This window comes from Pantherophis guttatus, chromosome 1 (assembly GCF_059756535.1).
Source record: "Pantherophis guttatus breed Tessera chromosome 1, ASM5975653v1, whole genome shotgun sequence".
NCBI lineage: Eukaryota > Metazoa > Chordata > Lepidosauria > Squamata > Colubridae > Pantherophis > Pantherophis guttatus.
Genome location: NC_142063.1, coordinates 246,721,884 through 246,866,062, shown reverse-complemented (window position 1 = coordinate 246,866,062; position 144,179 = coordinate 246,721,884). Strand labels below are relative to the sequence as shown.

General features: G+C 38.5%; 2 protein-coding genes across 6 annotated transcripts; one reads left to right on the top strand and one right to left on the bottom strand.

Moving 5' to 3' along the window:
* Nucleotides 1–29,947: 29,947 nt before the first annotated feature.
* Nucleotides 29,948–73,671, bottom strand: CDC40 (cell division cycle 40). 3 transcript variants are annotated; one of them, XM_087882635.1, is made up of 16 exons: nucleotides 73,486–73,671; nucleotides 71,821–72,154; nucleotides 60,548–60,634; nucleotides 55,977–56,106; nucleotides 51,776–51,859; nucleotides 50,989–51,128; nucleotides 49,466–49,562; nucleotides 45,516–45,655; nucleotides 43,728–43,802; nucleotides 41,295–41,340; nucleotides 40,071–40,172; nucleotides 38,526–38,641; nucleotides 38,149–38,282; nucleotides 34,899–34,975; nucleotides 33,847–33,991; nucleotides 29,948–32,138 (listed from the first exon to the last, which is right to left on the bottom strand). In XM_087882635.1, the coding sequence occupies exons 2-16, from the start codon at nucleotides 72,019–72,021 to the stop codon at nucleotides 31,961–31,963; spliced, it is 1,752 nt and encodes a 583-aa protein (XP_087738761.1). In that variant the 5' UTR covers nucleotides 72,022–72,154; nucleotides 73,486–73,671; the 3' UTR covers nucleotides 29,948–31,960. The 3 variants fall into 3 exon arrangements, with proteins under 3 accessions (XP_087738761.1, XP_034265045.1, XP_034265046.1); XM_034409154.3 differs by lacking the exon at nucleotides 73,486–73,671 and having other exon boundaries at nucleotides 71,821–72,292; XM_034409155.2 differs by lacking the exon at nucleotides 73,486–73,671 and having other exon boundaries at nucleotides 71,612–72,164.
* Nucleotides 73,672–73,708: 37 nt separating this feature from the next.
* Nucleotides 73,709–131,313, top strand: WASF1 (WASP family member 1). Of its 3 annotated transcripts, none has more exons than XM_034409158.3 (9): nucleotides 73,709–74,392; nucleotides 106,240–106,398; nucleotides 116,984–117,118; nucleotides 120,742–120,895; nucleotides 122,418–122,535; nucleotides 124,862–125,031; nucleotides 125,617–125,796; nucleotides 127,736–128,331; nucleotides 130,381–131,313. In XM_034409158.3, exons 2-9 carry the CDS (start codon nucleotides 106,266–106,268, stop codon nucleotides 130,536–130,538), a joined length of 1,644 nt encoding a protein of 547 aa, XP_034265049.1. In that variant the 5' UTR covers nucleotides 73,709–74,392; nucleotides 106,240–106,265; the 3' UTR covers nucleotides 130,539–131,313. The 3 variants fall into 3 exon arrangements, with proteins under 3 accessions (XP_034265049.1, XP_034265047.1, XP_034265048.1); XM_034409156.3 differs by having other exon boundaries at nucleotides 73,713–74,392; nucleotides 124,859–125,031; XM_034409157.3 differs by lacking the exon at nucleotides 73,709–74,392 and adding an exon at nucleotides 74,850–74,936 and having other exon boundaries at nucleotides 124,859–125,031.
* Nucleotides 131,314–144,179: the final 12,866 nt, after the last annotated feature.

Here is a 144,179-nt window from a genome sequence, read left to right as displayed (position 1 = left end):
ACCCCTGCCCCCAGCCCGTTTTGGCTGGCAGAGGCACCACAGGCCAGTCCTTTGATATTTCCGGGCCGGCCTCATTGGCCCGATTTAAGTGGCTCACATCTGGCCCACAGGCATTGAGTTTGACACCCCTGCTTTACATCATGGCTGGAAGCTTTTAGCCAGGCATTGTTGAAAACAGAGTAGAATAGACAGACTGTGTGTTTGACCCAGCAAAGTTATCCTTCTTACTGTATTACTTCTCTTTCCTGCTCTTCCGTCTTAAAATGAGTAAAACTGCTCCCCTTTAAGGATGCCCATAAGAAACCAAACTGTAATACAGGTTTATTTTACAATATTACTGAATCTACAAATAATTAAATCAACAGTTGTCTAAATTTTGTGTTGCCTTTTTGCCTCCTTGATAAAATAAGTAAAATGTAGGAGAACATTATTGTTCTGTGACTATATTCCATTAAGAGGCCTTTTTCTTGAAAATTAAGCACAGCTGTTATTTTTAAAATGGAAATAAGAATCAAATCCCTCAAAAGTTCACATAAGTGTTATTCTTGATATCCTTACATTTATTATTCTTGAAGGATTAGATAGAAATCAACTCTCATCCCTTTTGCAATTTCAGTGATATTCCCCTGTCAATGATTGCCTGAGTACCAATTTTATTCAGAGGAAGAGAAAGCTCTTTGAAGTATACTCCTTATCAAATTGTTGTTATTATTATTTTTATATAAAAGAGAAAATCTGAACCCTCTGGCTCCTTGGCAAAGGAGGGCAGCTGGGGGAAAAATGCAGAAAAAGGAAAGTTCTTCAATATATCTCTACTTCCTGAAAAAGGATGTGTCTTTCTTAGGGTATTTTTGAGGACTAGGATGAAAACAGAAAACAAGGAATCTGAGAACAGTGGAGCCAAGTGCTCCCTGCCCTACTTAGAGTTTTTTTCACCGTCTGTAGAGGTGAACATCACATTCTTTGCTTATAGAGTTCACCAGTCTGTCAGGTTTTGGCAAAATTCATCAATGCATTTTAATTATTTTAAAATTAGCTTGGGATAGAAAAAGACGCTATGAATTAATTGTGAATAAAAACTCATGAGCAATAGGACTTATCATTTTTTTTTGTACTACATAAAGAAATATGCCAGGTTTTTCAAACAAGAACAGTATTAAAACCAACATTTAAAGTTAGGAAGTTTCTTGAGAAGGTATGCACAACCTGTGGTGGGAGCCACATTGATGAATCTATTAAAAAGGTGGGATAATATAATCATGAACTTACTGAATATACAGGAAACAAAACATAAATATTGAAATAAAGTAATAAAATACAAAACAGAATACTAACAAGGAAAAGCTTTTCACAATCAATTTCTGTAAACGTTTGCAGGGAAAGTAAATAAAGGTGAAACTCGGCAATGGTTTACAACTGGAACATAAAAAAAAAGAAAGAAAAGAAACCGAAGGCTTGATTTGGCTGCTGATTTGAATTTGAACGAATGTAATCAAAGAAAGAATTGGAAAAATCATCAAATGATTCAAAATTGTCCAAAGAAGCATAAAAGGCAGTAGATTATATACTCAGCTCTTGCAGGAAGGTTGCACAAATTAAGTACAAATAAGGACATAGCACAGTGGCCAAATGATTCACTGAAAGATCTGCAGAAATTATTGTGTGCCATTAATAAAAAAACTGGTGAAAACATAGTTTAAAAAAATTGAAAATGATTCATAACACATCAGTGTACTTGAAAAGAAGAAAGAGTGGATAATTGATGTGGCAAAGCACAGTGCTTTACAGCCCTCTCTAAGTGGTTTACAGAGTCAGCATACTGCCCCCAACAATTTGGGCCCTCATTTTACCCACCTTGGAAGGATGGAAGGCTAAGTCAACCTTGAGCTGGTGAGATTTGAACTGCCAAATTGCAGGCAGCCGGCAGTCAGCAGAAGTAGCCTGCAGTACTGCACTCTAACCACTGCGCCACTGTGGCTCATAAAATATCAAATAAATCAGATTTCGAAATTGTGCTATATTTTTCAGTGTCATTGTTATTAGTCAATCATATAAACAAAAAATTGAAGCTGGACTAGTGATGCTCTCCTCTGGTGGTCGTCAAAGCAGGAAAATTGCTAAATATCATTAAGTTAACTCTTGGATTATGGTATATAAATGTCCTTCCAATAGTACACAATTATACTTTTTTAAATACATCCACTCATCATTTAGCGACTATTTGTTTAAAGACTATTTGGAATTACAATGATAATAAATGGTAGTAAAAATCATTTTCCAACCAATGCATTTATGATCAAATTTTGTATTCCTGACAACAACGTACATTACAGTGGGAGTAATACTGGTGTAGCTCTAAGAGAGAACTTTATCTGAATGAGTCAGCAGCAATCAGTGATTCTCACAATATTTCTCTTTCTCAGTCACTTACCAAGTATTTCACTTAACAACCTGGTTGGTGGAAAAAAATTCGCTTGCTTAAACAAGGAGTTGGTGAATATATTTGCTATATTCAAATTTATTCGTAGACTGTTTCACAATGTGTTGAATATAATTGAAGAATCATTACCATTTTTGACCCATAGCTTCCTTCCAAAAATGTAATTTGTATTGATAATAGTAATAAAATCTAATCAGTAGGAAGTAACAATAATAATTCTAATATCTAGCCAACAGATATACAGAAAACAGAAAACAGAATAACAGAGTTGGAAGGACCTTGGAGGTCTTCTAGTCCAACCCTCTGCTTAGGCAGGAAACTACACCATTTCAGACAAGTGGTTATCCGATATCATCTTAAAAACTTCCAGTGTTGGAGCATTCACAATTTCTGGAGGCAACTTGTTCCACTGATTGTTTTAACTGTCAGGAAATTTCTCCTTAGTTCTCGGTTGCTTCTCTCTTTGATTAGTTTCCACCCATTGCTTCTTGTCCTGCCCTCAGGTGCTTTGGAGAATAGCTTGATTCCCCCTTGTTTGTGGCAGCCCCTGAGATATTGGAAGACTGCTATCATGTCTCCCTTAGTCCTTCTTTTCATTAAATTAGACATACCCAGTTCCTGCAGCCTTTCTTCATATGTTTTATCCTCCAGTCCCCTAATCATCTTTGTTGCTCTTCTCTGCATTCTTTTTAGAGTCTCAACATTTTTTTACATCATGGCGACCAAAACTGGATGCAGTATTCCAAGTGTGGCCTTACCAACGTATTATAAAGTGGTATTAACACTTCATGTGATCTTGATTCTATCCCTCTGTTTATGCAGCCTAGAACTGTGTTGGTTTTTTTGGCAGCTGCTGCACACTGCTGGCTCATATTTAAATGGTTGTCTACTATTGGGTGTTTGTAGTTTTTTAATATAAGGGCCAAATTTTTAATATATTTTAAATTGTTTTTAAATTTTATGGGTATATGTTGTTTTAGTATGGCTGTACACCGTCCTGAGTCCTTTGGGAGAAGAGTGGTATAAAAATTTAAATAAATAAATAAACAAATAAATAAATAAATAAATAAATACTAGGACTCCAAGATCCCTCTCACAGTTACTACTATTGAACGAGGTACCACATATACTGTATCTGTGCATTTTGTTTTTCTTGCCTAAATGTAGAACCTTACTTTTTTCCATCATTGAATTTCATTTTGTTAGATAGTGCTCAGTGTTCAAGTCTGTCAAGATCCTTCTGTATCTTAAGCCTATCTTTCGGAGTGTTGGCTATTCCTGCTAGCTTGGTGTCGTCTGCAAATTTGATGAGTTTCCCATCTATCCCCTCGTCCAAATCATTGATGAAGATGTTGAAGAGTACTTGGCCTAAAACAGAGCCTTGGGGTATCCCATGCATACTTCCCTCCATGTAGATGCAGTTCCATTGAGGACTACACATTGAGTGCGGTTGGTCAGCCAGTTACGAATCCATCTGGTGGATGTCTAACCCACATTTTTCTATTTTATCTAGTAGTAGGTTATGGTCTACTTTATCAAATGCCTTACTGAAGTCCAAGTAAATTATATAGACAGCATTCCTCTGGTCCATTAATTTTGTCACTTTGTCAAAGAATGCAATAAGATTAGTCTGGCATGACTAATTAGTCTGTTTTTGACAAATTCATGTTGGCTTTTGGTTATTACTTAGTTTGCTTCTAGGTGTTCGTTGATTTGTTGCTTGATTATCTTTTCCAGAATCTTCCCTGGTATTGAGGTCAGGCTGATAGGTCTGCAGTTTCCTGGATCTATTTTTTTTTCCTTTTTTGAAAATGAGAACTACATCAGTCCTCTGGCAGTTCCCCGGTGCTCCAGGATCTTTGAAAGATATAGTTCAGTGGTTCTGAGATCTTGTCTGCCAGTTCCTTCAGAACCTTGGGGTATAATCCATCTGATCCTCATGATTTGAACTCATCTAGGGTAGACAGGTGCTCACATCATTTTCTTCCCTATTTTAACCTTTGTTCCTAATCTGTTTTTTGTGGTGCTGTTTCGATAGGTTGGACTGTTTTTTCCCCTTTGTGTAAATACAGTTGCAAAAAACAAGTTAAGTAGTTCTGCTTTCTCCCTGTTGCTTGTCACCTTCTTGCCATTTTCTCCCAGCAATGAACCAATTGTTTCCTTGACTTTTTTTCCTTGTTTTTAACACATTGGAAGAACATTTTGTTATTTTTTACTTTTGTCGCAAGCCTTTGTTCATTGTGAGCCTTAGCTTTCCTCACTTCATCTTTGCAGGCTTGGGCTATTTGCTGATATTCTGCCTTAGTTATGTACCCCTCTTTCCACTTTTTATAGTTGTCCTTTTTGTCTTTCAATTTGTCAGAGAGTTCTTTATGCAGCCATGCTGGTTTCTTTTGAGAGCTGTTATTTTTCTTCTTTATTGATATTGTGGTAGACTGGCCTTTTATAATCTCACTTTTCAAAATTTCCCAAGCTTCTTGAGTTGTTTTCCCCTTGAGGATTCTCATCCATGGAATCCTTCTCAAGCTCTCTCTAAGTTTATTGAAATTAGCTCTCTTAAAGTCCAAGACTCTAGTTTGATTTTGTTCTATCGCTTGTGCTTGCATAGTGTTGAATTCCAATATTGCATGATCATTCGCCCCCAAGGTTCCTGTAGCTTCAACATCTTCAATCATTTCATCTCTGTTAGTGAGAATTAAGTCCAATATGGCTGATCCCCTTGTTCCCTTCTCTACTTTGTGGGAAACAAAGTTGTCTGCTAGGTTTGTGAGGAACCTGTTGGATCTTCCACTTGGTGCAGAGATTGTCTCCCAGTTGATGTCAGGATAGTTAAAATCCTCCATTACTATTGTGATGTGCTTCCTACTTTATACCCTTTATTACATCTCCAGCATTAAAAGTATGACAGTCAACATTTAAAAAACATTATTTGAACAATCAATGAACTTGAAAAGCGATTTTTGATGCAGTGGCCAAGTTCTTAAATTACAAGAATAAGTGTCAATGTCTGAGACAGTGCGCTGTTCAAAGTGGCCACAATGTGCTACTTCGGAGTTGCCACACACCCGTAAGGGAAGGGGGATGCATGGGACCACTGATGGGTGTCGGGTGATGGGACTCATGCTGGGAGAGGAGCCAGGAAGGCAAGCCAGCTGCCGTCAGTTCAGAAGCCTTCCAGGCCTGAAGAGTACTTGCTGCAGCCAGCCAGAGGGCAACCGGGCTCAAAGAGTGCTTGCTGGAGCAGGCTCAAAAAAGTACTTGCTGGAGCCGGCCAGGGAGCAACCAGGAACAGGAGGGTGGAAGGTGCTGAGTCCATATAGCCAGCTGGCTAGCAGAAGCCAGTAATGCTGGCTAGAAACCCTTTTACTCTATTGCTCACCACGTGCCAAGTTGAGACTCCAGTAAAGAGACCTGTTCTACTCACAGTGTGGCCTCTTCTTTTGCTGGCTTGGTTTGGCACCGTGACAATAAGACTTCTTGTTCTGTTTGCTTTAATAAATCTGGCAGTGAACATAATCCATGTGAGATCTGAATGGCCAATATTGGATATTATTAAATGCACTGCCTTGACCTTTCAATCAAACTGGCATTATTCAGGAGGGCAACGATTTGTTGCTACTGCTTCTCTTTGGGTTCCCAGCCCAAAGGTTGCTTTGTATAGCTTCATGCCAACACCAAGAAATTGGCTTTAAGATTCCATATGAGAAAAATTCATTTACTCTCCATGCAGCTTTGTGTGAAAAAGGCAGCAAAATGTGCTATAATCCTTGGTATTTGGAGCCAATATTTACATAACCTTTTATATAAATGGTCTTTCTATCTTAATAGTCAAAAGCTTAAATAATGGAGATATGTTAAAAGAGCGTTATACTAGCCCATTATTTGGATAGGTGTAAATTTCTATTAGGCATACAGTACTTGAAATTCTTGGAGGGATTCAAAAGGGTAAAGGAAAAGTGAGTTAAAACTATTTGAACCCCCACCCCTTTTATTTTAAACCTCTACTGATCAAATCCTCTTTTTCTCCCTTTAAGCTCACTTACAAATAATATCTTCTGTGCCATTTTCAACTGTTCTTTTTCTCTACAGTTGAGAATTAGCAAAAACCAGGTAAGTACAGTGACTTTCCCCAAGGAAGAACTTATAAAGACAGGAGACATTTTCAACTATAATTGGAACAAAAGACGATCATAAAGGAAATGTTTATATTCAGAAGTTACTACAGTGCATTTCTCTCTGTAACACCACCAGCAAAAGCCTTTTAGCTCGAAATGCTTTGTTTCCTTGTTGAAAATCCTTTTAGAGTATTGAAAATCCAGCAGAAGGATTCTACTGACATTTTGCCAGTGCATTCTTCAAGAAGCTCATTTTATTCTTTGCTAGCAGACTTTAGACTTTGTGAGCGCCTGCAGAAATGAATTAATCTGTATAGGCTTCTGAGCTGTTAGCATTTTTTACGGTTTGGGACAGTCCTACAAGAGACAAACACAGCCAGGGCTTACAAAGCCACGGCAGCAAAAAGAAAACATCAACTTAAAGCACCATGCGCTATCTTTTAGGATAGCAACATTACATTTCTCCATGAAGGAAAAAAAAATCACTTTAATTCCATTATGACGCTATCTTAAAACAACAACAATAAAACATTGTTCTACTCCTCCTAGAATTATTCTCCTCCTCCTAGAATAGGAGGTGGCTTTTGAGAGCGCTTAAGCTGCGTTGCTCATTTTCATTGATGACTTCTGAGGAGGCACGGATGATGACAGTGCAATCATCTCAGTCCTGTGAGACCTCTTAGCAGCCTTGAGTACCAACAACCACAGCATCCTTCAGGGCTGCCTCTTTATACGTGTGCATACTTGAATTTCTCTATGAAATTACTTTACATTTAAATCATAAACTCATTCTGTTTATGAGTAGCTAGGATGAAGTTGGGTTCCCACCCCCCCACCCCCCACATCAAGGCAATTCTTCTGGAGGTTTATTTATTTATTTATTTTGCTTTTGAACTATAATGGTCCTTCAGGTACCATAACCATGCAGATGGAAAGCTATTAAGTGAATGCAGCACTATTTTCATGATGAGCCTAATATTCTTACAGCACACTTTGTATGGGTGTGCTTGAGTTTAAACGAGAGAGAATTAAGCCCATTTTGCTTTTGATCAGCATAACTATCAGTTTACATGACTGTCTCTGGTCTTGGGGGGATGCCTGGAGAAATTAGGCATGCCATTTATCGCCGGCTTACCTATTGCTGAGGTACTCTCAGGAGCTGCTTTTATTGAGAGTACTTTAAAGTAAATGCTAGTGGTGCAATTCTCTGCATTTCTACCCAGAAGTAACTTGCATTGGGTGCAATGAAATTTACACTAAGGAATCTTTACAAAAGATTAAAGAAATAATTCATTCTGCCAGGTGGCTGGAAATTTCTTTCTGAAAGCAAAAGGATGTCAGATTTTTTTGGTAAGCCAAGTCAAATTAACTATGTCTTCTTTGTTATTCAGGTAGTCCTTGATTTACAGCCAGATTTTGGATTAGAATTTCCATTGCTAAGCAAAGTGATTGTTAAGTGAGTCACATCCAATCTTATAACTTTTTTTTTTGCCATGGTTGTTAAAGAAATCACTGCTGTTGTTTGAATGAATCACATGTCAGGGTTCCGACCAATGCCCTAATAAGCATTTTAGTAATTCAGTTGTTTATTAGGAGCGCCATGTCGGCACAACCTAGGTGGCTCTGGCTTCACCCAATTCGCGCCTTGCCTCTGACCCTGTTTCCCCCTCCCCCCAGAGTGTGTCACCAGTCACATTCCCCAATTTCGCGGGTCGTAGAAGTCACTCCCTCCAGCTGTTGCAGGTCTCCGTGGAGATGGCCTTGACTTCGGCCGGCTAGGCTGTGTCTTGTTTTGACTGAGGTGTGAATTCCTTGGTGCAGCTGCGAGGCGCGATTCCCATCCCACTGCCTATGTCAAGTCGGGAGCAGGTCAGGAAAGCTTTGCAAGTCGACATCTTGCAGTCATTAGGGAAGCCAGCCGGCTGAGAAGGTTATAAATGATGATCACCTGACCTCAGGACACAACAATCATCATAAATCCATACCAGCTGCCAAGGACCTGAATTCTAATCACATGACTATGGGGATGCTGCAACAGTTGTAAATGTGAGGACAGGTATTAAGTCTCTTTTTTCAGTGCTATTTGAACTTTGAACTAAATGAATGATCGTAAGTCAAGGACTGTATTCTCTATTCTGTTCATCACTCTCTTCCTTTTAGGGAGGGAGGGAGGGAGAGAGAGAAATTAAGGCAATTTTGGTTTGAAAGTGATGTTTCTCATAAATCAACAGTTTTGAAATTATGCTGCAAAGGACATAGGCTTTTTCGGCATAATTTTGAAGGGAGATGAGGTAAGTAGCAATCATTGGTAATACAGGCAAGAGAGTACCAACATGTCATGCTATGACAGTTTTCAGATTTGTGGACTGCTGGATAGCATTCCAACTTTGCATCTAAAGATTGCTACTAGATATGTGTAATTGTTACATTTTGTCTCCTGCTTTATCAGAAACAGAATAGAGACCAAGTGATGGTGTGGATCAGAGGTCTCCTTTAGAGGTAAGATAGGGAACAGGCAAATGTCATTCTGGTATTGTTTTATCTCAATAACAGGGGCATAGTACTTGTTGAATTAAAGAATTGGAGAAAGACCCCAAGCTAGTTATGTTGAAAATTTAATTGAAATCTAAAGGCTTTGAATCAATAGAAGCTATAAAAACACACAAAACTTACATTTCTGTATTACAGCAGTTCTATTTAACTTTCTGCAACAATTCACTTATTTTTTTCCCGTTTTTAGCAATCTTTGGATATGTTCTCTTGAAAATTATGTTTCAAGGGAGGGTAGACTCTTAATCCAGGGTGGAACATTTTGGGCACCTAGTAATTTAGAGGTGAAAGTATAGGTTGGATGCTAAGGTTCCATTTGTAGATTTAGACAATTCTCATTTCTCACCCATTTTCACACTTTGTCTTTTCTCCTTTATTGGTGACTTGCACATCTGATGATCTGAAGGACCCTGAAAATTCTATCATGTGCCACGAAGGAGGATGTTTCATTCACCACAAATCCTTTCCCCATCTTTAGGCCAAGACACTGTCCTGCAGAATACAAAGTACTGAAGAGATAATGTTTTATCCCTCTTCTTCAGCTACAACTAGATAAACCTGTGACCCATTGTGTTGTCCTTTGAAGAAAGGAAATGAAGTCTGATGTGACCAGAATGAACATTACATTTTAGGTTGACCATATTATTTTTACCCCATCGCTGGATAGGCCTGCAATCATCCAGGAAGAATGTATGTCATAAATAAAAAATAATAATTGCAGTGGCAAACAAATTTCAATAATAAATCAATATTTACGTACCTAAACAGATAAACAAATTGACCATGGACAGGCAAAAAGCAATGGAAGTAGGAGTTACTTCCAACCTCCTGCTGGCTTTTCCATTGACTTTGCTTGTTGGAAGCTGGCAGGGGGTATCAGATCACATGACTGCAAGGATTCTGCAAAGAGAACAATTTTGTGAATTAAACTCTTTATAAGGAACTGCCTCAGCTAGTCCCTCGGGAAAGCAAGACTCTTAATCCGCTAAATTGAATTTAACTGAGAGAGAAGTGATTGCAGGAGAACAAGGTGAAATCTGAAAAAGCCCATGCACAGCATTCTTTCATTTCCCCAAGCCCAAGTCCCGTAACCAGTCCACTGTGATGCCGCAAGTTTGTTTTGAGAATCTCTGAGGTGAGAAGAGATAACAGTTCATCCTCAGGGCATGATGGCCTTGGAGTCAGGCTGGAACTGGAGCTGGGAGAGAGTTTGCTCTGTCTCCAAAGATGTTCCCCCCTCCCTAATTCTTAAGCAGTTACAGCAAAAGCAAAAAGTAAGCTAAAAATGCCAGCAAGCCTCCTCCCCCCCACCTTCCAACAGAATGGCAGGACATGATGGATTTCTTAACTCCCCATCCTCCCGGTATTGAGATACACTGGTCCAGAATGAGAAATTGAGAATCTTCCTGGAAGAAAGCAATGAGAAGCCATTTCTATACTGTCATCAAGAAAATAGCATGGACTAATAATCCAGAGATGAGTTGGACTCCACAGAGTTATTTTTTTCCCTGATAAGCATCCTTTCAAATGAATTTCACTAATAAAATTATCCTTATCTTTTTCATATCTCATCTGTACAGGAATTTTTCGGTAGATGACTAGAAAAGAAAAGAATTAAAACTGAAAGGAAAGGTGAACATCTGACAGTGCAGATTTTGCTAAACCATAACTTCCTGCATCTCTTTCCATCAACTATGCTTGCTGAGGCTGCTAGGATTAGGTTCTGTTGTGGCCCGTCAGCAGCCTGTGCAGCTAATAGCTGATTCAGACAGCGAGGAGGCTGGTGTGGTGCTGCGCCAGCAGCCTGTGCAGCTGGCACTCGAGTTGGACAATGAGGAGGCTGGAGAAGATGTGATGTCAGAGGCGGGGATTCAGCCAGAGCCTTCAGAACCTCTAGAAGCCTCCATAAGTGAAGAGGAAGAAGAAGAGCCTCTTCTCGATGCAAGGGCGTGCAGAGCTGCCAAAAGGCAGGAGTGGCTCCTCAGGAGGAGGTCTCCTCGAGAGTAAGGCTTGGGGCTAATTGGCCACTCCCTTAGCCTATTTAAGGAAGGATGATGACTGAGCCAATTTGCAGGGAACAACTTCGTTCACTCTCCTTCGCGTCTTGATCTTAGTTCTCTGCAAATTGCTTCTGAGCTTTCTGCCAACCATAGTAAAATTACGATTATTTATTCTTTGGATTCTTGCAGGCTGTTAAAAAAGTTAATTAACAGCCTTTGTTTGAAAAAGACTTATTTTAGTAAACTAAGGTTTGTACAGACTTTGTGTGTGCTGCGTTCTTTGGGGTCCGTAGCTGGGGCAGAACAGATTCAGCAGTATTGGAGGGTTATAGATACTTTGATCCTGAATAGGAACACAGAGCAAAAACCATGCCCAACTCAGTGGACTATTTAATCTTATACATTTCTACTCAGAAATAAACTTTATGGCAGGGGTGTCAAACTCGCTGCTCACAGGCCAGATGCCTCACATGCTGGCTATGCCCACACCCGGTTTAGCGAAGGGGAAAAAAGTTATAATCATGGGTGGGTTCTACTTTACTACCGGTTCGCAATGGGAGCACACACACACGTTCGCTTCGCTCACTCTCGCATGCTTCTGCGCATGCACAGATTGTCAAGTATGACATCCAGGCGGGTGGGCGGAGCCTCCTGCCGCTTTTACTACTGGTTCTAAACAACCGGACAGAACCAGGAGCAATCCACCACTGGAAATGATACGTCATGTGATGACAAAGTGATGCTGCGAGTTTGACATCCCTGCTCTATGGGACTTATTCTCAGGAAAATGTGCTTCGAATTGCACTCTTAATCTCTATGAATATAAATAAATGTGCTGAAGAAGAAATTATATTCTATTCAAAGCGAATATTTGGGGGCAAATGTAATAATTATAAATGACTTTTTAAATTTTTATGTCATTTTTTCTAAGGATACATGGAAAAGTTCTTTACTTGTTAGGGAACATTTAGCATACAGGTAATCCTCGATCTACAATCACAATTAGAATCACAATTTCCATTGCTAAGCAAAGTTTTGTTATGAGTCAAGCCTGATTTTATGGCTGTTTCTGCCAAAGTTGTTGAATTGTTCAAATACTTTTCTGAGAGACATAAGTCCTTTTTAAAGAATAGTTATTGTAGGAATTTTGAAGAATTTGGCTTATCACATTTTCTAAAGTATTGACATATTACTAAATAATTTTTCAGATCATAATCCTGTGGGTTCAGATGAAAATCCAGTTGTTTAGTTGGAGACTAAATGAAATGTTACAGAAAGAAGCGGAGGATTGGGAGGGAAAAATAAATTAAAAGAATTTTTGAAAACAGTTTAAAGAAAGGTAATGATTTAAGAATGATTTGGGATGCAAGAAAAGCTTTTATCAGAAATTGTTTCATACAATATAATAATGCACTCAAAAAGAAGAGACAAGACAAAACATAAGTCATTTTGGATGAGATTAATAGAAAAGAATTAATGAAATTTCCAGGGAAGGTTATGTCTTTTCAGCAAATTAAGCTTTTACAATGACAATTATCTATGTTAGCAATAAGAGATATGCAAATAAAAATAGAAAGCAATTTGTATAAAGCAAAACAACAACCCTGAATTTGCAAACAAACAGCAATGGCTGACTTTCTTAACTTTTTAACTGTAATTTTTAATTTTGCTTTAATTCTCTTTTTAAGACTATTTGTAACTATGTCTTTTTATATGATTATATGATTTTATTTTTAAACCAGACAGATTCACATAAATGAGATGGCCAGGGTAGAAATTTGATAAATAAATATATATAAATTATGAAAAGAAAAGAATGTGATATTGTAACTGTAGAAGAGAGTTATATTAATGACCATAAAAAGTATTTTATCCATATTATTCTAATTAGTATAAAGCAAGTGACATCTCTCTGGAGAAAATAAATGAATATCTGAAGAAACAAAATTTACCAAGGATTACAGAAGAACAGAAACAGATTTTGAGAGAATCTGTAACAATAAGGGAAGTTTCTGTAGCTATAAAAAAGATGAAATTAGGAAAGGTGCCTGACCAGATGGATTATCAGATTCTTGTTATAATATTTTTACAATCTTTATACAATCTTACAGGGAGAAAAGAGACTAGAGAATTGGAAATACCACTAATACCTAAAGAGGGACAAGATTTGACTAATATCATTATTGAATAATGACTACAAATTGTTTACAATGATTCTGGCTGATATATACTGAAAATAATTTTGCAAGAATTTATTTATGAGGATAAATAAGTTTTTTTAATTTAAAAGATAGTTAAAAATTGAGCTAGGGTATCAGTTAAAGAACAATCTTAGAAATGTTTTGGGCATTTTGGAATACCTGGAACAACATAAAGAAAACAGCATAAAGAAAACAAGCCACATTGATTTTCTTAGATGTAGAGAAGTCCTTTGACAGTTTGAATTGGGCTTTTCTGTTCAAAGTTTTGAAAGATAGGAACTTTGGTGAGAACTTTACAAAACAAGTAAGATTGATTTATATTTCACAGAAAGCATAAACAATTATTAAAGGAGATTTAACAAAGCCTTGTGAGGTACAAAAAGGAACAAGACAGGCATGGCCACAATCTTATTTCTTGTTTGGTTCTTGAAATACTGAATAGAAATATAAGACAGGATAAAAAATTGTAGAAGATTTTAAAAAGAAACTTATAAGTTATGAACTTTTTGGTAGATTACTTGGTGTTGGTTTTAGAAAACCCTTTAAAGGTAATTGAAATATTAATGGGAAAACTAAAAGAATGTGATATATTAGCAGGTTTTAAAATCAATAAGCAGAAGATGAAGGTGTTAACAAGAAACATGAAAATAGACGTTAAAACAGAATTGAACAGGCTTTAAGATTGAGAAGAAAGTAAAATATCTGGGTATCATTATGTCAAACATGGCATGGAATGAAGTGTAAAAAGATGTGTTAAGATGGGAGAAAGTACATATGTCATTGATGGGGGAAATGTCTGTGATAAATATGAATGTCCTGCCAAGAATGATGTTTTTGTTTCAGAATACCTGTTTTGGCAACTGATGTACCATTTAAAATTAAACAGTGGCAGAAGGATATATCTAAACTTGTGTGGCAGGAAAAAATGGTAGTTAAGAATAAAGTGTTACAGGATTCAAAGGAAAGAGGAGGATTGGGTTTACCTGATTTGAAATTATATTTTGCCCTTGCTGTTTGTTTGGATGAAAGACTCATGCTGCTGAGAAATAGAAGGCTTTTGGAATTAGAAAGACATGACCTAGGATCTAGGTGGAAATAGACATTTGTGGTACAACAGAGTCAAGGTTAATGTAGATTTTAAAATTGATTATGTTACATATCCCATATTGAGGCTAGGGAATAGACACAAATCCAGGTTGAACCCAAGAACACCTTTGTGACTCGACACAAGAAGCATTTGACAGATGGGAAATAATAGGCAAATACAAATGACTTACGGTAACTTATTGTGAAACACTAGAATTTGTCAAGGGGAATTCAAAATAAAACCAAGAGAAAAATTGAGGGCAGAAAAGCATGGTTGCCAATGGTTTTCTTATTTACTGTTATTAGAAAAAAATTAAAATAGACAAAGGAGTACATGATTTTGAACATTGAAGGACTGAATTTGAAATGGAATTACGTACATGTGATGAACGTGTAATGTCTAAAATGTATAAACTTCTATTGAAATTTGAAATAAAAGAAGAACAAGTGAAAGAATGTATGATAAAGTGGGCTAAATATTTTGGTTATAACATATCGATGGAACAATGGGAAAATATGTGGTTTAAAGGATTGGATTTTACACTATCAAACAAACTTAATGAATGGCATGCTGCAGCCTCCACTTTTCAACTCTTCTGTCACTGATCTTTCTACTGTCACTTGATCAGATTGTTATGTCTCTTATCAGTTAGAGTCCTAGAGGAAGCCCTTGTTTTCATTTCAAACATTCCTTCCCCATTGGTTTCTCCATTATCTAAGAAGGACCTAACTAGCTGTTCTTACTCATAATCAACTCCACCTTTAGGTCCCATGAGTACAAGAGCACAATCTGACACCTCATATTTTTCTTCTCCCATAAGTTGTTCCCCCTCTGATTTTCTTCCCTCAGTCTATCCATGATAGTTCAGTGTGTGTATGTGTGTGTGTGTGTGTGTCTGTCTGTCTGTATTTGTTAAAATGCATGATCAAAACAAAGCAACAAAAAAACCCTAAAAGTTTTCACAAATTATATTTAAACATATTAGTCTGAAATGTATTACTCACACAGATTATTAATATGAGGTAGAAAAATAGTTGTTTAAAATCTAATGTTTTTCTTCCATCTCCTTTTTCTTTATTGAGCTAAAAGATTAAACAAATTATGTAAGCATGTCTTGCAAAATAGGTTTTGTATTCAAATGTGGCTTCTTAGGAGCTTGTTTTTATCCGTTCAAATTGCTGAAGGGGAAAAAGTGAAGAGTTGCAGAAAGTGAGAAGCTATAACTCTTTAGATAGCCCAGTTGGGAACTTTAGCAGGGACTGTTTGCCGAGAAAGAGATTAAATCGAGCAGAAAAGAATACAGGGATTTTTAGCTGTTGGAGTTAGGTCTAAGGAAGAAATGTTTTTGTCCTCAAGTCCCTAAGTTAATGTTCTGACTTTCTAGCATTTCTTCTGATGTGCTATCATCCAAAAGATATTATGCAGTTCTGCCATCTTTTCAGCTTTTTTAAAAAAAAAAGTTTTGAAAAAAAAGATAAAAGAAAAACTTGGAAAACCCAGACATTGGAAGACATCATTGTCTGGACCACTTTCAAAATCTATAAATGAGGTAGTCTGATTGGACCACAGATGCCTTGTCACAAAATGCTCTTCAGTCTTCCCATGACTCACCCTAATAAGTTAATGTTAAGACCATCCAGAAAGAGAGAGGTTGAAAAAGTACAGTGGGATGTAGATAATATTCTTCTTTCTCCTGTTCCTCATTATTGCTAAAAGACATTTCCAAAGTTCTTTGTGCACTTCAAGACTTATCAAACCTTAAATATCTATGTCAACTATAGATAACACTTCTTGGCTAGGGAGACACAATTCCTACAGATGTATTTCTACAGGAGCCAGGCTAAAATAAGATGGAAAGGAACGATTGTTCAGATATTAGTAACATAACCGGGCCTGGTGGCTCAGCAGACTGATAGCATTGTGATTAACACCAGCTGTCTGCAATTACTGTAAGTTCGAATCTCACCAGGCTCAAGGTTGACTCAGCCTTCCATCCTTTCTAAGGTAGGTAAATTGAGGACCCAGTTTGTGGGGGCAATAAGCTGACTTTGTATAAATATACAAAAGTATGAAGGCTATTGCTTAACACATTGTAAGCCGCCCTGAGTCTCCGGAGAAGGGCTGCATATAAATCAAATTTTTTTTAAAAAATCATTTACATATTCTCCAAAATTTGCATGTGTAATGCATATTGTGTAACATTGGAGAAGATGGAATTCTATGGGACAGTGTTGGCATGGAGTCAGTTAAATCTTCTAATATTGCCTTCTGAATCTGCATTCCAGAATGAACCAGGACCAATGTAAAACAGCTCACCTAAATCACATCTTGGTCAGGCAGTGCAGAAGGAAGCCATGACTAACTCTAATTTCTGCAGCCTGTAATGAAACTCCATGGTATATAAAAATAATAGTAAAGATGGTCACTCTTAAGATGTTAATATAGATGGCTGGAGTTTTAAAATATATGGTCAATAGGAATGTAAAAAAAATATGTTTGAGCTGGCAAACTTGGCTGGCAAAAGATTTTTGAAGAAGTGGAGTGCACATTTAGGGTCATGAGTTACTATGACAATCCTTCCAATTTCTTCCTGCTGTGATAATTTTTTCGGTTGTAAACAAACAGAGAAAAAACACAAATGCTTAGCATTCTTCCTGTTCTTGAAAGAAAAGAAACCCTCAAATTTCTCTTTGTTCAAATAAAAGTGAAAGCAAGAGGCAATAAAAGCAAGAGAGACATACACAGAGAGAAGGAGATGTACTCTATTACTTAAAGTGATTATACATTGCAGATGTACCTCTTTGCTTAAAAACAGAACATAAACAGGTGGCAAATATTTATTCTTCAAGAAAGAGGCATCATGAAAATTATAGGTTTGTTGATGTAAGCATCTGGGAAGGTGAGCGATCCAGGCCTATTAGGCACATTGCAACAAGAGAACAGAGAGAATGAGTCGTATTTATCTATTTCAGCGGTCAGACAATGAAATATTCATTAATTTAAAATTACGCTTCTCTATCACAGATTTTTGGCTCTGGAACAATTTCCTGCAACTGGATGCCCTCCAATTTGAAGAACTAGAAGCCAGCAAGGCAGTTTCTGTCTGAAAGTTGTGGGCTCTGAAATGCAATAGATTTGGAAGCCACAGATTGGAAAAGGTTGCTTTTGATGAGTGTTTCTGATCCTTGGCAACTTTCAGATGTGGGGACTTCAATTCCCAGAATTCCTCAGCCAGCAAAGAATCTTGAAATCTCCTTTGCCACATGCATACCTCTGGGGATTAGTTGTGTTTTCTTCCCCTCACCATCCAAGGATTTTTCCTAGTTTGCTATCAATTTGTATATTTAAAATGGTTACTGCCACTAGCACAGATTAAGATTTGACCATGCTGGTTTAATGCTTTGTCACCTCTCTTGATTCCCATGTGCTTCAAGCTCATCTAATAATAGTTTTGACCCTTAACCATTTCTGGTTTTAACTTTTAACACTGTACATAGCTTAGGTCCAAAAGATCAATATTTGTCTATTAAAACTTTAAGATCTTTTTCACAAGCTGTATTTCAATTCTGGATCTAAATGATAGAGTGGATGACTACCTGTTACCATCATTATGGACTTTCTGGAAATAGCTAAATACTTTTTCAATGACTCTGACCTTTTAAGTAATGTTACGGAAGTTAAGCATTTTGGATTATATTTGTGTTTCCTTATAGTCTTGTTTTCATTGACTTGTACTACATTTTGAAGCTGCATTTGAGTATTGCACAGATCTGAGAATAGGCCACCAGTATCAATAGGTGAGTAAAATAAGAAAACAGGTGCTGACAACTTGATCTTGTATGTCTCCTTACAACTAATTTACCTGATCTGTGAAAATCCAGATGGCCACTGGATGGCAGCAAAGAAATATAGAAATTAATATTCATTGCCATCTATCCAGAATATTTGCAGGCTACTTACCATATTTCTTTACTTACTTTGTAGCATCATGGTTTCAACAGACTCCAAGCACTTGATGACATATAATCCTTATAGTAGAATGCATAGTAAACTGTAGAACATCTGTCGTTTTATAAAGAGACCATATGGAAACCCTTATGCTACTGATCTAGAAGGAAGAACTTAATACAACCACAGCTGAATATTGTGCAGCTAGACCAAGGAATGTGTAGGACTGGAACTACAATTTAGAAAAACTCAGAGCATTTATTTTGTTTGTTTTGAATTAAGAGGAACTTCAGATCACTTTTAAAGGTACTGGATCTGGATAAAATTAAGCACTTTAAAGCATCAGTCTTTTCTACACTTATCAAGAATAAGAGTTGTTGATTTCAATACATCTCTTTTAAATAAATACACACAGAACCCACAAGTAGTTAGGTCCTGTGACTTGTCACTTTCTCTCAGCCTTAGGAAGAAGGCCGTAGTAAATCACTTCTGAAAAATCTTGCCAAGAAAACTGCAGAGACTTGAGAATTGGACACGACTGAGTGGAAGAAAAAAAATATCATCAGTAAGGTAAGGATATTGCATTGTACATTGTTAATCTGACCACACAGGAGATGGTATCAATATTTTCACCCAAATTCTGAAGACTGTTGAGATCGGAAAGAAATGCAACAAGCTAATATTGAACCCAAGCAAAATTGGGTTACTGATGATCTGTTGGACAACTAGTATCCAACTAATTAGATTTGTTGTCTCCAGGGTCATCTCTAGGGTTTGTCATCTCATTGTCATCTCCAGGGTTGTCTGGAGTAGCACTGCCCTTGAAGGACCATATTTGTCAATATGGGAGACCCACTGGACTCAAAGCTATTGCTTGACCAGCAATTGAAGGCCATGGCTAGAGGGCCTTTACCAAGCTTCCGTGTGTGCATCAGATGTGTTTGTTAGAATAGAATAACAGGGTTGGAAGGGACCTTGGAGGTCTTCTAGTCCAACCCCCTGTCCAGGCAGGAAACCCTACACCATTTCAGACAAATGGTTAGCCAACATCTTCTTTAAAAATTCCAGTGTTGGGGCATTCACAACTTCTGCAGGCAAGTTGTTTCACTTATTAATTGTTCTAACTGTCAGGAAATTTCTCCTTAGTTCTAAATTGCTTCTCTGCTTGATTAGTTTCCACCCATTGCTTCTTGTTCTACCCTCGGGTGCTTTGAAGAATAGTTTGACTCCCTCTTCTTTGTGGCAACCTTTGAGATATTGGAACATTGCTATCATGTCTCCCCTAGTCCTTCTCTTCATTAAACTAGACATATCCAGTTCCTGCAACCGTTATTCATATGTTTCATATGCTTCATATGTTAATCAACCTGTATGCCATCCCAATCACAGAGTGAGTCTAGGCAAAGAGATTCCTATATGCAACATGAGGATCTCACAATGATAACACACAGCCTCATCATCACCCATTTTGACCACTCTACATGGGGCAGAGACAGGAAGATTTAGTTAGTTAAAATGCAGGGGCTCAGGATAGGACAACATGAGCCCATGATGCTGATGCTCTGGGTCCTGCACTGGCTTCCTAATGTCAGCATCAGGGCTCCAAGTAACATACCCATTGCAAACAAAACTCTGAGGCAGGTAGATTCCTTAAAGAATAAGTTTATTAGACATGTTATATTGGCACAGGCTGGTGAAAACAGACTCTGAACATTCCCGCGGTTTTCGCCTAATTAAAAGTAAAAGTTTGTCACTTTCCCAAAACATGTTTACCTCCTTTTCTTCTCCTCTCTCTACCCCAGGAAAGATAAAAGAAAAAAGAATTTTGAAATCCTAACTTAGACATCCAAATTTCTTTAACCTGCAGGGCTGGAGATATCACCTTTTCGACATGCAGAGATACAAGGAAACAGAATGGAGTGTGATGAGTTGCAATTTGTTTTGGTTTTTTCCCCCCTTCCGTGGTAGTCTTATCACACACTGTTGCATAAGTACTGGAATAACAGTGACAAATGGCTTCTTTCAGGTACTTTCTCACAACAGATTGGTCTCTGTGGGGAGCTTTAAATGACTCACAGGCCACCATCAGACAGATCCAAGAAATCTCATTAACCTTACCGCAGCTGATATTAAATGCATATTTGTCTACCTATAAGCCCAGTTGGCAGGCTGCACTTCTGTCTTCCCATCTGTGAATGAACTCAGGGAATACAACTTTTTTTACATGAAGGAAATTGGATCTGGGTGATTGCTACCAATTCAAGACTCTGATGTGAGTTAGCAAGTAAGCACAGGATGAGGCAAAGGGCAGATCCTGCCAATTATCTGGCTGCAGGGAAACATAATTTTATGTTGATTTTGTGCTAATCTCCCGTTCTTGACACCACTGCGTGAAAAACTGACATACAGCACTAGGAAAAACTGATTATGTAGGAAGCAGAATGTGGCATTTTCCCCCCTTTCTCCCCTGGGTCAATTGCAGCAATAATATCTACAATGTATTTCAGATACTGAAGATTGAGTGCCCTGCTGATAAGCTTAGTATTCTCTCTGCTTTGGGTGTAAATGGGGTATCTTTAGTTCATGGAGGTGAATAATAGACAAAGTATGTTGGGGACTGGAGGTGGGCTGAAGTTTTCTTTCTATTCTGTCGATTTCTAGTCTATTTTGCTTTCTGTCTACGACAGATGAGATTCACTGGCGCCAAATGTTTATATCTGGAAAGTAAGCTTATGTTAAGAGATGGATGGTAACTCAGGTTTTTAATTTATCAGGTTTGCATTTCTGCAAACTTTTTTTTAAAAAATTAGCCTAGCCATCAGGACAACCATTGGTGTAGGGCATAGTTGAAGATTCCTGTACTTCTGCTAACTGAGGTCTATAATAGTGAGTTGCCTCATCATGCTGGAGAGGAAGCAGACTCTCTCCTTTTTGGCAGCTCCATCTATCTTGAAGAGATTAGTCATAATAGGTGAGCCACTCTCATGATCAATTCTGCAGATGTTGTACATCATTCACTTAATGCCTGCTGAGCATATCTACATGACTCCAGATGTTGACTTGATTGTTGCATTCGCTTAGGAAGACCTGGAAAGGTATTGAAGCCATGATGCCACAGCCTTAAATCAAAAGGGGAAACAGAAATGTTTATAACCCAGCAAATGCTTGCGGTTTGAAAACTAAATTTATTAATTTCACATTCCCTGATATAGGATTGTTTCAGAGATGCAGTCTTCAACTCTTGGAATTCTGGAAAATTCCAGAGAATTTTGGAAGCTGAAATCTGAAACCTGGCTTATGGGGTTAGGTGTTCCAATTCATGAGTTGAATTAATTTAACTCTGTGGGACAGATTCTGTTTTAAATTAAATTTAATGGCCTGGGATTTAGCTGACTAGGGTAGGTTATCCCATTTTGGTGCTCCAACAGTGAACCAGCTGCTCCCTCTTCTACTGACCCTGGAAACAAACCCTTTAAAAAAAGAAATTATAGCAAAGACCTGGAAGATATTAAATAGATGGTGGTTTTTGGATCACTTCTACATTTTTATGGGCAGCTGTGCAGTAAGAGATTTGTGTGGCGGAAGAAAAGAAACAAGAGAGAGGTTGTGCAACGTTTTGACTTTCCTAACACATAGATGGGAAAGTATTAGCTTGGAGACTGTGCAGTCCATGTATCTGCTTTGTCTACCCATAACATCCCCATTTTGCAGATAGGCTTTTGAAATCTTCCATTGGTCTGAAGGGTTTTTTTTTCCTTCCAAGAAGCTTATTTGTAGCACATGGTTTGCAGGTGAAGTTTGGAGTCATTATTATAGTTTTCCAGGCAGGTTTGTCTCAGCATAAATCAAAATGACCTCCATGAAGTTTGTTGTATGGATGGCATTTTGAAAGCAGCCTTCTCTTTTTCCTAAACATTCGAGGGCAGTGAGCCAGGATTGCAGATGTGCATATACAGTAGCCTGATTATCTGCAGGACAGAGACCTTGTCTGTTAGTTTCTACAGCCCATCCCAAACTGTCAACCCTTTGAGGTAGTGCAAACAAGAAACCCAAACCGCAAATACTACCTTTATTGTAAGGTTAAGTAACAGAATCTTGCCAGTCTGAAAGCATCTCTCTCTATCCCCACCCCAACCTCCTGCCTTAACTTTTCAAGGAACTAAAGAGAGTCCCTTCTGAGTTGCTTTCCACGATCCAATTCCTTCCGTGGCCTGAGATGTCTCTCATTTAACTGTTGCAATCTGGTTCTCCTTCCTCCTGTATCACAAGAATGTTCCCACAGACAAACCTCACAAATTTGGAGATGTTCTTTTATGGAATGTTGCACTTTTACTTGTGTTTTTTACAGTGGAGAATTAATCTTCAAATCTGTAGAACTTATTTCCCTCCAATTATTTACAAGGATAGTTAGCAAATTGCTGGGAATCAAGATCAAGGCTCATCTCACGCCTATAGTTCAAAAACTGATGTTTGGCTTCAGGTTGATTTAGCAGTTTTCTGAGGCTAGTTTCCCAATCAGTTCAGCTAGAGCAGTGTTTCTTAAACTTGGCGACTTTAATGTGGCTGGCTGGGCAATTGTGGGAGTTGAAGTCCACACTTGTTAAAGTTGCCAAGTTTGAGAAATACTGAGCTAGAGCAATCTGTTTCATTTGGAAACAGTTGGGAGACAGTTCTATCCCTCCCCCTCTTCTCACAACATTTTCTAAATTCTGTTGGCAGCAGTAGGAACACACATTTAACCGTACCTGATCTTAAAAAAGGGAATGTGTGCATTTTAAGGGGTGGAATAAATGCCCTAAATCCTGACAACTCCCGCACATTCCAATGAAAATGCAGAATTAAAGAAAACATCCAATTCCACCATTTTGGACTTCCCTTGTTAGGGCTTGAGACCACAAAGAGCTGCTGGTTAGTTGTGTGTGGCCTCCAGGCTACAGTCTTCACACTCTTATTAATGGATATTGTGACTTTTTCATCTTTAAGCCTTTAGTTCACTGGCTCATATTATGGAATCATTTCCTTGAAGAATTTTGCTCCCACCCACCTTTAATGGAAGGGAATTGAGACTTGCTGGTTTGTATAGCATGAACGGTATTCCTACAAGCTTGCTCTATCTTGTTAATTTTAAAAGGAGCTTCTAAGATAAATGCATGGACCTCAAAAACTTTCTTGAAATAACATTCTGCCCTCTCATCTGACCCGTGTCCATTTTGAAAGTTTCTTAGCTCTACCTCTCACCTCTAGAAAAGGCATTGCCTGTGTGCAGGTGGCCTCACTGTTATGTTGAGGGACATCCCAGGTGGCTCCTGAGAGATAGGAGGAGGCTGTTCTCCCACAAGAGATGGAACGAACACCGGGATGCAGGAAAAACCTCCCCTTTGTTTAACTTTATGAATGTGACTAATGCCAAGGATGCCGACGCTTTGTGCAAAATGAATAAATGTCACAGGACTCCACTGTGATTGTTTTGCATTATTTATTTTTCCCTTTTGCTTGTCATGGAAACAGTTCAACCTGCTGGGTAGTGTTGGTGCACAAACACAGCAGCTGCAAAAATGATTCAAGGGCATCTTCTTTATCCACATGCATTACACATTCATTGTAAGCACTTTGCAAAAGTTCTGATAATCCTGTTTCTTTTGAATCTGCCATACCAACTAGCAGCTGTTGGCATCAAATGCAGATGTTTAGTTCCAATGAGCTAAATCTGTAACATTTCTCTTCGAATTCTACTCGTAATTTTAGGTTTTTACGCAAACTACAAATCTGCATCCTGATGATAGAAGCCCATGTCTTCTGTACTCATCCTCCTACCGCTCTCCAAGCCACTGGCTTGGGTGAACTGAGGCCTGTGGGCAAACAGTTCATGTTTGCTCCATTCCAATCTTTTTTAAAAAAATAAAAATAAAGGATTATGTGAAATATGTTGATATGTTGCTAAATTATATTCCAAAAATGTGGATTTTCTCTATGAAGAAACTTGAACTTACTATGTTGGTTGGACAATTATCAAGATTATTATGTGTCCCTAGAGAGACACCTGTGTCCCAGATAGCTGAGCCTTTGAAGTGGGTATTGATCGATGCAAAGGAAAGATAGGACAATGATTCCATAGGGTCGGAGATTAATTCACTGCTTAAAACAAGTAATTTTTCATCTAAAGTAATCTAAATCAATGTCATGGTAGTTTTACTGTTGAGTTTGATTGTTTTTTTTCTCAATAGTTTTTTTCTATTTATCTTTTTCTATTTTCTGCTTTATTTCTGTTTACTGTACAAGGCAACCCAATCTGGACTGAGAAAGGCTTAATTCTTTTCACAACAGTCTCTGAGCTTCTACTAGAGCAGTGATTCTCAACCTGTGGGTTGCGACCCCTTTGGGGATCGAACGATCCTTTCACAGGGGTCGCCTAAGACCATCGAAAACATATTTTCAATGGTTTTAGGAATAATTTTATGGTTGGGGGTCACCACAACATGAGAAACTGTATTAAAGGGTCGCAGCATTAGGGAGGTTGAGAACCACTGTACTAGAGGCAGCATGTCTTGGAATGCTTTTTTAGCAACCAGTTAACTAGGGACTTGTGACATCTTCTAGACAAGAAAGAAAGAGGAAAAAGAAAGAAAGAAAAGAAAGAGAAAAAGAAAGAAAGAAAAAAGAAAGAAGAAAGCAAGCAAAATTAGCACCATTTGAACACGCCACGTTGACAAAATCACCATCACTCAACTGCCAAAGTCAGCTTACCTTGGATCAGCGTACATCCTGTGATGATATCTTTAACACTATCAAACAATGTCTGCCTATCTCAAGTCCCCTAAATGCCAAATCCAACCTAAATATCTAACTGGACTGTGCAACTAACAACAACAATAAGTAATAATATAAGTCTCTGCACAGAACTACAGTAGTTTATTATCCAGAAAGGTTTATCAATTTTTTTTTTGTGCACCAGAATTTTTGTTAAAGTGTAGCACTCGGGTGTCAAACTCGCGGTGTCACGTTGCCATCACGTGACGTATCACAATGTTTTCCCCCTTCGCGGAGCTGGGTGGGTGTGGCCTGTGCACGGGCTGCCAGTTTGACACCTCTGGTGTAGCAGGAACTGATACTGGCTTACCAACATTATTTGGATCAGAAACTCCATCGCTAAGCAATGTCAGGTGATAACACCAACAGCAATTGCAGCAGTCCCAGCTGCTGTCCTAGGTGAATCCTGCACTGTCATAGAGTCCCACAGACATATGATTGCTATTTGCGACCTCCTGTCAGCTTTCCCATTGACTTTGCTTGTCAGAAGCGGCAGTGAAGGTCACAAATGGCGATCACATGACTACAGGATGCTGAAACATCATAAAGGTGAGGTAATTGCCCAATACCTGAACTGCAATCATGTGAGCTCAGGAACACCGTGATGGCCACAATTATGAGGACCCATCATATGCCCTCCTTGTTCAGCGCCCTTGTCACTTCAAACTGAAGGAAGGGGTGAACATTAAATACCTGTTCAAGCTCATGGAAATGCACTAATCAATACACATTCCCCCTTTTAGACAGACAACCTTACCCATATAGAACAGAATTGTGATGGCATATACAGAGCCGTGCCATCCACATCACACATGCTTTCTTTAACATCCAAGATGAGCTCTTTACTTCCCCTTTGGCAGGGATAAACTGACAGCTGTGGAAATGTGTGAAGACTGTAATGTCCAGCATGAATGCAAATGAGATCTCTAAATGCTGCTTTGCGCTCTTGCAAGAAAATGGCTATAAAACCTCCCCTAGCAAAATGTAGCCAGAAAATTTCTGATGGATGTTTGTCCAATGCTGGTATCAGCAACAATTATCGCACAATAATTCATTTCAGCAGACATCACATTTCTTGACTCCTTTGCAAGCCTGGCTTATATTTCTTTCTTAGAACAGATGAATGCCTTGCAGCTGCTTGACAGTACTGTTCTAGTATGGTATTACTTGTCAAAGCCCTCTAAAATCATATTAGTCTTTTAAAAAAAAAACTTGCATGGTTTCAGTATGAAAATATAGCAAAATGGAGTAGTTTGTTTAACATAGCTGATTCAGCCACTGAATTATCAAAGTCACTATCCTAAAGCACCATTTCATTGTTACTCCCTTGTGGCTTTTACTGAGAATTCTGACTTTCTACCATCAAGGACTTTGTTCAAACTGAATATACTGATGTGGAAATTCTTAAAATGCATGGCTAATTCTCCCGTTGAGTTGTTGTTCTTATGGTCCATTTAGTCAACCATGACTTCTGGTGTGTACAACTACATTTGCTCAACAGTTTAAAGAAATCTTTTTGGAACCCATTGTCTCAAATTTAATTTTTTTTTAATATTTTGGCTTGGTAGTCTCAAAGCAGATTAGGAAACTGTACAGTGAAGAATTTTGGAAATCTGATTCTGGTGGTAATAGTCTCCTCAAAGAACAAACAGAAGGACTTCAGGCTTTTCACACTTTAAGAAAATATCAACAACCCCACAGATGTGTTTGAAAAGGAAAATCTTCTGTTGGAAATTAGTTCATTCTGCACTGGCAAATACAAAGCATGAGACACAAAATGGAAGTGTGAAACATGTCCTTTTATGTTCTGTTTGATAATTTGAGAGACACGCTGATAGAAAATATTAATGGAAATCGTACTGAACAGAAAAAAAAAAATCATTCAGCATTGTCTGCCCCTTAAAAAAACCCCGTATATTTTCTTTACCTATGAATGTTATTCTGGTTCCATCAGCCTCTCAAATAGAAAACACAAGATGAACTATGGGTACTTTGAGTACATTCACAGAATCTTGCATGTCTGAAAATACATGCTATCTCTTTTTACTGCCTGATAAGTTAGGGCAGCTCCTTTCTAAAGGTTTTTCTCTCTGCTCATTACTCAGTTGTAGGCTTCTTCCCCTTTATCTGATTCTTCCCTAGGCAGTTTCTCTTCTCCCACCCCCAGATCATTCTCACATTCTATTACAGGCTGTCTACACCTGATTAATTTACCTCATCATATGGTCCCTGCCAGAGGTGGGTTTCAGCAGGTTCTGACCAGTTCTGGAGAACTGGTAGCGGAAATTTTGAGTAGTTCAGAGAACCGGTAAATACCACCTCTGACTGGCCCCGCCCCCATCTATTCTCTGCCTCCCGAGTCCCAGCTGATCAGAAGGAAATAGGGATTTTGCACTAACCTTCCCCTGGAGTGGGGAGGGAGTGGAGATTTTACAGTATCCTTCCCCCAGAGTGGGGTGGGAATGGAGATTTTTTTTTTTTAAAATTGATTTATATGCCGCCCTTCTCCGGAGACTCAGGGCGGCTTACAGTGCATTAAGCAATAGCCTTCATACTTTTGTATATTTATACAAAGTCAGCTTATTGCCCCCACAAACTGGGTCCTCAATTTACCTACCTTAGAAAGGATGGAAGGCTGAGTCAACCTTGAGCCTGGCAAGATTCGAACTTACTAATTGCAGACAGCTGGAGTTAAATTACAATGCATTAGTCTGCTGAGCTATCCAGGTTCATATTTTACAGTATCCTTCCCCTGCCATGCCCACCAAGCCACGCCTGCCAAGCCACACCCACAGAACCAGTAGTAAAAAATTTGAAACCCACCACTGGTCCCTGCTCACCATCATTCATGACCCCCCCATCTGAACTACTGCAGTTGCTCTACATGGGCTTCACTTGAAGAGAATTTGGAAGCAAAATGCAGCAGCATAGGTAGGAAATAATGTCGCTTATTAATGCCACTACATGAGCTGCACTGGTCACCAGTGTGCTTCCAAGGGTGCCGGTTGTCACCTTTAAAGCCCTTCATTGATTGGAGCCTGGTTATCTGAAGGATTGTTTCTCCTGGCAGGCTGGGCATGTTCCAGGTCCTGTTGATCAGGGAATGCCAGCTAGTGGAGCCTAGAGAGACATATTTTTCTGTAGTAGCACTCACTCTATAAAACATTCTCCCTCCATAGAATACCAAATACCCTGTTAGCCTTTCACAAGGCACTGAAGGGCTGGGGCCCTGAAGGTGTTAAGGGCCTTGTCTCCTGATAATTGTTAACAACCATTAATTCTGTTTTTTTTTTTGTATTTAAATTTTTATATCTCCAAAAAGCGTTTGCTTTTTAAGATCATAAACATCATTTGCAACCTATGGTTACTTGCTGAGAAGGGCAGCCATACAAGTCAAAGAAATAAATATTAAATGGCAGAATTGTAGGGAAACCATTTTCATGGATAAACAAGTATAATACAAAACCTTTCGGATCCTGTAGCTGTGTTTACTGTCATTAATAAAAAAAACATCCAAGAACCTTAACACCAGCACCACAATTCTGTCATTGTCTTATTTTGTTGCTGGGTTTGGGCAGGAAAAAACCTTAATAAATTATTTATCCTGACATGTTTTTCTTCTTCTTTTTTTTTAACAGAAAGTGTTAGCTGCATTCAATAGAATGATGTGATCATCTACTTGTTGGGAATTTGTGAAATACTAGAGGTTGTGAACTTGAGCTTCTAACAGCTTCAGTCGGTATGGCCAGTGGTGAACTCTGCTGAAATGATGATTTAGCAACATTTAGGTTAGTCACTATCCTTCCCTTAAAAATATTCTTATCCCCTACTTTTAAAACATCATTTATCAATTATGCATCTTGATTTGTAGTTTAGTACTTATATTAAAAATGCACATATGTACATCTAGTGCTGTGCACTCATGCATTGATAGAAATGAGGAAGGAGTGAATGAGATTTTCTCAAAGCAGGCCAACAAGATGATTTTCTTATGGAAATATTTCGTCTTGCGGAGCAAGTGGAAAAGTACCAGGATAAAAATTTCTAAGATACAAGAAGCGACTCTCAAAACACAAAGCGATACTCAGAATAAGTTGATTCCTGTATGATCTGGTTTGAGATAGCATGCAAATTTAAAAACACCTGGAAGTGTGAGAGAGGTACCAAACTGTAACTAGCCAAGTCTAGCCATGAATAAAAATGGACAGGAACTATACTACTGTTTTAGAGTTTCCTACAGAACAAGGTTCTTCTGGAACTCTTAACTTGGCTCGACAGACTTTGAGTTAGATACATATGCATGGATTCATGAAATGTGAGTAATAAATCTTTTGGTTGAAAAAAAAGTTACAAGTACTGCATTTTTCAAATATCCCTACATAAGTAAAACAAGCAGTAGTACAAGAAGTGTCATAAAGATCCTCTTTATGCTAATGTGACACAGTTACAACTGAGAGCTCTTCCCTGCCCTCCTGTATAGCTGATATAGCTGATGAGGAATCCAACCTACTTACCGGTACAGCTTTGCCTCATTTGATCCTGTCCAGCTATCTTTAGCCTGCAAGTTCCATGACAACTTAGTCAAGCAGTTCTGAAAAAGTGACCCATGGTACTTAACGCTCAACATACATTTGCAACCCACATTTATTACCATGCTCTTACTCTTCAACTGGGATAATCCCAGTCACATTTTGCTTCCACAAAAAAACAAACAACTCAACCCAACTTATTGAGGAGATGTACTTAAGGATGAAACTCAGAGCCCAATTAAGAGAAATTAATTCAACTGTAGTGAAGGGTGGAATTAACTGAACTTTTATTAAAGACGGCACCCAATCATCTACCTAAGCCCATAAGTTTGAAACAGCATGCTTATATAAATTTCATTTCCAGCTGGTGTAAATTATCTAGCTTATAGCATAAGCAGACACAAGTTAAGAACAATTTTTATATGTGAGCCAGATTGCAGTAAAAGTTTAATTTTCACTATTTTCTGCCCTTTTCACTATTAAATATATTTTCCCTTACATACAAACTTGACTTGCGGACAGAAGAATAATGATACATCAATTATACAAGAAATACAATCCATTAACTCCTTGATTTCTATAAATATGTAAAAATACAAGAGAGTTCATAGTGTTTTTTGAATACAAAGTGAAATTCGTGAGAAAGTGAATACTGTTTCCCAAGCCACTCCATTGTCACACCCATCATTCTGTAGTAGCCCTGATGCTATTTGAGAAATTTGTACATAGTGGCTTTCAGATAAATGCACATGCGGTGATCAGGATACTTCCATAGTTTATACACACCAGTTTATGCCCCTTGCTCTTTTTCTATGCATACACAACATGAAGCAATGAAAGAATCCTTTCTCTCCAAAACAAATTTGGAGATATGATATTTGGGAAAGTACACACACAGAATATGCGTAGACAAGTTGTGAAGAGTTTATCATTTACATAGATGCATTCTGCCAACTGAATGGCAGTACTGCACGCAAATCTAATGTGAAACAAATATACCTGCCATACACTCTACTTTTGACACCAAAGATGTGCACTACAAAAAGTTGTTTTCATAAGCTTCCAATACCATAAGTTCAGGTAAAACCGATTCATGCCTCAATTATATCTATACCAAATAAACATTTTAAAATGGACAATGCTTCAGATGGTGTGCTAAGTTAAAATCTGCATTTTTATATAAAGCATTTATTAAAAATAAGTTTGTAAAAATAAGAATTGAGATATCTGTACAGTAGTTGAGCACAAAAGAAACATGTTTTGTAAAATAAACAAACAAAAACAATAAACATATTAAAAGGCCTATTTACAAGACTGTAATTGGAATACGATCATGAATCTGTCACTAATGGCTGCCATTGTACTAATTCCATTGGCTGACTAGGTTTCTGATAAAATGCCTAAAATAACATTTGGTAAAATACTTCTTAAACATTTTATATACCTGTACTGTGTTCTTTGAATTTCTGTATTATAAAATTTAAAACCTTGAATAAGCATGATAGTCTGACTTGCTATCAGGATTAAATGATACAAAAGAGAACAGAACAAAACAAAACAAAAAGCAGTAATGATCAATATAGATAAAATGAGCATATATTTGAAACTAATTCATCGGCAAACACAAGTTTTTTTTAATGGGATTATGAAAAGGGATTCCTCTGATACAATCAGACAGATGCTCTGCATCTGGGTGGGTTCTGTATCTATGCTGAAAGACTGGAGAAAGCAGACTGGGACTGCAATTTATTTACACCTTTAGATATTTCCATATGACTAACACTTTTTATTAAATCCCCTCCCCCCCGAGCCAATAATTTCTGGGTAGCAATTTCTATAAAATATACATGGAAACAATATCCTATTGTATTTAGCAACTGTGTTAAGATTCCCAACAGGTTAAGAAAAACCTTCCTAATACATTAATATTATGGTAACATGAAAACATTTTTCTTCCAAATTGTGCATTTGGAAAGCAGAGTGAAGCTAGTGAGGCTTTGGCTTCAGTTTCATTAAAAAAAAGTTGTAGGAACATCTCTCCATTTTAATTCTTTTAATAGCCGGAAGGACTAGCATATTTAGTCAATTTGTGCAGTGATTTGCAATATGGCAACATTTCAAATGTCTGATTTTCCAATATGCTGGGTTCACATTCTAATACTGAAGTACTTGAATCAGCCATATTAATGTCCTTATTTCAGACCTTATTTGTTGTAGCATACGGATCCTGAAGTATCATATGTTAATAGTCTGATCAGAAGGTAAAAGTCTATCGTTCAGCCTTCAGTCCCACAGTTTAATGAGACCATCCCATCCACAAGTGATCACTTTGGATGTTTCATGTGGATGCCACACTGCCCCAATGCAGACTTTGTCATGGGCTTTTAATCTACTGTAGAGTTTTGTTGTCTTCCAGTCCCAGATATTTAACTTTCCATCTGCATCACCTGAGGTCACATAGCTGTTTCAAAAAGAAGAGAAAAAATTATACACGGAGGTCATTTACAAACTAATTTTTAAACACAATCAATTCATAACATTAGCAAACATTTTAACGGAGAACACCTTTCCTATAGTTTTATAGTCTTTCTACTACTCTTAGCTGCTTTGATGTCCCAATGCATTTCTTAAGATGGGAAAATGTGACAATGCAGCTGCTTCAAAAATGTAGGACACTTAATCAGAAGTCTTCTCAAATGAGCAGAAAGGCATCCGTAATGTCAGATGATCTGTTTTGGCAAAAATTTACACAACAAAGCAGTCTATTCAGCTCCATATGGAGGGTTTAAACTTATACTGAAAACCAGGTGAAATGATGATGGTGGAATGCAAAATCACACACAATGATTTTGTGATGCTCAATTTTGTTTCTAAGCAAAAATAAAAATAAAAATGGGAGGCTTGTATTTTTAACCGTTTCTGATACCACCTCCGAGTAAATGCACACTGGTGGGATTTTGTCTGATATGGATTTTCAATTACTGCTTGAAAGGCCTTCTTGCAGTGGAATAACGCAACAGCTCTGTGCCTCAAGGCTCGACTCTCTTCTGACTCCTATTTAATATAAAGCCACTGACTGAGGTCATTTGTCATTATGGGTCTGTGTAGATCATATGCTGATGATACTCCATTATACACATCCGTCCCCAACTGTTCCAAGTGATACCATTAAAGTCTTTCCTAAGGATTGTATGGGGAAAAATAAGGCTTCGACTCAACCCAAATAAGGCTGAGTAGATGTGGTTTTAGACTATTCTGAATTTCCATCTTTAATGGGATAGGATAGTATTATCCCTCCCCCCCGGCAGAATTGATACACTCAAGGAGCAGGTAGCTGCCATGGTCAGAAGGCTTCTATACAAATCCATCCTGTGTGCCAACTGTGCCCATTCCCGAATCAAGAGTCTCTGCCCCTCAGTCATTCATGCTTTGGTTACTTCCCGCTTGGATTACTGCAATGAGGCCTATATGGGGCTGTCCTTGAAAAACATCTAGAAACTACAGCTACAATTCTGAATGCTGCACTGCATGCACTGTTGGACACACTGTAGTATGCTGACAGGTTGAGTATGCTCCAGATTCTGTCTATCAGGCAGTGCCATCTTGTTCAGGCTAGGAGTCACACCTTCTCTGTTCTACAGAACAGCTCCATCCTAAGATCTGGATGCCCCAACCTTGCTGGCTTTCTGGAGGACTACGAACATTAGACTTTTTCCTCAGCGGCTGTGGCCAGGACGTTTTGCTAGCTGCCTAAAGTTATTTGCTAAGATGGATGGCTGTATAAATTTAATAAATAAATACCTCCTTCTTTCTCCCTGTATTTCTATAGTAAATTCAGATGGATACTTTGGCCAAGATAGGAATGTCTGAAATTAGCCCATGGGTCAAAAAAGGCTATCCAAATTCTGCAAGATATAGGATTTGATAAGCTGCTGTAGCCCAAAGACCAAATCTCAAATCCACTAATGAGGATATATGTAGTAGCCCAATAATGTGTATTATATTCTGATCAACAATTGTCTTAAGGACTTCTACATACAAAAAACATTTGACAATTATATGGCAGGTTTATATAAATATTTCTCTCTACCTGTGGAGCCAAACTTGCAAATAAAAACAAAAGTGATACGTAATCCATATCATGTATATAGAAACAGTAGAATACATACCTCATATCAGGTGAAAAATCTACTTGGCAAGCGTAACCTGCCACCATATGACCTTTGAAGATTTTCTTTTTGTTTAGCCTGAATCTGTTTTGAGCTCCAAAAATCAAAATCTGATTGTCCATTGATTGACAGGCAAGCCATTTTCCTGTTGAGGTAAAATATTAATGTACACGTGAATCTTCTACCTCTCATGGATTTTAAGAATCAAATATTCTTATAACATATAAAAACATAAGCTACAGATATCTAAGAAATTGTTTGCCAAGGGCAATTTTAGCAGCTTGATCCCAACATTAAATTTACTAAGATTTCTGGCATTGCTAGTCTAACATACAGCATGTCAAGAATTCAACTTGCAAATTGACATCCAAAGAAGATATGCACCATATATAGCAAAGGTGAATAACTTGAAATACAAGGAAAAAGTCAACACTGAGACGAGAAAAATAGCTGTCAGAGCAAAAAACATACAAGGGAAATATGGAAATAAGTCTGATAATGAGTGCAGGATTACCAGCATTTAAAGTAAAGAATCAAGAAAGCTAGCTTCTATTCTGCCTCAATTTTTTTTCTTTTGTCAGATGTTATAGAAGTGTTCAAATACTTGAGGGGCTGTCACAGAGAGGAGGGGTCAACCTATTTTCCAAAGCAAGGCCAGACAAGGAATAATGGATGGAAACTGATCAAGGAGAGATTCAACCTAGAAATAAGAAGAAATTTTCTGATAGTGAGAACAATCAACTAATGGAACAGCTTGCCTTCAGAGGCTGTGGGAGCTTCAACACTGGAAGCTTTCAAGGCGAGATTGGACTGCCACCTGTCAGAAATGGTGTAGGGTCTCCTGTTTGGGCAGGGGATTGCACTAGATGACTTACAAGATCCCTTCCAACTCTGTTATTCTGTTATTTCTGTGATTATCAACTGCAACATTTATACACTCCAAAACCCAGATAATTTATTTCTGAAATCTTGGATGTTAAATGAAAAATGCTAAATATCATTACACCTTTTAAAATTAAAATAATCTACATAAGATAGAAACATAAGCTTACCATTTGGAGATAAAGTCACTGCTGGCATTGAGTGCATACTTGGCTCTGCTATGTACTTAAAATCTACTGGAATGTCCCTACAAAAGTAAAATATATGGATGAAGGCTCCTGCAAATAAAATGTTCTTATATGAAAGGAGAGATGTAGGTTACAGCATTCCGATATGAACCTATAATTCTGAAGTACAGTTTTACTTAAATCTGACATCACTTAGCATTACTACTTTCCATGCCTGGGTTACAATCTACAAATATTTTTATGTCTAATGTCACAGTTGGATTATTTAGTGCCTATCAGATACAAAACGAAACAGGGATCATCTTAAAATAAATCTAAAAACTAGCTGAATGATTTCCCATGAATGTTAAGGCTTGTATGAATTAAAATAATTAATTGTTTAATCCTTGATACTCAGCATTTTCCAGGACTGATGGGATGTAAAAAAGGCTGAGCTCTAAAGGGTTTCTGTTAGAAAAACAAAACACAAATTGGCTACCTTAAACCTTAAGAAATATATAATATCCTACCATGGCAAATTTGGAAAATCTGCCATGTTACACTAGCACTAGCAAGCACTAGCACTTAGACTTATATACCACTTTATAGTGCTTTACAGCCCTCTCTAAGTGGTTTACAAAGTCAGCATATTGCCTCCAACAATTTGGGTTCTCATTTTACTGACCTCGGAAGGATGGAAGGCTGAGTCAACTTTGAGCCTGGTGAGATTCGATCTGCCAAACTGCTGGCAGCGGGTGATCAGCAGAAGTAGCCTGCAGTACTGCACTCTAACCACTGCGCCACCGCGGCTCCACAGAATGATTTGGAGAGAAGAAAATATAGTTCCCCTTAACTGTGGGTCTGATATTAGTCATGGAAGATGACATTAAGCCCTAAAGCTGTATTTCTGCACTGGGTATATGGAGCTCATGAATTCTTACTACTCTTTTTTTTACCATGATAATGTAAAGATAATGTTTGAATCAGTAGCAGTTTCAAAAATTAAGAGTATCTAGATCTTTGTTACTTTGGATACAGGTTAAACACCAAGAGTAAGGAAGAATTTTTGTTTACACCCTCATCTTGATATGCTGACTCTGTAAACCACTTAGAGAGTGCCATATATAAGTTTAAGTGCTATTGCTATTAAGATGTTACATTCTACATATGGAGATATTATCATCTCTTCAAAGCATTTAATGAATTCTAACCAATTAAATCACACGCACATTATATACAGATGCACACTTATAAACCTGTTTACACACACACATAAACACACCCTGAAACACATATGTCTGAGCTATCTATGTTCTACATTATGTTGTGGTTATCTTAACAATCTTAAATGTGGATTAACCTTCCTTAAAAGGAGGGTTTACAATACTTCTGCCTTCAATGTGTATATTAAAGGAATAAGATATTTCGTATTAGACTTTAGTAAATTTCATTTTGTGAATCTTCTTATAGCATCTAAGGTTGTTTTATTTTCATTAACCAAATGTCCTCTGGAAGCTCTTTGGAGAATTTGCTATAGCCAACAGAGATCTCACAATGAAGATTAGCAAATGCAGAAAATATTCATTACACAGCTATATTAACCTTCGCAATATTTTAATGCAGCACATTAACGACAAATTATTTGGCATGTACATGATCTCAGAAAGGTTAATTATGGTAATTTTGTCACAGAACTATATAAAATAAAACAAAACCAAATGCTGTGGCCTACAGTACAACCAGAAAAGCACTTGCACTTTTAAAAAAAGCCAAATAGGATGATATGTAATAGGAAAATCGTTTATTATGGAAAAAAAATAAAATAAAAAAGTTTGATTTGACTGCTGGCTTTTATATACCACATACCTTTAAACGAATCCAACCCATGTTAGAAAATGCAGATATTATTTTCTTTTACTATCCATATCAGTTGAACTCAGATAATCTGCATTCACTAGGCACTTGGTTAGACAAGTTGAGCACCAAGCATTTTGCTATTCTTTCATTTATATCTAGCCTGTTATTCAGGAGCTTCAAGTGGTGACTATCTAATAAAAACTTACCTGCAACTCAACACATTCATTCTTTATACATTTCGTGTATTACTGAAACAGCTTAACAGGGCTTGGGGGGGGGGGGGGGGCTCTGAGTATCATTAAGTGGTACTGAAGAACCAGCAGGTGGTGCTCTTTCATTAAAGTCAATAGCCAATTAAGGACCAAATAAATTATTGTTCTACTATGGGTCTAAAACTGCCCCTCCCTCAAAGAAAATCCAGTCACCAAATATTTGCCTTGATTCACATGATTCTTCTTTTCATTTGAAATTTCATTTGAACTCTTTGTTGACTGAACCACCATTTTGAAATCTCAGATTTAATATTACATTAGAAAATATCTTCTTTGCAGTCCCACTGGAAGTTGGCAAACGGGCCATTTCTGACCTCCGGAGGCCCTTGGGGGAGGTAGGGGTGGGGAAGGCTGTTTTTGCGCTCCCCAGGCTCCTAGAAAGGCTTTGGAGGCTGGGGAGAGCAAAAAACTGGCCTTCTGGTCCCACTGGAAGTTGGCAAATGAGCCGTTTTCGGCCTCTGGAGAGCCTCCAGGGGGTGGGGGGTGGGGAAGGCTGTTTTCGCTCTCCCCAAGTTTCTAGAAAGGCTCTAGAGCCTGGGAAGAGAGAAAAACGGGCCTTCCCCACCACTCCTCAAGGCCCTCCGGAGGCAGGAAACAGTCTGTTTCCCTACTGCCAGTGGGCCCAGAAGGCCTGAAAATCATGGAGCTGAGCTCGTGTGCCCACCGATATGGCTACGCGTGCCATCTGTGGCATTCGTGCCATAGGTTCACCATCATGGCTCTATGCAATACCCTCTCCCATTTTCCCACAGAAGATGTGGCAGGCCTGAAGGCCCAAATGTAAAAGATGGTTCCAGGTCTGACACAAGATCCCTTCCAGCCTTACGATTCTATGATTTTTCTCAAGAAATAAATGAGCAAGTATTATGCTTTTGACTCATTTGTTTACTTGGGTTCTTTTTCTCTAGTTTTCAGACTTACACGGAGAACAGATGTGTCATATTTATGCAGAAATATTGACAATTCGAAACAGTTCTCAAACTTTTGAGCAGCAGTGTAAATATAATAATCTGGGATTGTGAATAGACTAATGGAAACGCGTAGAGAAAACAATGCATTTCACTGCTGCAATTATTTGTTGGATTTGTCCTGTTACTGTCAAATGCAATCAAACTTCAATTTACCATTCCCAGACTCTTAGACTCTTGTCATCCGACGTACTCACAAATCTTCGGTTCTCATCCACAAAAACAATGGTGTTGACAGCCCCCAAATGTCTATCATATTCCTGAACAATTTCTCCAGTTCGACTATCCCACTGCAGGGGAAGACAAGCATGAATTATTTTTTTCAAAAATTTGAAGGGAATGATACACAGCATTTGCAAAATTTTATGGAAATATTTTAAAATATCTATATGTCATAAAATCTAACTCAACTTTAAAAAGAACTTTAAAGGGAAATAGCCTATTTGCAATTGCAAGGAAGCCATTCAAATGAAAATTTGCAAGCTGAGTTGAAACTATATTGCTTTAAATAAATTATGAAGCTTTTGGGTTACCTGTACAATTTTCTTATCCGACATTCCTGCTACAAAAAGATTCTGCTTATCTTCATCAGGATTGAATTTGACACAGTAAGGAACTTTCCTGTTGGTGAATCTTGAAATACACTGTCCTAGAGTGAAAACAGTTGAACGGAAGATGTTCACAATTTTAGCTTTTAAAGTTTGGTTTTAAGATAGTTGACTGGAGGGGCCTGCTGATCTAAAGATTTCCTGAAAACCAGGAGATGGAAAGGGGTAAGATGGAAAGGGGAAAGAGACAATTTGTGGGGACAATTACAGTGTTTAGAGAAGAAGGCAAGGTTTCGGGGCATTGTAACTGTATACAGAGTAGTAATTTATAAATCATTTGGCAATGTTGGACTAACCTATTCTAAGAACCAACAGAGGTTCAGAGAGAAATATTCTTGCCTTGAATAGCAATAGCCTTGGTGGCGCAGCAGACTAAAGTGCTGTTAAGTAGCACCAGCTGCCTGCAATTACTGCAAGTTCAAATCTCACCAGGCTCAAGGTTGACTCAGCCTTCCATCCTTTTGAGGTAGGTAAAATGAGGACCCGGATTGTGGGGGCAATAAGATGACTTTGTATAAAATAGAACACCGCTTTTGGGGGGGGGGTGAAAGCCCTACTAAGCAGGTATATAAAAAAGTATGAAGGCTATTGCTTAACACATTGTAAGCTGCCCTGAGTCTCTGGAGAAGGGTGGCATATAAATTGAACCAATCAATCAATCAATCAATCAATCAATCAATCAATCAATCAATAGCACTTAAGACTTATATGCCACTTCACAGAACTTTACAGCCCTCTCTAAGCAATTTACAGAGTCAACATATTGCTCCCAACAACAATCTGGGTCCTCATTTTACTGACCTTGGAAGGATGGAAGGCCGAGTCAACCTTGAGCCAGTGAGAATCAAACTGCCAAACTGCTGGCAGTTGGCAGTCAGCAGAAGTAGCCTGCAGTACTGCATTCTACAACCACTGCTCAACTATGGCTTATATGTTACTAATGAAGGCAAATATTTGAAACTCAGGGTTGAAATGAGGGGTCCTTGGTGCTTTCTGAACCTGGTTGTTTTCTTGCAGATGTTTCATTACCCACACTAGATAACATCACCAGTGCTCATGCTTATGTGTGTTAATAAAAAATTAAGGCAGAGGACAAAAATAAGCAAACGGGTCAATAGGGATATACAGGAAGCAAGCTTATATATTTAGACAAACCATTAGTCAGTCTAGCCTGCCACAATTAGCATTGGACTCTGCAGAGTTTGTGAAGGAATCTTTCCTAGCCTTTCTTGAACATACTAAACAAGGAACTCAGAAAATGGAGTATCTGCTCTTTTACTGAGCTGTAAGTCTGCCTTTTCCATCTCAGCACATGCATATATGACTGACATGTTTTTATGTTATGAAACCACCCTTTAATGTATCCTAAAAGTACATTGCATCATTAAGAGGGCAATGATGTATCCTGCTTGAAGTTTATCCTTTGAAAAATGCACATTACATAAGCAATCTTTCCATGCATACAAATACCTGTTTCAGTGTCCCACAGTTTGAGATAGCGGTCATAGGCAGCACTGAGGAATTGGTTCCCAGCATTGTTAAAGCATATATCCCTAACAGCTTTACTGTGTCCTACAAGATGGAAAGCATACCATTAGAATTGAAGAGAACCAGAATTTAAACCTCTAAACAGAACACCAGCATGATGTATAATGCAACACAGCCTCCAAAGAACTTTGAAATGGCAGAACATGGAGGATGGATTCAGGCTACGGCTTTATTTATTCCTCCTTGCTCTTATTTGTAGATTAGAGACCCCTGGCTAGCGTAGTGTAGAGACTAGCACTACAAAGAACTACAAACTGGTAACTGTACATATGCCAGTTTGCACAAATACAATTCTCAGATCAGCAGTAAATATGAAGGCAAGCATCCACTTTTCCATGGCCCTCAATCAATTAGGGAATCTGTTAGGATTTCTTGTCATGAATCTGACTTCTCAAAATATAATTGCAAAGAAATGAAGCAGGAGGTCTGTCTCAATCAGTAGTTAATCTGTTCTGTAGGTTAATCTGTGTCCAGAAACAGAGGGCAGAGGATGAAGTGAGAGGATACTTCTGTATACAGCTTATAGAGTTAACATGGTTTCCATTTCCTTTTGAAGCATTCCCATTTGGAGAACATAGCAAGGAGAGCAAAGTAGTTCCCATATTTAAAAATACCTCACATCTTTCTGTAAAAGTATGTGGAGAAAAACATGGGTGTTCTTTTTAAATAAGTGTTTTATGAAGAAATCTTTTCATAACTCTTGTTAAGATGAAGACCAGTTATTTAATAATTAGCTCTAGCCCGAACAATATTCACTGATGTAAAATATTTGTTTATCCTGTTGCTATTAATGGGCGTGGCTGATAATAAATAATTAAAACCACTTTAAAAATAACAATATCCATTTAAAGTCAAAATAAGCGTTACAAAACTGAAAATATCTTATCTGAAAATCATCCAAATGTCAAACTTTGATTTACACCTATCTCATGTTTATTGTTTCTTGGTCAACATGATACGTTGAAGCAGCAGATGCCAGGTTCAGAAAGAGTAAATTTGTGCTTTTGCACTCAAATCTTGTTTGCCTTTTATTCATGAATATGCCCACCAACCTCCAAATTTTGGGAAACTTTGGCTTACATAAAGCATACACATCTCAGTCATGCACATGTACAGTTATTTTTTTAAAAAAGTATATAATATTACCAATGAATGTTCTCAAACATCTTCGTTCACCGTACACTTCCCAGAGCTTTGGGGTGGAGAAAAATACAAATTTAAATAGAATCACATATAACTGTTATATATGCAAAGACTTCATTTTAAAACCAACCCATCTTCAAATATAAACTATTGTACAGTTTGTATATTCAAGCATAGGTAAATTAAAAGCATCAAATCCCCTTAGTGAAATTTTTGCAGCTCGAGTTCAGGTATATTAGTAAAGAAAGAAGCAGACATACTGCGAACTCCGGAACTTAAGATTTTAAAATTTTAAAAGGATTAAAATTTTATTTTACTAAGCTTTCGTCAGCCATCTGCTGACATCGTCAGAGAATTAAACTACCATTACAGAGATCTCTGCCTTTATATGTCATTAATCAATTTAGCCCTTGCGTGTGTAATAGGACCTTCCAGCCGTTTCCCACTTGTAATCAGATGTGTTGTTTTTGCTGTTGTCATGCTGGATGATGAAGGCTTGATTCCTACTGTTTCCTCCCTCCTAGCTTGCTTATCAGTGGGGGATGATGTTAGCCCGTCAGCCATTGCAATTTGCTGCCTTGTCCGTGACCTTGTGGTCAGCCAGGTTTGTTTCTCATTAATCCTATCTGTTGCAGTTTGAGTCAGCCCTGCCGGGTTGCTCTGTTTGGTCAGGACTAACTGTGCCTTCACAGGCTGAGTCTGAAGGCCTACAGGTGGGGGATGGGTGCCTTTGGTCTCTGCTCACTGATAGAAAGCCATCTCTGCTCCTCCTGCAGAGTCTTTCCTGGTGTCTCAAAGCCTGGTAGGCCGGTGGCAGTTTGATATGCCTGTTGATGGAATTGTTATTGGAGAACCAGGCTTTTTTTAGTAGGCGTCCTCCTTTAATCTTATCATGGGCAATAACTTCAGCTTCTTGAAAATCAAATTTGTGGTTTTGCTCCTTCATATGCGTCTGGACACATATGCAAAAACAACACAACTGATTACAAGTGGGAGACCGCTGGAAGGGACTATTACACGCGCAAGGGCTAAATTGATTAATGGCATATAAAGGCAGAGATCTCTGTAATGGTAGTTTAATACTCTGACAATGTCAGCAGATGGCTGACGAAAGCTTAGTAAAATAAAATTTTAATTCTTTTAAAATTTTAAAATCTTAAATTCCGGCACGTCCTAACTTGATTATGAGGGAGGAGTTTGAGTTGGTCAATCTGAGAATCTTCACTACTGTGAGTTCTGCCACCTATGGTCTGCATCCATGTTCTTCCAGATTAGTTAAGCGTTCCTGGGAGGTGGCATGTGGTGATCCAAGTAGTGACTAATGTCTCTTTGTGGGAAGGAGTGATTCCACCAGCCTTGACAGAGGTGGTGTCTCACCCCCTTGAGAGACCATTCTTGGACTCTAGGAATTTGGGTATCTTCTGTCTAGTCTCCTGGGGAGTCGGTGAAAGCATTATTGCATTGATTGCTTATGATGAACAACTAAAAGAATTAGTGAAGGATGCAAGACCGATGAGAGGTCCTGACACCCATTGTGTGTGTGTATGTGTGTGTGTGTGTAAAATTGTAAGCAGAACTGGGGGAAAATGGACATGGAAGAAAGCAAAGGGAATTAGAGTGAAAATAGAATGAATGCAGGAAAATTATGTGTCTCACAACAAAATGAATAAAAATGGGCATAAGGAAAGATTATAGGCAGAAGCTATTTGGAATGGGGTGAAATTATGTTACAAAGAACCATAAAAATGTGCCATGTTAATCTACTGGGAAGCATGAAAAAGAATACTTGGCAGAATGAAGTGAGAGGGGTTGCGAATGAAAAAGATTATGAATGATTGCCACAAAAAGTGATGAGAGAAAAATATTATATAATGGGCATAGAAAGAAAAAGATAGCTGCAAAAATATTCAAAAGAAAGTAATGGTTAGTATTTTAAAAATCCAAACTATTTTTCAGAAATACGGGCATTATGGATTAGTGCAGAGGATCAATACAATCATTTTTATACCACAAGATCCTGTTATGTCTAATCAACATTCTCATCATTTAACATTGGCTGTAATAGCTTTGCTTTACCAGTTACAAGATCTGTCCAAAACATTTAATTAGCTATTGAGATATGGAGAAACCCTGACTCTCCATATATTGAATTATAGGCTACTTTCAAGAATCCTAAATTAGCATGGCCAACTATGAAGGATATTGGGAATTGCAATTCAGCAAATCTCCACAACTATGGGTATACTAAATGAATGTTTTAAATGAATGTGTTTCTTACTAAATAAGCACTTAACAGCCCTTAAAAGTTATAATCCTGGATGGCCCTGGCAAAAGCATGACAATTGCTACTGAGTTTACATTAATGAAAGCATTAAAGAGCAAATGTAGTCACAACAAAATTAAAGCAAGGATAGTATATGCTTTGAATCCATTTACCTTAATTTTACAGTCCATGGAACAAGATAAGAGCAGATGGCCGGAAAAAGGAAACAGCCTGACGGCACTGACTCCCTTAAACAAGAACGTAACTATGAATATGTATGCATTTTCCTTTTCAAAATATGTATTTCAGTACCATATATCATTTGCTTCTACTACTGTTAAGTTTTTGTGCCTAAAGCACAGCAACAGTTCTACATCTCCCGAGATGCACCAATGACTAGGCTTTGACCACTATATATTCTAAAGTTTGGGCAGTTTTGGATAAGCCCCTTTTCTTTTCTTTTTTTTAAAAACACTATTAAACTTTTATTACATTAAAAACATAAAAAATTATAACACCCAACAACAGTTGTTTGTGGTGTTTTACTTGTGACAGTAATTTGTGTGTTATTTACAAAACTTAAATTGTGTGTATTTACATTCTTATTTTTTCTATTACTTATACTTAATAACTATCTATCTTTAATCTATCTCCGTTCTATCCAGTTATACCACTGTTCCCACACATTGTAAAATATCGATGCCTCTTTATCTTTTAAACTCAGCGTTAATTTGTCCATTTCTACGCAATTCATGACCTTTTGTATGACAAGTTTCTCTGTGGGTGGGATAAGCCCCTTTTCTAACATGCTGGGAAACTGTAGTTACTCAAGGTTAACAAAGTAATAGCTCCTATTAAAACACAAAATGTGCATGAATTCAAATCACAACAATACTTTTAATTCGACAAAAAAGAAGAGTTAATGCCAGATATGTATATGGTCACATTTCATGAAAAAAGCTTGATAGTCTACTTAGACAATTTAATATCCACAATCTGAATATAGTAGTTTCCCACACCATTAACAAACTAATATTAATATGCAGTGAAAGATGCTAATACTTAAGATGAGCTTTGAGATACTGTAATTCAAAAGCAGCTATATCTCCATTAACAGATGTCTTCCCTTAAGGAAGGGAAGAGGTTTGCTGGTCTATCAAATGGCTGGCCTACCATATTATTATTATTATTGTTGTTGTTGTTGTTATTTGACCTAGTTATCACATTATTTTGAAACTTCAATACTTCCTATAAACATGGCCATGTAAAAATGGGAGATTCTTCAAGCAAAAATGGAAGGTTTTTGAGCCACAGAAAATACTGGGATAAGTTAGGTTTGGAATGTATACCTTGAAACTTGCTGTGAACTCATCAAAATCTCCTATAAGCACACAAAAGACTTTATAACCCACTACTCTAATGCCTGGGATTTTCCCCAAGTCTTCATCTTATTAGCAGGTACCGTTGGTTTCCATGAATGAGCAGTAATTCAAGATTAGATCTATAGGGCCAATGGTTTTAAAATATAGATGTGAAAAATACTTTGATTCTGAAGTGGTTTGTTTTTGAGTCTGAAACAGCTGCTTTGAGTTAAAAATAGCTTGTTTTGATTATTCTGGAAGTGTTTTGAGATTAAAACATCTGTTTCCAATTCAAAACACAACTGTTTCAAGCTCAAATTACTTCCAGAATGGTTGAAACAACTTATTTTAAATATAAAATAATATCTGTATTTTAAAAGCAACTTATATGGAAAAGTAATGATAACTAGCAAAGATAGGCTAGAAATTGGGAATAAAATTGATATACAGTAATAAAATTTGTCTAGTAATATCCTGTGCAATTTTTTCTCAACATTTTGAAATTCTGGTAAATTTGGAATGGGCTTAATCTAATTATAATCAATGAAAGGACTGCAAAGACACAAAAGAGGAAAACATAATTTTTCAGGTGTTCCTTACCTTTGTATGACCTGACCATACATGGATTTGTTTCTTAGGAAGGTAACATTTTTCAGGAGGTACTGTTGAACGTAGGTTAACACCAACATCCTGAGGAACATGAAGGTAAGACCTCCCTTGATAGTCATACATTTCTTTGACTGAAAGAAAATATATATATATATTTATATATGAATGAATAGAAAATAGAAAATGCACACTATCAGAGAAATAATAGACTAATTCAATGTTAAGGTGGCTGTGATTAAAATGAAGTGCAACCCTAACAATGGCCTTAAATTCAATTTCTTTGTGTAGCTTCTTTTAATACTGATAAATATTTAGCTCAAATGCAGTTTGTTTCTATCCTTCAGCTGTATGTGCATATTTGTATTCATCTGTCCACCCAGTGAGGCCAAGTCTCTTCAGGTCCTGTTCCTCTGATTGGGAAGCAGGCATTCCCATTATCCAGACCCCTCTTTGGCCCCCTTCTTAGCAAAGATCAAGTCAGCTTTCTCTCTCTCCGGCTTGATAACTGCTGAAAATCAACCTGTTCTGCCTCAGATCAGAAAAGGGCAAGTGGTAACTGAAGATGGGCTCCCTTTTACTTCATTCTTCAGTTTTAAAATCTTACTTGAGTTAATAATTTGGTATTTATACTTGAAATTTTGGGTCGTCTTTTATGTTAATGCTGTTAGCTGCCCTGAGTCATTCTAAGAGAGACACAGAAGCAAAATGAATACATAAATAAATAAGTTCATTGAGAGCTTAAGAATAGTAGATCACTAACATGATTTGCCAAAAAGTTTAGATTTATGGCAGGATAGGCATGCACACTTAAAAAAATGCTGTTATTTAAAAATAATCTTTGTGATATATATATATGTGGCACCTCTCTTGTCTTGGAGGGCATTCCATTGGAAGGAAGGAAGGAAGGAAATCAAACAAATGAAAATATATAGATATATATGAAAATATCCTAAATGCTTAATTTCATCGTTCAAGCTGATTTGCGATATGGAAAAGAGTGTTCCATTGAGTGGAAAAGTCATAAGAAAAACAAAACAAAATACTGATGACATGCATAAATCCTACGATGATGACTAACAGAACTGGTTGCAGAAAGAGAAGGAAGCATTATGTCTGGAAAGATTATGATGTAAGGTAGGAGAGGAAAGAGCAAACACTTTTCTCCATGTTACTATAGGTTTTTCACATCAACATCGAAACTTTATGACTGCAACTTTAAACTTTAATGGCAAAAGCTATGAGTTTTAATTATATTATTTCTAAGGCAGAGTAGTAAGATTAACTGATGTTAAAATATTTTCTTCCTCTCCTGCATTAAGGGCATCTCTCTACTGAATCTGGTGTGCATTGGAGAGAAGGGCAAATTGTGGATTGTACTCACTTAAGGTAGTTTATCAATAAATTCTTATTTTTTCTCAGAAAATATATTTATTTTTTGTTTTATATTTTCATTTTTCTTAATTGTTTTATTATTGTTTGCCACCCAGAATCACTTGTCCGAAATGGGTGACTATAGAAATTAGCAATAGTAATAGCACTTAGACTTATATACCGCTTCATAGTCTGGACACTGACTGGGCAGAATCCATCCAGGAGACTGGGGCAAGTCTTGAGAGTAGTATCTGGGTTGAGTTTGACCCTGTTTCCGTTGATGAAGTGGACAGGATTGTGGGTAGACTGGGTGCCTCCATGTGTTTGTTGGATCCGTGTCCCTCCTGGCTTGTCTCGGCTGCCCGGGAGGTGACTGGAGACTGGATCCAGGCTATTGTCAACACTTCTTTGAGGGAAGGGGTCGTCCCCACCTCTCTTAAGGAGGCGGTGGTTCGACCCCTCCTCAAGAAGCTGGCCCTGGATCCAGACTCACTTAATAACTATCAGGTGGTCTCCAAACTTCGCTTTATAGCGAAGGTTGTTGAGTCCGTGGTGGCGCAACAGCTCCCACAGTTCCTGGAGGAAATGGATTTCCTAGACCAGTACCAATCGGGTTCCGGCGCGGGCACAGCACGGAAACGGCATTGGTTGCTCTGGTGAATGATCTCTGGCAGGCCTGGGATGGAGGTTGTTCCTCCATCCTGGTCCTACTGACCTCTCAGCGGCTTTTGATACCACCGATCATGGTATCTTACTGCAACGACTTGGGGGGTTTGGGTTAGGAGGCACTGTTTTACAGTGGTTCTCCTCCTACCTCTCAGGTCGTTCGCAGTTTGTATGGGCGGGGAGGCAGAGGTCCACCCCGAGGCCCCTAACCTGTGGGGTGCCTCAGGGGACAGTTCTCTCCCCCTCTACTCTTTAACATCTATATGAAGCCTCTGGGTGAGATCATTCGTGGTTTCGGGGTGAGGTATCATCAATATGCTGATGATACTCAGTTATATATCTCCACCCCGGGCCATTCCGGGGATGCCCTTTCCATGATGTCCTGCTGCCTGGAGGCGGTACGGGCCTGGTTGGGTAGGAACAGGCTAAGACTCAACCTTTCCAAAACTGAGTGGCTATGGATGCCGGCGTCTCGTGTTCTAGAAGTTCCATCACTTTCGATGGGGGGGGGGGAATTCTTCCTCCCGTTGAGAGGGCCCGCAACTTAGGTGTCCTCCTGGATTACCAGCTGTCTTTGGAAGACCATTTTATGGCCGTGACCAGGGGGGCTTTCACCCAGATTTGCCTGGTGCGCCAGTTGCGCCCTTTCCTAGACCGAGATGCCCTTCGCATGGTCACTCATGCCCTGGTTACTTCTTGTTTGGATTACTGCACTCGGAGGCTCCAGCTGGTCCAAAATGCGGCCACGCGGGTGGTTACGGGAGCTCCCCGTTACTCCCGGGTAACACCTCTCCTATATGAGCTGCACTGGCTACCAGTGGTCCTCCGGATCCGCTTCAAGGTGCTGGTACTTACCTTTAAAGCCCTACATGGCTTAGGTCCGGGGTATTTGCAGGACCATCTCCTACCCGCCTCCCACCGTCCTGTCTGCTCTCACAGGGCTGCCCTTCTCAGGGTACTGTCGGCCAGACAATGTTGGCTGGCGACGTCCAGGGGTAGAGTGTTCTCTGTAGGCGCCCCTGTCCTCTGGAAAGAGTTACCCACCGAGCTTCGGACGGCGCCTGATCTCCGCTCCTTCCGTCGGGACTTAAAGACTTGGCTGTTCCAACAAATGGGTTGACCCTAATCCTTGGGTTTTATTATTTTGATTGTTGTTGTTTTAATCTGGGTTTTAATCACCTTACTTTTTATTATTGTATGTTTTTAACTTGTGTTCGCCGCCCTGAGTCCTTAGGGAGAAGGGCGGCATATAAATTTTTGGCAAATAAAATAAATAAATAAATAAATAAATAGTGCTTTACAGCCCTCTCTAAGCGGTTTACAGAGTCAGCAAATTGCTCCCAACAATCTGGGTTCTCATTTTACCGACCTCAGAAGGATAGAAGGCTGAGTCAACCTTGAGCCTAGTGAGATTCGATCTGCCAAACTGCTGGCAGCTGGTGATCAGCAGTAGCCTGCAGTATTGCATTCTAACCACTGCGCCACTGCGGCTCATTTTAATTTAAATAAATAAAAATACATAGATCAAAAAAAACCCCTCACAAATATAAAGATCCAGGTGCCTATCGAAACTACAAAAGGAGTTTGCAAATTAAAAACCAAAGAGCTGACATTTGAGAGGAGTATCCAAGCAAATGACATTTCCACAGTGTTCCCAATAATTCAATCTGCCCATTTCTTAAGTTTAACTGCAAGTTGTTTTTTTTCCTGTGTTACCACAAACAAAAAGCAATTTTTAAGCTTTTTTCTTATTACTACACATACACACATATACACAAGCAACCACCCTGTGCTGACTTCTAGCTATGATGTTCAATGAAATACAGATATGGGATTATGTTTAACAGTGATACAGTGGAAAGTTATAACAGAAATGCAGATGCATTGCTAACAGTATCACTTACCATGCAAAACTGTCTTTTCTTCTCCAGGTTTATCATCTTCATGTTTGCCCTTCTTCTGCCTTTTTGCAGTTATTTCATCCAGTTCCCTCTGTTCTTCCTAAATTGCCAAAATATTAAGAATTACAATCCTTACTTCTACAGCAAAGTATAGAATTATTTATATCTTCAATGAGTTCTAATAAAACAAGAAATGATATTTGAAATAATGGGCTTTAAGTAAAATTCAGGAAATTACATTGTGAACAAGTTGATTTTACATATATACTACACAAACACACACAGAGTCGTTATGTTTGTGCACATGCTTCAGTACTAGCCATCGATAGGGTCACTCCACATATGGTCCAGATAGAAAATGGACTGATTTTATAAGAGTATTTTATAAAATACACATTCTCTTGCAAACTGGGATTGTAGTTGTGCTCTTCCCCCTTTCACCTCCCTCCCTCCCTCTCTCTGTAATCAGATTCAGATTCCTTGGAAATTGTCTCCCCCCATTGGAAGATCTAGCTTAGCTCTCATGCCATTTTTGACAAGATCTGTTCTTGATATCTTACTGATTAATGTCCAGACCTCAGAGACTTTAGATATGCTACTTTCTGCTGATTACTCTGAGATGAACCCACTTTGCCTGGTAAAAATACTTGTTTTTACCCCCTTGTATGATGCACAGGAACTCTAAAGAAAATGTGGTTAGTTATCCTCTCACACATATGCTTCTTCCCTCCTTAATTTGTGTCTTTGATAGTAGTTGCACTACAGAGTGTATAATAATGCTTTGTGCTTTGAGGAAACTGGAAAGGGCATTTGTCAAAAATATTAACATTAAAACGTTCTGAAGAATAGCATCAAATACATTTGTGTAGCTGACTATGTGGGTTGTCTTTCGTGTAATGTTATAGCAGGCAACATTTCTTTGATTCATTTTCAGCAAAAATTTGGAAGATTTAGACATTTATTTGATGATATATTTTCTCTGTTTTGCTCCTTGTGTCCTAGATATATAGCTCAAGATTTCAACTACAATACAGATATATGGAGACTTTATATATCAATGTCAAACTAACAACTATGGTTTAAAGTAGTGTCAGTAGTCTGAGTGGAGCTGTCTGTTTTTGTGACATTTTGATGCTCTGTAATTTAAAGAATTGCTTTTCAAAAACCATCTGCATGATTTATACCATGTAAGCTGTTTTTCCCCCTGATTCCAGGATACCAGAATAGCATATTCTGTAATGAATAAACACTTTTTAAAAATCAGTGATTAGGAAATCTAGTACTATTCACATATTTTAGACTTTAAACTCCCATCTGCTTGGCCAATGGCAAGCAAGTGAATTGTGGAACCTATAATTCAAAACAGTTGCACAGCACAAGGTGCTATCCAGAATTATAGCTCCTCTCACATTTAAAACATAAGAACAGGAGTAAAACTGCATATATAAACAAGTGCCATAAACAGAATGTGGGACTTGCTCATCCCATTCTTTATATCTGAAAATAAAAAAATGAAGGGTACTCACTTCAGAAGGTTTTGCAACCTCCTTTTCATCAACATATTTTGCCCAAGGTCCCAAGAAACCATCTATATTAGATGCATCATTCTCTTTGAATTTTTTCCTTTTCTCTATTTTCTTTTGTCCTGTTTCAAACACTGTTAAACCTATGGACAATAGAAAAAGATTATATCCAGATTTGAACGCGATTCTTACTTTAAGGATAACAGAATTGTCTTCTGCCTCCTGAAATAACAATTGATGCTTTCATACAAAATCAAATTTGATCTGTGGACAGCATCTTCACAATAATCCCAGTTTCATGTGCATACGTAGCCACTAAAACGCCAAATAGTTTTGCCAAGATTTGTGACTATGACATTTAAAGCATACACTACTTCTACTACTAAGCTCTGCTATGATTAGAGTCCATATTAGTTTTCTCCTTGTAGCACATTTATCACATTAAGAGATAACTGAATAAATAAAAAGTGATAACTACCTGCAACCCAATACTTATTTTAGAAATGTTATCACTTGCCCAGAAAACAAAGATAAGGTAAGAGGAGCTAGAAGTGACAGTTAATCTCCATCACAAAACACTTTTTGAAGGCACCCATGATGTTCTTCAAAATTTTAAAACGTATCTGAACCATTCAAGTCACAACCCCGTTGTGAACATGTTTTCTCATCCATCAAACAGTGATTGTTTCAGTGATAAATCATTTAATTGTTTTAGTTTGTGAATGCAAGAATACAGAATAAAAGATAATAATGAAGTCAAGAATGAAAATCATATTTGGTGTTCCTTTACCTTGATTTTTTTCCGCTTCTTCTACAGATCCAATATATTTAGTAGATACTTCATAATTGTCTATGGAAGGATCTAGTGCATATCCTGTGGGATCAAATCATTTTAAAGTTATTCTTCATAAAGTATTTTTATTGTCACATTTTTAATTTATATTATCAAGCTCACAAAAAATGTTTGTCCTTGGCTCATGTCCGACACACATTTTTAACAAAGATTATTATAAATAATCAACAGATCTTAAGGATTTTCAAAGCTTTTGTTGCTATAATGCTATAAACGGACAATTATAATGACTTTGCATATGGGATGCATAAATACAGAACCATATGTCTTTCTATTGATATCTGAGTAAGCTATATATTCAGCTTTTTACATCGTATGGCCACTGAAACAGAAAGCTTAAGATCAATCTAAAGAATTCAAAAAGCCTATAAAACCACTGATTGTATTTTAAGAAATAGCATTTCAGCCTTTATTGACAATGTATATTTAATTATGAACACTACAACATATGTAATCTTTTTTATTTTTAGTGATTTAACCCCAACTGTAAGCTTTATTCCAAGGTTAAATTAGGGTTTGTAACTAACAAAAGCAGATAGAATAACTATGCTTAAAAATGCTATTTATGATAAGCCTTGTAATCTTTTGCTGTTAAGAATCTATAATATTCTAGAGACCTATTTATTTAAGATGATAGATGACAGATATGTCCCTAGGATTCTGTGATATCTCTTGCACTTCAAATGTTCCAAAAGTAAGGATATTTCCTGGTGATTGATTGAAAGAAAAAATGGAAGCAATATTACTGGTATTGCATGATTGAACAAAATATCTGTTTGTCTTAAAAATGCTTACAAATAACAAAACAAAAAAAAATATGGCAGGATTCCAATCACAATAATCTATTCACACTACAAAGTGTGAATTGTAAATTAATCAAAAGTAAGGGATCATGCCACCAGATTGATGTACCTTCCCCCTCCTGTCAGCGCACATTTAAACAAAAATTTTCAGTGATTAGGTATTGCTTCAGAGTATGAATCACGGTTAACATGAAATCAACACTGAATCTTTTGGCATTCCACTTCATACCCCTTATACAGTTGGATGAGCACTCTTTGAATGATTTTCAAGCTAACTATCTATTTAACTGTCATTATATCCATTCTACATTAATTGACTTACTAATCATGAGATACATGCATGTGGGATAATTGAAAAATGATGATTGCAAACTACTCCAATTTGCATCTCCTCAAATGGCCTCCAGTGAAATCTGGCCATGTTGGTAAGTTGATTTCAGGATTTTAAGGATAGAAATTAGAATGGTTTGCTTCTTAGATGTTTCTCATTCTTATATTCTCCTTAATTCACCCACAATTAACAATGGGCTAAAATACAATTTTGCTTCTTCTTCTGACATCCTTACCTTATTAGTGACTTCAATAATGAATCTCCTATCAATCAGGCCAAAACTGAAACCTCTAATTCTGAAAAAAAAAATGGCCTGCTCTTGCTCTATCATCATATGTCAACCGAAATCTTACTAACTGAATTTCCTCAACAAATATCACCTTCCTGTCTTTGGGATAGCAAATACAAGCAATTTTATTTGCTATCCAGTATCTTCTTTCGGTGGTTTAAAGTGCAAAAAACAGGGGGAAATTGAAGCTCAAATCTCTTTTCCTTCTCTGTCTACAATCTACAATATTTCATTTTACAATCAATAGTGCTCCACAAAGATAGGCCTGGAAGACAGCCCAGGATTTGGGTGAATCAAATGTATTAGTTCCTGCTGTTTCTTGCTGCCAACATTCTAGTTTATTTTATTAGCTTGATGTAACTGAACAATGATGCCTTTGTCCAATTCTTGCAACATTTAGGTAAAGGAGCACATTCCTGTGCAGAGAAGCTTGGATTCTTGGAGACAGAGGAGATGCCTTCTCTAACTCCTAGCATTTGGCAAATTCTTCTATTGTCGGTGTACATGGAGACATTCTTTGCTACTGCTGAAAACTGAGAAAACAAATTGCTAGACTATTGCTTAGTTTGTTTCCAGAGTAAAATTCAACTGTTTACCTTCAGAAAATATAAATGTTAATGTAAGTAGTATGTAAACCAGTGGTGGGTTGCCCCCGGTTTGCACCGATTCTATAGAACCGGTAGTAAAACCGGCGGGAGGCTCCGCCCACCGACCCCGATGTCATCAAAATGTGCTTGCGTGCGGCCCCACTGCAAACCGGTAGTAAAGGTAAGTAGAACCCACCCTTGATGTAAATATATATTTGAGAAACATTTAAATATACAGATAAAACACACACATTCTATACAACTTGCTGTTCTTTCTCTTTCATTTACAACATCACATTAAAATGAATACTAAAATATTTCACGCTTCACAGATGATCAGCTTGTGTTGATTTATTTACTTTATTATAAAGAATAGTAAAACTGACCCGAAGGAGGAAAAGGAAATTCTCCAAAATGAATTAGGCATCTTTATTTTCAAGAAATATTTATTTGAGGTTCCTATATATTTTCTCAATTGATCTCATAGATTTCAGAGAATGGGCCTTTCTCGCTACCTCCAGGCAATGCTATGGATTGACCCTGGACCTAGAATGCGGGCCATGAATTCTACAAGGTATTTTACAAAATAAAGAGGGATTCTTTTCATTTGTGGTATAGAATTTTTCATTCCTTATGGTACTTTTTAAAAGTTGTATTTATTAATTATTCCATAAAAATGATCAGATAGAGACATTAGTCTCATGGAATGGCTATAAATAATACCCCCCCCCCCAAAAAGAACAATGACTTTACAGAGCAGGGACTCTTATATGTATCATTATGGAAACATCCGATTTGCAGAGTTTTTAAAAATAGATTCCCTCAAAATGAACGGGAGTCAAACTTTCTCTATACCTGATCTTAAGCTCTGGAATGTAGTCCCTGTTGAATTGAGGAAATTCGTCTTCTGAAAGACTGGCTTTTCAATACTATGCTTAAACAAAGTTTAAGTGTAGTTGGTATAAATTATTATGTTGTTTTATTGTTATTTTAATATGACAATTATATATTCAGACAGAAATTATTCTAAGCCACTGAAAGAAGATACAGGATAGAAAATAAAATTGCTTGTATTTGCTATTCCAAACACAGGAAAGTGATATTTGTTAAGGAAATTCAGGCCATTTTCCCCCCAGAATCAGAGGTTTCAGTTTTGGCCTGATTGATAGGAGGTTCATTATTGAAGTCATTATTAAGGTAGGGATGTACTAACCATATACATCCCTAAGGTAAAGGTAAAGGTTCCCCTCGCACATACTTGCTAGTCGTTCCTGACTCTAGGGGGCGGTACTCATCTCTGTTTCTAAGCCGAAGAGCCGGCGCTATCTGATGATGATTCCGTGGTCATGTGGCCGGCATGACTAAATGCCAAAGATGCACGGAACACTGTTACCTTCCCGCCAAGGTGGTCCCTATTTTTCTATTTGCATTTTTACATGCTTTCGAACTGCTAGGTTGACAGAAGCTGGGGCAAGTAACGGGAGCTCACTCCGTTATGCGGCGCTAGGAATTCAAACTGCAAAACTGCCGACCTTTCTGATTGACAAGCTCAGCATCTTAGCCACTGAGCCACCGTGTCCCCATATACATCCCTACTACAGTACTAACTATGAACTTGGTTACTTTCAAGTTATGCTGAAAGTTGGATGGAAACAATGCACTGTAATACAATGGTTTGTTCAATAAGTGGTACAAAAGTGAACATTTACATCCAACCAGAAATGTTATATTTATTTCATCATAATCTTTTCTACACAATGAAGATTATTGCAGATATGTTGCAGAGCTGTATATATTGCCAGCAGTATTTCAATACCGATTAACTATTTTACTCATTCAGGAATTGTATAACTAATATTAATACTATAAAAGCTTTAATAAAAAAGGTGAATAAGAAATTCAATTAAATAAACAATTCAAACCTCGATGTTTTCTGAACATTTTCCAATTAAAAACAAAGTCTTCAGTCACTTACTACTTGCCAGAAAGACCAATGGCATATGGACACAATTTATTTTTAAAGCTTTGGAGGTTCTGAGAAGTTTGGAGGTATATTAGAGCATGGCATTAAAATAAGCATAACAATTTTTAATCAGTTCAAATATAAAGAAACATACACATATATTACCATAAGTTGCAAATGTTCTTCTCTGTTGTTCAAACATGAAATCATTAATATGTGCTGGTTCCGTATATCCAGAAAGCATGTTCCTGGGAGCGGCCATCTGTTGAGTCCTAAATGGATTGACTGGCCCAAACTGTGTTAAAAATAGTACAATAAAATGTTTAGTAAGATTTGATCCATGTATGGAATTTTATTTACAAAGATATCCATGTTGAAATATTTATTACGTTAGTGTCTTATCTTTCACTCAAAGAACTCAGAAGGTCAGAAGGTCAGAAGAAAGAATGATTGCCTAAGATCATTACCAAACCTTCACAAGTGGGCATTTGAACCTCAGATTGAACAATTGAAATGTAACACAATCTGAAATTAGTTTTGTAGACAATGGGTTAGCAGTTTCCAGGCATTATTGAACTCAAATAACGTGCAAATTCAGCAGATTTGTCCATTGGTCATAGAAGATGTGACATTTAGTCTGTTATCAGGAGGGTCACCATTGCCTATCCTGCTAAGGTTCAGTATGGAATGTGAGGATCAAAATCAAATCTTTGCAATAGTTTCCAAATTTATACCATGTTTCCCAGAAAATAAGACCCTGTCTTATATATTTTTTGAACCCAGAAATAAGAGCTTGGCCTTATTGCCATGCGTTCAAAAGCCCAATTGGGCTTATTATCAGGAGATGTCTTATTTTGGGGGAAACAGGGTATATAGAAATCTGCCACCTCATATAAGTAAAGTTGTTACATATTTATATTCATGTGATTGGTATGTTTTATTCAGTAATAATGACTGCTAAATAATCAATTATGAAAGTGGAAATGGAGTCAATAATCTCACTTTCAGAATTCTTACGGTACAATATGCAAATTGTAGATGATAAAATTATATTAAAAGCCATAGTTCAATAAGATTTTCCCCTCATTTTGAGAATTTTTATCCAAAATAGCAGCATCAAGAAAATTAAACTACAGATAGATGTAAAATATTCCATTCGCTCAAATAAAGTTAAAAGGATTGAAAGCGTATAAAACCAGAAATTCCCCCTCCAAATTATTCTTAACCACTTTGTAGCATTAGAGTTGTTAAAATATTATTCCTAGTACATCCCACATTCTCTAACAATGTTCCAACACCTACAAATTGGAGTACTTTATAGCTGAATATAATTGCTATACAGCCAGGGAGGAATTCATTATATGTTATCTATGGGCTATCTCGGAGTTTTATTCTCTATGTGTTTCCTATTTTTGTCTCAGTAGGATGGTCTGAAACAAGATGGCTGAGCTGCCTTCTGTACTTCACAATGATTTTTTTTTCACATTAGCAAAGTTAAAAATTCTGCTGAAAGCTTCAACTGATTTTTTTTTCTGTGAACCATGCTGAGACATAACACATTTTACAATACCTCCAACCCTGTTGGTGACAGATCACTGCAAGAGAGAAGCAGAATCTGTAAAAGTCACCACATTCGGTTCGTCTGTGAGTGAGAGCAATTTATATTTCCACTCTTCACCATTCCGAATCCAACCCTATCAGACTTCAATATTTAATTGATTGCATTGTAATGTTTAGATTGCAAATTATCTTCATGTCAGAGCTAAGATACTATATTCAATGTTACTTTCTGTTTATGCAATGGCAATCTTCTTCATACTATCCTACCCCTATTGTATGCATCTAAATCAGTTCTGGAAAGCCCTTTATCCACCAGAAACAGGCATATATGTCTGCAGATAAGAATCTGGTTATAATATATTCCATTCTACTAAAGCTGGGAACTGTTTCGAGGGAGGAATTCGGGGAGAAAAGCCGGCAATAATAGAGTGCAAAAGCACTGATCAGATGAAAGGTATATATTCCTCATAAATTAACTACAGCTGTTATATAAGGCTGTTATTCTACCTGCAGAGATGCCCACTATATGAATCTTAAGCCATCTGACAAAAAAGTCAAAACTGCAATACTTAATGAGATTCATTTCATGTATTATTTCCTCATCCTCTGGAGACATCAGACATGTTTTGCATCTCGAATCATTCCCCTGCTCCCTCATATTTAAATCTAAGATCAAACTAACTAAGTAACACATATTCTTAACCAGCAAAAATCATGGCAATTTCATGTACATTTTACAATTAATATACGTTTTTCATACTCCTGGGAATACAGATCACCAATATCACAAAAAATGCATTCAGTGTTCAAAAAATAACATTTTAAGTTTTGACAGCCATGTTTTCACAACTGATAGCTCAATGATACATTGAGACAAATGAAACAGTATACAGATAGACTTGACTTACAGCCATAACTTGCCCAGAATTAAGGTTGTGCTGGTGGTTAAGTGAATCATCATGTGACTATGTCCAATTTTATGATCTTTTATGTAGCGGTCATTAAGTAAGTTCAGTGGTTGTTAAGCAAACCCATTGTCTATAAGTAAACAATGGTTTCTGGCAAAAAAATGTCACAAATCACATTCATTTGACTGCAAGGCACAGCAAATGGCCATAAAATGCAATCATGCAATCATGCGACGTCACCCCCCATGTCAGAATTTTGAATCTTGTTCATAAGTATCTTTTTGGGGTCCATCATAACTTCAAACTATCACTAAGCGACTGTGTAAGTCAAGGATTGTCTACACTTATAGTAGCTGTTTTTTCCTGGAGGAGGTGTTTTTCTGAGGAATGTTCAATTTTATGATTTTTTAAAAAATTAATCTGCAGAATTAATTAATTTAAAAAAATTAATTTCTCCAGAATTTGTAGAATATGTAGAAATTTGTATTCAAATTTTCTTCCCATACTTTTAATTTAACTAAAAAATTGCCTGTTTTATTTCTTTTAGGATTTAAGAAGAAAAAGGATTGCAAATATAAGAAATACTGCTGCTTTTTGCCAGTAAATATTATTTTTTATTTTTGCCAGAATATTATTATTACAAAAATATGGCATTTATGAAACTCATAAAAACACATTAAATATGGACATCTATTACACATATCTTCAATACATCAGTTCAGTGCAATTCCTAATTGATCACGCCAAAACTCCTTGAGAATTAACACTGCTTTCTCATCTTTTGATAAAATTAGCATTCTTCGAGAGTACAGATCTAGCATTTAATCGATAAAAAGATAAAGATAAAAAAAGAGAGTCCCTAATACTCCACTTACTGTGTAATTTCATAAATGCAAGAGAAAGAAGTGAAAGTAACATTTGGCTATGAGATTACAAAGCTATGAATAAGATCATTCTTTTCCCCACATCTTGCCTACTATTTCCAAGTGAAAGTGAAATAACTAGAGTATTGTAAACAGACCAGATGTATTTTATATACACGAACTCCATTATTTAGCTTTATTATTTCCAGTTTTAAGGAACTGTATTGTACAAAACAAGAAACTAATAAAATCTACAGAAGAACGGTCTCAGGGGAGATATGTCAGCAATCTTTAGATATTTAAAAGTCTGCTATACATAGGAGGAACACACTTGTTCTCTGTTGCTCCAAATATGGTAGTACCAATACCAATGGGCTGAAACTGCAGATATTGGGAGAAATTTCCTGATAGTAAGGCTGTCACACAACAAAATAGGATGCCTGTATATGTGGCATGTTCTCTTTCACTGGAGATTTTCAAACAGAGGCTGGATTGCTGTCCAAAGTGCTTAAGAATCTTATACCAAGCAGGGATTTGGACTGGATGATTTCTCAGGTACCTTTCAACTATATGTTTTTATGAAATGTTTTTCTATTCTAATTATCTGAAATCTGAATTTTTAGTTAGAAAAAAATATTTTTAGGAGAAAGATTGTCCAGTTTCATAGTTCAAGCTCTTTATTAAATACTGTAATTATTTTTATTATTCATTTTGGTGTAGCATTTAGCGTACTGAACAGTTATAAAACAAAGTCCTAATTTCCAGCCTCCATTTGAAAATTATAGGTTCTTCCTTCAACTACCTACTGGTTGAAGAAGGTATCAATCATACTTAAATACAATAGGTGATGTTGCAAAACGGTATATACATTATTTAATAATTAACAGTATTTTTTCAGATCTTATTGAACAATCTTAGCTGATAGTATCAAGCTTAAGAAATCATAGTTCATCTCTACACTGTGTTGCTGAGATTGCAGCTAAAATATTGTGTCTAATTCTGCCCACTGCATTTTTCAAAAAGCAACAGACAAACTGTAGCATGCCCAAAGGACAGGTGATAAGGAACTGTTAAGAAAACCTATAAGAACAGTTGGAGTTATGAGTATGGAGAAGAGAAGAGGAGGCGGGGGGGGGGGGAGACATGACAATGTCTTTAATTATCTGAACAACTGTCATGTAGAAAATGGGGCAGAATTGTTCAGAGTAGCTTCAGAAACCAGGACAGGATCAATTGATTTAAACTACACAGAAGTGGATTTTGGTTAGACACCCCCCCCCCAAAAAGACACTAATGATCAGAGCCTTTAAATAATGAAATACTCTGAAAACCCTCTTCTAACCTTTAAATCTATGATTTTATGATAAATTGAAAGCAATTCACATTAAAAAGCTAATTTACTTACCTCTGGTGCAAACATGGTGTCATACTTTGGATTATACTGAACTTCCTTGGTGGTTGGATCAAGATGAACCCCTGTTTCCACATCTTCCTGGAAAATTAAACATAGTTGTAATGCACATACTTCTCAAACAGTACATCTTCTATATTATGGTAGCTTGATTAGAAAATTCTATTTCAAGTTCCCTAAGATTTTACTTTATTCTGGGATATGACACCATCAGAGCAACTTTTATATAAACTTCCTATAAAGCTGGCATCTGAAAAACGTCTTTTTTTTAAAATTTTTGTGCAGTAGGACTTTCCTAGGTTAGGATTATAGTTTATTCACCATAGTCTACCTGCCAATAAAATATATTCGATTGAGGTTGAATTTTGGAGTCTTTAGAGCTGCTCTCTGAACTTACCATAATTAACTGAGCCATACCATAACTATATCATAATTTATAACTAATTTAACTATAGTTTTGATTGAAAAACCATGAGCATCTGAGACCAAATTAAATCCAAAAATGCTTGGGTGTTTTTGGAACCTTAGGGCTCCCTTCAACAGGTACACAGTGAAACAATATGTAACTCCATTCAAAAGAAGACATTTTGATTCTCATCCAAGAAGCTTTTTGGATGAGAAGCGAAATGTCTTCAAAGAAAAACCAGAAAGTCCAGTTGCCTCTTGAAAAAGGCACCTTTGGGACAACCATGACCTGGATGACTGAGAATCTCCATAGACATTCCTTCAAAAGAGACAATAAAAAGCTAAAAATAAACAGGATGACCAGAACATCTCCTCACCAGCAATTAATACCCAGATAAGCAGGGATTAACACCCAGATTAAAACCAAACAAATAATCAAGCAGTAAACTGCCTCATCAAAGAATTACCAAGGAGAAAACAATGCCCCCACCAATATGGACAGGGTAAACAACTGTATATAAACAGAAAGCAAATATCACTCCCTTCTAATATTGAAGATATAATCTAGTTGGATAACAAAACATCTTCAACCAAAAAACCAAGCTCAGAGAACCAGCGACTCCACAGTGTGGTTGACAAACATAATTCTCTTAAGTCCTACAGGAGGCTGTCCCCTATATAAACCAATTAAACCAATACAGAAGGCCCAAGCAGGGAACTTCAATGTGTAAGAATTAAAGCAAACACCAGTATCAAAGACCAAAGAAATATTAGTTAAGGCCACATAGCACTGCCAGCTCTATGAAGAAAAGATGCACTAGTGAGAGAATACAGAAAAATTATGAACAATTTACTCCTACTAGTACACACCGACCTTCCCCATTTATCAGTTGGAAAGCACAAATCTAAGAAGCTCCCACTAGCACTTACACAACATCTGCTTAACAACTTTAACATTGATTGGCGTTGAACAGCCAGCAGATAAAATACAGAAAATACAAAAATTAAAACAATATTAAAAACCAATTAAATTAATTTGGCCCACATACAGATGATCCCATGCAAAAGGTGCCAGGTTTTGAACTATCTCACCAGCAATGGATGCCTCTGAACAGGATTCACACCTCACATGGCGTCTGCCAGGATTTACTGTATCAATGGGGCATAGAATCCTCCCCTCAGAGCAACCATGGGGTTCCACATCAAAATTCTAGATCACACTGACCGGCTGTAAGCTTGAAAGCATATATTGGTCCAGTATTTGACTTTTTTCAGATAAACAATACTGTGTTTCAATGGTTAATAGCCTAGACATTGGTATCTGAATACAGATCCTTTTAACATTCATATTTTACTGGGGGTTTTTTATTTTATTTTAGGTGATATGTTAATACATTCATGTATGTTATGCCATATCTTTGGGGAAAAAAAGACTTGGACCTTATTATCAAAACCATTTAATATTTATCTCAAACATCAGTTAACTTCTCCAAAAACTAACAATCCTTGACAAACAGTTCCTATTCTTGTGATGAAAATTTAACCTTAGTAAAAAAGGCCAATTCTATTCAGGGCTGCATTGATCTAATGCTAACCCAGAGATTCAGTACCAAGGAAAGCAGAATTATGCAATCAATCTATGTTTTATGGCAAATTCTTAATTTAAGGAATTTAATAAAAAATGTGTTTTAAAGCAAAATTGCCCTTTAGTTCTGAATCAGTTTTTATGTATGCACAGAAGCTTACAGAGTATGGGCAAAATTTCTCAACTGCATCCTAAGTTTACTAACCAAGGTCTAACAGAAGTTTATTTTTTTCAGTTCAAACACCATATGGACAGCTCACAAGACAAAAATAAAATAACAAATCTATAATTAAAATGTAACATAAAGCAATAAATGGATTTAGTTACAGACACAAATAACAAATTATTGTACCTATACTGTCTAGTAGTTAAGGTTAGGTTAACTAAGGTTAGAAACTGGGACATCTGAGTTCTAAACCCACTTTGGCCATGAATGCTGGCTGGGTGACCTTGGATCAGTCACTCTCTCTCTACCCAATTGATCTCATAGGGTTGTTGCTGTAGGGAAAATAGGAGGAGTATGTTTGCTGCCTTGAGTTGTTTATAAAAAACAATAAAGGCGGCATATAAAATATATAAATAACATTATACATCATAATATTTCAGTTTATACAACTATAAGGAAACCAAGCATTGACACCCATCACTAAGAAATCCACAGAGTTCCTTTCTGGTCTTAATAGCATCCCTCCCATGCTACAAGTTCATAACCTATGGGGGTTTTAAAAAACAGTAATATAGAAAGTTGATATTGTTCAGATATTGACCTAGCAAATAATGTCAAATTCTATATCTTTCTTTAGAGTTTGGACAAACAGCAAAATCTCAGGAACAGTTTACTAAGTGTTTTCTGCATCTAGACTTATTATTCTAAAAATAACTGAACCAGTGATAATTTAGTATATCAGAATGGAATGGCTTTATGAACTCATTCGTTCATGAAGAATTTTATAAAGGTTATTCAGCTCACCAGGTTATTCTACAATGAAGTCCATTTATACATCAATAAAACTGGATACAGAATATAATATTATGAAACAATTCATCCCATTCAACCAGGGTGGATTTGATTTAAATCGAGTTGATTTAAATCACAATTTAAATCATGATTTAAATCACTAGTAAAAAGGCTTGATTTAAATCAACTCAATTTAAATCATAATTTTTAAAGAGCAACTGTCATCTCTGCTACTCCTTTGACCCACTGTTGACTCACCGATAGTCCCAGTGGTGCAGAATATACAGCCTCATGCTACATAACTAAGCTCCATTTCATGCTGAATAAACTAAATTATTTATGTATCTTAAATAGAAAACTATCTTACGATAGATTTTTACCCCAAATGTTTTTTATTAAAATAAATTCAATAAAAATAAAAAAAATCCGATTTAAATAAAAAAAATCCAATTTAAAATAAAAAAAATCTGATTTTTTTGATTTTTTAAAAAAAATCATTGATTTTTATCCACCCTGCATTCAACATAAATGAATTTAGGAAGCAGAGTAAGGATGAAAATCATCTCTCAGATTCAATTTAGTATTCAATTAACAAAAGAAAGCTATATACCTTTCCCAGAAGGGGAATATCTACCTAGTGTTGTGGTCCACCAGCAGCCTGCAGAGCTGGTGGCGGAGTTGGACAGCGATGAGGCTGAGGAAGAACACGGGCCAGTCCTGGAGGCTGGGGAAGGCCCTGATGAGGGCTCTGCATCTGAGGCAGAGATGGGGCCAGGGCCATCGGGGCATGATGTGCGGACTCCGGAGTCTCCAGAGGCTGACAGTAGAGAGGCAGAAGAACAGGAGGAGCCTGTTCCTAGTGCACATATGAGAAGAGCTGACAGAAGGCAAGAGCAGATAAAGCAGAGAGGACGACTCGGGAGTAGGGCCAAGAGATGATTGGCTCCTCCCATAAGGCTTAAAAGACCAGCAACGGCTCTTGGCCTCTTTACAATGTTGATAAACTTGGTTCTTATCTTGCTCAGTGTCCTCTGCTTCTGAACTTTTGCCAAGAGAAGCCTTTGGCAGTTTGCCTAATTATCCCAAGGTCAGGTGATAAACTGTGGAATGGTGTTTTGAAGAATTTGCTTTAATTTAATTTGGACTATGCTGAGAATGAGTTAATTCTCAGCTGTTCTAATAAAGTCTGTTGGTTTTATAACTGTTTGTATTTAATACTAACTACTTGGGCCTGGGTCACAACACCTAGAGAATTATTTTTCATAAACATTCTATGTCCCCTACTTGGCTTCATAGTGGACAAGAAAATTGAGTGGATGATTGGAAGACACACACACAGAAAAATTTGTGAAAAGATGGGAAAATGGTAGTACAGTAGAGCCTTGGTAGTACAGTGGTCTAAAGCACCCTGTTATTAACACAGCTGCCTGCAATTACTGCAGGTTCGAATCTTACCAGGCTCAAGGTTGACTTAGCCTTCCATCCTTTCTAAGGTAGGTTAAATGAGGACCCAGTTTGTGGGGGCAATAAGCTGACTTTGTATAAATATACAAAAGGATGAAGGCTATTGCTTAACGCATTGTAAGCCGCCCTGAGTCTCCGGAGAAGGGCGGCATATAAATCAAATTTAAAAAAAAATGGATAGAAAAATATTAAGAGAAGGAAATGCTAGCAAAAAAGCAGTAGGGTTATATGAGGCTCTATTGTGAAGAATGAATATCAAAATAGTAAAAGTGGAGGTACAGGTGATCCTCACTTAACAACCCTAACTGGGACTAGTATTTCCATCACTAAGTGAAGCAGTCATTAGGTGAAACATCACATGACCACACTATTTAGAGACAGCAATTTTGGTAGCCTTCATTGCAGTTATTAAGCAAGGATTGTGCTGTTTTTTGAGGAGCATCTCATGTTTCCTTAGTCCTGCTATGCTCACCTTCACTTCACCTTCTCCCACTCTTTTATGTCCCCCCATCTTTGTCCTTTTGGCTGCCTTGCACTCTGCTATTGCCTCCCAGTTGTCTTCTTTCTCCTGCTGTGATGAGGTCCTATCTGACCAAAGTCTGGACTTTTGTTAGGCATCCATGATGCTGTGTGAGACCCTTGCAAGGCCTTCATTCAGCATAGGGAGGCCTTGGAAAAGGTCAGCAGTTGCCTCAGCTAGGTGTGTGTTGTCAGCAGTGAGAGGAAGAAGACAGCGAAGGTCAGCTGTCAGTCAGTTGAGAACGTTAGACTGCAGAGTGGCCAAAATGATCTATTTGAGTGGCCTACTTTACCCTTCTCTTCCCACCCCCAAACTGAGTACTTACTTTCAAGATAACGATACAATAAAAATAATTTATCTACATGCCTGTTACTTGTACCTAAATAGTTCTGTAATTTGACTCAAATTATTAAAATTATAGACAAAACAATCTCTTTACATCAATGTTTAATGAAAATATTTTCCCTATAAACACATCAGAGAAAATAAATTCCATAACCACCTGAGGCAGTTTATTTAGCTACTGCATTATTTTTGTCGGTGTTAAAATTTTCTTGAGGATCAACATTACACAATCTTGTGGTTTAAAACCATTGGATGCAAGTGCATCATAAATGTTTTCATAAATGGAGATTCTTTAGCTTCTTTCCTTGAGTGATAATTCCCTACACCCTCTGAACCAGAAATGTATTATGGCCAAGGGGCTGCCATTGAAAAGAAATGTTACCTTCTGCAATTAGATGGAAAAACCTACCCTCAACAACTATCATCTTCTTTATTAAATATCTTTACAAATTGTCAGCATAAAGCAGCTATTGGAGCGAGTACTTATTGCTGGTGGGATGGCTAATAACAATAGAATATCTATCCTCCCCCTCTGCATATCTCCAAATCTCTGTAGTATTGCAGAAAGCTAAAGATAAGAAAGCAAAGTGAAGTCCTATTGTATTAGTGCAATCCACTTGCATAACACTGGTTGGCATTCCCTGGTTTGGGGAGCATAATGAATTATAATCATAGCTAAGATATGAGATTAAATTAGCACAAGAGCTTAACTAACTCAAATGGGATTTTGACTTTTGTAAGTAGTCAACTCCTTTAATTTTATCCTGAACTACCTTGGAAAAGCCAGCAGCTTGTCATGTGCCTGTGCTAGAAAAGCAGAAGCTAAAGATGCCCTTAGACACAGTCTTTAAGCTGCATTTCCATTTTTATCCCTACCAGCACCTTCTTTCTCATAATCCACAGAAATGCATGACTACTTCCACGTGTAGTACTGTGGAGCAACAGATGTTTTCTGCATATTGCATGACAAACAGGTTCTGAAATTTGAATCATTTTTAAAAAGGGTTTAGAAAGAAACATATGCAAAGTTTTGAAAGTGGCAAACTGATGTCCACATAAAAGCTCTTGAATAATTTGAAAGCACCCCCTAGAATACAGCTTGCGAATTAACTACTATGTTGTTCCTGAAGAATTTCATCAGTAATTGATGTTACTGTCACCATGAACATAATAGGAAATTATAATCAGATGCAATGTTTTAATTCTGGTTAGAGTGCCAAATGTGCAAAGAGATAATTAATTCTGCTCCAAATAGTCATAATGTTCAGAAATGTCTGTTTTATTATCTTTATATAGAAAGCTGGAGAAAAAAGCTTTAATGATACATTGTATAGAATAGATCCATCATCAAGTTATAGTAAACAAACTTGCAACTGGTTTGTAAATCATGCTAAATCATAATGGCTCCATTCTTCATTTGTTGAATGTGGCCTATGGATTAAAGACTTCTTTTTCCTACTCTTGGAATAAACCAGAGAAAGAAACTGAAGACAACCATGTTTTAACCAGGCTTGTTCCACTCAAAATAAACCAGAGTTCCAATTTGTCTAATATTCTATAATAACTATACTGCACTAGCTGCATCTGCTTATAAAACTCAGCACTGTCCATTAAGACAAGTCTTCTGGTTACTTAGGATGTAGGTATTTTTGTGCAGAATTCTGTTAATATAGAGAAAAAAACATTACTCTTTAAGGATTATATAATGCATTATTTCTTTAAAATTAAATTTGAAACAGGAAGCATTCAAAATTATGTCTGGTTAAAAGTATGACATAAAGTCCTGACAAATATAATTTTTTTTCAATAAAAACCTTGTCTGGTGTTTAAAAAGAGCAAAAGTAGAAAAAGCATTTGTATGTAAAAACAATTTATGCAGGGGATGATTCATGGTAATGAAAATTATATTCCTTAATTTACTCCTTGTGCATTAAAAGAAAAAAGTTGGGAGTTCAAATGAGTGTCCTCTTTTGATTCTTTAATAAAAGGATTATAAAGGACAGAATTTATCAGCAATTCAGTAAGCGCCTTTCCGTAAAACATCAACTAATCTGGGATTAGCAAATGAACATAATGAGCGTGTCTCACTAATATAGCATGTTAAGGATGATATATACAGAATATGTACATCATATATAAAGATTTACACAATTGTGAAAAAAAGCTGACACTTTTACATGATATATAGTAAAGCAAGATTTTTTTTTGCAAATTAGAATGTATATTATTTTTGTGCAGTTATTTACAGATTCAAATTTAAAAATCAGTGAATATGACAGATGCAGAAGTTTGAATATCTTTTCAGTTAGTACTCTGTAATCTTTCCTTTGGCAGAAATAATTTGCAGACATTTCCCATAGCTAGCTAAGAATCCATTCTTGGTTTTAGAATGTTCTTTTTTGTAGAACTCTTCTAGCTCAGAAATATTCTTAGGACTCCACGCATGCATGTATCTTCAAGATCTTTCTCGTGTTTTATAATATTAAAATCTGGAAATTATAAAGTCCATTTCAAAATCATTTCTCTCTTTTCTGAAAGTATTTCATGGGTGATTTTGAGCAGGGTGGATAAAAATCAATGAGTTTTTTTAAAAAATCAAAAAAATCAGATTTTTTTTATTTAAATCGGATTTTTTTGATTTTTATCGAATTTATTTTAATAAAAAACTTTTGGGGTAAAAATCTATCGTAAGATAGTTTTCTATTTAAGATACATAAATAATTTAGTTTATTCAGCATGAAATGGAGCTTAGTTATGTAGCATGAGGCTGTATATTCTGCAACACTGGGACTATCGGTGAGTCAAAAGTGGGTCAAAGGAGTAGCAGAGATGACAGTTGCTCTTTAAAAATTATGATTTGAATCAAGTTGATTTAAATCAAGCCTTTTTACTAGTGATTTAAATCATGATTTAAATTGTGATTTAAATCAACTCGATTAAAATCAAATCCACCCTGATTTTGAGCTATGTTTTAGATTGCTGACTGACATAATCAATTTATTTTCAGCTTCCATTTCTCTAATAATTACACTAACATTGTAGAGCATTAGTTTCTAGAATATGACATTTAGTTGAATTCATTCAATTAGCAAAGACTTTTTTTCAGAGTCGAGTAGGTGTACAACCTAACTACATTAAATGGAAAATCAGAACATAATTTCAACTACTAAAATGCATTTTATATGGAACTAACCTAGAAGGCAACTCAAAAGTTGCAGCTAATAAAAATGTGAAATACGCATTTGTTTTACAGAAACAACTGTACTGATTGCTGTACTGTCTTCCAATAAGCTTCCATATTAAACAATATTTTATTTGAATGTACTACTGAATTAGCTATAGTTGGCTGCCTTACATAGCAGACTAAGCTATACATAATTTAAAAACACCACTGGATTCATACATCACTACATCAATCTTTTAATTTAGTTTATTTTAAGATGACTCAACGCACACACCAAATTCAGAAAAGAGCAAGTTACAGTACTAATGCAAGCCATATGTTAATTTCTAATAGCACATCTGAACTACTAGAAACTTTTTTTAAAAAAAAATCTATTAGTGAAGCCATGTTTGTTTGTTTTTTACTTATTTATAGGTTACCCTAAACAGAATCAACTCTGGACAGCAAGAACCATCTATGGCTATTTATAACCTTTTCAAGCAACATTACTACATACCGGTAAATAACGATGTCCTACAGTAGATTTCAGTAATTCACCTTCAGTGTTTAGCATACATCGTTATTAATGATGCAAACTAATGCCAACATATGCCAACTAATACATATTAGCATCAGATACTAACTGGTATATTTCAACTTCACCAAGAACTAATCTATCTAAGATGAGTCATAATCATCACTTCCAAATTTAAGAAAAAAGAAAATTCTGAAACTGGTCCATGCAATAGTCTGATAAAGACCTGCAAATTCAATTGCAAATAGGATATTCACTGATATTTACATTTACATATTAAGAATGTAAATTAAACATTTAAGCATGCAGATGGCTGAACTAGAAAAGGCCCCCAGGAAATTATTGAAGTAAAAACCATGAATCAGGGAGTACTGATACTTCAATTAACCTATACCTATGGTATAAAAATAGTTCTACCCATCTTCCAAAGCAAAGCAGGTAAACAGAAAATGCATGGATAAATATGAGGACAGAAGAGGGCCGTCTTAAAATCATAAACAGCAGACAACCTGTGACATATTGGGTCGTTTCAGAGATATTTACCTAACCTGAGAAACAGAATATGAATATATATATATATATATATATATATATGTATGTATGTATGTATGTATGTATGTATGTATGTATGTATGTATGTAAGTTTTCACAGGTATATATGTGTGTACAGTTAATATTTCAGGTGTCTTCCCGTGTAATTGTGAACATGTAATATGTTCACAATTACACGGGAAGAAACCCGAAATATTAACTGTACACACACACACACACACACACACACACACACACACATATATATGTATATAAAATTTATACGCTGCCCCTCTCCGGAGACTCAGGGCAGCCAACATTAGGCAAAAAAGCAGTGGGAGTGACTTCTAACTTCTTTCCAATTTCCCCATAGACTTTCCTTGTAGGAAAGTGTCATGGAGGGTTAGAAATGATGATCAGGGGACTAAAGCTGACTACAATAACAAGGGGCAATGAAACAGCCACAACTTTGCCAAATTCCAATCTCACAGGAGCCATGGGTCATTGAATTTGGATGCATTCTTTAAGTTAGCCCTATTTGATGTACATTGGTTCAAAAACTATTGCTCTATTATGGATCATTTTGCCCAACTGAATGTTACAAAAAAAAAATCAAAGTGTTTTACTGCTATATATATAGATTATGCGGAGAGCTTCATGCCAGTAATACAACTGACACAAAAAGTTACTGATCTGTTTAATACTTAGCATGCATACGCTTTTGTCAATGTCTTCACAACTGAACTTTACAAAGTAAGTTATTGTGAGTTTTTCCAATAGCCTTCAGTCCTAGTTGTCAACAAAATAACATCATGTGATAAGACAGAAGATGCTGCTTTGGAGAATATAGAAGAAGAAACAGATCTTGTTCCATAACTCAAAAGAACTCTTTGATTTCATTTGCAATGCTATGCCTCAGACACAAAAACATGAAAGAAACAGATCATGAAGATCAGTGCTGGTCTGTAAAGTTAAATTTACCCTCCCTCCCTTCCCAGTGATTGCTGAAGCTAAAACTACAGGTAGTCCTCAAGTTACGACCACAATTGAGGCCAAAATTTTATGTTGCTGAGAAATTTGTTAAGTGAGTTTTGCCCCATTTTACGACTTTTCCTGCCACATTTGTTAAGTGAATCCCTGCAGTTGTTAAATTAGTAGCAGGGTTGTTAAGTGAATTTGGTTCCCCCATTGGCTTTGCTTGTCAGAAGGTTGCGGAAGGCGATCACATGACCCCAGGATGCTGCAACCGTCATAAATGTGAGTCAGCTGTCAATGTAAACCACGTGACCGCAGCGATGCTGCAACAGCCCTAAGAGTGACAAACGGTCATAAGTCACTTTTTTTCAGTGCTGTTGTAACTTCCAACGGTCACCAAGTGGACTGCTGTAAATCGAGGACTACCCGTTATGTTTTTGAACATCCACATATTTCTGAGCGTGTGCAAGGCTGGGCGCCACCCCCTTTCCCACGACCAGCAAAGTCTCAAAAAAGTGATGAATAAGCCTTCCCTACGTACTCTCCGCTGTTGCGCTGCTGTAACATTTACACTCACGCTTTCTGGAGGAAGCTTGCACGCGAGAACACCCACGGCGTCGTTTCCCCCGGGGTACAACCGAAGGAAACCGGTAGGCGCTGGGAATGCCAAGTCTCCCATCGAAGCCAGGAAAAGGTTGGCCTTTTCTACTCCAGTCGGCGGGGCTCGTAGCCGAACGGCTCCGATCTTTTAGGTGGGGGTATCGGCCGTCGCCGGCCAGCTCTTACCTTGACCGACACCGCTGGGGCCGAGTCCACTACCGGCAGCATCACCTGTTGCGCAGAGGGCGGCGCCGCCGCCAAGTGAAGCACAGCGTCAGCCCCGGCGACCTGAGCGGAAAGGACGGGCCTTCCTTCAGTATCCGAACCCGAGTCGGACTCGGAATCCGAGCCCCCGTATGACGCGAGGGCAGCGATGGCGGCCGACATCTTACCCGAACGGAAGTGGCCCTCCTCGGCCAGGGGGGCGGGGCGCGGGAAAAGCCTGAAGGGTCCTGGCAGATGCGTAAATCAATTCTCTTTCTCTCCGGACTCTCCTGAGTTTGGGCTGAACTGAACATATCTAGGAGCGCAAAAAAAAAAATGTACCTATTTTTAGCCTTCTGTCCAAATACAATTGTGACGGGAGTCATGAAGCGTCAGGCTTTTTAAGGTTCAGCGCATTAGGACTTTCAACCAGTACACAAATCCCAGCATACCTTCGATTGTTGCGGAGGGAGGAGTGTAGGGCAATGTGAGACAGTTGCTTGTAAGATAATTATCGGTGAAAACCCGTAATTTTAATGCACATTACCTTGCATTAATCTTCTCGGGATTACTCCAGATATACGTAACAGGAGAGACTAAGCACCACAGCTACTAATACATTGGATGAAGGGAAAAAAAAAAGATTTGTGGCATCTTTAGAACTAAATCTCGCTCTTTTTATCCCAAAACAATAATGGACCCCTTCTCTTTTATTCCAAAATAAGAGGGCAAGAACGTATTGATATTCCTCACATGCAAACAGAGTGCGTCTTTTTATTACGTGGTCCCAGTTCTAAAATGCAGCGAGGTAAATAGGCGTCAATGTCTTCTCGCCTTTCTAAATGCCACCAAATAATTCTTGCAATGTTAATTGCAAGTTACGTACCGAAAATGTCGGTTCCATTTTGGCAACAGACCTAACTAACATAACTGCATTAGGGTGTAGTTTGAAATCTGGTAGAAAGAATGGCATCCAATGACTATAGGAATTCATTGGTTCATTTTTGTGATCACTCAGAAAGCACGAGAGAGTTCCAAGCGCTTCATATTTTGGATAAAAATAAACGGACATGTAAAAATTCAGAGCATAAATGTTAAACATTGTTAGGCTCAATTGGTTCCAGAATTATAATGGAATATATAATTAATTACAGGATAAATGAGTGGGACATAAACTATCCGAGTACTTATGAATGCAGTTGGTTTTCGGTCCGATACCATTTATTTCAATAAACATAGGCAAGTGTTGAGATTGTAGCCTTAAAAGAAATTCAATACTACTAAATTATTAAAAGCGGTGTCAGAATGCTCAGCAAGCCACGTTGTCCGACTATATTAGAAAGTGAATCGAGGCTAGGGGATTACTGCAGACTTCCTTCCGCAATTAGTGGAGTCCTGTGAAGTTTCACAGTACAATCTTACCCATTACTGAGATGCAAATCCTACCGAGTTCAGTGCGGTTTGACCGGCAATTGGACACTGTATTGTATATTCCTAGCCCAACTGTATAATGACAGAATGACTGCAGCATTCAAACTACAGCGTTTTAATGCTCTCCTTTTCTAACCAAACATTTTGCTCCAATGGAAAAATGGAGCAAGACTCCCAAGCATAGGTAAGCCTTACGAACGCTTAGCCTGGGCCGACCTTGTATCTTAACGTAGCTCCCCCGGACCGCCGTTCTTCCTCTTGCAAAGTCTTCTCGGTCCGACTGCCTTTGGATCTAACGCCAGCTGAGCTCCTCCTCCTCTTTCTTCTAATTGGCTGCGAGAAGCCGGTTTAGGGAAAGCCGCAATAAAACCCTGCCGCCGCCTCCCCTTGCTCTCAACCCCCTTAAGGAGAATAAAGCTAGCCTGTACCACCCGACCGTGTGCGCGGGGGGTGCGCGCGGGCGCGCGTGATTGGCATCAGAAAAGAAGCTCCAAACGTCCGCCTCCTTTCCTCCCGAGCCCGAAAAGCCGCGCGGTGAGGGGCTTGCCGGGTCAGGTGGCTGCGCAAACAACACCTTCGCCGGCCTCTCCCCTTCAGTGGTCGCGCCACCCCCGTTCCGGGAGAGAGTGCGGGAGCCGGCCAAGAAAGCCCCGCCTTCGGCACACTCGCGCCGACACACACACTCACACACACACACACACGCGCGCGCCGATCTCTCGCGCTGTGTCTATTGTGAAGCTTTGTGCCGAGGAAGGTCCGCGCTTTCTCTCCTTCCCTTCTTTCATTCCCCCCCCCCACCACAACCACTCCTCCTTCTCCTCCGGCTGCTCCGTCTCAGCGCAGCCCCCCCCCCACCCGGACTTTCGCAGACAACCGTCCGCCAAGGGTGGGGGCTCCCTCGCGGGGCGCGCGATCGAACTTCCAAGCCCAACGGACCCGGTGGGCGCGAGCTTCCCTCCTGACTCAGAAAGGGAAAGGAGCCGACGGGGGCGGGTGGGTGGGGGGGTGGGGGGGCCGGCTGTGGGAAGATGTAAAAAAAAAGGAGGGGAGAAAGAGTGGTGCTGCTGGTGGTTAACGCCGAGACGTGGTCAAGGAGCCGGGATTCCCTCAGCAAGAAAACGCGGTGAGTTTGCTGCCTGCTGCGGTCCTGTATTCTCTGCAGTGCTCCTTCTTCTCTTTCTACCTCCCTCCCTCCCTCCCTCCCGCCGCCGCCCCCTTCTTCCACTTGCCCGCCGCTTCCCCGCTCGCCGAGGCGAGATATTCCCACTCGGTCATTCCACGCGGAGAGGGGTCACGCCTCCCACCTTGTCTGCTGCTGGCCGGCCAGCCAGCCAACCAACCATCTCCCGTGCTCGGGTTAATGAGAACGGGGAGGGAGGGGAGGAAGGGGTAGATCAGCTTTAGAAGCTGCACCCCCCCACACACACCCCCTCCTCCTTCCCCTCGGTCCTGCGGCCTCAGATTGGGGCATGCGGGCGCTTCCGGTTGGCGATTTTTCTCCGCTGCCCCCGCTCCCCCCCAAGATGAAAAAAAAAGGCGAGGCTGCGGCCAAGGGTCTCCTCCTCAGATGTACCTGAAATACGGTTTTTTGGGGAGGGGGGGGGGTTGGTCGCTGCGTCTCTGCTTGAGTCTTCCGCCAATACGCGGCAATCTTTATTTAAAGCTGGGTATGTAGCCTTATTTCGTGGCTGAACCCACCCCGTTAATCCGGGATTCGTTTCTCATCGCATGCTCAGGTGGCTCGGTGCGAACTTAACTCTCACCTCTTTTCCCCCATCGGATGGATGGATGGATGGATGGATGGGGTGGGTGGTTTGAAAAGCATAAGGAGCCTTTTCCTTTCCCGGTCCCCTTTTATCGAGGCGGACTTCAGAACGGCGTGGAAAAATAATCAATCCGATGGATGTACTTTAAATGATACGAAACGAGGTCGGAATATTTATTTCAGGGTAATTGGAGCAGAATCGGTGTACCTGTGTGTATTTTCCACTTAAGGCATTAGTGGAAATATGAAGGGACATCGTGTGTGTGTGTGTCTGTGTGTGAGTGAGTGAGTGAGTGATGTGCTGGGTATGGGCCAGAATACCACTGAATGCAATAAAGATATGGAGGACCTTACATATCCTTGATTTGTATGAGGCTATGTAAAGCAGTGTGTGGAACAGGTTCAGGGTAATAGAGCTCTTGTCTCAAAACATAGAAGTAACTGGCCATTTGTCTTTAAGCATAAATAATTGCATTTCAATAGGCTATGAAATATCATAACTATTTTTGAATTAAGCTAATTTCTCTTTAAAGCCTGAAACATATCTTGAGAGGTGGTTGTCACGTGGCAGTGAATGAGTTATCCAGCCCTGTACATTTATTATACAGAAATTGTAAGATCCAAACCTTTTCCCCTGGAATCTTACTTGTGGCTGAAGTAATTGTGTCATAAAAGACTTAACTGCTTTTAACTTATTACAGCTCTTCCAGATTGTACTTTATGCTATTTGACATAATTTTATAGACACTGGGTATGAAGATTTAACATTGGTTTTGAGTGCTTTTCAATAATGTTAAGATTGCTTTTTACATTAACATTCCTTTTTTTAAAAAAAAAATGAAAAAATTACATGATAATGTAATAAAATAAAATATTTTATATGTATTCACATATCACATAATATATATTTGAAAAAGCCTTGCTACTGTGTTTATGCTTGGGTTTATAGAATCTGAGGTAGTGTACGTATACTTTTGTTTTGACTCAATGATCTTTGAATATTAGATCTTGAATTGTTTATTTGAATTGCAATACTTCTGGTAAAGCATATTCTAGCTTTTGAAATTTTACTCGGAAGACAATATTGCACGCTACAGAGAAAAAGATAAAATATTTTTAAAACATGTCTGTCATTTTGGTTGGGTTATTTTTCAATTCCATTCTAAAAGGAAAAGGAAAAGGAAAAGCTTAAATCAAAATCAAAGGTAATACATTTCACAATAAAAACAATATGATAACCTGATCTTGGACACGGTCAATTTGCTGAAATATTGAATCTTAGTATATAATAATTTATAGGGCAATATCATAACAACCTTTTGAACACAGTAGTATAAATGGAGTACAGTACTTAGACAGCTTATAGCTTTATTGTTTTCATTTTCATGAAGCTGTTTAGTCTTAATTGTTATTGCTTTAATGAACTGGCAGCAGGATTGAGATATTTTTTCTGTGTGGTTTGTGTGAACTCAGTATGCAATGTTCTGCAATAACATTGACTAGAAAGAGTTTCCTGAATAAGTTGTTACTTTTATTATCAGTGTATGTGTATCTTTTTGGTGATGGTGCAATATTTCTATGAAACTGAAATAGATTAACCCTAGTGATATTCATGTCTAATAGGAATAAGAAATTTCAATAAGCACATTATCCATTAACCAGATATCAAAGCTATTCTTGTTCCCATTCATACCCAAGTATTAACTTTTTCAGAAAAGGAAATATTTGGAATTTTTAAAAAATGCTAATAATTTGAAATATTTTAATCTTAAATATTTTAGAGGTTCCAATAAGTCAATTGTTCTAAAAAAATAAAGAATATATAGTAGTATATAAATTGGGTTTATCAGCATATTTCCTTGTTTTTTGTTGTAAATGATGTGTTTAGTGGATTTTATGTGACTCATTTTTATTTAATCAATAAGGTATAGGTATACAAATGTTTTACTTTTCTTCTATTCAATTCTTGGAAACCGCCTGGACAAGTCTTCGCAGTTTTCTTGGCAAGGTTTTTCAGATGTGAAATACCATTGCCTGCTTAGTTATTATCAAAATAGGTGATATTCATGCTCCCTTTCTTATACATTAGGGGCAGAATTTTTATAATTACAGGATGCACTTTCTCTGGATGGCATGGACATTGCCTTATGATTTGCTCTCAGCAGGTGGCGGCACCTAGTAGAACTTGGTTGATCTTGGAAGCTAGCAGAAATGGTTCTGATTGATATTTGGATGTGGAACTATATAGAAACTACTGGGTACACTGAAAATTTAGGGGGGGGGAATCTTGAAAGAATGTAGTTGCAGTTTAATTACAAAAAATGCTGCAAGATTCCACCCTCCTTGCACTTTCCAAGATTTGAATTTAATTTGAGGATATCCTTTTCATATTGGTATGCACTTACCATTAACAGCATCTAGAAGAATGGACAAGTTAATGAAAAATTACTGGAATGCGATGGGGGAATGTATGCATAGATATTCCACTAGTTTTGTTTTTGTTTGCAACTACCTTGAAATAGGAATAATGATTAATGTATGTCATTCTCCTGAAACATCTTTTATTAACATTGTACATAACATGTATCCTGCTGACTTTTATTTATTAATGTAACTTAGATTTCATATAAAAGATAACTTAAACAATTGATAGAATATAGTACATGAGTTTTCTAGGTATATTGAACTTAAAACACATGATTCCACTGACTTCAGATAAGCCCTTCTTTGGTTCCCTTAGTTATCATTACACAAGGAAATGGAAACTATGCTACTTTGTTCTAAAATATTATTTTACTATATATATTATATTACTTATGCTAATAGCTGACAGACTAGCTTCTGTTATTCCCTTTATTATTATGCTATTGTGAATGAACTGTATTCAGTTTTCTTAATTTTATCAACAGTTGCTAAGGAGTTTTTTATTAAACCATTCAGAAACTAATGGACTGTGCAAAGTATTTTAAAAGTTTATTTAAAAGTTCAGCTTGGCTATTGGGCCACATTTGTTTATTCAATGACTAGACCAGTCATTGAAATCAGGAAATTGCAAGTTATAGGCTTGATGTGATTAGTGAGGAATACATCCAATAGTGAGAAAATGGTCAAAGACACAATTGAATGGTGGAAACACTATCAAGGCCATCAATATCTGAGCCATACCGGTACCTGTGATATGGTACACTGCTGAAATTATTAACTGGACACAAACTAAACTGGACAACTTGGACTGAATAACAAAAGTAAAGTTTGGATTATAAAACATCAGATATAATTATGATTGAAAAGATGAAAGTGTGGATAATAGATGTGACAATACTAGGGGATAGTGTAGGCTAGGAGACAAAGAACTGAAGATTACAAAGTCTCAGGATCTGAAAATAGAACTTAAAAGATTATGAACTGGCTGTGGTGCTCTCAGTGGTTTTGGCACACTGGGTGCCATACCAAAAAATTGTGGAGGGCACTTAGAAAATTTGTGCATTGACAACATTCCATCTGTCAGTTGCAAAAGGCCATATTGTGTGGATTTGCACATATATTATGCCAATATATTACCATACCCTAGATTGTTGGGAAAAACTCAGTGTGTATGAAGGCCAACAGCTAAAGAACTGGCAGTTGTGACTTCACATTGTTGTGAACAGATAATAATAATATGGGTCCTTGGAAAGCACTTGATGTGTGAATAAAAATGCCATATCCAGCCTAAACATCTGACTGACTGCCATCAACCATAACAATACATTGTATTTTCTCAAATGCAGTTACTGACCCATCAGATCTTTTTTATTTAAATCAAAATTTGGCAGATGGTCATGGAAATAAGTATTAATTGAGTACAGTGTTACATTTTTTCTTTTTTAAAAAAATAAAAACTCTGGGACTAGCACTGCTGGAATCCAAAGGCAAACTGGCTGGGGGCTTGTATAAAAAAAGTAAATTTTTTCATCTCTACCTCTAGATTGCCTCTAGAGTCATTCAGTGTTTGAGGAGATTTTGGAGACTTTAGGAAGATAGAAAATTGCAATTCTTGGATTCATTGAAGAAACGGTTCTGTCAGCAGGAGAATTTGACCACCCAGAATGTTTTTTTTAATATACAAGAATTTATTAATAGCCAAGCCATAATATATAATATATTTAGAAATAGAAGTACTCTTATGCACTTTCACTTAAGAGCCTTGGTGAATCAGATCAAAATCTATTTATTTTGTAAAAAATAACTGCAGCTCCAGTGGAAATTGATTAGTTGGCCTTTGCTTTCTGTTTAGCTTTCTATGTTACTGTGAAACTATGAAACTACTGGCCTCTTTATCAAGTGGTATGGGGACTGGTCACTTTGTAATTTTGGTAAATATGGTAAAAACAATAGCTATAGTACAAATGGCATAATTTTGGAATGAATGAGGTAAAATACTAGAGCGTACATGTCTATAGAGATTCTCAGTCATCCAGATCATTCAGCTCAAGAAGCTTCTTGGATGAAAAGCGAAACGTCTTCAAAGAAAAGCCAGAAAGTCCAGTTGTCTCTTGAAAAAGCACCTTTGGGACTAGAGTATATACTTCCATGCCTCCCTTTTGTCTCTCAGGTCCTAGAGTTCTATGAAGAAGGTTGTGATAAATTTGCAAGATATTTAAAGGTCAGTGTTGCATATGTCTACTCAGAACTTAAAACTACCATGTTTTCCCCAAAATAAGACTCTGTCTTATATTTTTTTGCCACCAAAAAAGGCACCAGGTCTTATTTTTTGCGGGGGGGGGGTGTTGTCGTCCACTGAATCTCCTCACTTGTGCGCATCGCCCCTGGCCTCCTTTTCACAGTCAGAGGCCTTCAAGAACTTCTTTGACTTTGGATAGTTGCAGTCAGGCCTTGCACACCTTGGCCCATTTTTTCTGCAGCCAGCAAGGCTTTCCTGAAGGCCTCTGCAGCTGATAACAGAGCTCCGGATTGATCCTTGCTGACTGCAAAAGAAATGGGCGGGCAAGGCAGGTGTCGGGGCCTGGCTGCAACTATCTGAAAGTAAGTAGTAGAGCAGCTCCACCCCTACTATCCCCACCCTAGCTTAATTCTTACCCGTACACTCGAGTGGGTGGGGTCTTAATTAGAGCTTATTTTGGGGGTAGGGCTTATATTAGGTGCACATGTAAAAATCAAGCTAGGACTTACTTTCTGAGTAGGTCATATTTTCGGGGAAACGCAGTACTTCTGGTAACATCATTGAGATTTCAAAGTTGGATTAATTCATATTTTTTGCTGTTGTTGCAGCTTGGTTATATAAAGATTCTTGGACAGGTTCAGCTGATTATGCATGTATTTCTGTTGCTTTTCATGGCTTTTAATAATTAGTTGTATGAAAGAAAGGTTTCAGTTCAGACAGCAGGTAAGGCTTTCTTGAGAGAGAATAAGATGTTAATAGGTTTAAGAGTGATTGTGGCGTATCATCTCCTTAAAAAAGTTAAACACTGTTGAGTTTTTCTCTAAAATCTTTTAAAAAGTAGTGGCTGGACAACTCCAGAAATTCTGTCAAAAAGATATAAAATGTATTTCATGTTGTCTTGCTACCTTGTTATTGTAATAATACTGGGGGGGGGATATTATACTTTTGTTCAGAGCCTCAGTTGATGCATTCTCTGGTCAAAAATAGTTTATGTTGATTCTCTGTGATCTCTTAAGAACTTTTGACATTACTAGTCATGGCATTGTATCTGATTTAACACTACCTAGGGAAGAAAAGTTTGACCTATTTAGCTTTCTTTTTATACTAAATTATAATAAAGTATCTGTAGTGATGCTAAATAGAAGTTCTATTCTTCAATTACATCGAAAGACATTTATGTTGTGATTGACTAGATAGCAAATCCCTGAAATATGACTTAAGACTGCATTATATTTCTGTGTCATTGCATGTCAGGGAATGTATTGTATCTGTCATTTGGAGATGGTTGCATACCTGTTGCCTTTATATTTCTGCAAATGTTAATGTTCTGGCTAGGGAGTGCTTAAACAGCAAAGCATCAAGAGGAAGTCATATCAACCAATCAACATTCAGGACATGCATCTCTACACAACATGTAGTTGAAATTTGGGAGGTGTGCATGTTGGTCTGTCTGTAACTATTTGCAACCTTCACTAAACCCATCAACCCCTTTGCACTGTAGGTATGTGTTGGTGCCTACGTGCAGTTCTGGACACATCTCAATCAAGCTTTAGGCTGGTTCACATATCACATGAAGCAGGAAATGCACAATTTCTGTTAGCTTCAGATCAGGTTTACATGGCATATGGAAGAAAAATAGGCAGATAAGATCCATTTTAGATTGGTTCTGAGATTCTGCAATAATTAGCTTACATATTTTGCCCCTTCATTCTCCCCAAACTTGAAAAGATCAAAAGGGACTAAAATGTTAATAGAATAGAATAGAATAGAATAGAATAGAATAGAATAGAATAGAATAGAATAGAATAGAATAGAATAGAATAGAATAGAATAGAATAACAGAGTTGGAAGGGACCTTAGAGGTCTTCTAGTCCAACCCCCTGCTTAGGCAGGAAACACTATACCACTTCAGACAAAATGTTGATTCCCTCCTACTCTTAGAGCCATAAACTGGATGCTGAAGGCTACAAATGACTCTGTGCTTTTTGCATGCTTCAAGATACATTTTGTTTAAGTACGGTTAGGGTATAGCACACTAAATGATAACCCATTTTTACAGCCCAAACAATTGATTCACATCAACTATGCTGTAATGTGATTTCTTTAGCGTGTTGAATGAATCTAATAGTTTTCTAACAAGTATTTGGATCTTATTTTTCTTATCTCAGGATTGTCTGTTACTACAAAATTCCGAATATGGAAGCAGATATAAATTAGAAGTGTTTTCATTTTGAAACATGTCCAGAATGGTCAAAATATTCCATTTCAAATCCAGACAGTCCATTATAGATGTGAAATGTTTTAAACGTTTTTACTGTAGGCCTTAGCTGCCACATTGTTGTTTCTATTGAATAATGAGAGAAGATTACTTTCCTAGTTTTCTCCAATCACAAAACACAAATCAAATAAATGTAATTATTTATAGGTTAGAATATATTATAATCTCATTGTGCTGCAGCTGCTTGGACAGTGATGTTAAGACTTCACATCAATGTTTTTGTAACTGAAATACTTTTAGAAATGAAAACTAAGAAAAAAGATAAAGATTTCCCCCGTCTGGTCATGACCAACTCTAAGGAGTGGTGTGCATCTCAGTTTCTTAGCCGAGGAAGCCAGCTTTATGCAAAGATTCTTCCTTGCTCATGTGGGTGGCATGACTATATGTTGAGGTGCATGGAATACTGTTAACTTCCCATCTAAGAGGTCTAACTTCCGGAGGCATTATATCAGGAGGGCTCTATTAGATATCTGGATTAAGACTAAAAGAAGTAATTATATGGAAATTCCCAACTGGGTGTCAACTTTGGAAATGTATACCCATCCAAATTTTACTGAATTAAGGGGTGTTGTCACCTATAAAGATATTCTGAATGAGAGAGGAGAATTGAAAGCGAAAAACATTTTAAAGGAAGAAGAAATTGAATTGGAATGGTGGGCATACCTCCAAATGCAATCTAAATTTAGCAAAGACAAAAAGGAATGGGGTACAAAGCAAGAATTATCACAATTAGATAAGATTTTATTACGCAGGGAGGGCAAGACCATAAGTAAATTATATTGCTATTTATTGGAACAAGAATGATTGGGGAACAAGTCAAACGATGATAATTTGGAGTAAATATTTTGGGCATAGTATTGATTTGGACAATTGGCAGACTCTCTGGGAAAAAAATTTAAAAATTACCTTAGCAACTTCATATAAGGAAAATTTATATAAGATGTTTTATAGATGGCACCTCCCCCCCTCCCCCCCCCAAGATTAGCACGAATCAATAAGGGGAGTTCTTCGGCATGTTGGAAGTACGAGGTGGCTCCGGGGAACTTCTATCATATGTGGTGAGAATGCCCAAAGGCAAAGAAATATTGGAATCTGATAAAGAGTTGGTTGGAATAAATTTTGTTAATAAACATAGAAGTCAAACCGGAATTTTTCCTTTTGGGAATGACAGAGGGCAAATACAAGAAAGACATAAATTATCTACTACTGCATATACTTACAGCGGCACGGATACTTTCGCGCAGAAGTGGAAAGAGAAAGATACCCCAACTGAAGAGGAAATACTACTAAAAATTTTCAACTGTGCAGAAATGGATAGACTCACCTTGAAACTCAAGGATAAAAACGTAACATTGTACTATAAAATCTGGACAAAATTCTATGAATGGTTAGATAAAAGGAGGATAGCCGAGACAAATGTGCAGTGTTAGACCAGAATTATATACGTTATTATAGATAAATATATATGTGAATTGTATAGATAGGTATATGTAGATATAGATATGTATAATTGTATAGGAATAAGATATAAATTACTATTATACTATGTTTAAATAACGTATAAGGTGTAAGGAATATATTATATTATCATTAGTACATTATGTATTAAGTGTTGGAAGATGCTTGGGACCAGTGATGTCATATCTATGTCCAATGTTTTTAATTTTGAACTACTAATAAAAAACTTCAAACAGGGAATACTGTTAACTTCCCATCTAAGAGGTACCTATTTTTTTCTATGATTTGCTTTTTTATATTTTAATTTTAATTTTTAAGCTGTCCATTTATTTTTGAAGGCTGATGTTTTATTCTCATGAGAAGCATGAATCTAGGAAGCATGTATTGTATAATGAACAATATAAAAACAATAATGTTAGAAGCAGATGTCAAAAGAAAATCTGGAAACCAATTTAGGATTGAAAGTAGGTTTCAAAATCAGTTGCTCTTCCACTTAAAGAACTGCTACAGGTCCAAAAAAGAAATTCCAGATCATTCTTCTTTCAAAATAAAAGGCAGGTGGAATAGAATAGGTTTGAACCATGATTGGTCTATCTCTGGAATTGTTTCATAATGATTTCATTAAATTTGTTATAGTAAATATACTTAACAGACCTTTACTATCCTTGGAAATCTACTCTTATAACTTCTTGTCTGGACAGCTAAGAGAAATCTGATGACATTGATGAAGCTAGAGAGACACTCAATGTCCCAGGAGACAATAGTGAAACATAAATATTAACACATTTCAGGTAGAAGACAGCTAATTAAATATTGAAACTGTAAGAAATATAATTTATTTAGAATGCACTAACTTCTTTTCAAACATAAAGCTTTAACTAACATAGTAATCAGTATTTCTTTATCAAAGATAAGTAAATAAAAGAATAGAAAAGAACTTATTTCCAGGAGTAAATTAAATTAAACAAAATCCAGATCAGTGGCTAATGTGTTTGACTTATGAAAAAGAGTTATTTGCATTAATATATTCTAAAACTACTTTAAAGTGGTCCTAATTAAATTTTTAATTACTTAATGTAGCTTTAGAAGTTTAGTCTAGTTTAGAAGTTTCTCATGTATTTTGAAAGTAGCAACCATAAATACTTAATTCTCTAAATTTAACATTCAAAGTGTTTTATGATAAAGCAACTAAACTTTTTAATTTGAGAATTTATATATTTAGTTCCATGTATTAACTCCATAAATAGATTTTAAAGATTGCTGAATATGTTATTAAGGATATTAAAGATGACCCAGATGATTATTAGCCACCTGAAATATTTTGAGAGTTCATGAAAAGGTCTTAAATGAGCCATTAAGTTATTTTTTTCAGAACCATTATCACTTTGTACAGTTGCTGAACGAATAGATAAGTGAGGTTTATTTCTACTTCCATTTGTTTTCCCACATTGTTCCCATTTACCTATGTGCAATCCTTAGAAACAGACTTACCATGCCTCTTTCTTTGATCACTGTCTCGAAGACTAAAGCAAAATGGGACAAATAGCTACTTCCTGATTGTTCAACTCAACTCAACTTATCTTGAAGGACTCTATCTACAAATTGGAAGAAACATACACAAAAAAGTAGTGATTTCCAGGGGATTGTCTGTAGATCTTTATACATATGCTGGAGAGTTTTCTAGTGCAAACCTGGAAGTCAACTGGAAGTTAGAAAATAATATATATATACGACTATGCAGGGAAGCCAAATGTGCTCTTTTAGTCAGCTGGTGAAAGCAGAAGAGCAGCAGTCGGGCTGGGGAGAGGTTCTGTGTTTCCTCTTCCTCAACACAAGGGCATTGGTGGCAGAATTAAGTTCAGCCTAATGGTTGGTCCTTCCACAACCACCCCAGTTTCTGATGTGCCCCCTGGGAAAACTAATTGCCTTCCCCTGATCTAGTTGTTTCTACTATTTAACAGTATGAACCTGCTAATCTAGTTTTCATTTCAGGGGGGAGGGAATGGCCTACTGGTTAAGGTGCTGGGCTTGTTGCACGGAATGTTGGCAGTTCGAGACCCAAGTACTGTGGTGAGCTCCTGTTCTTGCCCCAGCTCCTGCCAAACTAGCAATTTCAAAGCATGAAAATCAAGTAGATATCAACAGTTCTTGTTACTAGCTTCTTAATTTATTGGTATTTATTTTTTCCTCACTTTATTCTGCTTATCTTTATAAAGAACTCACAAAAAACTTTATAAAAATAACTTTATAAACAGAAAAAGATCTTTATAAAAATGTAAAAGAAAAATATAAAAGGGAAAAATTATAAATAAATGTATAAAGAACTTATAAAAAAGACTTGGAAGGAGTAAAAAAAAGACACAGGAGGGAGTAAATATTCACAAGGGATTAAAAACACAAACACACACACTACCCATCCTGGATACTCTCATCAGCAGAAGAAACACAAGTCTATCAAAAAACAATCCACACTAATTAAGCGCTCCATTACCAAAGTAACAACCCAATCTCCCAAAAGAGGATTTGGGTAAGAACATTATTCAGATGAGTACAAACACCCTACAGCACCCTACAGGAAACAGATCATCCTAATAATGGAACTACCATGGATAAAACCACACTTCGATAACACTAGCAGAACAAAGTACTATATATAAACAGGAAGGAAACACCACACTCAGTAGCACTAACAACGTTACGTTGTTGGGTAATGAAATGTCTGCAAGCAACCAAGCTCAGAGAACACTTATGACTCCCTAGGTCCCTTATAGCTGTCATCTAGATTTTTTTTCCTGCAAATTCTTGAAGCATGCTATTGATTCTCACTGATGTGTTTTCAAAGCTAGTAAAAATGGTTAGATTTTAATCTTAACTTCTTTTGCTTCAGGCTAGGCATGGAAACTTTTAGCCAGTTGTTGATGAAAATAACCGAAAATAACATTTGTAGCCCATCTAGGGTGGGAGTATCTTGCTACAGTAGTCCAGACTCCTATGATTATGCATATATATCTAGTCCTTGACATAAAACCGCAGTGGAGCCCAGAATTTTGGTCATAAGTCATTGGAGTCATAAGTTGAGGCACCACGTGATTGAACTCAACTTTACAAATGCTTTTTTGATGGTCATAAATCAACTCACTGCAGTCTTGAAGTGAATCACATGATTGTTAAGTGAATCGTGGGATTGTTAATCTAACCACATGGTCATTAAACATATCCAATGGACTTTTTTGCCATTTTCTCCTTGAAAACAGCAAACAACATTGCAAATTGTGGTCACATGACTATGGGATGCTGCAACTGATTGTAAATTGAGCTGGTTGCCAAGTGCCCAAAATGTAATCAGATGCCGACAAGTGTGTACGCATGCGATTGTAACTTTGAGAATGGACGTTGGTCTTACCTGATACGTCTTTTCTCAACATGGGGAAAAACGTCAGTCAGGATGGGTATATGTCCCGTCTAGCCAATGACCGAGCACTTTCCAAAGTCAAAGCTCCGCCCCTTCGAAGCTGCCCCAGTTCTTCGTCGAGGCGAAGCGACGGACTCGTGCTCCGTGTCCTCCTGAAACGATAGAGAATTAATATTACCCCCACCACCACCACCACCGGAAAAAAACCCAAGGGTGGGACTGACTGACGTTTTTCCCCATGTTGAGAAAAGACGTATCAGGTAAGACCAACGTCCATTCTCCAACAAGGGGGAAAAACGTCAGTCAGGATGGGGACATACCAAAGCCAGATGTCACCAGGGAGGGAAGAAACTGATCTTGATCACCTCATGCGATATGGACCGACTGCAAAACTCTCCTGCCGAATGCAGCATCAGAGGATGCAAAGGAATCTACTTTGTAATGTCTCACGAAGGGACTGATAGAAGTCCATGTGGCAGCTCTGCAAACCTCTTCAAGGGACGCCTGAGTGGCCCAGGCGGCTGATGTTGCGGCACTCCTCGTCGAATGTGCAGTGATGGGATGCGGAAGAGGAGAAGCAGACTGGTGGTAAGCCAAGGCAATTGCGGCCCTAATCCAACGGCCGACAGTTACACTTGAAACCCGGTGACCCAGGGAGGCCGGGTGAAAGGCAACAAACAGAGCTTCCGTCTTCCTGTGAGGGGCCGTCCGAGCGATATAAATCTTCAAAGCCCGGCGAACGTCCAGTGTGTGCCAAGCCTTCTCCAGTTGGTGGGAAGGATGAGGGCAAAAATCTGGAAGAACGACCTCCTGTGCTCTGTGAAAGGTGGAGTTTATTTTGGGTACAAAGGATGGGTCCAGCCGGAGCACCACCCTATTGGTATGGAACGTACAAAGGTCAGCCCTCACGGATAAGGCCGCCAGTTCAGAAATTCTGCGGGAAGAAGTGATAGCCACCAAAAAGGCGACTTTCAGCGATAGGAAACGCAGCGAGACTGAACGAAGTGGTTCGAAGGGAGGAGACATAAGGGCTTTCAAGACTTTATTCAAGTTCCATGTTGGATACCGATGCACGGTCGGAGGCCGTAGATTCGTAGCTCCCCGAAGGAAGGTAGTGATGATAGGATGACGAGAGATGGAATCCTTCGAACCGCAAGACAAGACGGAAGCAATGGCTGCCACCTGTCGACGTAGCGTATTAGGCTGAAGACCCTTGCGAAGACCTGATTGAAGAAACCTCAATACATGGATAATAGAAGCCGAAGTAGGCACAACAGAAACCGATGAACACCATAAACAGAACGAACGCCAAGTGGCTTCATAAATTCAGATGGTGGATGGTCTGCGAGCTGCTTGGATCGTAGCTACAATTTCTGACGGAATCTTGGCTTCCGTCAGGAGGAGCCGCTCAACCTCCAGACGGTTAAGCGAAGCCATCCCGGGTTCGGATGAGTGAGCAACCCCTGAGACAAGACGACCTTGGAGACAGGGATCTGCCGAGGAGGAGCCACAGAAAGGCCCATCAAGTCCGCGAACCAGGGGCGCATGTGCCAGAAAGGAGCCACCAGAAGTAGCTGCGCCCGTTCTTCGAGCAATTTCCGCAGAACCCGGGGAATCAATGGGAGAGGAGGGAAGGCGTATAAAAGTCCTGAGGGCCATGGGCTGCGAAGGGCGTCTGTGGCTTCCGCCCGGAGATCCAGAAACCTGGAAAAGTAACGGGGAAGACGATGGTTGCTACCAGAGGCGAATAAATCTACTACAGGACAGCCAAATCTCGAGACGATGTCCTGGAAAAGCTCCTGAGATATAGACCACTCTCCCTGGTCCACCCGCACGCGGCTGAGAGAATCAGCCTGGACGTTGTCTGAGCCCGAAATATAATCAGCCCGGATGGAAGCCAGGTGTTCCTCGGCCCATAACCCCAACGAGTGAGCCTCGTCCATCAAAGAACGAGACCTAGTGCCTCCCAACTTATTTACATGGGCCTTAGCCGTGGTATTATCGGTTAGGACCAAAACATGCCTACCGGCCACTAAATCCCGGAACTTAAACAAAGCGAGCCTGATGGCTCGTAATTCCAACAAGTTAATACTAAGAAGAGATTCCTGAGCGGTCCATCGTCCCTGAGCCATATGACGTTGCAGATGTGCTCCCCAGCCAGAGAGGCTCGCATCCGTAGTGAGCTGGAGCCTTTGAGGTTCCCTAAAATAAGAACCCTTAGCCAAAGCCGGTGAAAGCCACCACCGAAGAGAATGGAGAACAGGCTGCGGAATCCGGATAAGTCGAGAAGAAGACTCTAGGTTTGCCCGCTGAAAGGGGAGCAGGAGCCATTGGAGCTCCCTGCTATGCAAGCGGGACCACGGAGTAATCCCGAAGGTGGAAACCATCATTCCCAGGAGGCGGGAAAGAACAAGAACCGTAGCCGAGTCAGCTGCCAGGCATTGACGCACCAAGGATCGGATATTGGACTGTCTCTCAGGGGAAAGGCAAACGATAGAGGAAACGGTATCAATGGAGGCCCCCAAGTGAAGGATAGAAGTGGAGGGGGACAGATGGCTCTTGGACCAATTAATAGAAAACCCATGAGATTGAAGGGAAGACAAAACAAAGGGCAATTCTACTTGAGCCGCCTCCAGGGATGGAGACATAACTAATATGTCATCCAAATAAAATTGAAGGCGAACCGGGCGAGATCTGATGAAACCAATTAAGGAGGCCATAACCTTAGTAAATACCCTAGGGGCCGAAGACAGACCGAAGGGAAGGGCCTTATACTGGAAATGAGACCCTCTGAAGGCAAAACGGAGGAAACATCGATGAGAAGGTAAGATAGGGACATGTAGGTAAGCCTCTGTGAGGTCGATCGAAGAAAGAAAATCTGAGGGGCGAATTAACTCAAGAATAGACGATAAGGAATGCATTTTGAACCGGCGGTATTTAATGTGCCGATTCAATGCCTTTAAGTCCAAAATGGGACGCCAACCCCCGGAAGATTTCTGGACAACAAAAAGACAGGAATAAAACCCGTGGCCCTGTTCCGAAGGAGGAACTGACTCAATGGCCGAAATCTGTAATAGGTGGTCGATGGACGCTGAAAGAATCTCTACCCTGGTTGGATCCCTGGGAACGGGGCAAGAAATAAAACGGGAAGGAGGAGGGGAGGAAAACTCTAAAGCCAAACCAAAGGAAATGGTGTTGAGTACCCAGGAGTCAGTAATGGAAGCAGCCCACTGATCACGGAATAAGGAGAGGCGACCTCCAATAGGAGAATGAAAAAACTCCTCACCTAGCTCTGCGAGACCAACGACCCCCCCTACCACCTCGGAAGGACCTCCGAGGGGGAAATCTGGACCCTTGTCTGACCTGGGGATCCTGATGTGGCCTGGCCGGAAAGGATCGTTGCCCCCGAGACTGAAAGGAGGAGGAACCAGATGGTCGAAAGGACTGAAACCGCGGGAATGAGAAACGGTGATCCGAGCGACGAGAGGCTGGGGGAAGAATCTTCCGACGATCCCTGGTCTCAACTAACAAGGGTTCCAAAGCAGAGCCAAAGAGAGAACCACTGGCATAAGGCGCCGAGGCGAGTTGCCATTTACTGCGAATGTCAGCCTGCCAATTTCTAAGCCACAAAAGACGGCGAGATGTAACATTGGAGCCTAAGGCTCTAGCCGAAAAACGGGTGGAATTCAAAGTGGCATCCGCGGAATATTCCAAAGCCGCCGCAATTTTATTCAAATCTTGGTGGGACCGGGCGTCAGAAAGAGGAAGCCTGGCTTGCAGTTGTTTAAGCCAGAGCAAGGCAGCTTGGTTAAAGAATGAAGCAGATGTTGATGCCCGTATGGACCAGGCGGTAGCTTGGTGTCCTTTCAGAAGTGTTTTCTCAGCTCGCTTATCCTCAGGTCTGAGGGAATCCTCAGGGGGACCCGCCGGATGGGAAGTATCGGTCAAGGCCACTATAGGTGGATCAACCTTCGGGATCTGTAAAATATCCGCTAACGGGGAAGCCGAATTGTATAGCTGCTTGTCTAGGCCGTTAGGGCTAGGTCCTGCGCCAGGTAAGTTCCATTGTCGCTGAAGGACATCTGTAAAAAGCTTGGGAGCCGGAATGGTCTCCGGTTCGCTGGTGTGTTCTGCGAACATAGCAGCCGCAGGATCCGAAGTCGATGCAGGTGGAGCAGAAGAGGAAGGTGAACCTAAACGGGTGATGGCAATGGCCTTAAATAGCAAGGAACGGAAGAGGTGCGGTTTAAAAAGGCCCACAAACGCTGGTTGGTCGGGCCCTAAACCTTCATCGTCTGACCAGGGTAAGTCCTGAAATTCATCCCCTTCGGATAAAGAGGCCTGGTCGAGAACGGCTTGGGGAGAGGCCTGGTCCTGATCCAGTAAGGAGCCGTCCTGGACTTCAGGAAGAGAGTGAGGAGGATCCCTTAAGGAAGCAGTCGTAGGACCTTGGACAAGACAATCAGATATAGATTGACGAATAGCCCTGGAAATAAAGGCCTCTAAGGAGTCAGCCATTGGAGTAGATAAGGCCGGTCTTGTATTGATAGGTGCAGATGATAAAGCTGGACGTTGGTCAGAATCTGGCAGGGTTTGGAACAGATTTTGAGGGTCTGCAGGAGAAATAGCTTGAGAATCCCCCATAACATCCGGGGATAGATCTCTCAATGAATGAGGGGAACGAGGCATCTCCGGTGGATGTGAAGATGCCCGGCTTGAAAGAGATTGGGCTCTCAAAAAGGCCTTCTCCATGGCCTTATGCCTACGCTGTTCCTCCCGGGAAGACCCAGATGTGGAGGATTGAGCGTTATTACGCTTAGAGCGAGCTTTTTTACTCGGTGGAGGCAACGAAGTTGAGGACCCCTCAAGAGGATCGCTAGGATGGCGCCTACGAGACGAGGAGGCAGCAGGCCTGTCAGAATTATTCTTGGACGACGCCATTTTGAATTATTTGGAGCCCTGAAATGGCGACGAGAAAGTGAATCTGAGGAGGAATCTCCTTTCACAGGAATTTTCAGGCAAGGGAAAAGATTGCCAAGTCCTAGTTGCCACTCGCCCCTTACACTGAGGCGATGAAACAGGAAGCTGTCAAAAATAGCCGTCCCAGGCCGGCGAGCATGCGCTGCAGCCTTATCTCCCCGATCGCCTCAAAGCGCCAGAAACTGAAGCGGAAGGCTTCCCAGGCAAACCAAAGTCCTACCGCTGCGATCGTCTGCCTCCGTATGCGCTATTGCCTCATTATCTCTCCGATCGCTTCAAGCGGTAAAAAACTGAAGCGGAAGGCTTCCCAGGTAATAAGGGCAAATCGCTGCACTTTTTTGGGGTCGTAAATGCCTCCTGCGCCAAACAGCTGGGAAAGGGAGGCGCTCTTCAGTCGCTAGCCTTCCGGCACTAAACGCGACCCTGGGACACAGGCGCGAGGCCGCTGGGGCGCGGCAAAGCTGCTAGGCAAGAGCCTTTTACACGCAGCTAAGGTTGGCTGAAAGAAACCGCTTTAAATGAGGCAACCTGCCCAGGAAATAAAGGCCACAGTACTTGCAGTTATAAGAAGGTCAGCCCAGCAATTAAAAGTCAATAGAACTGAGGAAAAACGTCAGTCAGGAGAGGACACGTTCTGTCAGGCGAAGACCGAGACGAAGAACTGGGGCAGCTTCGAAGGGGCGGAGCTTTGACTTTGGAAAGTGCTCGGTCATTGGCTAGACGGGACGTATACCCATCCTGACTGACGTTTTTCCCCCTTGTTGGAGAATGGGTTGAAATAGCTTTGCAGGATCCAATCTGGATTAGTCAGAGACCAGAGACTTAGCTTCCCGAGCTTTCGGAAGCCCGAAAGCTGGAGGATGGAGCCCACCCTCACGGAACTTCTCTCTACTGGAATGTGTCTCCGGGAAGGAAACACCTAGGGTCAGCCCTTAGAATGTCCTTCATTAAAGCAGTAAGGACAGTGCCAGTCAGAAGCTCCATTACTAGGACAGAATACAGTTTGGTGGTGAAGACATTATTCTTTATGGTGGTAAAAATTCTGTCAACTCAAGGACTGGAGGTGTAATATTTGTATGTGTGTGTATCTGTGTGCATGCATGAGTGTGTGTTTTAATGTGATCATGAGGAGCAGTCCTCAGAATATTGAGTGAATTGAGCCATTGTGGCCCATACCATAGTCTAGAGATCAGATTGTGTGCAAACCTGATCAACTACATTTTATTTGCTTTTGTTTAGCTTAAATATTAAATTAGCTCTGGAGTCAGCCTATATAGAATGTATCTATTGATATAATAGAACCTAAGACTGAATTAAGTCTTATTGATTCCAGTAGATTCACTCTTTAAATACAACTAAGTCCTGAACTAGCCTTGAAAGATCATAATCAAAAAGACTCAATAGTCTCCTTGTAGAGTGAAGCTTCCATATTTTATCTTATCAAAAGAGCAAAATACATTTTTCCACTGCTCTTAATATTGACTTACCATTGACTTGTTTCTTGGGCATTAAATGGAGATTAATTCCCTTTTTGCCCAGTATCTTTATTTCACTGAATTTAGTATATGAACTGTTGAGAATTATGATTTTAGAGACTTCAAAAAATTGCTTAATAAAATGTATCTTATTTTCCTTGCACTGAACCCTTAATTTACTATCCATCATGCAATTTCTTTTCAGGGTAAGCAGTGTTATATTAAGCATAGAAAGGGAGTAAGAAATAATAATCAGTCACAGAGGTTAAGTGTGAGATAAAAAGAAAAATAGTATTTATACTAATTCTGTTTACCACAATCACATTACTGTTTTGCAAACCACCCTTGCATTGCTTTGTATATTCCCTTCGTTTATAGAAAGTTTATTTTCATCTCCTATTCCAAAGCTAAAAGCATAAAATTGTTGAACCATAAACATAATTTACACTTATTATTAGCAGAACTGAAGTTACAAATAGAAAATTCTTTTATTTTGGATTATGGATTTAATATCAAACAGAAGGACCTTATTGCTTTTAATTATAGACTTGCATTTTGTGATAGTTTTGTTTTTCCTCATTCCTGGTGATTCCGTCCTGGTTTAATCACACTGTGATTAAACTGTGCCCTGTGAACTACATTGCTAGTACTCCATTAAAAATGTACCGTACTTTTCGGTGTATAAGACGCACCTTTTTACCCCCCAAAAGGGGGTGAAAATCTGGGTGCGTCTTATACGCTGAATGTAGCTCCGCCCACCCACCGACCCCCACCCTTCGGCCATTTTCGGGCAGTTCCAAGCGGAAGGGATCTGGGTCGGGGCACAGCCTGAGAAACAACCCTCTTCAGGATGGTCTGGGGGGGGGGAATCTGCCCGGCAGCTTCGGGGGACAAGGCGTGTGCCACGATTTGCGGCTGGTCACCCCTCTGGCCGCAAAGCAGGCAGCTTAGGGCAGGCAATGGCCGCAATGACTTCATTCCCATGCAATGTAGGAGCTGCCGCCTAAGCCCTCTGCGCCAAGGAGCCGAGTGAACCGAGTGAGAGCTCCTAAAGAAAAACGCCCCTCCTTTCCAGCCACCACTGCCCGGATTCCCCAACGCAATAATCAGAGCCGCGTTTCAGGCAGTGGGCGGCCAGTTCCCCTGCCGCCTCTCTGCGCCCAGGAGCCGAGCGAACGAGAGCACCTAAAGAAAAATGCCCCTCCTTTCCAGCCACCGCTGCCCGGATTCCCCAACGCAATAATCAGAGCCGTGTTTCAGGCAGCAGGCGGCCAGTTCCCCTGCAATGTGCAGCGGGGAACTGGGAACCGTTTTGGATTCAGGGAGGGGATTGCAGCGCTGCACATTGCTGGGGAACTGGCCACCCGCAGCCTGAAACGCGGCTCTGATTATTGCGTTGGGGAATCCAGGCAGCGGTGGCTGGAAAGGAGAGGTGTTTTTCTTTAGGTGCTCTCGTTCGGCTTGCTTGGCTCCTGGGCGCAGAGGGCTTAGGCGGCAGCTCCTACATTGCAGGGGAGTGAAGTCATTGTGGCCATTGCCTGCCCTATGCTGCCTGCTGGGCGGCCAGAGGGGTGACCAGCCACAAATCGTAGCACCCACCTTGTTCCCCGAAACTGCCAGGCAGATTCCCCCCAGACCATTCCAAAATGCTGGTAGGCAGAGGTAAAATACTTTTTTCCTTGTTTACCTCCCCCAAAATTAAGGTGCGTCTTATACTCCGGTGCGTCTTATACACCGAAAAATGCGGTATGTCTTTCTTTATACTCCCATCTCTTTCCTCTCTCTTTCATGCTTTTCTACTTGTAAACATCTTATTGAAGTCCCTATTGGATGCATTTAGGTTGAAAGACAAAATCCTCTTTTGAGATGATGCCCATTTTCCCTGCAGTCCATAGTGACATTCCATTCCTGTTATCATCTCTGCAGGTTTCTGTCAGTGTCTTTGTCTACATTTTTTATTTCTGAATCCTTTTTGCCCCCATTTCTGATAGAATGTACTTAGTCTAGAAATAATAAGCAAAATTTTAGCTGTCCCAGCAATTCACACAGGACTTCAAATGCATGTCATCTATCAAGGCTAATGATACCAGCTGGAAAAAATTGGTATCAAATCTACTGTGAATTCAGAGAGATAAGGATCAATGCACAAGCAAGCATTCTGTTATCCTATTCTATTTCTGATACTTCAGCAGATCGTAATTATTTCCACAAAGAAACTTAGCTGTAAAGGTCATATGACTGTCCTGGCATCATTGACTGGCTAAGGGAATCTGGTTAAAAAAATAATATGGTATATTATTCATACTGTCTAGAGCTGACTACTTAAGATATTTTGTATTCAGAATACAAAGACTCGCTATTTCTCTGTGCCTGCATTCTGATAACTGTTAAAGTTATCTTAATTTTTAAGTGGTACATTTTTGGAATTTTTGAAAATGGATGTTTGCTATCTTTATTTATTATTTATTTATTTATTATATTTCTATACCGCCTTTCTCCCGTAGGACTCAAGGCGGTGTACAGTCAAGAAAAATATAGACACACAAACATCATAAAATTGCTAATTAAAATTATTACTTAGTTTAGTCAATTAAATAAAACACAGAATTAGATCACATTTAAAAAATCATTCACATGTTCATATGTTTAGCCCCGCCTGTTGGAACATCAGGGTCTTGAGGGCATGGTGGAAAGCACGGAGATCAGGGATATTCCGTATCTCCAGGGGCAGTTCATTCCAAAGGGTTGGAGCCCTCACAGAGAAGGCCCTCCCCCTGGGAGTCGCCAGTCGACATAATTTGACTGACGGTACCCTGAGTAGTCCCTCCCTGTGAGAACGAACTGGTCGGTGGGAGGCTATTGGTGGCAAAAGACGGTCTCGTAGGTACCCAGGTCCTAAGCCATGGAGCACTTTAAAGGTGATAACTAACACCTTGAATCGCACGGAAGACCACCGGGAGCCAGTGCAGCTCGCGTAGGAGAGGTGTTACATGGGTGTAACGAGCTGCGCCTTGAGATCCTGAGATCTTGAGATCCATTTTGATATAATCTGAATGTAATATAGATTTAAACTTCTTTAATTAAAATAAAAAACTGGACAATTATGAAATGTCATGTGCTTGAGTAAGAAATAAATATATGAATACTTTTTGGCTTTTATATTGTGAAAGGTAGAATGAATGTGTTTATTTTAAGATTCAGTTTTAAAATAAGTCTAACTGTACTCACAGGAATTTATTTCTAATTGCCTACCATGCTCCTACTAAAGCCTTCAACATGTTTCTTAACAAGATCAAATTGAAGGTTTAGGCTTATGAGTCATTTCCAAATCTACTTCCATATTTTTCTAAAAGAGAGATTCTAGAACATATCTAGTGTGATTTAAATGGTCTTCCCAAGTTGGTCATGTTCATCTTGAACTTATACTTCAATTATTGATCTGTATAACAATCAAGTATGCATCTGTGGTGCATGGCGGAGAGTTGTTGATAGATTGATTGGGAAGTTGTTTTTGAAAGCAAAAATCTTCTCTGGATTTTAATATACTGTACCCAATATAAAGCCTTTATTACTGCTCCAAAAGCAGCTGTTCTGCAACTGTATTTTCTGCAAAAGAGGACTGTAGGAAACACAGTAATGCATTTAAATATGAAATATATCAAGATATTTGATTTGTTGCTTAGCAGCCAAAGCAAATTATGCAAATCAAAAATAAAATAGATTGAACATTATGATAGCAAAGTGATTTCACTTCATCTTGTATTTTCACGTTAAATAATGGCGTAACAGAATCAATTTATGTTCTTTGAAAATTTTTTTAATACTATTGCAAAATAAAAGGTGTGAAGATGCTTATTGATGCTTCAAAAATATTCACATTTGAAAATATTTTATTATAATACTATACAACTTATGAAACCTGAACACGTGATTGTATTAAAATTTAGAGCATAATAATTTAGGAATATCTTCTTGCTCCCTTGCACTCATAATCTCTGTCACTGGAAAATCTTTACCTAATTTAATATTCAGAAGAATTATGAACAATTATAAATGCATTATCATATTATAAAAGGATGGATGCTTGATTTGTGCTCCTGTAGGGAGATGCTTTACTTATGAAAGAAATTTCTGTAAAAGGAGAATATTTTTAGAGTGCAAGTGTGAAGTGTAAAGATGACCTTGATGAAGATAGGCCAGATCTGTTGGAAAGCATAGCTTAAGTCCAAACGAGGCAAAAGTACCATATGTAGCAACGGCTCAGATATAGACCTTCTGAATTCACATGGGTATAAGAAGTAGAAAAGGTACTGGTACTTCACAATCAGACTTGTGAGTTTCATTACTATGGCAACTCTCAATGCAAGTACTCCTAGCCTTCCTTTTGAGTTGATTCCCAATCTGGAAATCTACCTGTTGGGAGGAGGACTGACAATGGCTTCAAAGAAAAGATTTTAGGAGTAGTGGTAGACTACGTAAGTTCTCTACATGTTTGTTGTAATGCTAGTATTCTTTGGGTCTTTTAGTTGTTATTGATGCTATTAATTAAAAAGCACTGTATATTAAATGATGGTATACTTTTTTAACATGCTATTTTTAGACTTGAGAATCATATCTTTGATGGTAGGTACATCATTTGTGTGTGTGCATCTACCTATCTATCTGTATGGACTATATAATATAAGGATATAATTGAAATAATGTCTGGGTTACAGAGTGATTATGTTGAGCTGTCACATTATCTCTTTACGTACTTAGCTCACAAGTATGCCACACAAAAAATCCTACTGCTGTCCCATAATTATGACATCTTCATATTTACAGATTGAATTGTCATCTGTGTAATGTACCGATGAGCAAATATTCCATATGCTTAAGTCCTTCCATATGAAGAAGGACTTAAGAACCCACTTATCAGTCAGGGAAACAGTAGTTGATAACCAGGATGGTTGAGCTTAATACAGTAGTTAAATGGTGACATTAAAAGAAAAGTTTAAAAAAATAGGTGCCATCTGGTTAGTAAGATCTCCATTTATTGTCCTAAGTGTCAGATACAAATATGTAAAGTAAAAATTATATGAATATTTTTAACATACATGTTTCCTGTATATCCTTTTAACCACATAATTTCCCATTGTTCCAGCTGTATAGCGTAATGAAAAAAATTAACCTATTTTATCATACAATTTTATTCTTGTTTTAAATTTCAATAAAGTTTATACATTTTAGCAATCATAAGTACATCATTTGTATACAATTCTGTTTCAAAGTCAATCTTACAATATTCAGCATCATAAATGCTTTTATCTACTTCGAATCTTTCTTAAACCTGTAAACAGGAAAACTATTAACTATGTCCCTCTGCCATCAGTTGGTCTCTTGATGTTGGTTTGTATTCCCTTTGACAGAATTCTAGTATTTCATGATAAGTTAGCCATTTGTATTTGTCTATTTGTCATTATTTTTTCTGTACTAAACTTTTTGGAGCCCACTCCTGGATATATCCTTCTGCCATTCTTTAAAGGGTGCATCAGTTGTAAAACCGGTATAGTCTGAAAAAATCATTCTAGGCAAAGCATTCATTTTTATCACAGAAATTCTCCTAATAATAGCAATTGTAATAATTTTCTTTTTTTAAACTTCATTCTGTGTTTCAAACTAATTATTTTGAAATAATATCCAATTCACATTTGTCATCTTTATACTGATATATTGACTTTTTTCCTCAATCTTAAATCCAATTTTGGTCAATTTCTGTTTGATCCACTATTTTGATATTTACTCTTGACATCGTATTCTGTTTGTTAATCTTAAAATCTGCTAATGTACCAAATTCTTCTAATTTTTCTCATTAATGCTTCAATTCCCTGTAAAGGATTCTCCAAAACCAACAAGAAGTCATCAGCTAATGATAGTGCTTAGTATGTCAAATGACGTCCTACATGTCATCCTTATCTAATATTTTTGGTTTTGCTTCAGACTTCTTTATAACTTATTTGCTTGTTTGTCCATGTTACAGTATATTATACTTTAATTTTCAAATAAATTTTCTTTCAATAAACAGTATATGGAGGCACAGATACCACATACAAGGTTTTAGCAGTGTTTTAAATATTTTTCTTTTTCATTTATACTCTTGATGCAAGTGTGTGTAATTGTGGCTTTTAGGATTTAAGCTTGAAGCTCTATTGCTCGTGAATTATTCTGTTTTATCTGGAACTTCTCTCTTTGATGCATCAAATCAAATACATGATTTTCATATCATTTACATGGGAAAAATGCATTTTATACAGACCTTTGACACAGCACTTACTTCTGGAGCTTTGTCAATTAATCTACAATTAATTATTTACTGTACAGTCTATGGTGATATGAATTCTTGTCACATTTCTGTGAAAAACAAATTTATGAATATAGCTAATATGTTGCAAGAAATGCACTTGACAACTGTGTAATTAATTTCAGCTGCTTTTCACATACACACTTATAATTATGACATCTATTAATATTAGAAAATGGCTACAAATTCTTTGTACAAAATATTAAAAAGCTTACCTACAAATTAGAAAATGTGAAATTGGCCATTCTCCATTGTGGGTGGAGACAGCAGCCAGGATGGGGTGTGCTCATCTGCTAAGCTGATAGACTGAGCCTGTCAAAGTTGCTAAGTCCCACCGCTGTTACTGGGCAGACCCTGCTTTTGGCTCAGTCTGTCAGCCTAGACAGGCATGTGGGACTGTTCCTCTAGCCTTTTTCTGTCTATTTCTTGTCTATTTCGATTATCTGGTTTCTGATCCTGCTTGTGATTGCTGTTTTTTGACTTGGACTGTGACTTAGACCACTCTTGGATTACGATTTCAGCAAACTGTAAGCTTGGTCCCTCAATTACAGGCTTCCCGGTTAATTGGGGGGGGTTCCCTATCTCTTGTTCTCATCAGATTTATTAACATCGGAGGATATGTTTAGAGGGATTGTGGAGTTTCGCGCTCCCGTGGGGGCGGTTACAGACCCTTTTGCGGCCATTGCCCCTCACGGCTAGTTGCGGAGTTTTTTGCGCTCCCTGCCACAGTTACGAGCGGCCATTTTGACTCACCAACTGCTTGCCGTTTTGCTTGCCTACCCCTGTCAAACTCCTTCCAACTGTTGAAATTTGTATCGGGGCTTCCCATCAAGCCAGCAAGCGGAGCTTAGCGCCCCGGGCTGTGCCTGGTTGAGCTTGTCTCATTACAAAGGTTCCATTGGCTGCATTGCAGTTTCGTGCGCCAGACAGTGTTTTGGCGCGAAGATCGCATTCTATTGGAAGTTGGCCTGTCAGCGCTTCCCTTTCTCTGCGCGATTTCGTGCCTCTGAGTTTGAGCGGGTGGAACAACTGAGGAGAATTGGCGGAGCTTCGTGCTCCCAGTTAGCGCTTCGGGCTACCTTTACTGCACGTTTGTTTCACGCCAGCAAAGCTTGAGTGGCAGCTGGGGGAGCTAAGGAGCCTTGGCGGAGCTTTGCGCTCCCATTAGCGGCGTTGCCCATGACCCAGCGAGGAGGGCTATCTGATGGAGCTTCGCGCCCCCCCCCCATCAGCGCTGCTGGAACAGAACTCTGTCTCCTTCCAATGAGAGCCTGATTGCCCTAATCATTGCCTCGTTATTACCTGTACGCTGGGTCTCCCTGCTTGGCGCTCTTGGCGCTTGCCTTAGGCCTCCAGGCTTAGGCCTGTGCCATCTAGTGGCATACCCTCTTCTGGGTATTGGCACTTTCTGAGACTACAAGCTCTGCCTCATTTACTGATGATCCAGCTCTTTGTCTGTGGCTCTAATTGACAGGATGCCCAAGGCTACATTTAAAGCAAAGCTTGGCCGGAAAGCGGGCCACTCGGAGAGCTCCCATCACCAGGAGGAATCTGCCGCCAGGAAGGACCAGGCTCCCAGTCCTTCCTCTAGACCAGTGATGGCTAACCTTTTTGCGTGCCAGGAGAGGGGGGGCGGGGGAGGGTTGCACACGCATGTGCCCATGCGCATGCGTGCGCAACCCCCTCCCCCCTGCCCCCCCGTTCCTGGTACATGATGGCCTGGTAGGCCCGTTTTTCTTTCTTACCTGGTTCCAAATCCTCTCTGTGTATCTGGGAAGGGCGAAAACAGCCTTTTCCACTCCCTTGGAGGCCCTACGGAGGCTGAAAGGGCCCATTTCCCAACTCTCGGTGGGACAGGAAGTGACATTTTTTGCTGTCCCCAACCTCCAGAACCTCTCTAGGAGTCTCTAGGAGCCTCTCTAGGAGTCTCTAGGAGCCTCTCTAGGAGTCTGGGGACAGGAAAAAATGTCACTTCCTGTCCCACTGGGAGTCGGGAAATGGGCCCTTTCAGCCTCCGTAGGGCCTCCAAGGGAGTGGGAAAGGCTGTTTTCGCCCTTCCCAGATACACAGAGAGGATCTGGAGCCAGGTAAGAAAGAAAAATGGGCCTTCCCCACCCCGCCCCCAGGCCCTCCAGAGGCAGGAAACAGCCTGTTTCCCTACTTCTGGTGGGCCCAGAAGGCCCGAAAATCAGCTGGCCGGCGCGCACATGCGCCCCAGAGCTGAGCTGGCGTGCCCATTAATATGGCTCCGCGTGCCACCTGTGGCACGCGTGCCATAGGTTCGCCATCACGGCTCTAGACCGATGGCCTTAGGGTCCTCTCGGTCTCATCATAAGTCCTCCTCCCACTCTGCCCCTTCCCGTGCTGAAGCCCGCCGGGATAGAGTGCTTAATAAACTTTGTGCTAAGGCCGGTTGTCTGCAACCTTCAGTTGGGGAGTCTAACACCGCCTCTTCGCGAGCGGCCAACACATCTGATTCTGGGGCTCTTCCTGATCAGATTTCTCTTCAGGATTGTCCTGTAGTCATACAGCCGGACAGTTTGTGGGGGCAGGAGGCTGCGCCAGCTCTGGTTGTTCCCGCAGAGACCTCTCGGGCTCTGGCCTTGTTGTTGACTCCACTCGAGACAACTTCGGCTCCTCCCTCAGCAGATCTGGCCTCGGCGATGGCGCACCAGCAGACCTTTCTTTCGCCGGATCAAATCCAACAGATCATCGCGACAGCGGTGCAACAATCATTGGCTTCACAGCTGCTGCCTGGCAGCAAAGCAGCCTCGGTCCGGTCTGGCGTCTCTCCTTCTCCTGTGGTCGTCGCACAGGAGGACACTCTATCCATTGCGGCCTCGGCTTCTCCGGCCTCCTCCATTGCGAGCCGTGCTTCGTCCCGAGCTGAGGAGGACCCTATGGATCTGGATCTCTCAGAGGATGAGGGTCTCCCGCTGGACCAGCCCGCATTTACGGGCCTTTTTCCTCAGGCCTTTTTTAAATCCTTACTTCACAAGGCCGTTAATACGGCTCAGCTGGGCTCTCCTTCTCCAATGCCGGCTCCCATGGTCGCGGTGAAAGGGGCTCTGAACCCCTTGTTTGCGGAACCAGCCAGGCCTGTGGACATCATTCCTACGCCCCCTCTATTTCTCGACATCATTAGGAAACAATGGTCCTTGCCAGGCTCGACTCTGTCCCCATCAACTACGGACTGACGGAACTTCAGTGTGTCGCCGGATCTGGATTCCATTCTCCAGGTTCCGAGCGTGGATGCTGCAGTGGCTGCACTCTTACCTCATGCGGTGGTTCCGGGTGCTCCGGATGAAGGTCTCCATCCTGAGGGGCGCCGGGCGGAACAGGTACTGCAGCGGGCACACCAAGGCGCTGCCTGGGCCATCCGTTCGGCATCCACGGCGTCCTTCTTCAACCGGACTACTCTCCTATGGCTCTGACAACTGCAGGAGAATTTGGTCACTTTGATATACTTATCAAATGTTGATAAGTATAACCAATAGAAACAAACGTTCTTTTGGGATCCTTCAAAGTTTTTAAAGGAGGAAAGTGGTCCTGGGAAAAAAAGGTTTAAAAAAAACATTTTTTATAAGGTCAATCTTTTTAGGATTCGCTCTAGAATTTGCTCAGATGTTGGTTTAGTTTAGTTTGGTTTATTTTGGATTTATATACCGCCCTTCTCCCGAAGGACTCAGGGCGGTGAACAGCCAAAGATAAAACACATACAATACAAAATTTAAAAAACAATTAAAAACATATTAAACCAATTTGGCCCATACTAATTAAAACACCCCTTTTGTAAAAGCAAATTAAAATTGAACAATTAAAAAGAGTTAGGCCAGCCCAGCTTGTTGAAATAAAAAAGTTTTGAGGGCATGGCAGAAAGTGCGTAAATCCGGGATCCTCCATATCTCCGGGGGGAGTTCATCCAAAGGGCAGATGCCCCCACAGAGAAGGCTCTTCCCCTGGGGGCCACCAGTCGACACTGTTTGACCGACGGCACCCTGAGGAGCCCCTCTCTGTGGGAGCGTACTGGCCGGTGAGAGGCTACCAGTGGCAGAAGGCGGTCTCGTAGGTACCCAGGTCCTAAGCCATGGAGCACTCTAAAGGTGGTAACCAATATCTTGAAGCGCACCCGAAAGACCACCGGGAACCAGCGCAGCTCACGCAGGTAAGGTGTTACATGGGAGCGCGATGTCGCTCACATAACCACCCGTGCGGCTGCATTCTGGACCAGTTGGAGCCTCCGGGTGCTCTTCAAGGGGAGCCCCATGTAGAGAGCATTACAGTAGTCCAGGCGGGAGGTGACAAGGGCGTGAGTGACCGTGCGCAAGGCGTCCCGGTCCAGAAAGGGCTGCAACTGGCGAATCAGGCGAACCTGATAGAAAGTCCTCCTGGCCACAGCCGTCAGATGTTCTTCTAAAGACAGCCGTGTATCCAGGAGGACACCCAAGTTGCGAGCCTCTCCGTGGGGACCAACAACTCGCCCCCAATAGTCAGTGATGGCACCAACTGGCTATATCGGGACGCTGGAAACCACAGCCACTTGGTCTTGGACGGGTTGAGCCTGAGTCTGTTTCTCCCCATCCAGATCCGCACGGCCTCCAGGCACCGGGACATCACTCCAAGGGCATCATTGGGGTGGCCCGGGGTAGAGATGTACACCTGAGTGTCATCAGTGTATTGATGGTACTTCACCCCGAAACCACGGATGATCTCGCCCAGCGGCTTCACATAAATGTTGAACAGAAGGGGCGAGAGGACCGACCCTTGTGGCACCCCACACACAAGGCGCCTCGCGGTCAACCTCTGCTCCCTGCCAACACAGACTGCGACCGGTCAGAGAGAAAGGAGAACCACCGCAACACGGTGCTCCCCACCCCCAACTCTTCCAACCGGCGCAGCATGATACCATGGTCGATGGTATCAAAAGCTGCTGAGAGGTCTAATAGGACCAGGACAGAGGAACAAGCCCTGTCCCGAGCCCTCCAGAGATCATCAACCAACGCGACCAATGCCGTTTCTGTGCTGTACCCAGGCCTGAAACCTGACTGGAACGGATCTAGATAAACTTTTCATCCAGGTACTGGGGAAGCTGTCGCGCCACCACACTGTCAACAACTTTCGCCACAAAGCGGAGGTTGGATACTGGACGATAATTTACTAACGCTGCTGGGTCCAGGGAAGGCTTCTTAAGGAGAGGCCTCACCACCGCCTCTTTCAAGGCGGCGGGAAAGTCACCCTCACTCAATGAAGCATTAATAATCCCCTGGAGCCAGCCTCGTGTAACCTCCCGAGAAGCCAGCACCAACCAGGAGGGACACGGGTCCAATAAACATGTGGCCGTGCTAAGTCTACCCAGAATCCTGTCCACGTCTTCGGGAGTCACAGGATCAAACTCCTCCCATATAACATTCTCAAGACCTGCCTCCATCACCCCTCCCGAATATACCCAGTCTGAGTCCAAGTCTTCCCGAATTTGAGCGATGTTGTCATACAGATACTGCACAATCTGGTGTCAGATTGATTAAATTTTAGTTTCCCAGAATGAAAGAAAACATTCCTTCTCAGATTACCTGCTACTTTACCTTTTTTCATAATTTTAAAAATAAATTCATAATGGTTCTGTTAGACCATGATTTATTTCCTTTACTATCCTGTGATGGAATTTGATGAACTTGGAGATTTAAACTCATTCAAAATAAACAGATATTAATCATGAAACTTAAGTTTCACTCCTGCCCTTTCACAACTGATTGATGTACCTTGTGCTTGGAAAAACTGGAACAAAATAGGAATTACATATAATTTCTTTGTAATCTATTAGCGTCCTATCTTCATGGAACAACTGGTATACTGGTTTCACACATGGTTTCTCCATTTTGGCTTTTTTTTTTTTGGTTAAATAAATGATGACATGGTTATAATGTGTTATGTGTTGTTGTTCATGTGAGATTGTATCTACTTTTAGTAACTGCTAAGGACTAGATGATTTTTACTATATCCTGACACGTCAAAACCATAGAACTCAAAAAGGGTGTACTTTATTTTTCAGATGACTATATATTTGCTACATCCTGTTTTATATTCCCTTAAAATTAAGTACTCACTTTCTCCATCATTTTTAACACGTTTGTAGAATACATTTACATTTCTCAGCTTAGATCATTCCAGACGTTTTGGACTACATCTTCTGTCATCCCACATGATTAGTTAAGATGCCATAATGCAGGCAGTTAGAGAAATCCAAATTTGGAAAAATTGGTTTATACCATCTGGCACAATTGGTAGAACTATAAAATATAAGCACTCACAGCTACACAAACAATGAATGAATAGTAAAGAGGCTCAGTGGAAAACAGTACAAGATTTCTATAGTTTTTATAGTTTCAATAGTTCTATGAAGAAATGATCATATAAGCACTAACCAAAATTTCCAAATAAGTATGGAAAATCCAAGCGCTCTGTCCTATTTTGCATCTGACAACCCTGCTTTTCACAGGTGCCTTAATTGTATTTTCAGATGTATGTCATCCTTTGTACATCTTATTTGGAAATAAGCAACACTGAATTATATTTTAATTTGCTCTTCTGTTTCTCCACAGGACTGGTAGCTGCCTGATATTTCAGAATGCCTCTGGTAAAAAGAAACATAGATCCTAGATACCTTTGCCATACTGCTCTGCCACGAGGCATCAAGAATGAACTGGAATGTGTTACTAATATTTCCTTGGCAAATATAATAAGACAATTAAGCAGTCTAAGTAAGTATTTCATTTATTAAGAATTAATTTATTTTAAAGGTAAATTTCATATGGCCAAATCTGCATGGCTTTATCCTGAATCCTCTTTCATCATGTTCATTTTTAATTTTTTAAAAAGATATTCTCTCATCCCCATGTATTTAACAAAATGTTCTATGTGTAGCTTTCTTTATGTAATGTATGAGAACACACATGACACATGTATACATATACATATGTGTATAGATATACATATGTCAAACCTCAGGGTTTGCCTTACCAGAGGGGAGGGAAGGTCCTGATGGCAGTGGGAAATTTGTGATGCTGGCCGCTGCAGCCACGTGCCTGGGAGGTGGCCAGCGCAAGGCAACTGGGACGCCCAATGATCAGCTGTGCAGCCACGCAGAGTTGGAAAAGCAACTTCTGAACAAGGCCTGCAGAGGGAATATATATGTGTGTATGCATGTGTGCATATATATATTTATATTGTGTGTGACGGGTAAAATGCTCCCAGTTCGGACCAGATTGCCCGATCCAGTAGCAATGGCAGTGGGTGGTTCGGAGAGCCGGTAGCAAAAATCCCTGTGCTCCCCCACCATGCCCAGCTGAACCGCACGATCATCAGAGGCTTTTTTTTTTTTTACTTTTAAAAGCATTTTTTCTACAACAACTTCCGCCGAAAAAAATGCTTTTAAAAGTTAAAAAAAAAAGCCTCTGATGATTGCGTGGCTCAGCTGGGATCGTCAGAGGCTTTTCAAAGCATTTTTTTCTGCAACCTCTTCGGCCAAAGAGGTGGTTAAAAAAAGTGCTTTGAAGAGCCTCTCTGATGATCCCAGCTGAGTTGCCTGATCGTCAGAGAGGCTTTTAAAAGCATTTTTTTAGGCAACCTCTTCAGTCGAAGAGGTGGTAAAAAAAATCCCTTGAAAAGCTTCTGACAATCCCAGCTGAGTTGCCTGATCGGCAGAGGCTTTTCAAAGCATTTTTTGCAACCTCTTCGGCCGAAGAGGTTGTAGAAAAAATGCTTTGAAAAGTTTTTTTTTTAAAAAAGTTGGCCATGCCCACCCAGTCACATTACCCCCACCACCAAGCCACACTCACAGAACAAATTTTACATTTCACCCCTGGTGTGTGAGCATATAAAACATAATGAATAGGTCCATAATCACTGAATTCTCCTAGAAAATTTCCTCCATCATATTCCACCCATCAGAAAATCGAAGTAGTTTTAATTTCAAATCTAGACGAAGGAGACTGTAATAAGTGTAGTAAATTAATCTGCAATTTGCAACTAAGAAGAAATTTTCCAGTGCTCTGCTCTGATAATCCATACGTGGGTTATCTCTCATCTATTTGCCAGAGACTGAGTTTAATTTTTTTTCATTCCTTTGACCACACCTCCTGTCTTCCGTTGGTCTTCAGTCTTTTTCATTCAGTCTAGCTGAAGAGACCTGAGTGACTTTCTCTGGCATTTAGATTGTCAGATTTCTCACTTTGGATTATCATTTTTTTTGGGGGGGGGACTTTGTTTCTTTAACGTTCTCCCTCAGAGAGCTGCGCATCTGGAATTGGTTGGAGAATTGACAGCACCTCTTCTGCTGCCAGCAGTGTGCTAAGTGTCACTGGGGTTCGAGGGGCTTTCCACCACCCAGGATTTTCTTGTGGCAGCGTTCCGGAGTTCTGTCCCGTTCAGGACACCTCCAATGTTTAAAATTGCCGCCAGTGGATGAGCTGGTTCCCCAGTCAACCAGCACAACCGCCACCACCATCGCAACTCCAATTTCGTTGGGCGGCTCCCGGGGATCTGGAGCAAACTCCAATAACCAAGGTTGGCTTTGCGGCGCTCGGAAAGCTCAAAATAGCCTTCGCACCATTTTTCCTTCCTAACGGTCCGCAGCAGCATGGGGAAGCAGTTTTGCCGCTCGCACCCACCATTTTGTTTGTGGATTCGGCCGCAGCAGCGCTTTGAAAGGCCCTGCTGTCTTGCACTTGGATTTGCCTGCTGTTTTCCTTGCCTCCAGCTTTCACAGACTTCTTTGAGCTGTGGAGCGGTGAATTTTGGCGAAGCGGCGCTCGGGATTGGGTTTGATTTCTGCGCCTATTCCCTGGTATTCCTATGGCCTGAACCACTGCTGGGAGAGAGTGAGACATCTCATTGCCATTTCCAACCGTCTGGACTTGACAACAAGGAAGGGCAGGTTTGCCTTAGTTTCTGTTGGACCTTTATTTTGCTGAACTATCAGTCCAGTCTCTATTCATAGAACTGGCATTGTGAGAGGGTTGTTCTTGAGAGCTGTCTTTACCACTTCCTCTGTAGAGGTGCTAGCCTCTGGGACTGTTTGAACTGCTTTTCCATCATTGCCTTCTATGTTTCGGCTTCTCAGCAGCCTTCATAGGTCTGTAACCATCATGTCTGTCTGCGCTCTGTCTTCTGACATTGAGCAGGCGGCTAGGTCTCCCAAAGCCCATAGATCCAAACACTCTGGCTCTAAAAGGACTAAAAAATCCACTAGGAGTAAGGCAGTTAAGGCTAGGCCTTCATCATCTGGGTCTTCTAAATGGCCTGCAGTGATTGACAAGGATGCTAACAGGCTTGGAGAAGCAATTTGATAAGGCACAACACAACACTCAGGCTGCAGAACATCAGCATGCTTCTACCACTGAAGCTATTTTGTCTAATCAGATTGAAATTGTATCTCTACCACATGTTTGGGGCTGCTGGGCCTCAAGGTTGGGCTCCAACTGGTGCTGGAATTCATTCTCAGCCATTGATTGCTGTTTAACATGCAGACCCCTTTGCGGTCCAGAGTATGGCACCAGTGGGTTTACATAGACAACCAATGCCTGGACGCCAGGCCCCAGAGGCTACGTTCACCTCGACCAAAGCGGGGCTCCGCGCGGGGGGATGGCAGTTTCCTGACCAGCCATTGGACATTCAAGCCTTGATCTAAGATGCTGACGACTGGGCTTCAACAGGGCGGTCAGGTATCATTAGTGGCGCCCAACCTACGGATGCAGCTTCCAGCACATCTGTCTGGCAGGCCTGCTTCTTCCTTGCAGCAGGACTCCTCGCACAGTGATAGTTCCTCGCTGGGGGATGATTACTAAGAGGATTTGGAATTCTCTGAAGATGAGGGGTTGCTACCTGATAGGCCAGCGTTTACAGGATTTTTCCGCCCCTCAGTCTTCAAGTCCTTGTTCCATAAGGCTAAGGTAAAAACCAATATTAGAGTAGTTGAAGAATCGCCTAACCAATCTCAGGGATCAGCTGATCCACATAACGACCTGTTTATGATTCCAAAACCTGAACAGGAGTTCATTCCTTGTCCAAAACATTTTTCTGAGGTCATTCAAAGTCAGTGGAGTCAGCCTAGTTCACTTACCGCCCCTAGTGAGCATGACAAAAAACTTTATTGTTCTGCTCCCGAACTTGAGGAGCTTTTGCAGTTGCCCTCTGTAGATGCCCTGGTAGCTAGTCTCACATCCTCCACTGTCCTTTCCAACAATATAGTAGAAGGCCTAAAGTCTGAAGACAGGAAGGCCAAACTTTCTTTTAAGAAAATGCACCAAGTAGCCGCTTGGGCCATTAGAGCCGCAACATCGGCCTCATTTTTTAACCAGGCATCCCTGATTTGGCTTCGCCAATTACAAGACAAGCTACCACAGTACGATATCAGGCTACATCAAACCATTAATAAACTAGTAGCTGCCACTGAGTATTCGGCCGACGCATCCTTGGATGCGGCAAAATTTGCATCTCGGGCCTTGGCCTCCACAGTAACATCTCGCCGGCTCTTATGGCTGCGCAATTGGAGGGCAGATATGAAGTCGAAGTGGAAAGCAGGGGGTTGGAGTAGAAGACTTCTGAGGTCCCTTCCAACTCATTCTATTCTATTCCTATTCCTATTCCTATTCCTATTCCTATTCCTATTCCTATTCCTATTCCTATTCCTTATCCTCTTCCTCTTCCTCTTCCTCTTCCTCTTCCTATTCTAGATGTTAATGCAAAATGGAAATAATGCATGCTTATACAACTTCCCAGGAAGAGATTCTTAGCAACTGACTACTAATTACAATTATAATCTTTAGTCAATGTAAGTTTTTTCATTGATTGAATCAATATGGTTGAATCTGTTTCTTTTAAAACAGTTAGGAAAAACACAGAGGCAAAGAACATGTTTGTATTGCCTTACATCCCCCTTCTGGCACACAAATATGCACATGTATCTATATTCTATCTTTGTTCAACAGAGAAAGAGTGAGGTAAAATGCTTGCCTTGCACAATGTAATATTTCTGCTAATGTTGATGCCATGGCCAAAATCTGCCCTCTCTGTCATGCATTTTTATTCTTGGAGAAACTGCCAATTCCTGCTATATGAAGGGAAAGATCAGGATAAGCAGTTTGACTTCCGGTTTGGTGTCGCGGCGAGACAGTCGGGGAATTAGTGGGCTCCAACGAGCTCCGTGAAAATCTCGGCTGATGAACTGCCGCCGATGCATCTCCGGACCAGAACCGTCCTGTAGGGACGGGAAAGAAAGAGAGGCACCTTGGACAACCAAGAGGAACAGGCAAGTTCCTTGAAGGTCAGAGGAAACTCTCTGTGACTCGGCGGCGGGGGGCGGCAGCCATGGCGATTGCCACGAAGCTGGGACAACCGGATCAAGTAATGAGCAGGAGGAAAGTGGAACGGAGCGGAGGTTTTCGAAGCCGGGTGAGTGACAGCCAACCCAGGCTTGTAATAACATCAAGGGAAACATCTTTTAACTACAAGACCCTTAGCGATAAAATAGCGGCTAAGGAGCATGGGGGCAAAGAAGATTTTGAAACGTAACAGCTAAACAATGCCGGCTGGCAGGCCCGCAGGGGAGGGCCTTCTCTTTGGCAGCCCCAGCTCTCTGGAACCAGTTACCTCCTGAGGTCCGGACCATCCCCACCCTATTGGCCTTCTGAAAAGCAGTGAAGACCTGGCTTTTCCAGCAGGCCTGGGGCCGTTGATCTCGCTCTTGTGATCTGGCGAGATCCGGCCATGAATGGCGTGAATGAGTTTTTAATGTTTTTAATTTTTAAATGTTTTTTTTTATAATGATTTTTTAAAATGTATTTTGAGCCGCCCTGAGTCTTCGGAGAGGGGCTTCATATAAATTGAATTAATTAAATTAAATTAAATTAAACTTTGAAGAGACAAAGACCCAATAGAAAATTGACTTCAATAAAACTAATTGGAAATGTTAAATATTGAGACATGGTCAAAGGATTGGAAAGAGTTTAAATTTGGACTGGACTTTAAAAAAAGATTTGATACTTTTAAAAACAAAAAGGAAAAGAGAAGCCAAGTAAGACTGCTATGTAACTGAAACAAAATGGATACTTGTTAAACAATTGGAAATTGTGGATTGCAGAGAGACACCTTCTGAAGTAAAAAGGAACATTGCAACTTGGTTTTTGTCTTCAAAAATCATGAACTTTACAGATAACAACCGAGAGAATTTGTGGAGGATGATTTCTTTGTCTGCAGGCGGCTTGACTTTGGGGGGGGGGAAGAAAAGGGGAACTACAACGGAACTCTTATAATTGGGATAACACTAACTTAAAAAGAATAAAATGGCGCAGGAATTAGAGAAGGAACAAATTGATGTATTTGACTTGGAATGGAAATAAGAAAAATAACTAAAATGATACATGGAGGACAAAATTTGAGGACATTGAAGCTGAAATGAAGTATACGCAAGCAGACAAGAAAATGAAGAAACAAGACACATCAGCTGGAAATAAAGAAGACAAAGACAACATGATTAAATAAGAATAAGTAATGTACAGGTGGATAGTAATAATAAAAAGGAGGTTTTTAGAGACGATATTGTGAATAACAATAGTTATACAGATGATTACACTGGGATTAACAGTGAAAGAATTGGGGAATTTGAGGTAAAATAGAAAAGTCCAGGACTTTGATTTATAAAATAAAACTATAAAATAACTATATTGAGATTAATAATGGTTAAAAGAAATATGAGAAGAATATATTACAGATAACTTAAAATTGAAATATGGATGGAAGCTATAATATATTAGAAATAGACTATGTTAAAAGAAAATATATCAATGGACATAATGAATTAATGTTTATTAAGATGTTACATGGTATTACTTGAGAATAATTGATGACAATAAAAACTGGGATATTGTTTAAATACCTATAACAATTGCAATAATTTGAATATTTTTAATAACTTTAATATTTTAATATTTTGTATTGTAGTTATATTTGAATTAAGAACTATATTTCAATGTTAAATTGCTATAGTTTTGGGACCTAAATTTGGTGAAGTAATAAGGAAATCAAGATTTAATGAGCATTATACGAAGTAATAATAAATGTGGGGAAGTTTTAGAAAGGGAAATAAGATTTTAAAATATAAACATGTGTGACCTGTATTGTTAATTGTGAGGATTTAGATTAAGAATTGTGAAATGTATTATGAGTTACTACTGTATTTTCCGGCGTATAAGACAACTTTTTAACACATGAAAATCTTCTCAAAAGTCGGGGGTCGTCTTATACGCTGGGTGTCGTTCTCCTGTAACCAGGCAGACCAGCCCGAAAGGCTCTGACGAGCCTTAAATGGCTCTGGCGATCCAAGCTCTGACGATCCCAGCTTTGCCTGCTAATCAGGCAACTCAGCTGGGATCGCCAGAGCCATGTAAAAGGAAAAAACTTTTTACCTTTGCTCTGGCGATCCAAGCTCTGACGATCCCAGATGAATTGCCTGCTAATCAGGCAACGCAGCTGGGATCGCCAGAGCCATGTAAAAGGAAAACAGTTTTCCCCCTCCAGCTTGCTTACCTTAGCTGCTAATCGCAACGCTTGCCTTGCTTCGCTTGCCTGAATCCATTCCATCAGCAAGGTACTCTCTGCAATCATGCAGGCAGGAGTTGTGGACTTCAACTCCCAGAATTCCTCAGCCAGCAAAACAAAGCTGGCTGAGGAATTCTGGGAGTTGAAGTCTACAAGTCTTAAAGTTGCCAAGGTTGGAGACCCCTGTTCTATTGGGTAAGTTTTTTTCCCCTTTGAGAGCTTTAAAAAAAATAGTTAATTGGGTTTTTTTTTAGTTGTTCTTTTTTAGACCTAGCTATTTAAAGTTTAGGAAGTTTTAAATTTAGTTTTCATATAAAAATAAAAATAAAATAAAATAAAATATTTGTGCAGCTTTTTGAGATTTAGTGTGTTTCTGTAGTGTTTCATTCTAACTACACAAACACACAAAATCTCACAAAACTGTATGTGGAATTTTGTGTGTGTAAAGTGTGAAAGTTGTTTTTTTGGGCTTTTTGTGGCTGTGTGAGGTTCCTGCTTGTTGCAGGGGCCATTTTGGGTCTAGCACAGCTGCTTTTACATTGTGGGTGAGCCAGTTGATGTTTTTTAATTTTTATTTGCTGTGCGTTGGAAGAGGGGTAGTCTTATACGGCGAGTATAGCCCAAACCCTATATTTTAACAGGAAAAGTCAGGGGTCGTCTTATACGCCCAGTCGTCTTATACACCGGAAAATACGGTAATTGAATTGAGATTTAAAGTGGGTTAATAGAAGGGTAATTGTTTTGATTAAATAAATAAGAGTAAACTTTTTATAAGATGGTAATAGGGGAGATAGGTGATTTAAGATTAAGTATTGTTAATAGTGAGGATTTAGGGTAAGAATTGTGAAATGTACTATGAGGTATTAATTGAATTAAGATTTAAGGGGGGGTAAATAGAAGGGTAACTGTTTTGATTAAGTATATTTGAGTAAATTTTTTAAAGATGGTATTAGTTGAGATAGGTGATTTAAGATTAAGAAATAAGTGTTATGGCAAAATAGAATATATAAAATCTTGTTAAAGATGATAAAAAATTGTATAAATTGATGACCGGATCAGGGCTCTGTTCCAAAAAGATGTAAAAATAAAAATAAAAAAACTTTTTTGCAAAAAAAAAGGATAAGCAGTTTGGAATCCCTACCTAATAAACACTCAAATTTAGTTATCAGTGATAAATCTATTTCAAGCAAGTTCAGAAAGAACATAAATCAGTTCAACTGCATCTTCCAAATAATATCCTTTGGTGCCAAAAAAGTTTCTCTATTGATAAGGGAATATCACTGAAAGGATGACCCATTGGATCATGGGTTGTCTATTTGTATTCTATAAAAAAACCTGAATCAGATGGCTTCCTGAGCTAAATTCAGGACGTTGGTTATGATCTGTAAAGCTCTTCAAAAGTAAAGCATCCTCCCTCTATTGCATCGTTATTAATACCTTTCTAAGGCTCTCTTACTATGTAAGATATAATAGAAGTTTACTGAATAAAGGGCTTTCAAAATTTTGTATTTTCGCTGTGTAATTTTGAAAGAATGTTTTCCTGGTACTTGCCTTAATGATTAATTTTAAGATTAAGTGCATTTTTTAAAAATTTTCTCCATCTTTTAGTTAGCCTGTATTTTCTCTGTTTATTATCTTACCTTGCATGCCCTTTAAATAACTTACATTGCAAGTTATTTAAGATTGATCATATCATTGATGGCTTGATGCACCGCAACAGCCGTTTCCCAAATTAGAGAAAATAGTAGCCTCCTTCCCCCTGAAAAAAATTCAGGCTCTTCTAGCTTCTCTCTCTGACTCCCCCCCACCCTACTTTGTTAACTGGTCTTCATGATAATCTGATACTGAGCCATGATTTTGTTCATCAAGTCAATGGTAAAATCATTTGTAAATGAAGGAGAAAAGGGGAAATAAAAAGGATCCCATGGTTAAACCAAGTGCTCTGTGGATATTACATTTATTATTAGTTTGGGTAAGGTTTCTATTTCATTTGCTTTTCCTTTGGATTTCCAGTTTTGTGCCAGGGAATCTATTGAGGTTTAAGCAGAAAATGCATTTTATTCTGAGCCCAAAACATCTGAAATTGATATTCTGAGCTTAGAACACTTTATATATGCATAATATTTCTCCGGTTAAATATACAGTGATGCTGGATTCTGCAAGCAAAATCTTATAGCCTGATAGCATTTTGGAAAATACTGCTGGGTGGGCTGTCTTTTAGTGAAGAGACCTACACTAATTTAAGCACATAGTTAGAGTGTTTTTGTTGTTGCTTCTATCAAGACCAATGGGCATGGTCTTACGCAAAGCTTGAACATTCTTCATTTTTGCTATTGAATTAATATTTTTGAACATTTTCTGCCAATTTGTGTGGGCTTCTAAATGTCACTAAGTATGATTCTAAGCAACATTTGTAGATTTAATCCAAGTCTTTCTCTGCAGAAACTAAAACAAGGACCAGCATGTGTGAAACAAATATATCACCACATGGATTATTCATTGAATTTTAAACATAATCATCTTGAGTCCCATGACTACATTATTTGTTGAAGTTTCAAGTATCCTGAGAAGATATCAAATTCTGGATTCAACTGCCCTTAAGTGGATTGTCCCATACATGGTCCAGAAATTATAATCGCCTCCTGAATTATTCTATCTATTATTTATTCTATCTGTAGGTCATTTTGCCTCTCTGGGCACTCTTCAAGTGAAAAGTGTGAGTATTTCTTGAAACCGTATTATGAGGATACTAGTGATAAATACCATATATGTATTTATCATAAAATATTGATTATTGAGAATTTGAGAGTAGACTAGAGTTACAGGGTTTTAATCCAGAGATAGTGGCTTTAAAAATATATCTCTCTCTATGCGTGTGTGTGTGCATGCATTCATGAATGCACACACATTCGTATGCATATATTAAATCTGCAATAGTTAAAAGGTATTTTTCAGGTAAATAAATAAAAATGCCCCTTAAAATTAAGATTTTGAAATATTCTCTTGCATCTTTCTTTTCTTTCCAATTAAATCATTAAATGACTTTCTATCGACAAAGTGATTCTACCAGGAAGAGGTTGAACACAAAGAACCAAATATAAGGGCCAATAATTTTTTAAAATGAAATAATATTTGTGCATTCCAAATAGAAGAAACTATAATAGGTTTTCAAGTATTCAGCAATTCTATTTGGATCTTCAGTAAAATACTTAACTGATTAGTCAAAATAGTTATATTTAAAGCTCCTAGATGTTCAGTATTTGTGGGGGGTTTTACATATGTGTATGAAATTATGAATAAGTAACCACTGTACTTCAATGTCATTTTATTACTGTGGTAACATTCTTACACTTCTAGTTGTATTAATCTTACCGTGAACATTCCATTCCTTCTCTTGATTAAAATAGTTCTGGATCCGTTTTATTTCATTTATAACATTTCTACAGACTTTCATTTATAATGCATAGCAGTTGTGCAGGTTTCAGATTCTAAACACCTAGAGCTCTGAGCAATGGGGAAAAGAAACAGCAGATGCTTAACTGTTACACCTGAAAAAACACCTGGGATAATTATTGAGAAAAATGGGATATTTCTTGGATCATGAAACAAAGCATACGGGCTCTTAAGGACTGGAGCAAGCTGCTATTAATGGGCATTTTATGAGTGACTATATACAGGACTCCAACAATCTCAAGTCTTTTGAAGCATGTTCATATTCTTAGTCTTATTTTTAAAAACTTCCTTTTGCAGGTAAATATGCAGAAGATATCTTTGGAGAACTTTTCAACGAGGCACATAGTTTTTCTTTCCGAGTTAATTCATTACAAGAACGTGTGGATCGTTTATCTGTCAGTGTTACACAACTTGATCCAAAGGAAGAAGAGCGTGAGTTTTTACAAAAATAGTAGATGCATTACTTTATGGCTTGTACCAGATGTGGTTATCATTTGTAAATATTGGTACTGAAGACATTTTTATCTATTATTTCCAGTTAGCAGATGTTGCACTATAAATCTGAAGCAAATCAGTATGAACAGCCTTTAAAATATGCCATTGAGAACATAAAATACATGATTGAGAACACATAAAAGCCGTTTTCAGTATCCCACTGAATAATCTGTATTCTGAGAGATCAAATTTCAGCTAGGTCTGTTTGAGAGCAGATTTCAGGAGAAATTTGCCATAAAGTAGTTGCCATGCTGATACATGCCATGGCTGAGAGTCCTCCACAAGGCTAACAAATACTGATATAACTGATTTGTAAAAACTCCTCAGATTGTTAATTGATTAGATGAAGATGAAGAAACTGAAATTTGATCCAAAAATATAAGTGGTGATTCTCTGTTTCATGATCACAAAGCTAGTTGAATATGAATATGTTTCTTCCATAAAATTCTGTTAATGACTTAGATATAATCCTTGAACTGATAGTGGTATTTAGGAAGCCCTGTGATCATCTTTGACTTGGTAGCCACTGTGTCCATTCCTGGAAAAGACAGTTTTGCTACATTTTTGAAGCTTATCAATAGAAAGGTAGTTAGATCCTCTGTATGCTGCTCTGGGCTCCTTCGGGAAGAAGCACAATATAAAAATAGCAGTAATTGTAGTGCAATAGAAAATCATAAGTCAATGATATTAGTGAGTAATATGCTAGTAATATACTAGTGAATGATGATAATGAAGAACCAGCGATGAAGTTTGTGAAAATTGTGTGACATTTTGAAAAAATGTAGTCTTGTTGAAATGATAGATTTTCTGAAAGGCGGAGGAGGAGGAGAAGAAAAAGTAGTAGTAGTAGTAGTAGTAGTAGTAGTAGTAGTAGTAGTAGTAGTGTAGGAGCTGCTTGGATGTGGATATAGGGAGTCACCTTACAAATGGGATTGCGATTGCTACTGGAAAATGGTATAATCATAAAGCAAAAATCATACAACTGCACTGACTTAAAATGGAAAACTTGGCACTCCCATTGTGTACATTAATTGAGAATCACAGGTCATTAAGTGAATACTCACCCAAGTCCAAACCATTTTTAGGTCTCTCTCTCCCAGCTTTAAGCCTAGGTAAGAATGCTACCTTACCCCAGCCCAGTCCCAATTGCCTTCACCGCCCTGCACCTTGAGACCCCTGCCACTCTGTGCTCTGCTATCCCATCTCACCTTTGCTACCATATTCTTGCTCCTGCTGCTGAAGTTTACTCGGTCTGGTTGGTGGGCTGTATGGGCCTGGTTTTGAGCGGCAAAAAAAAAAAGGACAAAGCCACAGCATGCCAAACATCTCTTTGTGCCATGCTCCTGGACTGTATGAGACTAGCTTTGCACAGCAAAAGGGGGGGGGGAGCACAAAACATCCCCTTTAAAGTGTTACTGTGGAGAGAAAATCTGGAGATAGATGCCCATGCGTGTTATTTGGTGATTGCAGAGGAAAGACAGGTTATTAAAGTATAAAATAATTTTATGTTATATTTTATATATTTATATACTTTAAAAGAATAATGTTTTTAAAAATATTTTACTCTAAATTTTTCAAAAAAGTGTGGGAGATATAAATCACACTTAGACTAGGTTATTGGCATAATTGCAGCAGGAAATTATGGGAACTTTGAACTGAAAGTTAATCGGTGCTTAATATCTGCAGATATTTAAGTGCTTTAAGATAGTTTCTGCAAATGTGTTTTCAAAAATATTGCTTTGGTTTAGCTGAAATCTTATCTAGATATCGCTGTGATCTGGTTACTCAAAAGCATACTAGTGAAATCTCAGCTATTCCATAAAAAAGAAAGAATTTAAGAAAGAACCCTGAATTTTATAAATTTTATCCATCCTGAATATGGAAAGAAGATTGAAAAAAAAAGAAACAAATTAGCATGATTACTCTATCATTTTAATTACAATTGCAATCATTTTAATTACAAAAAAAAATTACAGTATTTTGCAGCATTAATGTGCCAAGATTTCCAATACCAAATTTACATAACTTCATTCAAAACCAGGACTATTTTAATTTATCTTCTCTCTTAGAAATGTATGGCCTTTCTCAGTTAAGAGTTTTACAATCAATAAATTCAGAGATGGAAAGCATTACCAACTATCATAGCATTTTCTCTATGATATTCTTTTGGATGTGTTGCACTACAACTTCTGTCATACCTACATGGTCTGCTTAGGGGACACCAGTTTAAAGGACACCAGTTTATTAGTTCCCATCAAATAAACCCAAGTGCCCAGCACAGAATTGCTTTCACAGAAATTAATCAGTTTAATTCAGTTTCGTGAAACATGCAGTTGTAGATTAATGCACACATTACCAATTAATTTCAATTAAATAAATTATAGGCAACAGAAATGTAGTTCAGTTTTGTTAACTACTTGAATTTATAGTCAATATTAGTTGTAAGCCACATCCAAGAAACAAGAGCATGATTGATAAATTACCTTGTAATGCATTTTTCAATTATATTATTATTTTGTTGCTTGTAGTTAATTATTCATTTGGAAGATTTCTTCCATTAGCAAAATGTACGCCATCATAAACAATCAGTCTGATCAGCTTTGAGGAAACAATTTGGGAAAAATCATTGATGCCAGTAGTCTAACTTATATGTTAAACTTTAACAACATGTTGCATAAAAATAATAAAGTAGTGACAGCTACTCAGCCAGTTTAGAACCACATTCAAAGAATCTGTAGCAGCTTATTCTACCATTGTTAAGCTGTTAATTTCCAATTTCAATTGCTCACATTTTTTTGTCATAGTAATTTTAGTTCTAATTTCAGAATGATCATTGCCTCATTTCCACTAGTCTAGTGTATTGAGCACACAATCCTCCACTTTTTTTTTCTTTTGTTCAATCATGTCTGATTCTCACAGAGAGCCTGGACAAGTTTTTACAGTTTTCTTGGCAAGGTTTTTCAGAAGTGGTTTGCCATTGCCCCCTTGCTAGGGCTGAGAGACAGTGACTGGCCCAAAGTCATTCAAGTAGCTTTGTGCTGATTTCTAACATAATGACTTAGTCACAACACGAAATTGGCTCTTTTCTTCCACTTTACAGAATCGTAATTGTCATTGTAGTTGACTGTGTAAAAGCATTCAAAGCATTGCTCTGAAAAGCATGTTGTTGTGAGTTTAACATCTACTCCTTCAACCATTAAAGAAGACAGTTCTTCCTAAAGGCTTGGTGTAACTGCTTTGAAGGCTCTCCCAGATATTTGTTTTGTGCACATGTACACAAAACTTCTGTTAAGGTTGCAATGTAATGAAGCAATTAGAAATGGAGAAGCATACAATAGCAGTTAGGTAACACCTTTAGCATATGCATAGTTAACTTCCAAATTATGTGGCCGCTTTAATACTTTTAGGAGGGATGTTTTCACACAACCTTCATTTTTCATGAGCAGATCCTAACAATTCCTATTCCTGTTTTCTTATGAAGTGCAAACTTTATTATAACCATCTCTGAATACTAGAGATTAATAACACACTAACTATGTAAACAATTCTCTTCTCTTCAGTTTCACTGCAAGATATAACAATGAGAAAAGCTTTCCGAAGTTCCACAACTCAAGATCAACAGCTCTTTGACCGCAGGAGTCTTCCAGTCCCTTTGCAGGAGACTTATGATACATGTGAACAGCCACCACCACTCAACATCCTTACCCCTTACAGGTTATCATTTCAAAAATCTATACCCTATGTTTATATTATGCATTTATTATTTACTCGGAGATTATTTTCAAAAATCTGTAACTGAATTGAAGGGTTTCATTAGAGATCCCAATCCTTTTTCATCAAAAGTCACAAAACTGATTGTAAGCAACTTAAATATCACAAATTATTAGAGCAACTGATAATTCTGAGATTACATAATTGACTGTCTAATTACCTGCCTTGTATTTGGTTGATTGTTCATCATGATTTTGTTTTTTTACAATACATAGGCAAATGATATATATCTATTCCTGGCCTAGCTAATCCTGTATTTCCAATGTCTAGGGAACTTTTCCCCCCCAGTTCTTCATGTCTTGAAATGCTAAGGATTTAATTTTGTCGTTTCTACAAGGAAAGCATGTACAGCAAGCTGTAATGTACAACATCTTGTCATACTTAAACTTGTACTAGAGATTGAATCTAAGCATTTGATTGATTGATTGATTTTTACCTGCCTTATTACTTTATAAATAACTCAAGGCAGCAAACATACCTAATACTCTGTCCTCCTATTTCCTAACAACAACAATTCTGTGAGGTGGGCTGGACAGAGAAAGTGATTGGCCCAAAGTCACCCAGCCAATTTTCATGCCTGAAGCGAGACTAGAACTCACCATCTCCTGGTTTCTAGGAAAACACTTAACCTGTAAGCCAAACTTGTTTTGTTATGTACACAGAACGTTATTTTCAGCAACTAAAGAGTCTTATAATCAAGTCTAGCCCAGACTATTGTTAAAAGTGTTTTGTTCGTGATGTGCTGAAGAAGAGGAACCTGTTTCTGGCATTAGAAAACATAAAATATTTGATTAATTTGCCCCCAAGTATCTGCTGAGTGCATTTTCCTCATTATGAAGCATGTGGTTCCATTCGCAAGTGCTAACTTTTTTCAACCCATCTGATTAGAACTTTGCAACCAAAATAACCTTTCAAACAAATTATTTAGATCATTAATTTCTATTAAGTTCACCTTTTCCTTATATTTTTCATATATGGTTTTATATATTAACTGATTGTTAAATCAGTGCATAAAATTCTGTAATGAGCTTAGCACTCAAGCTCCTTTTCAAAATCCACGAAACAAATAATAGAATTTAAATGGGCATTACATAATGAATATTACAGGGCCTTTAAATATTTAGACATATGATGAAACATTTGCCATGATTTGTGTATTCAATAATTTAAAATTTGGGTCCAATTGTTATTGCCCCCAGATATGGTTATCTATTGAATTAACATCATCTAATTCTAATTTCTGACATTCCTTCAATATGTGCTTTATAGAGCTATAGCGCAGTGTCAGTTATTTTTCTTAGAAATCAAAATGTACCTTTTCCCCTGTATATATGTAGGTATATTCTACTTAAGATTTCATCCTGCTAGAAATGTATTCTTCATTTGGAGATGAGGGTGTTATAATCTCAGATGTTATCATTCAATCTGTATTTAATAATATTTTACAATGTTGCTTTGTCTTTAGAGATGATGGAAAAGAGGGTTTAAAATTTTACACAAATCCTTCATATTTCTTTGATCTATGGAAAGAAAAGATGTTACAAGATACAGAAGATAAAAGAAAGGAAAAGAGAAAACAAAAGGTAAAAGATACTGCTTTTGACCAACGACACAATGAAACAAAAGTAGCCCCATCAAGGCAGCCATTAAAATCATGTAATTTCCTAAACATAATAAAACTTACTTGAATAATAAGTTAAGAACTGGCAAAAGTAGTAGAAATGCCTTCTGAAAAATAAAAGTTTCATATAAAAAAAGGGAAGATATGCACAATAGATTAAAAAAAACTTCATTCCATCAATTCAGGCCTATGATATATTTTCTTCTCTCTCAACTCTCAGATAGAAGTTTTGTTTCCTGTAAGATAAATTCTATAATGGGAAATAGAATGGGTTAAACTTCTTAGGTCCTTGCTGATTTTGGCTTGGATTTTCCCTGTTGCTTAAAACATATTTTTATAATCATGAGAAAAATTCTTTCTGCAAAGTAGTAAAAATAAATATTGATAGCCCATGAATGCTTGTATATAGAGATACTGACCCTTTTGGACGAGAATAAATTATCTTCCTTAGCTTTAGGTTATCTCTTCCTATTTACTCTCAAGTGCATATCCAAGTCTAGATTGCTTATAAGGCAACTTATAATGGAAATAGATGGTAAAAAGCAAAAGATATTGCTTTTTTATGTTTGATGTAGTTAGAAATTTATAAACACAAAAGGTTTTTCACTTAAACTCCTATCCCTATCCTTCACCTGGCTGTGCTACAGGAAAAGCATAGGAAGATCTCCTTAATGGAATATTTGTGTCATTGTGATGATGGCCAAGTCAAAACTATTGAACACATTATCTTCTACTGTAATTATTACCGAGACATTTGTACTACATTTATGTACCCATTACTTTTACGACTACCAGCCTGTTCAGATCAATTTTACATCCATTTATTGCTTCGAGAAAACAGCTGTCATTGCTTTCAAAGTATAAATTCTATGTGACAGCATATAAAATATGGCAGGATCCTTAGCCAGGAGATGTTAATTGATAAAATTATTTAATATACATACAGTGCATTCAGAAAGTGTTCAGAGCCCCTTCACTTTTGTCAATTTTGTTATGCTGGAGCCTGATTCTACAGTTGTTGAAATTCATTTTTTTTCTCAGTACCCCATAATGACAAAATAAAAACAGAATTTTAGAAATGTCTGTAAATTTATTTTTTAAAAAAACCTGAAATATCACATTGGCATAAGTATTCAGACCCTTTGCAACATTTGAAATTTAGCTCAGGTGCCTCCATGAATGGAGCAAGGTTCAGGGATATCCTCAATGAAAACCTGTTCCACAGCGCTCAAGACCTCAGACTGGGCCAAAGGTTCACTTTCCAACATGACAATGATCCTAAGCACACAGTCAAGACAACACAGGAGTGGCTTAGGGACAACTCTGTGAATGTCCTAGAGTGGCCCAGCCAGAGTCCTGACTTGAACCCTATTGAACATCTCTGAAGGGACCTGAAAATAACTTTCCACTGACGGTCACCATCCAACCTGATGGAGCTTGAGAGGATTTGCAAGGAAAAATGGCAGAAGATCCCCCAATCCAGGTGTGCAAAGCGTCATACCCAAAAAGACATGGCTGTAATTGCTGCCAAAGGTGCTTTAAAAAAGTACTAAGTAAAGGATCTGAATACTTATGCCAATGTGATTTTTCAGTTTTTTCTTTTTAATAAATTTATAGACATTTCTAAAATTCTGTTTTCACTTTATCGTTATGGGATACTGAGTGTAAATTAATGAGAAAAAAATGAATTTCAATAACACTAGAATCAGGCTGCAGGTTAATAAAATTGACAAAAGTGAAGGGGCTCTGAATACTTTCTGAACACACTGTATTTTCATCTTAGTTGCTTGTTAATAAAGATTCAGTTTTTGTAGAAATGCATATTTTAATTGGATTAGGTTTTTATCTCAGAGTATTTTAGGTCATGTAAGTTTATAAATTTATAGTTTCTAGCTTTTTATATTTTATTCTCATAGGCATTTAATAAGGCATCAACCTTATAGCATCTCATAGATCTTAAACTCATTTGTTCATAATTTTTAGTTATAGTCACTATATATTTATAGTCAGTTTAGTCTTATAGGTATTTTATAGTAAGTATAATAGATATGAGAGATAGTCTCTGTTTTATGTACAATAATTCAGTGATTACTGATTTATATTGTTTATTATTTACATCTTCTACTGCTGAATGAATGACAAAAATGTGAAGGAATTATCACTGACAGTCTAGTTTAAATGTTATATCCTTGTTGTAGTTAAAAGAAAATGGATGTTTCTGGTGCATTCTGTTATGTGCTGAGCAGAACTCTTTCAGTGTCAGGTTTTTTATGTTTTTTTAATAGCAGAAGAATCTCGATCGTCCTCATGAACCAGAAAAAGTGCCACGGGCTCCTCATGACAGGCGCAGAGAATGGCAGAAATTAGCCCAGGGACCAGAACTTGCGGATGATGATGCCAGCCTTTTACATAAGCATATTGAAATTGCTAATGGCCCTGCCTCCCATTTTGAGACCAGGTTCGTTTTTTTCAAAACTCAGAGTTTGATCCTAGCCAGTTTATGTTTGTTTGAATTTCAAGCTAGCTGTCATCTGTACGTTCTATAATTAGGGGTAATTTTCTAGAAGGGTCCATAATTTGACATTGCTGTAATAGATCATTGCTGTCTGTCATGCCACTTTATATTCATGATTGGACTTGCAGTTTGCCTTCCCATATTCTCCAGGGAGGGCTTTTGAATACCTTACTCTCCAGACAACCCCCTCCTGTTCTTATATGTGTATAATAGCAGTGATGATAATGATTTGCTATTTGCTTTGGAGTTAGCAAAACTGAATTTATAATTTCTGTTCCTGCATTCAGTGCACATCTTCAGTGTTCATAGTTTATGACAGTTACAAAACAAGGTATTAGATGTGTATATTTGGTTGTCATGTGTTAAGTTGGCCATCCATCACTAACTGTTTGATGCCGTCTTCCTCCATAAGTATTGAAATAGTGGGTTAATTTTCCTTTGGAGAGAAATGTTTTTTTCTTGCAATGGTAATGAAATCAGAGACTAAAATGAATTTAACATATGTGCATGGGATTTATTTCTGTTCAGACCGCAGGCATATGTGGAACACATGGATGGACCCTATTCTCTTTCTGCATTACCATACAGCCAAATGAACGAACTTCTTAACAGGGCAGAAGAGCGTGTTTTAGTAAGACCACATGAACCTCCCCCACCCCCACCAATGCATGGAGGAGGAGATGTGAAACCCATTCCACCCTGCGTGAGGTAAGAAGCACTTAAAATGAAAGGTCAGAGAGCCTTGGCAATAGCTGACACTGACAGACTGTAAATTGTAGGTACAAAATAAATAAGCAAGTAAGAAAACTTTACAGGGACAAAAATCCATGAAATACCTATTCTCTGTTTGATAAGTCTGAGTACTTTAATGCTCTTTAATATGCTTTGTTCTTAGAGGTTTTCCTATGCCTTTATTCAATAAATAGATTTATTGCCATTAGTTATGAGCCAGTTCAACACTTAACATCCATCAAAATGGAAGTAATAAAATAATATAAAACTCTACAAATATGTCACAAAGTGACATATTCAGCTTAAAACTAAAAAGAGGAGGAAAAAACTGAAGTTCACATGCATGTAGTCCTTGTTTAGCTACAGTGTACTGTCTCATATAGGAACTGTTAGCAATTACAGTGGTGATGAAGAAGTAACTTTGCAACCAATCTTTGCATTTATGTCCTTTGCAGGTCTGTGGGCAAAGGAAAGCTGAATCAAGATTGTAAGCACAGTCACAGTTTCATTTAGGGACCGCTTCATATCACAGCCAGATTGCCAGTTCCTGTTGTCACTAAACAAGGACTATTATAGCATATTATAGTAATTGGAACAATTTGTTACCATTATGAAAATCCCTTTAATTAGGTTATCCTGCCCAAGAAAAGACATACCTACTAGAATTGTGCAGTGAATCCAGATTCTAAAGGTAAAAGTGGTTTGGTCCACACATAGGTAGTAGACTTCAATTGTCAGCATCTCCTTAAATTAGGCTAACCTTTTCCTGGGAGTGCTCAGTTGTTGCCCAAGCCAAAGAAAAATAGCAGCCTTTTAAACAATTGCTGAGGAGTGACATGTCCATGTGTCCTTTTATTTTTCGAATCTAAATTGTTAGACAGCCCTGATGGCATACCAACTGAAAATAGAGATTGTTGCCAACCAGTAACTGGTGTTAGGCGTAGTCAAGGCATCAGACTAAGATAGAGATGATCTAGCTTCAACACTATCCCCAGTCATAAAATTCACTCGCTGACTTTGAGCCATCACTATCTTTCAGCTTTTGGAAAAATATAGAGGAAAGGGTACCATGTACATTTTCTTCAGTTCCTGGATGTTATTATATGAAGTTAGCAATAAACAAATGAAAAAGATCATTTGATCTCCAGTGATAATGATGTCTCTAGGAAGACTTCAAACCCTGTACAATTCTAAAAAAAAAGCAAGAATAAGGGCCAATGTTTTTGGCCCCATCTCTGGGAGGAAGTTCTTGAGGCCTGCCAAAATAATGTTGGGCAGCCATTTTTTACACATGCTGTAAAATCTACAGAATTCTACTCAAAATTCTACTTCACTTAGAAGTGCAGTGTGTTACCATAAGGGGAAAGGACAGTGTTTCATACTGCTTTTGTGGAGTACTCTCAAAAGAGAAGCTTGCCTCCCTAGTAATAATTTATTCTTAATACCGGGCATTCATCATCCGTGCTCTTAAATATTTTAATACATTTTATCATCATGTTAAGCAATGCATTGTCAGTTATTTAATTATTGTAACGAAATGTTCTCTACTTTGACAGATTCGTCTTTTTAGTGCTATGTTATAATAGTTATACTGATTGAACTCTACTTTCATTTTCACATGTTTTTCTTTATTAAATTCCATATTGCCAACCAAACTATAATTATCTGATAACTCAGAAAAAAAATTACAAATAAATATGTCATTTATTTATAACTATTTGTAATACAATGTCAGAAATAAAATGGTAAACAATATGTGTTAGATATGGAAACACTGGGAACTGGCTCAAGTATGACTGATTGCACATTCAAAATATTCGCATGTTCTGGAATTATTATCGATACTTAGAAGGTGACTACAACTAATTTCCATTCTTCTAGTTGTACTCATTTTCAGTATTTTCTTTTATCCCAGCTCTACTGCAGCTTTGACAGAAAATCGCCCTCAGTCACCTGCTGCTGGCAGAACTCAAGTCTTTGTGAGTCCCACTCCTCCCCCGCCTCCTCCCCCTCTTCCATCTGCTCTATCTACTTCTTCATTAAGATCTGCAATGACTTCCACACCTCCCCCTCCAGTGCCACCACCTCCTCCTCCTCCCACCACTGCTTTACAACCTCCAGCTGTCCCTCCACCCCCTGCACCACTACAGATTGCTCCTGGAGTTCTTCATCCAGCTCCACCCCCCATAGCACCTCCCTTAGCGCAACCCTCTCCTCCCATCACTAGAATTGCCCAAGTCTGCGAACCCATTCCAGTTCCGCCAAGTGAAATTCAAGGGCTCCCTCCACCTCCTCCACCTCCTCCACTGCCCCCTCCTGGTGTTCGTCCCTCATCACCAGTTTCAACTCTTTCTCACCCGCCCAGCTCTACTGTCCCAGGCCCTCACCTTCCCATAATGCCTCCATCCCCACCATCCCAAGTCAGTCCTGTTCCTGAACCCAAACGGCACCCATCAACACTACCCGTCATCAGTGATGCCAGAAGTGTCCTCCTTGAAGCAATACGAAAAGGTACTAGCTATCTGTGGATCCATTAGCAGGGCTGCACACTTGATGAAGCAAATTTTTTTTTTGCAGATTTAATGTTTTTTTTTTAAGTATGCACACTTAGCATAGAGTAAGCATGTCATCTTAAGCAAATTGCTATCTGGATTTTTTAAAAAGCAACAACACCTTCACTTGATGCTAGATAGTCATTTATCCTTGGATGGAGTTTATAACAGCTCTACATAAATGTTAGCTAAAATGGTTTCCACATAGTACAGTGTTGAGAATATAGTCTGTGAAAGTGTGCCACAAGCGTATTTTATAGTATTCGGTTTAACAACAACAAAAATCAGTATCTAATTGATGCATTTTCTAACATACGAAACAACTGCTCTCTGATTTTTCATTCTGTTGTCCACAAGTTTTTTAAAAAATTTAAAGCCTAAAATGCTATTTGGTTGAAATTATTAGCACAAGTAACAGAATAGCTTAATTTTTATTAACTTAAATAACTCGGAGATAAAGAGTGAACAATTACATAAAAGTATATTCTGATTTCTGTTTTAGACTGTTTGAAATTCAGGAGCCTTGGTCAGCATTGATTTATTCTGATAAACATGGTATATTCTTGGTTTTGAAAGAACCAAAAAGTTTGAGTCTGTTCTAAGGCTATAATTTATATAACAATTTTTCAGTAAATTTTACAGCAAAGAAGTTACTATTTATTATTACTAAAAATAATCCATTATCTTACTTTATCTAACCACTTCCCTGTAATTTGCTTCCCATGCTACTGTGAATTCACTTTTAATGAATTCACTTTTAAATCAGCAGCAGCCAGTCCTTGGAATACTTTGTATATCAACTTTGTATATCAACAGTTTACATTAATAATCAATTGGTGCATTCTTAATCGAAAGTATGAAGAAAGGTTATTACTGAATAATCTTATTTTTGTAATTGCATTTTTATATTCATACATTTCTGTCCTTAGTTAAAGAATAACTGAAGAATTTCCCTTCTTAATTTCCCCTCCCTTCTTTATTAAACTAGCTTGCATGTCCCAGACAAGATGCCTCATGGTACAAAATACACAACATAGCGCCTGAGGCTGGTTCCTTCTCCAGCTCGATGCTTCACTCAGTTGGATCTGATTATTTTTATTCTTTCCATTTAAAATAAATAAATAGATTTTGGAAGCTAGCATGTTGCAAAGCACAGCACCAGCCTCAGGCATTTCTGCAGTCTGTTGCACCTTTGAGGCAGACTCAGAAAATAAAATATTAAGGGGCTGAAACTCAGTATTTTCTTTGGGAATGTGCCCAGCAACTCAGAAAAACAAGAATAGTTGAAGTATTTAGTGAACATCCTAAGAAGCTAAAAGGATAATAGAGAACAATCGTACCCAATTTTCTTCTAGCAAATGCTTTGTGATCATTCATACCAACGCTGACAGGCATGTTTTTTAGAGGACTTACAATATGATGTCAAAATTACACATAAACCTGCTGACACAGGCTGAAAAGTTAGGGACCCCTTAGATAACAGATAGTTTTGGTCACCCTCGAGAGACTGGACAATACGTAAAATTATTTGACAGCCTAAAAGAAAATACCTATTTCCTAGAATGCTTTTGAGGACTGTACTGTTCAGAGGAATTCGTAGAAAACGCAACTGTATGAATGGCTCAGCTGTTCAGAAGTTGCCATCTTTGTCTTTTTTTGTTGTGAAAAAAAAGAGAAAGGTAAAATGAAATAATAGAGTGCATCTTGGTAAACTAGAGGAAATGACAGGATCAGTTTTTTTAAAAGTCTGCTTTCTAGTAAACATGTGTTTTATGACTGAGATTATCTCATTGGTAGCCATTTGTTGAAAGTGCCTATGATGTCTTCTCAGACTTCTGAGTTATACTACCTGGACTGGAAAAATTAGGTACTCCTAAGTAAGCGATAAAAGTGCATGCTGTTAATTAAAAGATTCTTGTGGAAAGTAATTAGTCTATGTTGCTATGCCTAATATAGATGGCTTGCAAAATACATGTTAATTAGTCATAATTTTTTGGTGATATTCTAGGTATTCAGTTGCGTAAGGTTGAAGAACAACGTGAACAAGAAGCTAAACATGAGCGTGTTGAAAATGACGTCGCCACCATTTTGTCCCGCCGCATTGCTGTGGAATATAGTGATTCAGAAGATGATTCAGAATTTGATGAAGTTGACTGGTTGGAGTAAAATGATTATATGCTACAAAACTGAATGCTAGTGTCCATTGTGGTGCTTGTTCTTTGAAAATGTTTGGTCATTTCTAGTGTTTTTGTATTTTCTTTATATAATCTATGTTTTTCTACTTTTTATTTCAAAAAATGTTGGCACATCTTTGGAACTAAATGTTTTACAGTGAGACAGTTCTTTTAAAAGAGCATCATTTTGCTCCAGTAGACCATTAAGTATTAAGCATGGGCAGCTGTTGATAGAGTAGCAGACTACATTTTCTGGCATTTAACTGTGCACTTTGTGAATTTTAAGTTATGAAGGCAATTAAGTCTGAAGTTTCAAGGGCAACTGCATGTACTAATAAGCTTTATTATATTACATTGCTAATGCTGAAAAACTTGGAAAAAAGGGTGTTCATCCATCCGGCACTGCAATCCCAACATTTCAATGGACCTGGAATATGAGATGAACTTGAAGGATTTACACCCTTGTAACCACTGCCTTGATTACATCTGTACAGGACTTGTAGTTTTAGCAGCACTGGAATACTGAAAGAAAAGGGAATACGGATCTTGGGGGAATTTTATTGGTTTTTTTTTTAAAATTAAAGAATTATGGCCTTATTTGAATGCTTTGGCGATTTTCTTTCTTTTTACCTGTTGTGATATTTTCCCTGCTTAAAATTTTAATTTTTCTCCCCTCGTGAAACCATTGGACTTAGTCATTCTGTGTAATTTATGTAACTGTTAAAAATAACCGTTCAGTTTAAAATAAATGGTTTGTTTTAAATGTTCCTGGTTGTTGCTTTTTGGCATAGAATAACTCAAAACATTCAAGACTTTATTGAACGTTAAATAATAATGTCTAAACTTTTCAATTATTTTATAGGTGTAGAAAGCATTTTTACATCTTTGAAGAATTCTAATAAGTCACATATTTTTCTTGGCCATCTAGGATACATCGGAGCAGGAACATTTTTGGTCTTAAAATACACATGCAGTTGGTGATGGTTGGGGGACCACATATGCAGACACTGTGCCTCTTCTGCATAGAGTACACTGGAGAAACAAATTAAAATGGCTTCTTCTATTCTATAGGTGGCTGAACCTTTTTTCCCTTATTACTATTTTCATCGGCAGAGAGCCAGTTTGGTGTAATAGTCAATGTCACAGGCTAGAAACCTGGATAAGATGAGTTTTATTTTTGCCTTAGACATAAAGCCCATTGGATAACATTGACCAGTCATTCTCTTTCCACCCTCAGTAGCAAACAAAAGCAACCCACTTCTGAAAAATCATGCCAAGAAACTGTAGGGACTTGATCAGGCAGTTAAAAGGAGTCTGTGCTGACACAGAGGAACCAAAAAAGAAAAAAAAAAACCTATATATAGGGAGGAAACAAGTGAAAAAAACTTTGCTTTCAAAGCTTAAAGCTCTGTGATATATCTGATGTTGCATACCACATCCGGATACAAATACAAATGCAAAGACCAGTTTTTATGTTACACTATCACAATGCATAAGGCCATCATTCTTTGTCACCATGATTTAGAACAGACATCTTGGAAACGATCAGAATTATTAAGTGAAAGGGACAGAATATCTTACTGCATTTCATTCTCCCCACCATCAACATTGATAAAGATTATTTTGAGATGACTTTCCTTGAATTCCATCTTCAACACAACTGAATTCTTGACAGCCCACCAAATAGCTGCTTGCTGGACTGTGAAGAGTCTGATTAAAGTGTGGTGGAGGTCTCCTTGCACAGCCTATTCCCCAGCATAATTAAAGCAGTGACCATTAAAGGGATGTGGGAAACATCAAAGCTACAGAGAAGTCCTTCAGATTCTCCTGCAATCCACAAACCACAGGCTGCAAATTACTGTTTAACACCAGTGATTCTCAACTTCAGCAACAATAAGATGTGTGGACTTCAACTCCCAGAATTCCCCATGCTGAAAGCTACAGTATATCAACCTTAGGATATGTAATATATCAGATACCTCAGTAGAAGCCTATACTCTTCTTGTAGTAAATGATATTAGTGTTAATCTGTTCTTCAAGATTCCAGATGTTTCATACTGAAAAAGTTTTAGTTCATGTTATAAATGCATATATGCATGTACATGTTCAGTTTAATATTAGTGTATACATAAATAATGCCCCTGAAAAGCCTACATGTATCTGCCTTTACTGTTATTTTTGCTTGCAGTGGAGCTGTAGTAGTTTTGAATACAGTAAAATAATCAATACTAGTAAGTTAACAAATATGTATTATATAAGTAGATATTTCTGTTACTGAAAAAAACCATTCAGGGAGATGTTTTTAATTGGTTTTGCTCTCATGCATTTGACTGATTTCAGAAAGATTCTTGGTCCTTTGATATTTACACATTATGATATCAAGGGACTCCATCTTTGTCTCCATTTTTAAAAAATCTGTGGCACATAAATTTAAATCAAGCATAGGAAACTTGCATTCCTAAATCCAGAATCTGATTGTCAGGCTAATTTCAAAGTTCCTGTTCAAGAGATCCTTTAGATCCATTGTAAGAACTATCTGACCCTTCCCTGCTTTTTTGCCTACCCATGATCATTCTGTTTCTCTGTTTAGGTAAGGAAATATATCTGAACCAATGACCCATTGGGAAATGAATTGTATAGGGAATGGGTTGTCTAGTACCTGTACATATTCATTTCCCCTACTAAATATAATTGGGTTTTTTTTAAATTTTCAGTTTCTTTTTATTTTTATTTTTTTATTTTGAATACAAATAATACAAACAATACATATAAATCTAAATACAAAAAAAGAGGAAAATACAAATATTACAATGCACACTTTTTTCCTTATACTTCTTCTATAACAACTAAAAGATATACAATATATTCCAATTGTGCCCTTATCCCCTCCAAAACAACATATATTCTTGAATAGGTTTATTCCCTTTGCCTTCCACCAATACTGTTTTTATAAAATCCCCCCATATTTCATTATAATTGTTTGCTTTAATCATCCCTTTTTAAAATTTAATTTCTGTTGTTAATTTATCATTTGTTTCCATACTCCAAATTTCATTATACCACTCATTTCGTCCTCAATATTTAGCCATCACTAATTTACCTTTACCTTTAGTCTAGCTGCCATTATCAAATTTACAATCAATTCCCTTTTTGTTTCATTTATATCCTGTTCTTCCACCAGCAACAGTAATGTAATCCTCAGTGACATATCTAAATTTATATTCAAAAGTGCTCTAATTTCTCTAAACACCATGTCCCATATTTTTTGTGCACTATCACAATCCCACCACATATGTTTATATATTCCAACCCAGGGGTGAAATGCTCCCGGTTCGGACCGGATCACCCGATCCGGTAGCGATAGCGGTGGGTGGTTCGGAGAACCGGTAGCAAAAATCCCTGTGTCCCAGCTGAGCTGCACGATCATCAGAGGCTGTATTTTTTACTTTTAAAAGCATTTTTTCTACAACCTCTTCAGTCGAAAAAATGGTTTTAAAAGTTAAAAAAAAAGCCTCTGATGATCACGCGGCTCAGCTGGGATCGTCAGAGGCTTTTAAAAGCATTTTTTCTACAACCTCTTCAGCTGAAGAGGTTGTAGGAAAAAAAATGCCTTTAATCCCAACTGAGTTGCTTGATTGTCAGAGGCTTTTAAAAGCATTTTTTTTCCTACAACCTCTTCAGCCGAAGAGGTTGTAGAAAAAATGCTTTTAAAAGTTTTTTTTTAAAAAAAAGTTGGCCACGCCCAACCAGTCACATTAACCCCCCCCACCAAGCCACACCCACAGAACCAGTAGTAACAAATTTTAGATTTCACCCCTATTCCAACCTCTTTCTTACACCTCCAACAAATATTTGTATATTTAACATCTATTTGATTTAATTTACGTGGTGTTAGGTACCACCTCCATATCACTTTATATCCATTTTCCTTAACTCTAACTGACATATTCTTATATACTCTTCTATTCCAAATATTTTTCCAATCATTATCATTTATTTCTCCTAATTAATTTTAAACCTTTTGCCTGCTCTTCTGATTCAGTTAATATTCTACAGGTGAAACTCAAAAAATTAGAATATCGTGCAAAAGTTCATTTATTTCAGTAATGCAACTTAAAAGGTGAAACTAATATATGAGATAGACTCATTTCACGCAAAGCGAGATAGTTCAAGCCTTGATTTGTCATACTTTTGATGATTATGGCTTACAGCTCATGAAAACCCCAAATTCACAATCTCAGAAAATTAGAATATTGTGAAAAGGTTCAATATTCTAGGCTCAAAGTGTCCCACTCTAATCAGCTAACTAAGCCATAACACCTGCAAAGGGTTCCTGAGCCTTTAAATGGTCTCTCAGTCTGGTTCAGTAGGAATCACAATCATGGGAAAGACTGCTGACCTGACAGTTGTGCAGAAAACCATCATTGACACCCTCCATAAGGAGGGAAAGCCTCAAAAGGTAATTTCAAAAGAAGTTGGATGTTCCCAAAGTGCTGTATCAAAGCACATTAATAGAAAGTTATGTGGAAGGGAAAAGTGTGGAAGAAAAAGGTGTACAAGCAGCAGGGATGACCGCAGCCTGGAGAGGATTGTCAGGAAAAGGCCATTCAAAAGTGTTGGGGACTTTCACAAGGAGTGGACAGAGGCTGGAGTCAGTGCATCAAGAGCCACCACACACAGACAGATCCTGGACATGGGCTTCAAATGTCGTATTCTTCGTCAAGCCGCTCCTGAACAACAATGTCAGAAGCGTCTTACCTGGGCTAAAGACAAAAAGAACTGGTCTGTTGCTCAGTGGTCCAAAGTCCTCTTTTCTGATGAGAGCAACTTTTGCATCTCATTTGGAAACCAAGGACCCAGAGTCTGGAGGAAGAATGGAGAGGCACACGCTGCAAGATGCTTGAAGTCCAGTGTGAAGTTTCCACAGTCTGTGTTGATTTGGGGAGCCATGTCATCTGCTGGTGTTGGTCCACTGTGCTTCATTAAGTCCAGGGTTAACGCAGCCATCTACCAGGAGATTTTGGAGCACTTCATGCTTCCTTCCGCAGACGAGGTTTATGGGGCTTCATTTTCCAGCAGGACTTGGCACCTGCCCACACTGCCAAAAGTACCAAAACCCGGTTCAGTGACCATGGGATTACTGTGCTTGATTGGCCAGCAAACTCGCCTGATCTGAACCCCATAGAGAATCTATGGGGCATTGCCAAGAGAAAGATGAGAGACATGAGACCGAACAATGCAGAAGAGCTGAAGGCAGCTATTGAAGCATCCTGGTCTTCCATAACACCTCAGCAGTGCCACAGGCTGATAGCATCCATGCCACGCCGCATTGAGGCAGTAATTGATGCAAAAGGGACCCAAACCAAATACTGAGTACATATGCATGCTTATACTTTTCAGAGGTCCGATATTGTTCTATGTACAATCCTTGTTTTATTGATTTCATGTAATATTCTAATTTTCTGAGATTGTGAATTTGGGATTTTCATGAGCTGTAAACCATAATCATCAAAAGTATGACAAATCAAGGCTTGAACTATCTTGCTTTGCATGTAATGAGTCTATCTCATATATTAGTTTCACCTTTTAAGATGCATTACTGAAATAAATGAACTTTTGCACGATATTCTACTTTTTCGAGTTTCACCTGTATATCTGATTTTCTTTTACTTTGCTAATCCATTCTTTCAGTTCAATCTTAGGGAATTTCTCCAATTCCACCACCGGTGTTAAAGGAGAATTTCCTGGCATTAACTGGTATCTCCATTTATTCCATAGTTCTATCAAATTTTTAAAAAGGGGATTTTGAATCCTCTTAGCAATTTTTTAAATATCTTTTTAAACCAATACGTTTCTATAGGATCACTTATTTTCCTTAATTCTTTCAACTCTATATCCCTCCATATTAAATCTAGATAATGCGACCACCTTTAATTGATTAGCTACCCAATAATTTCTAATGTTTGGAATACCCAGCCCACCCTTTTTTAATGGTTCATACCATAATACTTTACTTATTCTTGCTCTCTCTCTCTTTTTTTTTTATACTACTTTATTGATTTAAAAAAAATTTTTTAAAAAGAAAACATCAAATCTCCATTAACATCTGAGGTGTCGTGCAGTTACATATTTACATTATGTACATATCAAGTATCTTCAAAACTATCATTATTAGTAATAGACTTATTCTTGCTCTCTTACCTCCATTATAATATGCCTCCAGTAACCTCTGTATTTGCTTTAATTCTTGATCCGAAAATTTAATTGGGATCATCCAAAACAAAAAAATAATTTTTGGTAAAACTTTCATTTTTATCATTGCAATTCTTCCGAACCATGATAATTTTAATTTCTCATATTTATCTATTTTATCTTTTATATCTTCCTTTAACTTTTCATAATTTATTTTCTTTAACTCTTGAATATTTTTGGGACGTCAATACCTAAATATTTAATACTATCTACTATTTTTAATTAATATTTTCCTTTCAATACATTCAGTTCTTCTTTACTATGGTTATATAACATCATTTCTGATTTTTCCCAGTTTATTTGTAATCCACTGATCTGGAGTCATTTAACCACTTCACTAGTTTGCAATTTACTGTTTTCTAGGCTGGACTTTTTAAGTGTTGGCAAATGGCTCAGTTCAGCTAACAAAGTCATCCTTTGCTCTTTCCTTTGTTTGTAAAGTTTTACTTGATAATCTAAACATTAAAAGCCATTTTAATTGGTTACTTCTTTCCTAACGTTTTTGCACCTCAGATTAAAATGTGTAGTCAAAGTCATAGATGACATGAAGAGCGAAATGGCTCAGAGGCAGAACAAACTGTAATTGTAGCTGGAACAGAAAGTCTAACAGAATTTAGCCTTAGAGGATCAAGGACTCTAGCAAGTGAAAAGAATGAAAGCATAGTATGATATTTTATGGAGAAATCCATGAAGCTTCTGTTAAAGGGGCATTTTGTGCAATGTCTTACTGCAGCTATAGTGTTCCAGGTCTCTCAATCTGGAGGCATATCAGGGATAGTGGTGTCTCTCCACCCTACTTTTCAAGTTTGAATGGTTTATTTATTTAACCTAGAATATTACTAACCATCAGTATTTTAGCGGTTTACTAGAAAAACATTGAAATTCAAGACATTGGAAAAGCTCAGATACAAACTTTATATGTCATTGTCAGCTCTTTGAGGTAGATCAGGTCAGGAAACAGAACTACCAGTATTTTACTATTGTAAAGTGTGTTAACATAAACTTAAAGACTTGTAAGAATATCCCTTTTCCACTTCTTAAACCAAACAATCCAAGCAGGATGATTTTGATCTTTCCTCTCCTCTCCTCTAGCACGTCTTATCTTTGTACTCCTTATTTTATTCTTCCACTTCCACAAGCTCTGCAGAAAATGCTGTTCAAAGAAAGAGGAAGCCCAAATCATCCCCAGACATCCAAAATACAGTAAATATACATAGCAGCCAAAATAATTAAATAAAACAGTAAATACCCTGTTTTCCCCAAAATAAGACATCCTCTGATAATAAGCCCAATCAGGCTTTTGAGCGCATGGCAATAAGGCCAAGCGCTTATTTCAGGGTTCAAAAAAATATAAGACAGGGTCTTATTTTCAGAGAAACAGGGTAATGTATCATCTGCAAATAAATTTATTTTATACACCAATTCCTTCAATCAATGAATCTTCCCTAATTGCATTTGCCAAAACCTCCATCAATAATGCAAATAAAACTGAGAATAAAGGGCAACCCTGTCTCGTTCCCCGGTTTAAGATTATTGTCTCTGTAACACCATCATTTATAACTATTCTCGCTTTATTCTCTGAATATAGTTAATTTATCATTTTTCTAAAAAAATTTCCAAAACCTAACTTCTCTATTAATATCTTCAATGTAGGCCATTCCAAACAATCAAAGGCCTTAAATATATCTAATGCTAATATACCTCCCACTAAATATAATTGTTGATATGCATACATCATAAACCACTTATGGTTAGGCTCAAAATACCAACCTTTGATATTTACAGAAGAATGATAATATTTCAGTAGATAAAATAGAATCAATACTACACAGTTATTAATATGTACTTGGAACTGGAATTAGTGGATTATATGTAATGAAAAGAGAGTTATCTGGTATTAGAAGGATATTTTTTTTATCCTTTTGATGCACATATGTAGACATATACAGGTAATTTCCCGGTTACGAGCATTCCCTTAGCGAATGTTCAAAGTTACGCGATCAGCACCCCCTAGTGTTTCTGAATAATGCCCAAAACTAAGAATCTTGCAGCACCATGGCAGTTGTTTACCCTTATGAACAACCGCAGAGCAGAGGTGAAATGCTTCTGCTTCGGACCGGCTCAGGCGAGTAGGTAGCGATGGCGGTGGGCAGTTCGGAGAACCGGTAGCAAAAATCCCTGCCCCCGCCCCCCATGTCCAGCTGAGCCCCGCGATCATCAGAGCCTTTTTTCCCTTTTAAATGGCTCTGACCAGCCAAGCTCTGACATCCCAGCTGAGTTGCCTGCTAATCAGGCAACTCAGCTTGGATAGCCAAAGCCATGTAAAAGAAAAAAAGTTTCTTTTTTTCTCCCCCCCCAGCCTCCAGCTTGCTTAGCTTAGCTGCTGATCGCATGACGATCGCAATCCATGCATCAGCAAGCAACTGAATCTCCCTGCCTGCAATCAAGCTCATCGGTGAGCAGCTCTTTCTGCCTGCCTGCCTTCCTGCCTAGACTTGTGGACTTCAACTCCCAGCAAAGCTGGCTGAGGAATTCTGGGAGTTGAAGTCCACAAGTCTTAATGTTGCCAAGGTTGGAGACCCCTGTTCTATTAGGTAAGTTTTTTCCCCCTTTGGGAGCTTTAAAAAAAAATAGTTAATTGGGGTTTTTTTTAGTTGTTCTTTTTTTAGACCTAGCCATTTAAATTTTAGGAAGTTTTAAATGTAGCTGCTTTAATAATTTATTTTAATAAAAATAAATTAAAATAAAATAATATTTGTGCAGCTTTCTGAGATTTAGTGTGTTTCTGTAGTGTTTCACTCTAACTACACAAACACACAAAATCTCACAAAGCTGTATGTGGAATTTTGTGTGTGTAAAGTGTGAAAGTTGTTTTTTTGGGTGTGTGAGGTTCCTGCTTGTTGCAGGGGCCATTTTGGGTCTAGCACAGCTGCTTTTACATTGTGGGTGAGCCAGTTGTGTTGTGTTGTGTGTGTGTAAAGTGTGAAAGTTGGTTTTTTTGGGCTTTTTGTGGCTGTGTGAGGTTCCTGCTTGTTGCAGGGGCCATTTTGGGTCTAGCACAGTTGCTTTTACATTGTGGGTGAGCCAGTTGTATTGTGTTGTGTTTTGTAGGTTAAAAAAGGGCAAAGAAGTGACATTGACTTGGCCACACTCACCCAGTCACCTTACCACCAAGCCCCGTCCACTAATTAAGCCATGCCCACAGAACCGGTAGCAAAAAATTTTAGATTTCATCCCTGCCGCAGAGGCTCTGGAACATTCGTCCTGCATGTTGCCGGCTGAAATGGAGCTTCTGAGGGGTGAATCCACCCCTCAGAAGCCCCGTTTGGCCATCCAAACATTCGTAACTCAAGGACTACCTTTATGGACAAGAGTTACAGCTGAACCTCAGCATCCAGGAAGCTACACATACAGTCCCTGACACTGTCAAACAGAAGTAAGGAGCAAAGCTGAGAATGACTGGGGGCCTGGAAAGACATCTCTAGTCAAAGAGTCACAAGGGATAAATTAACATTGCATAGAAAAGATTCATTTAAGGAGAAACCATGCCCTATTACAGTATTAGTCTAAAATCCAAGATCCAGAAGGGTTTATCTTCCTCCATCAGCAATTTTATAATTCGTAGAGATAATTATAATAGATTGTTTTGGTCCCACATTGTACATTTATAATAGGAATTATATGTCTTCCTTTCTCTTTCACAAACAGGGCTTTAAAACTACCCAGATACGTAAAAGTCAAGTTACTTACACAAGCGCTCTGCTTTGTGAAAGCAGATCATTCAGGGATGCTTTCACTCCATCCATGCAGATATTTTTATGCCATTTGAGGAAGGGAGGGTATGTTTGTCTCTCGTTACAATATGAGCGTTAACTTCCATCATTCGCTGTCCTTTGAAATGAATGCGAAATCTCAACTTTCAGCATGGCTAAACATTACAGAACAGGGTTTTGGGTTTAAAAGCAAAATGGTTTCTTAATCCTTGTTCTGAAAACTCAGTGATATGAACCTATAATGGCATTTATTTCTAATAGGGTTGTTAACCAAGCTTTGCACTGAAATGCATCCTACGTGGCTTTAGAAAGGAATTGGAGCCCTCTGCTGTTTATTATACTTCCAGCTTTTCAAAGATAAAAAATGGTGTTTGGAAAAACTTTATCTGGCTATGAGGATGTCCACCTTTGTGGGAAACCTATTAAGTTTACCAGGGGTGGGTTCTACTTACCTTTACTACCGGTTTGCATCATGTGTGCGCGCACTTCTGCTCATGCGCAGATCACCTATGATGACATCCAGGTCAGTGGGCGGAGCCTCCCGCCAGTTTTACTATCGGTTCTTGTGAACCGTTCCGAACCAGGGGCAACCCACCACTGAAGTTTACCCACTGCACTAAGTCATCCCTATGCCTTAGCCATAGTTGGTTGAATAAGCCACAATGTCTGCATCCACAACAAAATAGGAAAAGCTATGTTATAACTTAGGGGGACAGCTGATGTTGCACATTTGCTCTGCCCGGAGAAAAAAATTGCTTGTGTTCCCAGCGTGCAAAACCTCCTGAACAGTTCTGTTATGCTTCGGCTAATCCAGAAACAGAATCCTTTGTGTTGGAAGTGTTAATGCAATGCAGCCCTTCCCTCTGAGCTGTCTCGCTCAGCAGGAAAAACAGACAGCTCTGCTTCTCATGCTGAAAGGGCTTCTGTCTCCCATGGTCCGTTTTATTCAGCGGAATGAAAATGGCAGAATATAATGAGAATCCCAGGGACATACTTGTATCGTGAAAGTTTAAGGAAACAACTGAGATTTTGAGTTTCAGTAGCTGGAGGGGGACAGAAAAGAACTCATGTGTGCAAGAGGAAAATTTGCTTGGTTTGTTCACATGTCATGTTTCCTCTGTGATGGTTCTAGAAGCATTTTAGCCTGGCATAGTTTAGATGCAAGTTTAATTAAATCCTGGCCAGCCACAACCAATAATGTTCAATGGTTTGACTCAATACTAGACACCTTCCTATATTCTTATTGCATGCTCAGATACATATTTCATAGCATAGCATTTGGAATACTTTGTGAATAGAATTAAGCATACAGTAGTAGGGTGACTCTCCCTATAATATTTGGGAAATGGAAAATCAGGCAATGCCAGTTTACCTGGGATACATAAAACATAAGCACACAGCAGCGGTGAAATCCAAATTTTTTTACTATCGGTTCTGTGGGCATAGCTTGGTGGGCGTGGCAGGGGAAGGATACTGCAAAATCTCCATTCCCACCCCACTCCTGGGGGAAGGATATTGCAAAATCTTCATTCCCACTCCACTCTGGGGCCAGCCAGAGGTGGTATTTGCCAGTTCTCTGAACTACTCAAAATTTCTGCTACCGGTTCTCTGAACTGTTCAAAATTTCTGCTACCGGTTCTCCAGAATCTGTCAGAACCTGCTGGATTTCACCCAGGTGGGTGTGGCACACAGGAACATTTTCTTCCTCCTTTTCCAAACTGAAGCTGCTTCATCTGAAATTGCCTTCTACAGCGGCTGAATCTCCTTGCTGTAATACACAACTGAAGTTTAATAAATCTAATTGACTGAGGAATTTAGTAGCTTGATAAAATCCAATACAGCAGAATTTAGAGGTTTTGAAAGTTGAAAATGTCTACCAAGAGGGGGCAGCATCTCCACACTTTTCACAATCGACCTGTTGAAGAATCTCAGAATATTTTAAGAACGATTCTTTTATAAGACCTCTGTAAGCATCTGCAGCTATAGGCAAGGATCATATGACACTACCTCTGTGAATGAAGCAGGATGACAGTGCACAAAAGCCTTACCTGAAAGTGTTCATGATGTATAAAGACGTCCTTTTTTTAAAAAAAATCAGGGAACCATAAACCTCCTTTGAAAGACAATTTCAAAACAGAAATGTCTCTTCTCTTTTCTATTTATTTCTGAACCTCATCACCACCTTTGTAGAGAAACCTCTCTCTCTCTTTAAATTTCTATGGTTGCACATATGCTCTAAACACTCAAAATGATAGGAGCTCTGTTTTTGCCTTCTCTGGTCATTCTTTGTGATCTTCCAGCTGAATATTAACTGCATGCTGCTTTGTTTCCTAGTCCCAAGAAACTCAGTTAGATGCTGCTTTCTGCTGAGACAATCATTGAGGAAATATTGTCTTGCATTAGTTTTTGCAGATTCTGATTATTCTGCCTCATTTGTTAGCTTTGGGACAATATGGCAACTCCTCTGTAATATTCAGGTTATTAAAGCACTGGGTTAGAAACTGGGACACTCTGAGTTCTAGTCCCACTTTAGCAATAGCAATAGCACTTAGATTTATATACTGCTTTACAGTGCTTTACAGCCCTCTCTAAGCGGTTTACAGAGTCAGCATATTGCCCCCAACAATGTGGCTCCTCATTTTAGCCACCTCGGAAGGATGTAAGGCTGAGTCAACCTTAAGCCTGGTGAGATTTGATCGGCCAAATTGCAGGCAGCCAGACATCAGCAGAAATAGTCTGCAGTACTGCACTCTAACCACTGCTCCACCGCGGCTCATGAAGCCATGGCATGAAGCAATCTGGCTGACCTTGGACCAGTCACTCTCTCAACCCTAGGAAGGAGGCAATGGCAAACCACTTCTGAAATCTTGCCCCCCCAAAAAAGCTGCAGGGACTAGTCCAGGCAGTTACCAGGAGTCAACATTGAGTCAAAGGCACACACACACATACAAAAGTTGCATAAATATGTCACCTACTTTGTCCCAGTTCACAGTGCTAGCAGGTATGCAAATATAATTTTTAGTTACTTTAACCCTTGCAGAATCTCATTGTCGGCCTAACCATCCTCTGGTGGGCTTGTATTTTCCCTACATATCCTCCTTGCATCCTCATAGAAATTCCTGTCATGGAAGTTTGTTTATGTTTGTAAGCCCAGTAATTGTATCTTGCTTATCTTTCAGGACTAGTTGGAATAAATGCTACCACTGGTGATATTTTCTTTGAAATCCCTCTCAAAAGCAACATCTTCCTGGAACTTTTGATAAAACTTCCTGTTCCAGGAGCAGGAGCAGTGGCGCTGTGGTTAGAATGCAGTACTGCAGGCTACTTCTGCTGACTGCTGGCTGCCTGCAATTTGGCAGATCGAATCTCACCAGGCTCAAGGTTGACTCAGCCATCCATCCTTCCGAAATGGGTAAAATGAGGACCCAGATTGTTGGGGGCAATATGCTGACTCTGTAAACTGCTTAGAGTGGGCTGAAAAAGCACTGTAAAGCTATATATAAATCTAAGTGCTATTGCTATTCCTATAGGTTCTGGTAATCAAACTATAATATTTGCAACTGAAACTATCATATAATTATCTCCTGCCTACCTGTGACCCCAGTTCT

Excerpts from the sequence above, each read along its gene's own strand:
- CDC40 (XM_087882635.1), bottom strand. The coding sequence starts at position 72,021 with ATGTCGGCCGCCATCGCTGCCCTCGCGTCATACGGGGGCTCGGATTCC. Across the intron at positions 56,107-60,547 it reads ACACCATGTTTGCACCAGAG|TTTGGGCCAGTCAATCCATT; the intron begins GTAAGTAAATTA and ends TTTTTAACACAG. Across the intron at positions 40,173-41,294 it reads ATGTTTGAGAACATTCATTG|GACACAGTAAAGCTGTTAGG; the intron begins GTAATATTATAT and ends TCCATCTTGTAG.
- WASF1 (XM_034409156.3), top strand. The coding sequence starts at position 106,266 with ATGCCTCTGGTAAAAAGAAACATAGATCCTAGATACCTTTGCCATACT. Across the intron at positions 117,119-120,741 it reads TGATCCAAAGGAAGAAGAGC|TTTCACTGCAAGATATAACA; the intron begins GTGAGTTTTTAC and ends TCTTCTCTTCAG. Across the intron at positions 120,896-122,417 it reads AACATCCTTACCCCTTACAG|AGATGATGGAAAAGAGGGTT; the intron begins GTTATCATTTCA and ends CTTTGTCTTTAG.